General features: G+C 39.0%; 2 protein-coding genes and 1 non-coding gene across 8 annotated transcripts; 2 read left to right on the top strand and 1 right to left on the bottom strand.

Annotated features, from left to right (window-relative positions):
• Positions 1–13,495: 13,495 nt before the first annotated feature.
• Positions 13,496–13,569, top strand: TRNAT-AGU (transfer RNA threonine (anticodon AGU)). Its single transcript has one exon. It is a non-coding gene; the product is annotated as a tRNA-Thr (tRNA).
• A 71,640-nt stretch (positions 13,570–85,209) lies between these two features.
• Positions 85,210–103,107, bottom strand: FAM76B (family with sequence similarity 76 member B). Of its 4 annotated transcripts, none has more exons than XM_072968943.1 (10): positions 102,884–103,107; positions 101,237–101,301; positions 100,318–100,372; positions 99,088–99,243; positions 97,153–97,352; positions 93,885–93,932; positions 93,624–93,704; positions 92,838–92,973; positions 90,108–90,209; positions 85,210–85,372 (listed from the first exon to the last, which is right to left on the bottom strand). In XM_072968943.1, the coding sequence occupies exons 1-10, from the start codon at positions 102,962–102,964 to the stop codon at positions 85,283–85,285; spliced, it is 1,014 nt and encodes a 337-aa protein (XP_072825044.1). In that variant the 5' UTR covers positions 102,965–103,107; the 3' UTR covers positions 85,210–85,282. The 4 variants fall into 4 exon arrangements, with proteins under 4 accessions (XP_072825044.1, XP_015096784.1, XP_006206777.1 ...); XM_015241298.3 differs by lacking the exon at positions 102,884–103,107 and adding an exon at positions 102,128–102,565 and having other exon boundaries at positions 92,838–92,970; XM_006206715.4 differs by lacking the exon at positions 102,884–103,107 and adding an exon at positions 102,128–102,563.
• Positions 103,108–103,217: 110 nt separating this feature from the next.
• CEP57 (centrosomal protein 57) lies at positions 103,218–142,455 on the top strand. 3 transcript variants are annotated; one of them, XR_012076417.1, is made up of 12 exons: positions 103,218–103,474; positions 113,109–113,265; positions 125,390–125,569; positions 125,892–126,013; positions 128,480–128,596; positions 129,176–129,253; positions 132,054–132,161; positions 132,701–132,778; positions 139,246–139,484; positions 140,087–140,231; positions 140,924–141,074; positions 141,923–142,012. XR_012076417.1 is itself a non-coding variant. In XM_072968942.1 (12 exons), exons 1-12 carry the CDS (start codon positions 103,430–103,432, stop codon positions 142,154–142,156), a joined length of 1,545 nt encoding a protein of 514 aa, XP_072825043.1. In that variant the 5' UTR covers positions 103,218–103,429; the 3' UTR covers positions 142,157–142,455. The 3 variants fall into 3 exon arrangements, 2 of the variants coding, with proteins under 2 accessions (XP_072825043.1, XP_006206774.1); XM_072968942.1 differs by lacking the exon at positions 140,924–141,074 and adding an exon at positions 140,829–140,870 and having other exon boundaries at positions 141,923–142,455; XM_006206712.4 differs by lacking the exon at positions 140,924–141,074 and having other exon boundaries at positions 141,923–142,455.
• Positions 142,456–144,179: the final 1,724 nt, after the last annotated feature.

Raw genomic sequence — 144,179 nt, 5'->3', positions numbered from 1 at the left:
CGGTATCATCTAATCATCAGTAATATTTTATTTTTAAAAATTTTTTAATTGAAGTATAAGTTGATTTATAATGCTGTGTTAATTTCAGTTGCATAGCAAAGTGAGTCATATATATAATATATATATATACGTATACACACACACACATATATATATTCTTTTTCAGATTCTTTTCCATTATAGGTAACCACAAGATATTGAGTAAAGTTCCCTGTGCTGTACAGTGGGTCCTTGTTGTTTATTTTATACATAGTACTTTGTATCTGCTAATCCCAGATTCCTAATTTATCCTTCCCCCTGCCTTTCCCCTTTGGTTAAACCTAAGTTTGTTTTCGAAATCTGTGAGTCTATTTCTGTTTTGTAAATAAGTTTATTTGTGCCTATTTTTTTTAGATTCCACATATACATGATATCATATGATATTTGTCTTTCTCTGACTTACTTTACTTAGTGTGATTAATTTTCAGTAACATTTTAAATCACAGAAAGTGAGTAGTAAATCAGCTTCTTATGTACTTTAATACCAGGAACAGGGGCATAAATGATAGTTCCAAAAAATTAAGACACGGGAAAGAACAGCCACTTTAGAAATGAATACTTCAAATCGCAATTTACATGCCCAGCTCCTGTGAGTTCTACTGTCTTGCTTAAGCCCCCGAGAGCTGGTCCAGTCTGAGGCACTGAGAAAATTGAGTTCCTAGTGACACACACTCCGTCCCCCACACTGACCACTGAGTCCTCTCTGAGCACTCCGGCTTCTGTCTTCCTCCCTGAGTGTCACCCTTCTCTAATTAAAGCACAGTATGAGCCTGGCTCCCTTCCTGTGGAGGCAGCTTGGGTTGGCTGTCTCCCTCAGTCAAGGGGGACGACTCCACTCATGGTGTTTCTCTGCGTGGGATTCTCCCCTTCCAGCTACAGGCTCCTTCTCCTTCTCCTGCCCCTTCAAGCCAAGGATGTCAATGGCTCCACCCTTACCAGCCCTGGGCTTCTGACCAACCCCTTACAGTTCTTGTACATCCTGCCCTGACCAATGCAACTAACCCCCAAAGTGAGCCTTGCTCACAGTGTCCTTGGATAGCATGCCATTTTTTCCCCACTGGGACTCTGACTGATGGAGTATCTCTTCTCAGAGGGTTTAGGGTCTAGTGGAAGGGGACAGACAACAAACATATAACTGCAAGTTGTGATAAGACCCACAAAGGAAACACAATGGATGGTCCGAAGGAGAATAACCGGTTGGGATCAAATTTAGATAGAATGGAGATGGCATTTAAGCTAAGTCCTAGAGAACAGAAAGAAGTAAAAAGTGGATTCTAGGCAAAGGAGGAAGGATGTACAGAGGCTCTGAAATGAGAGTGGGTTAGATGTGTTCAAGAAATTTTAAAACAGAAGGAAGGGAAGAAAGGAAGGAAAAACAGTGTTGTTAAGTAACATGAGTTAGCATTAAATTCAGCAGTCTGAGAGATAGATTTAAAACCACTTGTTTCTGATAAGTTTTTTAAAGGATTTTCTCCTCACCAAAATTGTATCTGGACTTTTATCCCTCCTTTCCTAATTTCTCAGCTATTAACATCTCAGTTTAGCTAATACTTAGTGACATTTTAAATTGCCATGTGAAACATGATTCTGGTAAAAATGAATAGGCATCTAAGGGAAAATCTCACTTTAGCCTGTGCCCAAAATACAGCTCACCGCTCTTCCAACTGAAGACACTGTTGTTAATTCAAATACTAATTAGCAAAAAAACCCATAATGGCTCACCTTCCATTGAGAGAGGCCTGACTGTGCTGTATTGCTGCTGAGTGCCCAGCCTGAGAAAGTCATTTAAGAGCCCAAGGAATTCAGCATTTTTTGAAGAGCATTGTAAAATTAGTTGCTTTAGATAATGACTCAGAAGACCTGACTTCTCTCAGTCCTTTCCTTGGACAGGCCTTTGGCTTGGGCCCCAGTCCTCTCACTCTCCATCTGTCTGCTGTAAGGGCAGAACTAGTGAATGGTGGATTCTACTCAGGCTCTGAAGGTCTTTAAGGCTGGGTAGTAATCATCAGTCTTCCTGGGAAAGACTCAGCTTCTTTGAAATAAAATATCTTCTTGTAGACTGCTCTGAACCAAGCTTTCAGAATGAGAAGCCTCTCCCTGTTCAATTCACTGTCCACATATGCCTTTACTTCTTCTGGTTGCTTACTTGAAAACCACATATCTCCATCCCTCAGGAGATACATCACTTGGTCTGGTTTCAAAGAGTCCTGTCATGCATCTATGACTAGCTCAATTGGTTAATTTTCTAAGTCAACATGGCTAGGCCACAGAACCCAAACATTAGGTCAAACATTTGTCTAGATGTTGCTGGGAGGAGTTTTTTAAATAAGATTAAAACATTTAAATTAGTAGACCTTGAGTAAAGCAGATTACTCTCTGTAACATGGGTGGGCCTCATCCAATCAGTTGATGATCTCAAGAGAAAATGACAGAAGTCCCTCATGGAAAAGGAAATCTGCCTCCAGATTGCCTTAGGACTTGAGCTGCAACATAAACTCTTACATGAGTGTCCAGCCTGCTAGCTTTCCCTCCAGACTTTGAGCTTGCTAGCCTCTGCAATAATTGACATACAACACTGTAAGTTTAAGATGTACAATGTGATAATTTGACTTACATACCCCATGAAATGATTATCACAGTTTAGTGAACATCCATAATCTCATACAGATACAAAATTAAAGTAGAAAAAAATTTAATTTTCCTGTGATGAGATCTCTCTTAGGATTTACTCTCGTAACAGCTTTCCTGTATAACATAAGCAGTGTTAATTGTATTTATCATGCTGTACATTATATCTCTAGTAATTAATTTATCTTTTAACTGAAAGTTTGTACTTTTTGGTTCCTTCATTCAAGAGAATGAAGTTCATTCTAACTCCCACTTCATGTCTGGTAACCACAAATCTGATCTCTCTTATACAAGTTTGTTTGTTTTTGAAGTATAATTGACCTACAACACTATGTTAGTCCCTGGTACACAACATAGTGATTTCATATTTCTATACATTTCAAGATGATCACTATGCTTAGTTATATGTCACCATACAAAGGAGTTACACAATCATTGACTATATTCCCCACGCTGTACATTTCATACCCTTGGCTCATTGATTCTGCAACTAGAAGCTTGTACCTTAACCTCACCTCATCTTTCTTACCTCCCTCCACCCACCTGCCCTTTGGCAACCACCTGTTTGTTCTCTGTTTGTCCATTTGTTTTGCTTTTTAGATTCCACATATAAGTGAAATCATACAGTATTTGTCTTTCTGAGACATTTCACTTAGCATAATACCATCCATGTTGGTCCATCCATGTTGTTGAAAATGCTAAGATTTTATTCTTTTTTATGGCTGAGTAACATTCCACTACATATGTATACCACATCTTCTTTTTCTGTTGATGGGCACTTGGGTTGCTTCTTCATCTTGGCTACTGTAAATAATGCTGCAGTAAATATAAGGGTGCATATATCTTTTCTACTTAGTGTTTTTGTTCTCATTGGATAAATACCCAGGAGCAGAATAGCTTCATCATATGTTAGTTCTATTTTTTAGTTTTTTGAGGAATCTCTATACTGTTTTCCATAGTGGCTGCACCAATTTGCACTCCTAGCAACGGTGCCCAAGGATTTCCTTTTCTCCACATCCTCACCAGCACTTGTTATTTGTTGTCTTTTTGATAATAGCCATTCTGACAGGTGTGAGGTGATATCTTACTGTGGTTTTGATTTGCATTTCCCTGATGATTAGTGATGGTGAGCCTGTTTCATGTGCCTATTCGCCACCTCTATGTCTTCTTCGGCAAAATGTCTATTCTGGTCCTCTTCCCATTTCTCAGTCAGGTTGTTTGGGTTTTTTGATGTTGAGTTGTATTAGTCCATTGTATATTTTCTATATTAATCCCTTACCAAATATTTTGTTTGCAAATATTTTCTCCCATTCAGTAAGTGGCTTTTTCAATGTGTTGATAGTTTCCTTTGCTCTGCAGAAGCCTTTTATTTTGATATAGCCCTATTTACTTTTGCTTTTGTTTCCCTTGCCTGAGGAGACATATCAAAAAAAATATTACTAAGACCAGTGTCAAAGCGAGCGCTACTTATTTTCTTCTATAAGTTTTACGGTTTCAGGTCTTACATTTAAGTCTTTAATCCACTTCAAATTTATTTTTGTGCATGGTGTGAGAGCGTAGTCCAGTTTGATCCTTAAGAACATCAGTTTCTAACTGGTGTAAATGTTTCTCTGGTTAACTGATCAATGTAGAGGATCCTGTACTATGCACTGAGGGAGAAAAGTGAGAATAATAAACACTGATTTTTTGAAAAATAAATTAGAGCTAGAGTTCACATTAATAAAATGAGATTAATAAACCTGGGTTCTTGGAAAAGCAAATTATACAAGTATAACCCCTGCTGGGAATTATTTGGACAAACAATTATAAAGAAAGAAAGACAGAAGATGAAAGAAATCATGGTGGAAAGGAAGAAAGGATTCCCCAAAGACAGACACTAGCACCTACTGATAGACCTTATATGGAGACAAGAAGGGAGTTTTCTATGGTCAAATAAGTTTGAGAAATAGTGAGTTAACAAAGGTAAACAAATTTCTTTACTACAGGATTTTCTAGAAACTTTAAGATGCCAAAGTGCACAGTGAAGTAAAATGCAAGTATGCATTTTCTCAAATTTTCTCCTATTCTTTCCCCATTTTTCCCAAAAGTTTTTGACAATAGAATTTCCCTCCACTTCACCATTATCTCACAGGATGAGCAAAACAGCCTGAGAAGCCTTGAGTGTACTGAGAAAAGTCCAAGGGGTGCCTGTGTCCATGCCTCACCCCAAACCTTCAGTGGCTCCCCATTGCTTACACAATCAAGCCCAAGTACCTTATCATGGCCTGCAAGGCCCTACTGCCACCCCCTCAGCCTCTTACCCACTGATCCTCCCTATAATTTGTGTTTTAGCAACCCCAACTCATTTGTAATTCCACCCCCCCCACACACACACACATTCTATTGTAGAAGGAGAAAGAGCAGAGAGAGGAATGTCACTGAAAACAGAATGAAAGAGAATTTGAAATTGCAGAAGTGCTCAGCAGGATCCAGAAATGCTTTTTTTTTTTTTTATTTTTAATGCTTTGATTGTTGGGAGGCACCAACGGCCTCAAAGAGAGCAGCCCGAGGAATGATGGCGTCAGAAGCTAGAATACAGGGCATGGAGGGATAAAACAGAAGTGGGGAATAGAGATGGCTCAGCAGACAACTCTATCAAGGAACTTGACCTTTGGAGGAAAAGAAGCAAGACAGAGGTACAGAAGAGAAAGCCAAGATAGATGGTGAAAGGTTTTAGGAAGTTATATACTTTAGGGTAGTACTGATAGGTTGATAGGAAAAAAAACAATAAAGAGAGACACTGAGAATATAGGCAAGACATAGGACATCTTTATGACCAAGCTCATCCATGAGAAAGCCTTTGCAACCCTGCCACACACCTTCAAACTAGGTGGGGGCGGGGGGCACTGCATCTTCCATGGGACACTGTGCACACCCTTATCACAGCATCTACCGCTCTGAACGTCTCCTCATCTCATACACTGTAAGTCCCTTAAATGAGCTTACTGTTGCTGCCATTACAAATGATCATAAACTTAGTGGCTCAAAACAAAAAAATTTATTATCTTACAGATATGGACATCAGAAGCCCAAAATGGGTCTTATGGGCTAAAATTGAGATGCTGGCAAAATTGTGTTTTTTTCTGGAGGCTCTAGAGGAGAAACCCACGTCATTGACTTTTTCAGCTTCTAAAGGCTGCTCATGTTCCTTCACTACTGACCTCGATTTGTGGTCTTCACATCACTTGGACTTCTGCTTCCATCATCATGTTTCCTTCCTTCTGACTCTGATTCTACTGTACCAATCTTTCCATTATCATGACCCTTATGATTACATTAGCTCCACCAGATAATCTGGATAACTTTCCTATCTCAAGATTCTTAACTACATCTGCAAATTCTCTTTTGCCAGGTAAGGTAACATATTCACAGACTGAGAGAGTTAGGATGTGGAATTGGGGCAGGGAGAGCTTATTCTGCCGACCACACCCTTCAGGACAGGTCCCATCTCAATCATCTCTGTATCCCAAATGCCTGGATGGTATGTAGTACATGCTCAATGAATGTCAACCTTCCTTTCTGTCTACACTTTGTACGGTACTTTCACGTGTTCCCTTTCATTCAGTTTGCACAACTACCCTGTTGAGGGGGAAATATTGCTTTTTAGGGGGTAGTAAACTCAACTAGAAATAAGAAGTTGAGGTTCTTAGTTCCAGGTATCCCCATTTCCAAAGGGACAAACCAAGGTTCAGACAGTTAAGTAAGCTGTATTATACCCAGGTAGTAAAGCTAAGACTTGACACCCTCTCTCTTTTCATGTTAGTACACTAATCCATCAGCCTAGAAATAGAATGTTTTATTATAATAAGACCCTCTCGGCTTCTTACAGGAGTTAAGAGGGGTGGATGAAGGAGGTATTTGTAATAATCTGAAACTTCCCAGAGATTATGTGTATGGCTTTACTGAATCAGGAACCCTAAAGAGGTTATGCCTTGTTCTTACCGAGTAATTTTCCTTTTACCTCATTTGATTTCCAACTGTTTATTTCCTAAGGAAAGAATAATCCATGAACTCTTGGACCTCACAGTGCCAAACATAGGCCACACTTCCCTGTATTGTCCTGTTTGTGTAATTCTTAACATTGGCCCAAGCCTCTGTCCAGACGAGACTGCTTTATGTCCTCTTTGGAAATTTCCTCTGGTGTTCAGGCTGCCTGTGGCTGACTATGTTGGTTCCCAGACAGGAATCCTGGCTGAGGTCACCATTGCACTTTCCTGCTCTTTAAAGTTCCAAAGGCATATCCGTATACCTTCCCAGATAAAACTCCCACCTCGGCTCCTTCTTTCTTTTCACTAAAAATCCTCTTTGCGGTTTGAGTCTTCTAGCGAATCCACCCAATGCCATTCTAAACCCACAAGGGGATGAAACTTAAACCACGTACCTGAGACCACTTATTTTTCTATCCATAGACATTACTCCAGTCTTCAAATCATTTCCAAACTTTAGTTTATCCTACTTTTAATTGTACATCCTGCTATTAACTACTCTACAACGCCTAAGAACTTCAAATATTTATCTACCGGTATTTTACGCTGTGTGATCATTGTTTTAATTTCACATCATCCTTATAAATTTGCCCTCTTCTCTCCCACATTTTTGTAACAGTATTCTATTTTCCATCTACTTTCTCCCCAAAGTTGGAAATTTTTAATTACTTTCTTCATTCCTATAGTAAATGTCAGTTCTTTTGTCCGCTAAACATTCCTTTTTCCTTTTCCAGGTAACTATTTCTTCGGGGGGTAATTGCTGCTGCTTCCCTCAAGAAATAATGAGATTCTGGGCAAGGTGCCAATTACAATCCCCCTCTTACACACACACACACACACACACATCACCTGCCACAGGGCTAGGCAAGTGCTGAGGGCCAGGCTAGGTATAGCAGGTTATAGCCACATGATAAACTCACGATCTAAGTTGAGCCAATCAGAATCTTTCACTGTGATTTAGAGGCATTGAAGCAGTGGGGAGACAGGTCTACCTGTTCCTCCATGGTCACTGAGCTGGGAAGATTTTCTTTAAGCCATGGGCCTGGAACAATGAATAAATCATGTGAGCCACCTAGGCCTTGTTGCATGGAAAGAAACCTGTCTGCCACAGGAGAGGGCACCACCAGGCGAAGGGGAGCAGAGACAGCAGAGACACAGAGAGAATCCTGACATCCAGCCGGCTCGAAGGCCAGCTCCAGCCCGTTTTTTCCAGTTGCATGACCCAATAAACTCCGTTTCAAGTTCATTTTAGTCAGGTTTTTGTGACTTGCAATCAAAAAGTGCCCAACTAATGCAGACCTTTCCTCCCCTTCCTTATTGTTTTCTCAGATTCTATCCATACTATATCATACACACTTTATTTCTCCTTTACAGCTAATTCCAAACCCAGAATCATTTTTAACCAACTCACAATTCCCCCAAAACCTATAATGAGTAGAATAGGCCCACATCTTTCTGGAGCATCAACAACCCAGAGACATACCAAGCCTGAGATGGGCCTCTCTGGGAAATACAGCCTCTGATTTAGTTCTGGACGAGTATGCAGCACACAGTGAATGTGGAGGAGCATCATGATAATCCACATACAGAAAAACCCTGGTTGCCTTAACGGAAGTCCTTAGGAGCCATTAGACTAATGAAACAGCCCCAGGTACAAACCTGCCTGAGAAATTTGAACAAAACAAAGCAAACAGCTCTCAGCAGTAGAGAAATATTTTCTGAGCACACCCAACATCCAATGAAGCGGACAAAGAATGCTGGGGAGTTGAATTCCTCCCCTGTTATGAAATGGAAGAAAAAAACTCTCATTAGCTGGCAATATCTATATGTCTTATTACCGAAGATGCATGAATAAAATGATAGGAAATGTAAGAGGCTAGAAAGATGGAAAGCGGGGGAAAAGGAAGAGAGTGGCAAACAGAGATGGATTTTAGGGGCAGGGCCAGCAGTGGTGAGTGGCAGATTGGCCATGTGGAGAGGACACAGGGGCAGGACACAGGAGAACGTTACCCACGCGGGATGGGCAAAGAGGAGACGCGGGAGCCACCGGCCCTGCCCTGTGCCCCATACTTTGAAATACCCAGGGGCCTCATCAAAGGCATGACACCTGGTACAGAGTGTAGCAGGAAGTGGAGGTGTCCCCTGTTCACTGCATCAAGGCAAAACTATATGGTAAAACTAAGCTTTACAAGTAACTTTGCTGGCACCGGACTGTCAACAAAAATTGGGCGTCTCAGTGAAGCCATCCCTTGATTTAAATGTCATTCTTTTGTAATGAAAGGCCGAGTGCACAAATCTAAAATGTATTTGATAATCTTAGAAGAGAAAATTGACTCGATGCTCCCCGTTGCTTTGACTAGTCCTGGACCTCATTGTCTGCTCATCTGGTTGTCTGCACAGCTGTGGGAAAAGGGGGAGGGAGGCAAAGGCAAAAGCACTGTTGTGAGAAAGAAAGAACTCCTGAAGGCCTGTTGAGAAAGTTCCCCAAGACGGGGCTTCCCCTCTGACGGGGCAAAGCGCAGGAGGCGCCAGGAGTAGCAAGATCTAGTGAAAAAGCTTAAACTTGCCCTCTCTCCCGTCCCTTTGTATTTCCCAAGCCAATAGTCACTTTTGTTAACCATTAACAGCCCAGCCTCACCAGTGTTTTGGGGACTTAAGGAAGGGGCTTGTGTCTACACTAGGGATGAACCAGTGCAATGAAAGCAGTAGCCTTGAGAAGTTGGTTACAAGCCAGCAAGAGATGCCCAGGGCATTCAGAAGTCATCTGGAACAGAATGACCAGCTGAAGGGACAGGCCACAGCCAGGATAGATTTGTGGAGCATGTGAGCATTCCTGGGGACTTCTCAGGAGTACATGGGGAGGGGTTATGAGAAAACACTGCATTTTCTGTGCACATGGAAAGGATTCTTACATTCTCCCTCCTCCTCCTCCCTCTCTTCCTCCTCTAATTATTATTATTATCATTATTCAGAGTAAGGGAGCCTTAACGGTAATAGAACTTGAGGACATGAAGTTCACATTGAAAAGCAAAGGGGAAAATGTGAGTCAATTTAGATAAAATTACTTATCCACTCTCTGTAATATCAATGATCAGGCTTCATCTAAGCCTGCAGAGACAGAGCAACGATGAGTCTTCCATAAAGTGAAGAATTTACACTACTGTCTTTAGTTTTCAGCCATACAACCTCATAATTAGCCCTATTTCTGGCTCAATGGCAAATCATACTGTTTCATGAATAATTGAAGCTGCCTGAATCATGTACATTTTTATAAGGGCTAATTTTGATGTTTTGAAACCAAAATATGGCATCAGAAGGCTAAATATATTTAGAGAAAGAGAATCATGACATCACACCTCATAAGAAAACCTGCAAGTGGAAGAAAAGCATTTTGAAGGTGTTTTCACCCTCAGTGATGCAGAAATCAGAGGGAAAAAAATTAACTGTACTCACCCGAGAAAACATCTCATTATACACCATTAAAGAACGTGAAATTTTCCTATCATGTGGATATCATTATTGCATTAAAGTAAGACATACGTGACTATGAGGTCTGTAAAAGTGGCCGGTCACACTTGAGGTGCATGATGTCATTCCTCCTGAAAACTATGATGTCACTCCTAAACTTAGTCCCACAGGGAAGAGGTGAGTCTGGAAATATGGAATCCAGAACAACTCTGGAGACTTTTGGAACATAAGGGTGGTGGAGATTCTGCCTTTTCTATTGAACTATTACAGAACCCACTGATTTTAGCTGGGCTGGTGTGGTCCTGGAATGAAGATGACATCTCCTCGTCACCCTTGCAGCAAGGTGCCACCATACGCCCAAGTTCTGGCCAATGGAATGGAAATGGAAATGGTGTGCACAGTTCTGGTAAGTATCCTACGAGGAGGGAGACTGGATTTTTTCCTTTCTTTTATCCTTTCTGGCTGACGTGGCAGATAACTGGGCTTCAGCAGGCATCTTGGAAAACACTCAGTGCCCCTGAGAGATGGCAGAGAAGAAAACTGGAGCATGCCAGGTTCCTAACAAACTCATGCCAACCTCGGGTGCCGATCTCTAGAGTTTTCACAGGAGATAATGAAATGTTCTGAGTTGAGCCACCATCTTTAGGTTTTCCACTGTAAGACACTAAACCCAGTTCTAACAAATGCAAGAGGAAAAGTAAGCTATTGTCTTTTCTGCCCTGGCCTTTGGAGCGATATAGATTTCCAAGAAGGTGTTTGTTGAGTGACACATTTAAAAGCTGATAATGAACTCAGGGAGTTATCAGTCTTTAGAAAGTCAGAGACTTGGGTCAGTCATTTCTTTATCTCTAGCCACAATAAGGAGTGAGACAGAATCTGCAAGACCCTGCAGGAATTATATCTTACAGGCCTGATTGGCTAGACTTCCCTTTACTTTGAGTCCTTCCGACTCTCCATATTTATTTCCCTGCCTTTCTCCTTTGCCAGGTATCAAAGTTTTGTTTTGTTTTGTTTTGTTTCTTTTCATTCAAGACTTTGTCAGGCTTGGGGGGAACCGAGGGAAGTGTCTTTATCCGTGCTTGGGGCAAAACTGAAAGAAGGACCTCCTGACACTTCCACTCCTGGGTGGAGACAGCAGTCAAAATAAGTAAGAAACATTTCCATGAGTGTTTCCCAACCCTGCCAAACAAGCAGCATCCTTCTAGGACAACTCTACTCCCTTTGCTACCCTAAAATAGAATTCAGAGATCATATAACTGATCTGCACATATAAAGAAATCAATATAAGTCCTCAAACTATAATGTAAAAGAAAAATAAAACAATAATATTTTTTCCCATGTAAGTGCACAAGTATGATCACACAGGAAGACAAAATGGGCCCCTACATTTTCAAAATGTTCCCCAGGGAACTGTTGCTGCAGAAGGTGATGAAACTCTGGGGCCAGAATGATGTCCCTGCCTTCCTTACAGGAACTTCTCTTCCCAGGGACAACCCTGAAGGTCTTGGGAGCTTTATTTTACTAATAAATGTAGCATTTTCCTAGAGCAGTATTCCTTCAAACATGTTCTGTAGCAAGCAAATCTCCTGTTAATGGGTGTTACATTAAAAAAAATAGTATGAATAGTTTGACAAATACCAGTTTAAACAAATTTGATTTTTTTTTCTTTCTTTCTCTAGGACATTTCAGAGTCCTGAAGAGATCACTGTGCCTGTGAATTTCATTCCCAAATGTCTTTCACCATAGAACCCATTTTCACTGGGACATCTCGTGGGTCCAGTTTCTTATGGAAGGCATTAGAAAAGGATACAGGGTGTTTAATATCTTTAAAGAGTATGTTTCACAAGTGGTATTCAAAATACTGATCACTTCTGAAGTTCCCATCCTGGATAAGGACGTTGTTATCATCACTGCTTCATTTTATCCACACAACACATCCATGAGCAATCGTTAAGTTTCATCTTGCAGATAAAGAGCCTGCTGACGTCACAGAAATTTTTAGTCACAGAGCTTGGACAGAGCCCAAGACTATCCTGCTTTCCTAAAGCCCATGTGTTTTCCATTGCCTCCCTTAATTAAGGGAAAATTTTAGAATGTTTCCCATTTTTTAAAAAAATCAGTTACCATGATTACAAGTTAATCATGAGCTACCAGGAAAACAGCCGGCCATGAGTGCCCAGGATCACTTGCTCCTCGAGGGTGACCAAGTCCATGCTTTAGTGCACATATTTTAATGGATGATCCTACACTGAACTGCTAAAAAGTTATAAGGTCTAAAAGATTGTCATGTTTTTCTTCCTCCCTCTGTGTCACCTGGTTTAAACTTCAAGGTGTGTTCTTTGAAAACCACTTGTTTCCAATGACTCATTTTGAAATCACTGATTTCATCTTCCTGGTTCTTTGCAAAGCCAGGAAGGGAGATCAACACCACATTGTTTTCACCTTCAAACACACTTACCCTGTAACCGGAAGAATTCAGAACTGTTATTGTTAATTCGTTGAATAATATGTTCTTGTTTCATCTTTCACCAGGGCAGAAATCCATTCTGAAAACTGGGTGCCCTGCTTGCCATCTGTTTCATCTACCAGCATTTTCAAAGGATTTTTGTACAGGCTTGTAAAGGATTCATGTATACAATCAACACGAATTTACTGAACCCCCACTTTGTACCAGACATTGTTCTGCATGCTGGGAATGCAGGAATTAGACAGACTAGGTCTTCCCTCATTGGAGTTGGTACTCTAATGATAAATACATAGATAAAAATGACCCTTTTAGATAGTGAAAAGATCTGTGAAGAGGGTGCTATACCACAGAATGAGTGAATGGAAGATTTCTTTAGATTTAGATAGACCTTCTAAGGACATGACATTTGAGCTGAAATCAGAATAACAATAAGGAGATAGTGATGACATGATTTGGAGGCCAGGTGGAAAGAAATAGAAAGAAGGCAGGTGGAACTGGAAAGTGGTGAGAGAAGAGAAAATAGTAGATGAGATCAGAAATGTTGAAAGGTCCAGAGCCCATGCTAGAAAACTTAGATTTTACCCCAAGTGTAGTGAACAGACATCGAAGGATTTCAAGGCTGCTGTTAGGAGAATTGATTCTAGGCTGGCAAAAATGGAGCTGAAAGACCTTTTAGAGCCAATTGCAATAGTTCAGACGAGAAGCAGTAATAATTGAACTGGGTGGTCAAATGAAGATGAGAGGATGTAAATGGCTTTCAGGATAGAACTGCCAGAATTTGCTGGTAGATTGCACAAAGGAAATCGGGGAAATGTCTGGAATTTTACCTAAACAACTGGATAGATGCTAAAGATACTTTCCAAGGTGGGGAGGGTATAGCTCAAGTGGTAGAGTGCATGCTTAGTATGCATGAGGTCCTGGGTTCAATCCCCAGTACCTCCTCTAAAAATAAATAAATAAATAAACCTAATTATCTCCCTCCACCAAAAAAAAAAAAAAAAAAAGACATTTTATGAACTGGAGAAGAATAGGAGAGACATAGATTTGGGGGAGAGGTGGGAAATCCAGAGTGCAGTATTGGACATGTCAACTTTGAGATTCCTTTCAGTTATCTAAGTAGAGAGGTCACGTAGGTAGCTGCATATACAAGAGGTCAGAGGAGGAGGTCATAGCTGGAGATACGAAGTGTCTCATAAGGTCCCTGAGGGCTGAACCCTTTGCCAAGTGCAACCCCAGCTTTCCAACATAGTCACTCCCAATTCTCCATGTACAACTGATTTGCTCTGAAAAATAAGTCTCCGTGGAAATGTCTAATTTCAGTCTGATTTCCTACTCACTGAGCCCTTCCTGGGCTCTGTTCCTGTGTCATCAGCGTCTTCTTGAAATACCAGCAAACAGAATTAACACTCACCTAAACCAAACTAAATGGAATTGAAAATCTTCTTCAGTAAGGGTACTTGCATTTCAAAACAATCTAGACGACTTTTGTGGGATTCTTAGGAAGAATGGCCTCTGACCACCAGTCTGACCTTTGGACACTGCAGGACCTAGATTTCAACCCATTGCCAACTGATCAACCCTTGGATGTCTAATGGCTTACGCACCTCCAGGTACATTGCTTTTTACTTGGCAGATTGAAAAAACAAAAGATCTTGAGGAACAAATAAATGCTCTCAGGTGGTAGGAATTCAGACAGAATTCCTCCAATCTTAGTACACAGATTGTGCCTTTCCTATGGCCTGCTCAGTCCATTGTTTTCTCCTATTTTCTATCTTAAAAATTTCCTTCCCCATGAAATTCTGACACATGCTCTAACATGGATGAGCTTTGAGGACATTGTTCTTAAGAGAACTAAATCAGCCACTAAAAGGCAAACATTGTATGATTCCACTAAGATGAGGTATCTAGAATAGTCAAATTTGTAGAAACAAAAAGTAGAATGGTGGTTCCCAGGGCCTGCGGAGAAGGAGAAATGGAGAGTTTCTGTTAAATCGGTTCAGTTTCAGTTTTGCAGGATGAAAAGTTCTAGAAATAGGTTGCACAATATGAATATACTTAACATTACTGAATTGTACACTTAAAAATGCCTACAATGATAAATTTTATATCATGTGTATTTTGCCGCAATTACACATTTTTTTAAGTTTAAACTAGCAGAAAAAAAAAAGTCAGAGAGATTTGAAGCATGAAAAGGATTCAACTCACCATGGCTTTGAAGATGGAGGATACCACATAATGAGGAATTCAGGCAGCCTCTATAGGATGGACTCAGACAGAAAATAGGAACCTAAGTCCTATAACCATAAGGAATTGAATTCTGCCAACAACCTGAAAGAACTTGAAAGTGGATTCTTCCCCAGATCTTCCTTATTAGAGTCAGCCTAACTGACACTTGGATTTCAGTTTTCGGAGACCCTAGAGAACTCCACTGAGTCATGCCAGACTTCTCATATACAAATCTTGAATATAATGAATGAATGGTTTAAGCCATAAAAAAAAATCCTTTATTAACTTCAAGCCCTCCTTTCCATATGCTCCCATCCCCCTCTCTTCATTCCTTTACAGCCATACTCTGTGGCACTCACTGTCTACTTCAGCTCTTCCAATGACTCCTCCTTCCCCCCAAATTATCAGTGACTTCCGACATTTCTAAAGTTTTCTCTTATTTGATCTTTGTAGCTTTTGATGCTCCTGACTACTTCATCTTTTATGAAACCATTTCCTCCTGTGGATTCTATAATCCAGTTCTCACTGGTTTCCCCCTCTTACTGCTTTTCTCCAATCTCCTTTGTAGAATCTACTTTCTCTAATTAAATCTTGAATTTGTTGGCCCCTAGGGCTCTGTTATTACCCTAGCCTTTCTACTCTATGTATCCTCCTTGGAGATCATCACCTCTTACTTACGTATGTGTTATTGACTCCAAACGTGTTTCTTTGGCTTGTACCTCTTGGTTAAACTTGAGATCTCTGTATCCAACTGCTATGGGGCAGCTACTCTTTGAAATCTCAAAAGTCTTCAAGTTCATTTTATCTAATCATTCTTTCCTTACCAATGCTGTAGCTTTTCTCACAGTTGCCATCTAGATTAATACCAATCTAACTCAGTCGTGCAAAGTAAAAGAAAACTGGTGTTGTCTCTACCCTCTTTCATCCCTCACCAGCCCTACCAGAATTCAAATACTTACCCAACCCTAACAGACTCTACCTCCTAAATATCTCTTAGATCTGCCCCCAACACACAACTTTCTCTATATGTACTGTTATTCCTTAGTGTGTGTTCTAATCACTTCACACTTGATTACAGCAGTAACTTCCTAATTGTTTTCCTATTTCCTAACTGGTCACCCTATTTTCAGTTTGTCCCAGTACAATTCATTATCCACCCCAGAGTGATTGTAAAATGCAAAGCTGATAATATTGCTTCCCTTGATTAAACTCTTTTAACAGCCCTTCATTTTCTCATGATAAAGCCCAAGTTCCTTTTCTTAGCATGCAGCACCCTACAAGATCTGCACTTGCCTAGCTCAATGCCCCAACTCATCTTCTATGTACCTTTCACTTTGGAACATTCTAAATTACTGTAAATTCAGTAATGCAGCAAGCTGTTTCAAATCTCCATTCCTTTTGTACATTTGTACATGCTGTTCCTTCTGTCCACAATTCACCGACTCATTCTTCAAATCTTAGCTCACATACAGCCCTCTTGAAAAACTGTTCTAATGCCACACTTGCATTTAGGTGTCTTGCTTTTACCCATTAACATCACACCCTGTGTAAACTGGTAGTACTACATTTCCACAGCTCCCACTGACAGTAGTCATTGGTCTTCTCTGGCTCCACCATTAGCACATACACCCCTCGAGGACAGAGGACAGAACCTTGTACACTTAGTGTCTAATGCAACGTCTGGCACACAGCAGTACAACAAGTATATTTAAAACATCCACGTAAACATGAATGAATTGTCCCTTATTCACTGCTTATTAAGAGCTGACCCTATTTGATAAACGATACCAACACAAGAATATTATTTTTGCCAGCCTGGTAGTAATAATAATAGCTAACACTTATTACATGCAGGGCACTATGCCAGCTTACCTTTGTGATTTCATTTGCTCTTAGAACATCTGTAAGGGATGTAAATAGTATAGTTGCCCATATTTTAGGCGAGGAAAGTGAGACATAATGAAGCCAGGCAATTAGCTTAAGATATATGAAATCAGAATTTGAAACCAGATCTTTCTGACCTTACCACACTAAACTGCCAACCATATAATGAGCTGTATGGAGGGCCTAGATTTTGAAATACTCTTTCCCATTGTCAGATAATGTACCAAACCCAGATTTTAGTTCAGAAAACTCAAGTCACTATATCTGTATATGGTGAATATATGAAAATGAAGACATAATAAAAGATGAAGTCAATATTTTTTCTTTCATTTTTTTCCCACAAAAATTGATGTGCATACCTGGTCAAGCAGGCAAAGCAGGTATTCTAACACTTGTGTGTGGGTTCAAATAACTTAACATAAAGCAAGTTTCAGACTGACTATACGTATTTTGAAAAGTAGCCCTTTCTTTTAATCACATTTGGACTTATACAATCTTATAGCAGAATGTATCAAAGCTCCTGGTACATAGAAGGGGCACAACGAATTTGTCAGGTGCTCGACCAGAGCTCCATGTATTCCTCTGGAATGCCAACACAGGTGAAGAGGGGTGGGGAGGGACGCTGAAGATTGATGATCTCGTTGGAAGCTTTGTAGCTTCACTTCGATTTTTCTTACTTATTGGACTCGCTTGTAAGACTTTATTTGGAAAAAAAAAAAGTTTCACTTTAAATAAAGTTTGAAAGACATTTAGACGCTGAAAGCAAATTTTCTGGATTTCCCCAGGAAATGTTCCTTTGGGGGGATTTCCTTTTGGATACTTTTGACACAACAGCCACTCAAAACAAGTCTTCCTCTTTTTGGCCAACAGATTCTCCTCTAAATCTGCTGAAGTCTATAAGCCTGACATATAGGCTCATTCAGTCTGATTGTACTACAGCAGTTTGAATATTAGGCACAAATGTTAATATTTGAAATGTATGAATACGAGTCTCAGGTGCAATTCTCAGTTACACTCCCTGGGTTCACATTCTTAGTTCTGCTACTTTCTAGTTATACGGCCTCAGACAAATCACCTCATCTCCCTGCACATCCATTTCCTTATCTGTAAAATGAAATTAATAATGGAAGCCATTTTATTTTGCTATGATAAGGAATGAATGAATCAACATATGTACGGCTCTTCAAAGAGCCTGTTATACAGGGCGAGCTATTCAGATTACCTGCGCACTTATACCCCAGCCCTCGAGTGCTCCATCGTTCTCCATGAGGGCCAGCACTAAGCAGGGCCAGCTCCACAATAACAAGGGCACTACCGTCTTCCGTTTCAGGGAGCCAAAAACAACACTGCTTGTATCTAGTTTTTCCCCTATGAAGACCCATGGACAAGATTGCAAATTCTTGTCTAACCAATCAACATAGGACCCAGTTGCTTAAGAGCCCAGAAGCCCTCAGAATGACACTCGTCCATCTTCTCTACCATATGTGTGCTACTCCCTGCTTGCGGGTGTGAAATCTTAATACTTTATTTTCCTTTAAGATCCTCCCCTGTCTTCCCCACTGGACCAGGGATGGCTGGGAGGTGGCCCTAAACCTTGCTTTTGTTTTATTGATATTAAGAGGCAAAGGTGAATAAGACACGGTTCCCATGGAAGACTTTTAGTAGAGAAGGAAAGACAGGCCAGTGAACCTGTGATTACAATGTAATACAGGCAATTGTGTAGCAGCAGATAATATTTTGTAATATATTAATGCCTTCCTTTTTCACTCTTCCTTGCATGAGCCTGTCCTCTACTAAGCCAGATGCATTGTTACCTCTGGGAAGATTCTGTTGCTATAACCAGAATGCAAAGAAAGAGCCACTGTTCAGCTTTTGATTTGTAAGAGAGGATTTTGAAGCCCACGGCAAAACTATGGTAATGTAAGCCAGAGTTTGCTGAAAAATAAAGGTATTTCTAAAGTTCAGGAGCAAAAATTGGAAGTGCCCAACATGTAATTTTATTATAAGCTCTCGACAGAAATTTGGGGCTCTAACAAAGGAAGTTATCATCCACCTAAAGATAAGGAAGGGAATGGAAAAAAATTTCTGACTTGAGGGACAGTGGTCAGTCAGGGAGACTTAAAGGAGATCAGAGGATGGAGAGGATGAGCATGAGTCCCTGAGTACTTCCCCAGAGCTTGCCACAAAATCCCCAGATGCATGGAGGGAGAAATTAAGAGCATCCACGCTAGTGCTCGGCTTTCTCAGGTTACCTAAGCTGGCCTTGGAGCAGCAAAGCAACAAAGAGTGGAGGAGGTGTCTGCAGGGACGGGCCTGGTAGGATGCACCTGACTCTCCCTTGGTGCTTGCATGATATAGAAGAATCCAAAAGCTCCTGGCTGCCTTATGGAATGTGGACCAGGCCTGCTGGCTATAAACTTGCTAGAGGTAAAGACAGGCCAAGGAGGAGATGACATGGAGTTACTGGGAATCTGAAGCACCAGCAAGAACTGATGTGGTGCTGATCGGCAGGAGGTGATGGCTGAGCTCTTTGGGAGCAATCACCATGCATCGCCCATCGTGGAGGAACAGCCCCTGAGCTGAAACAGTCAGCTGCTCAGTAGCAGCTTTAACATGCATGCAGGCTGCCTCCTGAACTGCAGGTGAGATGAGATTAACCAGAGGACCAGAAGGAGGCAAAGGAGGACAACAGAGAAATCACTCACCTCTTCCGGGACACATTAATCCATGCAAACATTCCCCTGCTCAGACCCACCTTCCTTGACAGCGGGGGTTAGAACATTTGCAGTGTCTGTTTATCCAAAAGAGACAGAATTACTTTGCAATAAGCAAGTTTAAGGTTCTCCAACTTTCCAGAAATGAGAACTCCAGGGTAAGAAAAAGTCAGTTACCACAAAATTCCAAAGTGTATACTTTGGTCCATCAGAGTTGTGGGTTATCATATCTGACCCCTCTGTGCTATAACTGAGTATGCACAGTGCTGTGGGAACCTAAAAGATCAGTTTTTTTCAGGCTGTGGAATTAGAAAGAGCTTTCCAGAAGAGTAACATTTAAGGTGAACTTTTAAGGGCAAGCAGGAATTACCCAGCTATCAGGAAGTAAAAGTGCATTTCAGGAAATGCAAAAACCAAGAGTCAGGGTACTCTGGTAAAATCAAGCACAGCATATTCAAGGAAAGCAAAGTTGTCTGAGCTTCGGAGCAAAGGGAAATTAGGTTGAACAGGTAGACTGCTGGGCTCTGCCAATGATTGTGGAGGTTAAGATCTGCAAAGACCTTGAAGTGGTTGGGAGTTAAAAAACCACCTGTGCCCTGCTCTCCAAGGGCACTGTGTACCCTACAGCAGAGGGCGTGCCCCCTGAGGATGCGACCACCCTTTACAGGGTGTTCACACAAAGGCTTGCTTCTCTCTGTAAGCCTACATCACCAGGCTTTCTCTGCCTCCGGGAGGTGCCTTCTCGGTTTTCCACGAAGGCATCACATCAGTGAGCAGGGATCCTTTCAATCTGGTCAGATTCTGGATGTCCATGCAAGCTACTTTAAAGAATCTGGGCTTTAAAGAAGAGCAGGGAGGAGCCTGTGAAGGTTTTTGGACAGCGGTGTGATATGACAAAAGAAATTATTCCACAGCAGCTGCAGGCAGGGTAGATTGGAGCCAAGAGACTCAGGAAGTTACTGCAGTTGTCCAGGCATGAAGCAAAAAGGGAGATTCGGTGGTATCCATGGTAACAGAAAGGGAAAGTTATGGAAATTATTTTGAAGGCAGAAACAACAGGACTTGATTACTGATTGGATACGAGTGTATGGAAGAGGCGGCAATAATAAATGACTCAGGGGTTTTGAGCTTGGGAAGCTAAGAGAATAAATCTGAAATCGGGATGCTAATCAGGAGGGCTGCTTTGAGAGGCAAGATGGAGAGTTTGGTTTAAGGCACGGCTGACTTTCACATAATGATGGACTGTGGAAGCGGAAATGTTCTCCATACATTTAAAAGGGCAAGACTAGGGCATACTTCCTTTTGTTTTTAAGTTCTTCTTTTTTTTTTATTTTGACTATTTTCTTTACTCTCCATGATTCTGAGGCTTTCTGAAGGCTTCCAGGAATAACTTTACCACTTTCCTGACTTTCAGTAAACTGTGAAGAAGTTTGTCATCAGTATCATCATCAACGTTGCCTTCAAGTTAACACAAAGTGTTAATTCAACACCTGTTTGTGTTTGTCACTTTTGTAGACACAGTTCCCAATAACGGATTCCATGCCCTTGAGAGACTTCCACTCTATGACAGCCAATGTGTAAAGGATCAAGACATAGAGAACACACAGAGCAGAGTAATAATCATTGAACGATACCTATATAAGATGAAAAATACTATTTATACTCTATAGGACAAGCTAAGGGAAGAGAGAGGGAACTGTGCTAAATAAGACCAGTAGTGGGAACCTGGTAGGGAGGTAAAAAAGAACCTGGTAGGGAGGCTAGAATTTCTTTTCTGGATAAGGTTAAGGTGAGTCATCATCTCCTTAGGAGAGAAAGGTGGATTTAGGATGCTGCTTAGATGATAGTAATTATTATTTTCATTCATCTAGGATTTAACATTTTATACCCATTGTCTCCTCCTCTCCATGGATTCCAGGACTTGAGCAAGACTATGTAGCTCTTCTACATGAAGCTGAGCCTCAAACTCAACAAATTCCATCCAGTACAGCAGGTTGAACCACTTTAATGACGATGAGAAAGACTGCAATATTCCATGAGGAAATTCAGCTACCTTCTAAAAAAGATTAGAACGTAAGAACCCAAACACACTGCTGTTGAGGGCCGCTTCCTTGGCAAGTTCTCCTTCTCTGCCTTTTACAGACTGAAGCCCTTCTGCATGACGGATCTGAAGAGTGGGCCACTCTGATCTCTGCCCATCGGAAGAGCACATGACCTTACTCATACATCTGTTGCCCTCTGTGGCTGTCCGTTGCGTGGAGCATTTCTGTCGGTCAGCGGGAAAAGAGCTACCTGCCATATTGTCTCCACTCTCTTAGGGAGGAGGGTCAACTCTGAGCAAAACGAAAGAGGAAGAAATGGCCTGTTTTCTCCCTTGCGTTTCTACTTTATTAGTTTTCATTCCAATTTAACATTGTGGGTCAAAATCTGGGCTTGGAATCAGGCGACTCAGTTCATGTTTTTGGTCCACTAACGGGGCAAACTGTTTAACTTTTGTACCAGTGTTTCCTCTGCTGTTAAAGAGATTTAGCGAAGCCTTGGGTGGCCGTTGAGAAGATTCAGGCACAGGCACAGGCACCCTTCACAGCCAAAGGCTGCTGGTGCTGGTGGAGTCACATTCGCACCCTGAGAGAACTCTGGATTCATGTAAGTTTCTCTGTGAACTGCAGCCATCAAACATTCACCTTTTACTTACATAACATGTTTTCTTCACGTTTCCCTTAAATTGTTCACTCTACTAAATAGGGGGACTTTTTTAAAAAAGTATCTTTATCTTTTGCAGCCAGTTCAACTTATGAAAGCTTGATTTCTTTGCTACCCACACAGTTTCCTCTGGGGCCTTAGCCTCACCAGCATTCTGTGACTCACTGCTTTACTCTTCATAAATAGATGCTAAATACTGTCTCTGATTCTATTGGAAATGACAGATAAAAATACTCAAGGAAAAATCCTAACTAATGCAGTTAGATTTGAACCATGCAATAGATGTCGCCCCCTCTCCTTTTTTTCTCTCCTTCTCTTTCACTTGTGTTTTTTGTTTTGTTTTGTTTTTTTGCAGGGAGGTAACTAGGTTTATTTATCCATGTATTATTTTTAATGGAGGTACTGGGGCTTGAACCCAGGACCTCGTGCATGCTAAGCATGTGCTCTACCACTGAGCTATTCTCCCCTGCACTGTATTCTCTCTTCTATTTATTCTCCCCTCCTCCCCACGTCTCAGCCAAGCAGGTGTCAGCACTGGCCCCAGAAAAAGTTACTCCCCCCTGGCAGAGACCTAGTTGATTTGTCATCTCCCTTGATTGCAAAGATCTCTGGGAATCCTCAACTGCTCAGAGTGAGGGAAAATAAAAATACCCAGCATAATTCCAAGCCTGGTTTGACAGCAGAAACTGAAGGCAGTGAGAACCACCACATGCCAAGTAAGATGGTAGCCTAAAGATGGTGGCTTAAAGATAGCAATGGGAAAAGGATGGAGAACCCACACTGGGCATGGATACCACATTCTTTCAAGGCAGTTTCTCCATGAGACTCTCATGCTTCTGCACATCTCATGAGCAGAGGCACTGACTTTGTTTTGGACTAGCTTTTTCAAGGATGTTTGTACAGAAAGCAGCTTGGAAGATAAAGCATTTCCCTCAGGAGCAAAGGCAGGCATACTCATTGATCACTATAATGTGTTTGGGTTCCCCAAGCTCAGGGTTCCTCTCCTGTCATGTAACCCACTGCATGTGCAGGCGTCACCTGGAACTCTCTGCATCACCCTGTGGGAACTGGAGCTCAAGGAGCTTCCACAAGAGAATTCTGATACTCTGTCTACTGCCATTTCTCAAAGTAATAAGGTCTTTTGTCTCTGACTCAGGAGTCTTGTGTCTTCTGCCAGTATCTCTGAAACCGTAGCAGGCTAATGTATTAGATTACAAGTAGGGTAAAATCTCAGCCCTTTACAGTTTCTAACAATTTCCAGACATTATAATACTTTAGGCTGTTGGTAAGAATATTAAGCAGATAAAAATTTAGAAGCTAAATTTTTCCTCCATCAATATCTTGAAATAGTTAAATAGACCTCCCCCTCCTCTACATCTCCCACCACCATCTAGTCTAATGTAACTTCTTAACCTTGATAATGATGGACCATCACGGTCTCCATATAATGATGGGCTCTAATGGACAATTTATTCAGTAGAGTGGATTTCTAAAAGCCATTTCCAGATTACAGTTTGTGTGCCAGGATTACATTTGTTCTCATTAATAGAGAAAGGAGTCGAGCAGCAGATTAGAGTGGACTTTGCAATCATTTAGTCACCAAATGCATCCTGAGTACCTTCTTACCACTGTGTTAAGTGCTGCACAAAACAGCCTCAGTTCTCCAAGTATGTTAACTTCCTTCACTCCAATAAAGAGAAATTTCCCCATAAAAAAAAATCCAGATGTTTAAGCCACTCATTCAGGCAGTAACCAGGAGAAGCACTTTTTTAAGAGGCTTTTAAAAGTATTCTCCCTTGTCTATCTTGCTCCCAAACAGAAAAGCAATTTGATGACTCAGGCTCAATACCCTTCTGATTTTCAAGAACCTCTGAACTTCAGGGAGCTCAGACGAGACTAAAGAGTCCAGATCTATCAAGCCTACATCCTTCTGGTACTTCTGATTTGTAGTAGTAATAAAATCAAACATTGCTATCTGTCATTTCCAGTTAATTCAATCCGTAATGATGATTATTTGTTGGGGGAAAGAAAGCAGTGAGTCATGGTGAGGCTTTAAGAGCTGGGAGAGGAGCCATGTGAATACACACGCACGCACACTCACTCAGTTTCCACATTAGCTTAAATAGTGGCATTTTCTAAATGGTGCTCAGATGATCAATGCATTTTACAAGTCAACAAAAAATTAAAGTCTGTCACCTGGCCTCAGTCCTTCTGCATCTCTGTGATCCCCAGTTTAGCCTAGAATTTAACCTCCAAACCAACACAGTACTGACCACTCAGGTTTCTGCCACTGTCTTGAGAGAGAGAGAGTGTAAGAAGATAGGGTGCAGCCTGGTTACTGAAAGCTCACTGGGTTCCACCAACAGTAACTAGCCATCAAGGTGCTGTAGGGTTTATAACGGACAGGGTAGCCTCAGGACTTGCACTCTTTCTGTGGGAGGGGAGGAGCCCCAGAGCCATTCTCCTTCCTGGGAGCTGCCCCACCACTCACAGCTTGCTACTTTCAGTAACACTGCTTGTTTCTTCTGTGCGGGTTTCCCATTAGAAGAAGGTGGCAGACATTCAGCAGAGTGTGCGGTAGGCTGCACTGCTTACTGTCTTGGCCTCAAGACAAGGGCAAGGATGAGAACTCAAGTTCAAAACTTTTCTAGGTTTTCACAACTGAATGGCAAAAAATCCTTAAAGAATTCCACATATACCAAATTGATGAGGGAAGTAGCCTAAAGTTAATGTCCCTTTTCTAATGGTCAAGACTTTTAGATAGTTGTTGGCTTGGAAGTTGCTTTCTTCTCAATTAATAGCCAGTTATTTCTACAGCTACTCACCCTGCCTCCACTGAATGAGGGGGCTGAAAAACAAAAGTGAAGTGAGGTACTGGAGAGAGTTAAGGCGTTTCCAGGTGACTAGCACTGTCTGCTGATGGGAAAAAAGGAAGAATCTCCAGAAGGTCCAGTATTACACAGACCCATGCAGTAGTACGCTGGAAGAGGAGTACTTAGAGCTAAAGAAGTACAGCTGATAGAAACTCATCTCAAAGTGTAGCTTCTGTGCTGGCAGAGAGCCTGAGAATTCTAAAGTACAAAAGCTCTGATTCAAGAAGTAGCCATTCCAACAGAGACCTGGGAAGAATCAGGAATAGCATGGCACATGGAAGATAACAAAATCTCATCCTAGAATTAGATGAGAAGGGGGAAGGGAGGTGAAGACCTATGCATGGCCCGGGCATAGACGTTTCCCATAGGCAGTCCTAACCAGACCTTTCACCAGTCCTCTAACGAGTCGAGATAGGAAATCTCATGATTGTTCAGGTGTACGTGATTGGGGCTCTCACGTGTGCCTGTGTGTGTGTGTGTGTCTGTTTGTTGACTATTCAGTCACTTGCACCTCGTACATTCTTGGGTATGGATTTAATTATCCTCATTTAATCCTCTTTGTGTTCCTCATAAGACCCAATGTGAAACTCCCCAGCAAATATCACGATGCATAATTTCCTGGACTGGATGTGCCCAGTGGACACTTGTAACCAGATTCTGGTGCTCAGAGCAAGCAAACATTAGCCAGAACCCTTCCAGAATATTGTTCCAGCAGGATCATTCCTACCTGGATATGCCTTCCCACATCCTGGCAGGGCACAGGGCTGCAGAAGAAAGGTCCCAAGAGATTCTGTGTGAGATATATAACTCTCTCACAGAGGGTCTGATTTGACAGAACTTAGTGACCTGCCTACCCCCAAACCATCTCCTTCATCAGCCTGACAGGTGCCTGAAATTCTTCACTCCCTTTATGAAAGCAGACATGAGGTTAACATGCCTCAGAGGGAAAGGGGAGACTGACAATGCTTAGTTTCTCCTCAGGCACTGATAAGGCCGTTTCTTCAGACTAACTAACAAGGGGTCTTGAATACGGTGAACATGTTTTACAAATCCAAAACTGGGTCAAGTGAGTAGCGGAGGGTATAGCTCAGTGGTAGAGTGTGTGCTTAGCATGCACGAGGTCCTGGGTTCAATCCCTTGTACCTCCATTAAATAAATAAATACCTAATTACCTCCCAACAAATAAATAAATAAATAAATAAATAAATAAATACCTAATTACCCCCCAACAAATAAATAAATAAAATAAAACTGGGTCAAGTGGTCACGAAAGTGAAAATGTAATTCTGAACTTTAAAAATGTTTTAAATCACAATAGTACTAGAAGGACTGAGCTATTAAGTTATCATGGGCATGAAACAGGGTCATTTTAATGGAGGAAGAGAAGATCAGGGCAATAAATCTAGGTGGAGCGGAAGAGTGTGGGGCCATCAGCACCAGAGAGCATCAGAGCACCACAGGAGGAACGGGAAGATAGGAAAGGAGCAGGAATCAGCTGGTTCCAAGAAACAAAATGTCACCAGGCTGCCCTGGGTAGCCTTAATGTTTCCATTTAGCCATCAAAATTTTTGCTGTAGTCTTCAGGGAATAAATAAGGAAAGGAAAGGTGGACAAAGATAAAATATCCCACTTTTCTGAACATAAAATATGGATAGAGTAGGTGCTCAGTTCACTTTTTCTGAGACCCTCCTCTGGGCCAAGCCCTGATCCCAGGGCCCTCCTTCCACGGGGCCAAGGACCACCGTGGAGAGTCCATGTTCCCACAGCAATACGCAGTGAAGACACGTCCATGCCCCACTTAGACTCAGCCTTCTATTCTAAATATTCCCAAGGTTTATCTCAAACAGAAATAGATGTTTCTTCACACTCCGGAGAAAGGGCTGTAAGTATGGATTCTTTATTTATTTATTGCCATGAAGCTTAGCAACAGCATACAGAAGCTAAGCACTAGGAAAGAAATAAAATAGACCCTCAGTGAGCACACCAGTTGTTTTAGTTTAAAAGACCATCATCTACCTGACATCTGGACAGAATATCAACGGCTCTTAATGGAACTCTCAATTCCGTCTGCCAAAATGAGTTTTACTAATGCCTTTAAGAAATAAACCTCCCAGCTCCCCACCACCCCTTCAAAATGTCATGAAGGAGCTAAATAGTTAAAATTTAAGTGGCGAGGGCACACTAAGCAAGGCACGGGGGTTCCTTTACTGAGCTGGGGAGCGACTCACAAGGAAGGGTCTGCCTGGCTTGGCTTAGTCAGTGTGGGCTCTTCCTGCCTTGGTGAGAGGGCGCCACCTGCTGTATCTGCCCCACCACTCTTCTCACAAAGTCCCTTGGTCAGCTAGCTCCCAGCATCCCAAACACCCAAGGCTTCGAAAAACCCAAGGACAATTCTAATATTCATAAGCATCAATTAGGCAAATGTGTCTTGGACTATGGAGTAAAGAAAGAAGAAAAAAGGGCCAGCTTTGAAGCTTGGAAAGAGGAGTATATTGGAGATTTGGAAGGAGGATTTTGGATTTCTTCTTACCACTCAGACACTTGGTCTGACGCACTCTACCCCGGCCCACTTTCTCAGCCTTGGCTGCCACCGGTCCTTGGTACCAAGTCTGCACCAAACTGGACTCTTCATCATCCCTGTTTTGTTTCTCGTTGTTTTGTTCATTTCATTCCCATTGCCTGAGCCTCACCACTGAGTCAAAACCTGCGTAGCTGTCAAGTATTAGTTAAGAATGTTTTCTGCTCTCCATGTGAGCTTCCTTTCCAGTCTAATTCTTCATAACACGCACTGGCAATAGCAATTATTTATCGATTAAGCTGCCTAGTGGCATCTCTTGTAGGCTTCATTATTTAATTCTTGCCTCATTCTCTAAGTAGTCGTGTGTTCTGGGTTAACATCCCCACAGGTTTTTAAGCTCCTGGAAGACAGCAGTGACGTGAGATACTCACTCATATCACAAACCACTCAGAACAGGGCCTTGGACCTGGCAGGCACTTTCTTTTGATCTCATCATTTCTTCTTCCAAACTTCTTTCATTGTGCCCTGTATAATTCCTCATAGAAGCTTATCTCTGTGAGAGAGCTTGGAATTCAGTTGTTAACCATGTACCCTGTACTCTCGTGTTTTCATAATACAGCAGACAGGAGGATAGGGTGAGAAAGGGCAAAAGTGGAAAGAAATACCAGCAAAGCTAAGAGTAAACAATTTTCCCTTTGCTTCTAGAGTGCCTCATGACCTGCAAAGCCAGTGAGCTTAGTTTTAATCACCTAGCCATGCAATCGAGATTCTTGAAGTCCTTGTTTCCATCAATGTTTCAGAACAGGTTAATGCATATAGCCAGCTAGAATGCACAGTGACTAAGATCATAAACTTTACAGAAAGAGTAAACGGAGTTCAATTTCCAGCTCTATCAATTGTATCCCATGTAACCTTGGACGCGTTTCCTGACATCACTGAACTTGCTCCCTCATATGTGGCAGAAGATAATATTCATCCAACGGGATTTTTGTGAGAATTAAATGAGTAATATGTGCAAAGCACTTATCACAGTACCTGAAAGTAAGTGGCGGTGGTGGTGGTGTTTACTTTCACAAGGCCTCGCAGAAGCCTGGCCCACAGGAAGAACACACACACACACACACACACACACACACACATATTAAAGTAAAACAGCATAGACCAGAATAGATCCATCGCATTCCAGACCTGACCACGCCCTGGATGGTAAGACCATGTGAAGATTCACTCTCAGTCCCATTGTCGGCGTCCAACACTTGTTCAAACAGCTCACTTATCACAGTCTGCTCTTTCTGCTTTCAGCCTCTCTGACTCTGAACTCCCCTCCCAATTTCTACTTCCGGCCCCTTCTGTGCTGATGGCCCACTGGGCCATCCCCCTGCCGTCTGACCCGTGTGCTCTTAGACCCAGCTGTGCAGTCATAGCCTGGGTCCACGTACTCTCCACTCGGTAAAGGTTGTTTCCATTTCCCATCCTGTCCAGGGAATCCCTTCTGATCTCACCCAGGGAGGGAGATGAGCCACAGTTACCCAAATGAGTAACTAAGAAAAGTAAAAATATTAGTCATCTACTTGAGAGATGAATATACTCTCGATGTTGTGATCGTAGTCTGACTGGTTGCAGGAAAATAGTGTAGTACACATTTTAACATTCCACTTAGCCTGTCCACAGTTAGAGACATGCTTGCTAAGTGTTAATTTTTCCAAAACCTATAAATATATGTCCTGAAAATGTGACATGACGAAACCTCTTATAATGGGATGATTATTACACACATATGGGAGGACCAAAAAAGTGTGAACTTGTCAAAATTTGTCCTTGGTTGTTTTAGCACCATTTCCTGGCAAACTGTTTGTGAGAGTCACTGTTTTTCCTATTATTTTGCTTTCAGCTAGTTGTCAAAATGAGTAACCCTCAGGTGTGGATTGACATTGCCTGAAGGTGTTTTAAGTGCAAAAAAGTATAAGGCTTAAAAGACAGTACGTTCCAATGGTATTTTACACTTTCACATGAAACTCTTGAAGACAGTCCCAATAGAAAGACTCTCCCGGGTGAGATTTCAGATATCTCGTCAAAGGTTGAAAATTACATCCACTCCTGAAATGACATCATTTGTGGGCAGGCCCAGCCACTCCTTCGTCCACTAGTGTTAGAGCCCGGACAGAACGGACAGGAAGCAATAAAAAGACAGAGGCGAATATGTATAACACACACTCTCTTCTTTCCTTTGATTTCTGAGGTTAGGAGCAGAGTCATGGTGCTCACAGCTGCTCCAGGAAGGGCTTTAGGACCATCAAGGGCAGCTGTGAGAAATCCTCTCCTGGTGCGGCTCCTGACAGACAACAGCTTCTGAATGGAAAGTCACAGCTCCTTTTCCCCAGGTAAAGCCTGAAATGGCTGTGCTGTCTGTGAAATCCGAACTGGCCAGAGATTTGGAAAGAATATCATTTTGAAACCTGAAACCACCAACACAGCGAGAAAGTAGAAGTGTTCTTTTCAGCAGGCAGTATGAGTCACAAAGCTGGACATAAAGCGATGTAATTCAGCCTGCTCAGCATTATTTCCAGAGGGCTCAGGGCACCAAAACTCAGTGAGCTGCATGACCCTAACCCTCTAATGTTGTGTTGCCTCTAGGCCCAGCTCAACATCGCAAAACTCACCACTTCATTTTGCTAATAAATTGGAAAAAAAAAGTAATATTGGGAGGAAACTGTGAAGGAAGCCCAAAGCAACCAGTAAAATATGCGATGGGTTATTAAGCATGGATGTAACCTGGCCAATATTCCAGACTGCCACAGAGGAAGGGAGGGGTGGTGGGCGGTGCTGTGCGGGGCTGTGGTGCGTGAGCCTCAGAGGAGACTTGAGATGACTGTGGCCATGAAAGGAAGGGCCTGTGCGTAGGGGATAGTGAAAGCAAGTAAGCCCTGCTCCTGGAAGCATGTTGGGGAGCATTTGAGCCGTGTGTGTCAGAGCGAGCTTAGATAGAATGATTCCTATTACAGTAAGCTGTCATAAGCAAGGTCAAAGACTCTCACTAGATGAGAAATACTAAGATGTGACATGGGGGAGACTTCCAGCTTCATACACTAACCTCTGCAATGATGCTTCATCCTAATTAAACCTTAACATAACTGTGTGGTACAAGTTTTTTGCCCCATCGACCCCCAGATTTCCTTCTGGGAGAAGGAAATAGGCTAACCCAGAAATATTCCATGAAACTAATTGCCTGGGAAGTTTGTGCAAAAAAAAAATTAATGCGGAGTTATTAAACAGGAAGTCGGGAAGAAGTTCAAATTTAAAGTCAATAGACAAATCAAACCATCCTGGACAGAGTGTGGGACAGCGCAGGGCATGTCAGTCAGGGTGCACGCTAGCAGAGTAGAACTGTCTCTGGCATCTTTTCCAGATTACACAGATCTACCCACACAGATTCTGGGGGGACCCCCAGGGAAAACCCCACCTCTCCACCACCACCCTGTAGCAAGCACTGCTCTTGATGGGCAGGAGTCACCAGGGTTGTTGGCTGACAAAAAAGTGGAGAGTCATCAGCAAAATGGGAAAAACAACTGACGTACCCACCGTTGGGTGGAACAGGAATTGAATCGGGTTCCCACGCACACTGAATACCGGCTTGGAGTTATTATTTACCTTCTACCTGCACCCATTTCCTTGTCTTTACAAAAGACAGGTGGGGGACAGTCAGAGGCACCTCACAAGTTTAATGTAAACATTAAGTAAGGTAATATATGTGATTGTGATATTAAAGAAGTGTTGTGGACTCTGAATTATATTGTGCCATTCATAACCGCCTATGCTATTTTATCAAACAAATGTCAGGCTCTACCCACTGTTTTCATTTTCCCTTATTTTCATTTATATCAATTCTCCCTAGTTTGTACTAAAAGGATTTCCTGGATTGTATCTTTTTAATCAGTTTGTGGGAAACGAAGTTCTCAAAGGAAAGACTCTTTGCTCTATATCTGATGAAATCATTGGCATAATATTTAGAAAGTTAAGAATTTTTGCAGTTTGTGGAAATTTTCTTCAGTGTGGATTTCTCTTTGCTGATATCACTGGCACAAAGTAAAAGTGCCGAATATAAAGCTATGAATCTAGTGTTTGTGGTACAAAGCTATGAAAATCTACCAACTAACCTAAATTTTATTCTCATTGGTGTTATCAATGAACTTGCAGCTGGACAAATCATTCTCCCACATTACAAGTTGGTCTCCCCAAAAGTCTAAGGAATGCCATCTACCTATTGAAATAAAAAAAATTAATACAGCAGAACTCCCTGGTAGAACAGCACCACAGAGTATGCTTCTGTAAGTCTGCACACTCAGGGATATCATCTTATTTCCCTCTTTTTATTTATGTATCACTAATCTTCATGTATCATGGATATGTATCTCAGTTAACACTGGTGTATATACTGGGAACTCCCCAAGATTTACAGTTTGGTGGATCAGATGAGAAGATTATGCTAAGACTGACATGCTCTTTTCTCCACCTAGTGGTGTGTTCACCTAACTGAAGGGTACTGTGCTCTTTGGGAATCCACAGGGGCCCTCAGTGAAACTGACAAAACAATTCATTTCCTTAGAATTTTATGATGAAGTCAACATTCCGGATGGAAACCTCAGCATCCCAGAAAAGAGTCAAGCATAGAAAGAAACTCTAAAGAGGGCTTAAGACCACCCCCCCCACACACCAAGGAATTTTCCCCTTCCCCCCCAATCACATACCTCCCTCCTCAATCACCTAAAGTTCTGAGAAATCAATAGTTAAATGAATGCATGTGTGAGTTTATCGTGGTCTCTCTAAGTAGAACTGTGCCCAGGCTTTACCAGCTGCTTTTCTGCAGCCCGATGCTGTCATCAGCTGCAGTTTGCTTTAGCTGAGGTCGAGAATGTTGGGCAGAGTCAAGGTGAGCACCTAGCAAAGAGCTTTGGAAACACTCCAGGGAGAAAGCTGAAGCCATTAGTCAGCAGAACAACAAACAAAATGGACTTGTTCTAGAGTTAGCTTCTTCGCCTCCTTCCCCCACCTCCACTTTCACTTTGGGAACCAGTATTAAGTACTGGGTCTGTGCTGTTTGTGAAATAATACCGAAGGGGACAGAAACTCAGCATTTAACTTCCTTGCATTTAAAATCTAATCAATAAACATGACAAAATTTCTAAAACTTCCCCCGAAAGATCTTTTTAAATGTAACTAAATAAAACGTATGAGCATTTTTAAAAATCAGATTATTAATAAAAAAAATCATTCTTAGGCCCAGAAATTGTGCCTAAAAGAACTTCCTTCTCTGGAGTTCTGACAGAGCAGAGGAAATAAATGCCCACCATAAATATTCAACTGCAAAGGGGCCTTTGTAAAACGATCATTTTACATGAATTTAAACGAAGATTCAGGAAGTGCAAATGATTTGCCCCGTCATGGACCTAGTTAACTGGCGAGCAAGTTGTTTCCTATGCTTATTTTTTGTTAATCATTTATACACCGTTCCTGGGTACCTATCATATCCACAGTGCTGTCTAATGGCTGTGCTGGATACAAACCCCAACAAGTCATGGTTCTTGCTCTCAAATATAATTAGATACTTAATATGGAGCAAAGTGATAATCACCATTTATCAAATATTCATCGTGTGAGAGTCAGGGACACAGACATTTCCCTCTTGATCTGAATGTTATTTTCCTCAGTTTACAGATAGAAAACCAGGCTACAAAATGGTCATGCAATGGTTTCACAGCACACAATTCAGCTGAAACAGGGGTCATATTGGAACCAAGATCTATCTGAGTCCAAGAACTTGGCTCTTGGGATCCAGAATGGCTGAGTGCTTAAGGCCTCAGACTTAAGATCCAGTGAGTCTCTATCCTCTGTGGGTTCAAATCCCACTTCTGGTATTAAGAACCTGGCTCTTAACTACATGGTAGGCTATGCTACAACTGAAACTTAACACTTGTCCTCAGAGGCAATAGGAGGTACTTGAGCTAAATGTAAAAAGCATTTTTAAAAACAAGCTTTATTGACTCTGGAATAATTTACCAGAGGAACCTACAGAATTTCATCCTCCTTAAGTGACATAAAAGTGAGAGGATACTGAATTAAAAGTTTCATTTAAGAGCATGAAAGAAAAGAATATGAAAATGAATATATGTGTGTATATATATGACTGAAGCATTGTGCTGTACACCAGAAATTGGCACAACATTTCAAACTGACTGTACTTCAATTAAAAAGAAAAAAAAAAAAGAGTGGGCCTACGTGACTGCCCAGTAGGAAATGAAACCAAATGACATCCCAGGCTTTCTTCCATCCTATGACTCTGAAGAAATACAATGACAACCAGAAAACAAAAACATTACAACAATAGTGTCTTTCTCTTGTGTTTCCCCTTGCATTCAAGTGAGCTGAAAAGTGATAAATACACTGCAAATGAAACAGCTGGGCAAAGCCCCTGGGGGAAGATGCGTGGACTGTGAAGCCTTAAGATGGTTTCAAGGAGCTTCTGCAGTCTTTCATAGAAAAGCCTGGAACTGAAGTTTGGGCAAAGGTGTGTGTCTGTGTGCGGTGACGAAGCCCGGGGGGGAGGAGGCAAACATTGCCAATGGCTGAAAAAGATGCTAATGCTGGAAGGCCCATGTGATGGTTGGCACCCTGGAAGAGAGACAGATGTTTCCTTGATAGAAGAATTTTAGTGGGGAGTGGGTATAGCTCAGTGGTAGAGCGCATGCTTAGCGTGCACAAGGTCCTGTACCTCCATTAAAAAACAAATATAAATAAATAAATAAATTTAATTACCTACCTCCCTCTCCAAAAATTTAAAAGCAAAAAAAAAAATTAAATTAGAAAATATTTTTTAAACAAAAGAAGAATTTTAGAACAAATGGCTTGCTGTCCCATTCAGGCTCGGTTCTTCAGCTGCATACACATCGGAACAATCGCAACAGCTATGTTCCTCCCCCAGGATCCTAAGAAAGAGACAGAGCACCAGGAAAGAGCCAGCTTGTGAAGCACAAGGACTTGGATAACAGTACCTTTCGTCTGAAACACGTTTTATGGTTTTCCAGATATTTTCATGTCCTAACAGTTGCTTTCGAAACTATGCCTCTGTTCACATGCTGTGGCCCCCTGCAGTGCTTCCATAACACTCTGTGCCTTCTGTGTTATAAAAAACCAGCCCTCTAGTATTCACTTTTTAATACAGTATCTTCTCTGCTAAGCTCTATGCTCACTTTATGGCAGGAGCACGTCTGCCCTGTTAACCGTAAAATCCCAAGGGCCCAACACAAAGCCAGATACATAGTAGGCGCTCAGACACTTTTTCTCAGCACTCCCGTGAGTATCTTCAGATGTTCTCAGATATTCCAGACAGGCAGAGCCTAAACTGGCTCTTCCATTAGGCTGCTTGGACAAGGTCATTCGCTCGTTCATTCATTCATTCATTTATTCAACAGTTTTGAGTTCACACTGCGTGTCAGCCACTGCTCTGACTGACTGGGATTCTACAATGAAAAGAAGGAATGAGACAAAGACTTCATCCTCATGGAACCTGCATGTCAGCATAACCACATACGGAAAAGAAATTTAAAATTCCAGCTACTTGACTACAAAATCCTTTAGTTTGCAGGTTACATAATATGACTAAAGATGTTACAAATTTTCATTCTTGATCAGGTCAGAACACATCTCATTAAACCAGTAGAATTTTAGGGGGTGGGCATGGCTCAGTGGTAGAGCTCATGCTTAGCACACATGAGGTCCTGGGTTCAATCCCCAGTACCTCTGCAATAAATACATAAACCTAATCACCCCCCTAAAACAAACAAACAAGCCAAAAAGGATGTAAAAAATCAGAGTTTTAACTTGAGAAACATAACTTAAAGGTGTAGGAATCTATTATAATGGGTGTCAAAGCCAGCTGAGCACCACTCCGTGCCCACCCTTCCATATGTGACATTAGAAGCACAAACACATGTGTCCTATTCTTTCTTGCCACCTATCAAGGTTCTGAGTAATGGGCACTAGGTTCTAATGGGAATAGAAACTTGCAGAGTGTGGGAATTTTCACCCAGAGAAGGAAGGTGGAACCAACATGTAATGAGCTGTTTGCAAGTGCTAAGTTATGAACGGGATTTTCACACACTACATTATCTCATTTGATCTTGACAATAAACAAACGATAAATTAAATCATATGCCTCCTTTTTATTTCCTATCAAATGAGGAAATAAAGTCAGAAGTAGAGGCGTGCCTTTACATATCAATAGAGAGATTACGGCTTTTGCAGTGGCCAGTGCACCGAAATCACTAATTAACTACCTAACTAACAGATCTATGGACTTGCTTAAAGAACGAATACATGAGTGGTCTCACCAGATACTAAGAAAGCTTGTTGTTCCTGACCTTGTGCCAAAAAACAAATTGGAAATCATCAGCCCAGAGAGAATGGTCGTGTCCTTTCTATTCAGCCAGGGGAGACTCTGTAGAAAAGACGGAAGCTGGCTAGAGTTGATGCCATTTAAAGGAATCCTGCCTTTTAACATTCTCCACTCCTTTTCTTAATAGTTTTTTTTTTTCCTGTCCTTAAGGTCACAAGCTTTTCTCCAGCTGAAAACACAGCTGTCTCACAGAAACATTGCATAAGAAAATTAATAACAAGAAAATCCAGAGGAATCGGGGAAGTAGTGATAAGGCTGCTTGATGCTTTTCCTTTATTCAACTGTAAACTTCCTTTGGGCCTCACTTGCTGAGTGCTGAGAGGCCAGGGGAGAACGCTGGGCATATGGAGAGAGAAAGGAAGGTGGGAGGAGCCAACAGAAGAGGCAGCAAAGGGAATTTTACAAAGGAGAAAATCTCCAGCTGGGGCTGGTCCAAGGAACAATCAAAGGTCAGCAGAGGGGCTTTAATACAATCCTCTCCATCTCTCCATCTCTCTCTCTCTCTCTGTCTCTGTCTCTCTCTCTTCTCTGCTGTGTTCTCATCATCACCTTCAGGTCCCATTCCCTTCCCAGCTGCTCTGCTTCTCAGCCCCTCAACCACCTGAAACAACAAATGCTCCAAAGAAGTTTAACTCATATTCTGGCTTTCAAACCTAGACTGGCAACTAATTACTTTTCATCTTCAACCACAAACAAATCTATTAGCATGGAGTAAGGTGATAGTGGCTCAGTAGTAAAAACAGGAATAGAATGCACCCCACAGGCCAGCTTTAGAACGCACACTTATCTCCCATTCTCCTCCAGAGATTTAATAGGTACTTCAAAGGCAGAATGTTGCGAAGGACCAGATATATGCCTTCTTTTTATTCCACCCTTGGTTTGCATCAACGGTAATCAAACTTCAACATGCATAAGAATGACTGAAGAGCAAAATACCTCCAAGCCACTTAGACTATACTTCATAGATTATTTTAGGGCTTTTCTATTATTTTTTTTTAAATCTAGATTTCTTTTTTTTTTCTTTTAATTGAAGTACAGTCAGTTACAGTATGTCAGTTTCTGGTGTACAGCACAATGTCCCAGTCATGCATCTACATACATACATTCATTTTCATATTCTTTTTCATTAAAGGTTATTACAAGATATTTAAGGGCTTTTCAAGCAAAATTTTGTCTTTAGTTTTGACTTTCAAACACACACAGCTGCAAAAGTCACTTCCACTGTATGTATTTTTCCCTCCCTGGGGAGAAGGTCTATAGCGTTTGAAATACTACTCTCTAAGGAGTCCATAACCACCTAAGGTAAGAATCACAGCTCTTCCAGTACCAAATCCCACCTGTCTCACATCCTGCTCCCTCTGGAACATCCTATTCCCTTGCTAAACTACTGTGGCTTAGCTGATACATTAATCTGAGTTCAATTGTTCATGGTTCCTGCACCTAAACAGCACCTGTACTTTACAAAAGACTTTTGCGTCCAGACCCAAGGGATTAGATAACTCTGGGAAATTCTAAGAACTTTGGCAGAATCAGGAAGGGAAATGCTTGAGTAAAGGAGTCGTAAAGGGCTTTTAATATGAAAACAAATATATGTATGCATATGCATGACTGGGACATGGTGCTGTACACCAGAAATTGATACACTGTAACTGACTGTACTTCCATTTTTAAAAAGGGGAGGGGCATTTTAGAGCCTCTTAGACCACACCTTATAAGTAAGCACTTCCTCCTGCTTCAGGAACTTTCTTCTTGGTGCTCTCTACCAATTCTGTCTCCAGCTCTCACACCACTGCTGGTGTGTGGCAATATCAGTGTGACTCTAAGTTGCCTGGTTCTGAGGATCTTTAAGGGACTAAAAGAGAAAGGGAAACTGAAGAGAAAGGACCTGAGAAGATTGAAACAGAGTGAGGTCTCTGGAGGAGAGCCCTTGAGGTCGCCACGACCCCAAAACTCCCTTTGTTGAAAGAGAGAATAAAATCGGAAAATCTTGTAGCCAAGCTTCTGCAATCTCACATCTTCAGGTCAGAGAAGTACACAGAAATTACAGATCCCAAAGTGATTCTGCAGTGTTGACATACCTTGTCCCTAGGGAGTGTTGCCCTTAGGAGGCAGGCATGCAGGGTCATCCCCACTCCCCAACAATTTGGCGTAGAGAGAAATGACAACTCCAGCCCCCATCCCAACTGCTGCATTAGACAATTACTAATGTCCACTTGATCAATCTAAAGAATCCACAAGTTCTGTGCCTTGAGGAACATTTTCAGGTCATCTCTACTGGAGCAGCAGCTCTGTTCCCCTCACAAAGCACAAATCCCTCTGCTGGTCATCATGGAGGCATAGATCAGAACACACATGTGCAGAGCAATATGGAGCGCTGAATCCAGTGCCTGGCAGAGCTTTGGTTGTAGCCAAGCAATTACATGAAAGAGACGGCTAGAGATAATAAACACCATTGTACTCAAAACATTGCATCTGAACATTGGGCAACTGCAAACAGAAATACAGATAATTCTATGCAATCAGTTGTAAAGCCCATGAAGGAAGTAACCTACCTGCACAGAGAATCTGGGACATAACAGTATGAGGCACAGCAGAATAGTAAGGGACACCCTGCATAAAGAACTGAAACAAAGATTTTCCTTGTCCACATCTGGCAGATGTGGGGTGGAGGAATCAGAATTACTACCAGAACAGGAGTTTTAGTTCATTGAATACTTTAATTTTGCTCATATTAATTGTAAAGTTTATATAGTTTTCATTTCATAAAATAGACTCACTCACTATCCATTAATTATTTTATTTTATTAATAAAATCCAAAATAAAGAATTTTTTTATACAACAAAACCCCACACTGATGGGAGTATGTCAAAGGCATATAGGAGCCAACTGAAAGGAGCTCTTGATGACAAAAGTTGGAATAATTTCAGCAAACAAAATAATGTAGCACTGGATTCTAATTCAGAGAACAAAGTAAATATCCATGAGTTCACATTAACGTAAACGACTGAATAAATTAATGCAGGAGAAGAAACAAATTTCCTGTGCAGAAGAATTCCAAATCATTTATGTGGATACTCCACCCTATAGAAGATGGAACATAACCCCACTACTTACACATGGGCTGCACCCAGTGACTTTCTTCCAAAGTACAATGTAAAGGGAGGGGGAAAAAGAGAGTAACTTTACAGTGAAGAAACCTGGCAAACACTACCTCAAGCCAGGTGATCAAAGTTAACGTCAACAGTGATAAGGCCATGGCCATGAAATGATGTGGTGAGAATGACACTCTACCTCTATGGTCATTCTCCGTAAAACACACTACCCAATCTAACCATGAGAAAAAAACATCAGACAAACCTCAGCCGAGGGGCATCCTACAAAATGTATGGCTAATGCTTCACAAAACTGTCAGGGTCCATAAAACAGGGATATCTGAGAAATGGTCACAGCCAAAAAGAAACATGACTACTAAATGTAATGTTGTATCCTAAACGGGATTCTGGAAATGAAAAAGGACACTAGGTTAAAAAAAAAAAAAACTAAAGAGTTTACAGGAAATCTGAATAAAGTATGGAGTTTAGGTAGTAATGATGTATCAATATTGGTTCACTAATTGTGACAGATGGTCCACACCAATGTAAGACATTGATGACAGGGGAAGCGGACTATGCAGTATATGAGGAGACTGTACTACCTTTATAATAATTCTGTACGTCTAAAACTGTTCTTAAAAGAAAGTTGATTTTTATTTTTTTTTATTTCTATTATTTTTTAATGGAGGTACTGGGGATTGAACCCAGGACCTCGTGCATGCTAAGCATGCACTCGACCACTGAGCTCTACCATCCCCTGAAAGTTTATTTTTTTAAATTATCCATTATTGAATAATTTAAAAAATATCCAAATGTTTCTCTGCTCCGGCATTGGAGTGGACTGGACTGCACATAAAGCAGTGAGCAAAACAAACGTGGTGCATGTCTTCAGAAAGCTTCCGATCTAATCTGAAGCAGTGACATTCAGCAAACAGTCAAAGAGAGAGAGAGACTGTGCTCTGAGGATTTTATAAGTCTAATGACGGCAGAGTTTGTAAAAACGTCCTGAGACGGATTCCAAAGGGAGAAGCATCATATCCTTTACCCGCCCCAAAGCCACAGGTTGACTTTTAACCCAGCCATCAAGCACTTCCTGTTGATGACAAAGAGGACCCTATGGAAGGCGGGGGTAGGCAGGAGGTGAATGGAGCTCTTAGAATCAGAATTCTTGGGATCAAATGCCATATCCTGTCCCTTATTCGTCGTTTCATTTCCCTGAGCTACAATTTCTTCACCAGTAAAGTTTAGATAATAATCCCTGCCCTTCAGAGCTGGTGTGAAGGTGAAGTGTGATTATATAAGCCTTTGAGCACGCTTGAAGTCTGCTTTCAGTGTCTTAGCTAAAACCTCACACAAGTCTGACCCCTTACTCCACACACGTTCTATTCCCACACGCTGTCTTCCTTTTTCTCTGGGAGATCACAAACCACAGGCTTGCTTGGTGTGCTTTCCCCTCTCTTTCCCAATATATCTCTTTCTCCTTGAGGACTCTTGTCCCTCCACACCTGACTTCTTTATCTGTAAAAGCCTGCTGTGCAATGACGCTATAACTCAACAGAGCTGCCCAAAATGGAAAAAAAAATTATTTTTCTAGTTGCTTTGCTTTCACACAAGGAAACTCAATTTATCTTGCAGAGGGCAAAAGGAAGCTTCATCTGATTTATTTCTGGAAGCAGGGAATATGCGTTGGAGAAAGAAAAAACTGGTGAGCACAACTGAACATAAAATCTAGAAGACACTATCTCATTAATTTGTATCCCATTAATCCAGAATATTTGATAATTTGGAAGAATCCATGTAGTTCTACTGAATAAAAATAAAGGCTGGCAGCTACAGTGCAATATGTTCAGTAGTGTATTCTATTTAAATTAATTGACTTGATAGAAACAAATCCAGGTTAAATTATATTAAGTGTACAGAAGCACTCTTTTTTTAGTATTTTTTTAATGTACTAGATAATTTAGTCACAGTCACTCTGGATATGTGATGCTGTATTGTGTTAGTATTACCAAGAATGCCGAAACTGGACCAAAGGGCTCAGCAAACATACAATAGCTTCTGTAAAATAATACTGGAAAAGATCCTGTTAGGACAGGAGTGAAAGGAGAAAGCAATACTCAGAACTTTGAATAAGAGGATGTTCTTGGGTAAAAAAAATCATCAGAAGTCATACAAATATATCCAATTCCCAAATCCATTGCCTGGTTAATCTTAATTTTAATCTAACTCAGGTGATGAGGACTAGCACCTACTGAAGAAGTGGGTATATTAATATCTTCACCAGCCCTGAAGCAAACACAGGATTAAACTTTATTCCTGCCTCTCCTCTCCCCAGCCTAAAATTTGAATGAGTTAGCAACTGTTTAGCTAGGTTAATGGTAGTATACCTAAAGAAGATACCACCCACATCAGTCACTCAAAAGACTACAAAGAAGGTTCTGACAGACGTACATTTTTTATCTCATTCTTATAAAACCATAAATATATATTGTACATTACCAAAAATATTCATTCAAATTTATCATCATTGTTCCTCTACCAATTTTAGCTTGAATACTATTTGAAATATTTCATATAGCACTTACAAAACGTATTATGAAAAACATTCAAATAAGAAAATGTTACACACTTACCTGCTATAGAGGAACTGAGATAATCACTCTCCATGCCTTTTTGTTTACTATTTTTATTATTATTACCCTATACTTTGCCTTTTCATAACATTATGTCATCGGTCTGTTTAAAGGTGATAAAATAATTTCAGAGATACTAAATGCCTGAATTACATTCATACAGCAAATAAGTGATTGAACCTGGAAACAAATTGCAGGTCTCCTGGCATATAGGACTTGATAAGACCTTTGCTAAATCCATAATATTTGCAATACAGCTGCACTGAGAGTTGTTTATCAAAAGAATATTTTTTCAATTTAAGTGTTTATAAAACATAAATACATTAGTGAGACCGAGAATGTTAAACTTTGCAATATGAGAGGAAAATGAAATTACCCAACACTCTGTTCCATTAATTGATGCTGACAACAAATCACATCAGGAAAAAATGAGTTAAGCCCTCAACATTCATGAATCTGAGATAGCCTCCCTCTGCAGGATATAACTAATTATTTGACTTTTGGATAATCTTGGGAATTCTGAAGAACTAGAATGATTCAGAACTAAAAAGTAACTATGTTCAGAAACGAACAGACCACTCCTTCCTTCCACACTTGTTTCAGTCAAGATTCTTTTTGTTGAAAGTGACAGACACTAACTTAGGGCTGCTTAAGCAAAACATGGGAAGTTTTATTACAGGGACACAGTGCTGCCTCAGAATCCAAGATCGTATGTCTGGGGCTCCTGATCCCAAACGCTCTATTTTAAAAGCATTCTTTGCATGGAGGGAAGAACTGGAAAAGAGATCTACAGAGGATTCAGTGGGTAGAAAAATCTGAACAGAGCTGTTTCTGTGTGCACAGAGATGCTCTCGAATTCCCACATTTAAGAGATTAAGGTAAGGGTGGGGATTAGTAAATTACTGCAGTTCAATAAGTGAGGGCAAAAGGAGCAAGCAAATTCTGGGCATTATGCTAACATAGCTTCATTGCTACCTGCAGATGGGAGAAGCCTGATAACATGAGTTACACATAAACCAGGAGAGTGATACAAAAGAGGGAGAGAGGGATTCTCCACAGACCAGTGGAGAACACAACATGAGATTTCTGCACCAAAGCTGTCCCCATCAGTGGCTTTGGCACAATAAAATAGCTTTAGTACCGAGAAAATCTGGGAGCAGGAGGAAGCAGGGAGCCAAGGCAGGCGCCCTGGGCAGTAGCACCTGCTCTTTGGCATTGGGAAAGTTGGCAGCAGACCCTACCCTAGGAAAAAAGTAAAATGATGGTGTTTGAGTCGGTCATGGTGAAACATTCTCTAAGGATAACTCAGAAGTAGTTAGTAACAGCTTCAAAGAAGTGGAGTGAATCAGGCAGAGCCAAAGAAATAACACATTTGTACTGCTATCCTGACCCTCTTGTTTTTACCTCTTATTTAGTGTGGCTTGGGAAACACGGTGTATACATCAGTAGAAATACGTGAATATACCACTGTATATTCTACAGTGGTCTCTGTATCTATAGGAATCTCTGATTATTGCCTCTGATCCATACTATTTTCTGGGACCTGATGGTAAAGAAGTTGCTTTATATGTTTGTCTGCCCCTGACACACTGTAGAGACCCTTAAGAAACCTTTACAGTTTATGACAATCCTGATGCCTCTCGTACATGGGATCCTTTCAGTGTCATTTCCATTCTCAGCAAAAGATTCTACCCATGACATTAGTCAAGATGTCAGAAAGTAATATACATGCAATACAGCAACAAAGATCTTTTGAAACCCAGAACATACCTGTTACATTCATTTTAAAGGACATGTCTCGTAGTATGTAATACTTTCATTCCTGAAACCCCTATGCAGTGAATTGCATATAAAAGCAAATGGTATTTTAAACACTGAAAAAAAAAAATCTAGAGTCATTTGTAAAGGAAATAATCACCTCTCATTTCTTATGTAGATTTTGGTTGCCTCTTTAGTAGGTTTGCAGAAAGGGGAGGGTACAGCAAAGCTAAAAGAGCATGGGATTAAACTCAAATAGACTAAAAATTAATCTTTATCTGTCATTAAGTAGCTGCATGACTTTAAACAAGTTTCTTAGATTTGCTGAGCCTCAGTTTTTTTCTTCTGTAAGTAAACCTATTACTGATCTCATAACTTCCAGGAGGAAATTGTATATAGTAGATGCTCATATATTTATAAGTGGCAATGTTTTATATTTCTCTCTCTCTCTCTCTCTCTCTCTCTCTCTCTATATATATATATATATATATATATATATATAAAATATATATAAATACATATAATATAAAATGTATTATATAGAAATCTATATATGTATAAAATGTAATACAAAATATATTATATATATATAAATCTATACATATATAAAATCTGTAGTACTTACATTTTTTTGTTTCCAAAGAAAATAGCACTTCTAGAATTTTTAAAATATATATATAGAAATAAAGTTTAAAAAACTATGCAAGACAGGCCAACCATCACAACTTCTCAATATTCTAGATAAGAATTATTAAATTTATACTTTTAAAGATTTCTAATTTTACTGAAATTAGCATCTTAGCCTACTATTTTATTACTACTTAGACAAAGTTGAAAACTTCACCTCAGTTCCTACCAAATGAAAAAAATAAATGACTGGGATGTACCTTCTCTGTGTGGGATCCCTCCATCTCTGTGAAAATCCCTGTACAAGCCATCAGTCAGTACCTGCCAAGATCAGATAAGGTCTTATTAAGTACCTTTTTTTCCCATTGAAATGGTACAACCAGCTTCCCCAAAATCATATTTTTGATCATTTTATTGATCCTCTAAATTTTCAAAAAACTTTGCTCAAAGTAGCAATGAATTCCAAGAGTCAATGTCAGATGGCTTTTCTTCTTTTACAACATAGTCACCCAGATGTTGTGACCATCAGTTGCTATTTAAGTTTCAATATTTGTATATTTGCAGTTGCAAAACTGGCCTCAAATATGCTCAAAAATCAATGTGTTTCCATTGTAAGGTTTTTCCCAAGAGGAAAATTAGAATAAATTTTGTATAGTAAAATCACTGATTTGCATTCTACGACCTAAGCTGATTTCTACGCTAATGTGGAAGAATTACAGGAATCATTTCTGGAACACATCCATCATTAAGTTTGCTAGAAGAGAGCTGTTTGAGGGCTTAAAGACACCCAAACATGAGTTGGAAGGATATGTTCCTCAATGTTGGGAACTCTTTGTTTCACACACATCTGTCAGAGTGTTTATCTCCACATAGGACATTAGTTCTTATTTTTAGATTCTCATTAAAACCAGTAGAGCAAGTGTCTGCATAAAATGGAATTTCACTGATACACTTACTATGCACATGGGTAGAAATTACACTGCTCCTTATTATCAGTAATGCTTGCCTTAAAAACAGGATCTTTAATGTATTTTAATAACTGTGTTTAAAAAGCTCTTTTAGCTTCACTCTTATTCAAGTGGTCAAATCCTGTTATCACAAATGTAGTTCCAAAGGGAAAAAAAATCACTATTTAGCAAAACGTTGGCTTCGCACCAGCCAATGTGCTATCACTGCTCTCAGGTGCTTCAGATCACATGATGAAATTTGAGATTTGGAAATGACCTTGAATACAATGCTACTGTCCAGCCTACTTCTTTTACAGGTGAGCAGATTAAAGCTCTCACTGTCTCTTCTAGATCTCACAGCATCAGACACTGACATAACCCAGTTTTGCGAGTCGTCTCTCACAGTTTGTGAACATTTAAGGGTTTTTCCCCCTAATAAGTGACACTAACTGTGTTCTCACCCCACAGTATTTTCCAGCCCATCCGATCTTCCAGGCTGAGGAGCAGCCTCCCTCCAGTATGTCATTCTGGTCCATAACTCTGTAGCCCCTTTTAGTTATTGAAACAGTCACATTTTGGCCCTTTGAAACTGAGTGCCGTTCATTTGACTTCATTCTCAAATTTGATCCCAAGTCCTCTTTCTCTCTGCCCTGGCACAAGCTGAAATCACGACTCTAGAAGCTTGGAGGAGGGTGAGGAGCAGAGTGGATGACTTCGCCCCTCTTCACCCCTCCTCTTCTGCTTCCTGTCCTCCTCTGCTGTTGAGGCAAGGAGCCGGGAGAAAGACCAGAGACCACGGCTCCACTTCTGATCCTGCCCATCATGAGGTTTCATCTCCATCTCGTTGGTGGCTTCACCTTTCCTGCCTTACATGGGAAGGCCCATAATCCCTTCCATAGGGCTGACATCCAAATACCCTTGGACTCCTCCTATGTGTTCACATTTGCCTCCTTGGTGATCTCGCCTGTCTGGTAGCTTTTCATAACTGCTCTACACTAAAAACTCCCTTCATCCAGCTGCCCAATCTCCATCTCTACTTGAACGCACAGTAGGCATCTCAAACTGAACATGTCCACGAGGCCTGCTCATCTGCCATCTCCCCATCTCAGCTCACAACAACTCCATCTTTCTTGTTGCTCAAGCCAAAATTTGGAGGCACTTTTACTCCTTTCTTCCTCTTAGCCCACATTCAGTCTTTCCACAAATTCCATCATCTCTACCTTCAGAATTATACCCGGAATCCAAACTCTTCTTATCACCCTCATCCCAATCTGTCGCTCGTATTATTGCCCTGGATCTGGTTTATTATCATGGGTCTGCCTTGCTTCCTACAGTCCTTGTCAGCACAGCAACCAGAGTTGTCCTGTTAAAGCCTGTGCCAGATCATTTCACACTTCTGCTCAAAATCCCGCAAAGGGTTTCTATTTCATCAGGAGTAAAATTCAGAGACTTTACAGCAGGCTATCTGTACTTTCATAATTCACTCCATCCTCTAGCATCCCTTTGGACTCATATTCAGCTACACTCCTCCTTGCTCACTCCACACCTGCCTGTCCTCAACAAACATTCAAGGTACATAATTTTTTTTAATTGAATGGATGAATAAATAAAGAGGATGTGGTATCCAGAAAAGATGAAAACGCTAATTCGTAAAGATACCCCAATGGTCATAGCAGTACTATTTACAATAGCCAAGATATGGACACAAGCCAAGTGCCCAACAACAGATGACTGGTCTAAGAAGATGCGGTAGAAGGGCCAAGATGGTGGAGCAGAAGGACGCTGGTAGCTCACCCTCCCCCACAAACGCACCAAGACTCACATCCATGCAGCCACCCAGCCAACCAGAGCACCTGCTGAACTCCGACAGAACATCGCCCTCTTCAAAAGACAAAGATGCCACGAATATGGTAGGAGAAAAGGGAAAAAGAAAGGAAAAGCAAAACAGTGCGGGACCGGTCCCGGGGGAGGGAGCGGCAAAGGAGGGCTGGCGCTCGCCAGCGGGGGTCTCCCCTCTCCAACGGAGAGGCCAGCGGGATGGAGGGGGGAGCCCCCGAGGCTCGGATCTGCATGGAGCAGCCTTTGACCAACAGAACTAAGGTAAAGGGGCACAGAGGGTCCCCACAACACCCAGCCCGAGACGCGGGCCGGCAGCTGGGGGCCGGGCCAGGCTGCCCCATCCAGGCGGAGGACGGGGCGGCTGCACTGAGGCAGCCCCGGGGGACCGCAGGGGGCTGCGCGCCGTGGCTGGGAGGGGATACAGAGCAGAACAGCCTGGGCCGCCGGTAAATTACGGGAAAAAAAACAGCAAAGCAACACTGCTGGTGTGCCCTGGGGGGAGGGGCGCCGAGCCTTTGTCTCCTCAGACCCACGGCGCCATTACCGGCGCGTCCTCGGGAGCAGCACCGTGGGGCGCAGCCACAGCGGCCACATCCTCCTGCGTGCAGCGCCCGGGCGGGGGCGGGGTCGTGACCTGAACCCACACCTGGGGGCCCCGCAACCTCATAGGCGGGCCTGAGACTTGTTTACAGCCCCAGGCAGGTAGGAACATTCTGCCCCAGTGCCTCTGAGGACTCGCGCCTCTAAGACGCGGAGCAAGGAGCAGAGTGCAGGCAGAGCAGGGGTGAGGGCTGGGTGGCCGTCTTCATGGAGCTCACCTGTGGAGCGCCGACCCAGTGCGGAGCGGGGAACTGCACTGAGCAGGGAAGCCACCTGCCACTGACCGTGCACTAGTGCGGCGCCTGACGGCGGCGTCAGCGTCAGGAGGGGGCGCTCACCGCCTGCCTACTGTGCGCAAGCGCGGCGCGGCGCTGTACAGCCTGGAGGGGGCGCGACCCGCCCGCCCACCGGCAAGGGGAGCCGCACAGACCAGGGGCGCGACCAGCGAGCCCCCGGAGCCAGTGAGCAGAGCTCGCCCAGCGGGGTGAGGGCAGGAGCAGTGACAACACAAAACAAAAAGGGGGCCCATTCCATAGTCAGGGCAGGCTCTGGCCACCAGGTCAGCAGCCACACCTCTGACCACAGAGTAGCAGGCAAAAGGCGCGGAAAGAAGACTTGACAACCACCCACACTTCAGAAGACCTCTGCACAAAATTATTAAGAGCACACAGTCTCCACGGGAACACATTCACTTTTTTTTTTCCTTACTTTTCTTTTTTCTTTAACTTTTTCAATTTTTACTTTTTAAAAATTCTTTGTTTCTATTTTTAATCCCTTTTAAATTTTTCTTTTAAAATATTATTATTTTTTAATTTGTCTCAATTTCATTTTTATTTCTCTTTGTTTTGTTCTTGCTGTTTATTATTACTGTTCTCAAATATTTTTCTTCTTTTAAGTTTTTAAAAATTTGTCTCAACTCGATTTTTATTTCTGTTCGATTTGTTCTTCTGTTATTGATTATATTCTATTTTCAAATCTTTTTTCTTTTAAATTTCTTTTTTTATTTTGTGTCTGCATCTGCTTTAAATAAACAAACAAACCCCTTCAGGACCACAGTAGATAATTGATACTCCACAAGCCATAGTGCCAGAGATATAAGTAAAATGAAGAAGCAGAGGAACTTCTCCCAATAAAAAGAACAAGAGAAATCCCCTGAAGGAACGATCAATGAAATAGACCTTGATAGTCTACTAGATCAAGATTTCAAAACAGCAGTAATCGAAGTATTAAAGGAACTAAAGGAGATTGTGTATAGAGACAGAGAATATGTCGAAAAGGAAATTGAAACTATAAAGAGAAGCCAATTAAAATTGGAAAACTCATTTGCTGAGGTGAGAGCTGAGCTAAAAGCTGTAAAAAGTAGGCTAGATAATGCAGAGAAACAAATAAGTGACTTAGAAGGCAGGACAACAGAAATTACCTAATCAGAACAGCTGAGAGGAAAACAAATAAAACCAATGAAAACAATATAAGGGATCTATGGGATAATATAAAGCATGCCAACATATGCATAATAAGGGTCCCAGAAGGAGAAGAAAAAGCAAAGGGGATTTAAAAGGTATTTGAAGAAATAATGACTGAAAACCTCCCAAACCTAAAGAAGGAATCAGATATCCAAGTACAGGAAGCACAGAGGGTCCCAAACAAGAACCGAAACAGACCCACACCAAGACATATTATAATCAGGATGGCCAGGGTTAAGGATAAATAATGATTCTAAAGGCAGTAAGAGAAAAACAAAGAATTACAAGGGAACCCCCATAAGGCTTTCAGGTGATTTTTCTGCACAAACACTACAGGCCAGAAGGGAGTGGCAAGGTATAATCAAAGTCATGAATGAAAAAAAGCTGCAACCTAGGATACTTTATCCGGCAAGGCTATCCTTTAGGATAGAAGGAGAGATAAAGAACTTCACAGACAAGCAAAAACAAAAAGAATTTAGCAACACTAAACCTATGCTAAAAGAAATATTGAAAGTTCTACTCTAAATGGAAAAGAAGCAGAATGCTACAGAATGGAGAAAACCATAATTGGAAAGGTGATAACTACCATGAATTAAAATAAAATAAACATGAAATTGTAAAGGAAGACATCTAAATCATTAAGGGTGGGAGAGGGGAGCAAGAACATATAGAGTTTCTTTTCTTTTCTTTTCTTTCTTGTTTGTTGTTGTTGTTCTTGGTAATATGGGTTTGAGCTTATATTACTATCTGTTTAAAACAAACGGCTATAGTAATGGGTTAATATATGTACAAAACAGGGTAACCACAAGCCAAAAACTTACAATAGAGTCACAAAAACTAAAAAGAAGCCAAGATAATACAAAGGAAGATTATCAAACCACAAAAAAGAAAATGAAACAAAGAGGAAATACCAAGTCAACTGCAAAATTAAGTTCAAAATGGCCATAAACATCTATCAATAATTACTGTAAATGTCAGTGGACCAAATGCTCCAATCAAAAGACATAGAGTCACAGACTGGATAATAAAACAAGAACCTACAATATGCTACATACAAAAGATCCACTTTAGGGAGAAGGACACACATAGATTGATAGGGAGAGGATGGAAAAAGATACTCCACACAAATGGAAATGATAAGAAAGCAGGAGTAGCAATTCTGATTTCAAACAAAATAGACTTTAAAACAAAGGCCACAAAGAAGGACATTTTATAATGATTAAAGGAGCAATACAAGATGAGGATATTACATGGAATGGGAGAAAATATCTGCAAAAAATGAAACTGACGAGGGCTTGGTTTCCAGAGTATATAAACAGCTCATATGACTTAATAAGAAAATAACAAACAACCCAATCCAAAACTGGGCAGAAGACCTAAAGGAGCAATTCTCCAATGAAGACATACGAATGACCCATAGGCACATGAAAAAAATGTTCAATATCACTAATTATCAGAGAAATGCAAATCAAAACTACAATGAGGTATCACCTTACACCAGTCAGAATGGCCATCATACAAAAGTCCACAAATGACAAATGCTGGAGAGGGTGTGGAGAAAAGGGAAGCCTCCTACACTGTTGGTAGGAATGCAGTTTGGTGTAGCCACTGTGGAAAACAGTAAGAAGAGTCTTCAAAAGACTAAAAATAGACTTATCATATGACCCAGCAATCCCATTCTTGGGCATATATCCAGAAGGAACTCTAATTCTAAAAGACACCTGCACCCCAATGTTCATAGCTGCACTATTGCAATAGCCGACATATGGAAACAACCTAAATGTCCATTGACAGATGACTAGATAAAGAAGCTGTGGTATCTTTATATCATGGAATACTACTCAGCCATAAAAATGACAACATAATGCCATTTGCAGCAACACGGATGTTCCTGGAGAATGTCATTCTAAATGAAGTGAGCCAGAAAGAGAAACAAAAATACCATATGGTATCAGTCATATGTGGAATCTAAAAAAAAAAAAAAGACAAATGAACTTATATATGAAACAGAAACAGACTCACAGACACAAAATACAGACTAGTGGTTGCCAGGGGGGAGGGGGTGGGAAGGGATAAACTGGGCATTCGAGATTTGCAGATACTGGCTGGTATATATAAAATAGATAAACAAGTTTATACTGCATAGCACAGGGAAATATATTCAATATCTTGTAGTAGCTCATGGTGAAAAAGAATATGAAAATGAATATATATATATATGTATGAGTGAAGAATTGTGCTGTACACCAGAAATTGACACAACATTGTAAACTGACTATAACTCAATAAAAAAAAGTATTTCTGCAAAAAAAAAGATGTGGTGTATATATATATATGTGTGTGTGTGTGTGTATATATATATCACTCAGCCATAAAAAAGAATGAAATATTGCCATTTGCAACAATATGAATGGACCTAGAGATTATCATACTAAGTGAAGTAAGTCAGAGAAAGACAAATATTAGATGATATCACTTATTTGTGGAATCTAAAAAATAATACAAATGAATCTATATACAAAACAGAAACAGGCTAAGACATAGAAAACAAATTTATGGTCACCAAAGGGGAAGGGAAAGAAGGGAGGGACAAATTAGGAATATGGGATTAATAGATACAAACTACTACATGTAAAATAGATAAGCAACAAGGATTTACTGTATAGCATAAGGAAATATATTCAGTATCTTGTAATAACCTATAATGGAAAATAATGTGATATATATATAATCATATATATATATATATATAAAACTGAATCACTTCACTGTATACCTGAAATTAACACAATATTGTAAATCAACTGCATTTCAATTAAAAGGAAAAAAAAGATGTGGTATATATATGCAGTGTAATACCACTCAGCCATATAAAAGAATGCAGTCTGGCCATTTGTGACAACATGGATGGACCTTGAGGGTATTATGCTAACAAAAGTAAGCCACACAGAGAAAGACAGATACCATATGATTTAACTCGTATGTGGAATCTTAAAAAGAGCAATAATAAAAAATAAACAAAACATATGAACAAAGAGAACAAAACAAAAACAAATTCATAGATACTGTGGACAGATTGGTGGCTATCAGAAGGAAGGAAGCAAAATGAGTGAAAGGGATCAATCGTACGATGATGGATGAAAACTAGACTTTGGTGGTGATAATTTTGTGATGTACAAAGGTGCCAATTATGATGTTATACACCTGAAAGTTACATAATGATATATAGCAATTTTACCTCCGTTAAAAAAACATAGATGCAAGCTTCTGAATTACAAATTCTTATTGAACGTTGAATGAATTTTTTAAATGACTTATTTATTATATTTATTGACTGTTTTCTTTGTAAAGCAAGGGGGTGTTTCTGGTCTGTTTTATCTATGTGTCACATAAATAGAACAGTGCCTAAACACTCATAAGTAGTTGTTATGGAAGGAAGGAAGACGATGTCAGAAGCAAGGAGACAATGTCTAAAATGTCTCTCAAGATGCCAGGTCACCTCTACTCCATGTGACTGCTCAGGTCTCCCAAGCTGTGAAGGCTGTGCCGCATTGGTCCCAGGGAATTTGGGTCATGGGGCTTCTACCCCATCTGGACTTCATGGACTTCCCACTCTTTCATGGACTTCCCAATCTTTCGTGGGCTTCCCAATCTTTCTCTTCAGCACATGTCAGGTGTCCTTTTACGCAAAATGCCTCTCTCTACATCTCGTGATGGAGTTGCTAACATGTTTCACTCATCAAGAGTTAACCTGCTTGGCTTCTCCCTTGCTATGTCTCCATGTATCTATATGGTCTCCGTCCTCATGCCCTGCCCCCAGCACCCACCACCTAACTGTGAAGGGAGTCTCCGACTGCCCTCCCTTCTCCCTCAGCCCCACCTCCTTCTCCATTCCCTCTAACCCAGAGGGCATCCTTATATTCCATTTCCAGAATTCCTTCAGCTGAAGAGATTCATGGCTTGTATTTCTCATCAGAGCATTCACTACATCCGAGTAGCTATTATGTGCTACATTACCGGGTGGAAAATTCTAGAAAGCTGCATTTGTTTTGCCCTCTTAATATTAGTCCTCACAAATAAAACAAGAAGACTAGGATTGCTATTTATTTAGTATGTCTTCTTCATTTGAGAAAATAAAAAAGAAGTGACTGGCATGTGTTGGGGTAGGGTAAGGGGAACTTACTCTACTTCCTGCTCAATTTTGCTATGAACCTAAAACTTCTCAAAAAAATAAAGTATATCAGTTTGGGGGAAAAAAGAGAAATGATAGCTCATCCTTACAAATAACAGTGGATTTACATGAAAATCACTGGTCATTCGTTTCCCTATTAGTCCAGTAAAGTGAATGTGAACTCATGCAGACTTTAAACAAATTCCCTCATCCAAGAGGTCAACGTTTACTGCTACTGCAGGATAATGCAGTTGCTTGTCTCAGTAATCTTCAAGTGATTATCAATGTCTATTCTGGTCAGGGTGTAACCAGAAAAACACATTTTACTTTAAGTAATTACAGCAGAAGATACATAATGTAGAAAGTTGGTTACCCAGGTGATAAGATGCTGAGAAGCCAGATGGATGGTGAGAGGGAATCCGGATATTAGCAACATCAGGGAACCACTACCATCCCCGGGCTGGAAAGATAAGGGGAGGAAGCAGAGTGACCAGGTGGCAGGGTCACTCAGCAGAGGCTGGTTTCATGGCAAGCTAGTGTCATGGAAAATATATAGCCCTGCTTGGGGTACCCACCAGAAATTGATGAACAAAGAGAAATACCCTGACATCTGCATTACTCTCACCATCCCATCTCCTGCAGGGCTTCCCTGCCACCACACTGAGCCCGAAGCCAGCTGACATATGGACCTGGGAAACAGCCTAAAGGAAACAGTCCTCTCTAGCAGGGGCAGGCAGGGATTAGATCTGATTAGATCTGAGGGCAGCAATCGGCATTGCACCAGAGCTAGAATAAGCACATCCAGCAGAATTTAGAAAACATTCAATAATTTCTCTCAGAGTAGTTGACTCTCTGTGTGGTGCTATCTCAGAACATTTCAAAAGGCATGTTTTAACATCAGCAAGAGTAAATGGCTTATGCTCCCTTAGTTTCAAAAAAAAAGAAAGTAGAACAGAAGAAAGGAAAGGAAGGAAAAACTACCTAATGGTAAAACATTATTAGAAAAAATACTCAAGCAAAGCTTGAAAAAGGGTTCTTGTTGGATTTCATCCCACAATACTCCTATTCTCTTGGCCTTTGTGGCACAAAGGACTGGTGGTAGTGAGGTGAAAAAAGGTTAGGAGTTTCCATGTTATTTCTAGCTACGCCAGTTGCAGCATAGGAAAAAAAAATGACTGGTTCAGGTCTTATCTTGTTATTAATCTCAAAGGTTTGTGTATACTTTTAGAGAAATGAAACTAGTAAATAAAACTGGGAGACAGAGTTTCTGTTTCTTCTTTTTGACGTTGGAAATTTATTTCAACAATAAAAAAAAAATTAGTCTGAAAAAGGTTGTGCCCTAAAGTTCAAGGTTTCATGTACTTCTTAAGTCTCTAATTAACTAGGCAGAAAGTTACGACAAGACTAACAATCAGGCCATTGTTGCGTAAGGACTGGGATAACTTTTGAGCAGTAGAGAGTGCCCAGGAGTTTGAATTCCAACCCATGGGTCTGAGTATCACCTGAAGTACCTTCCCGGCTGTGCATCTTTAGACAAAGAACTTGACAACTCTGAGCCTCAGGTCATTTCAAATAACAGCATAGACACGGCACCACCTCTCCGCAGGGTCATGGTGGTGATTTCCTGAAATAAAGTTGGTGGCCCCTGCTGCACCAACGCCTGCTATTGCTGTCTTCCTTTTTACTGCAGGGATCCAAGAATGAGCTTCCATTTACTGCATGAAAAAACATGGAACATGAACATTATGTAGTCAGAAGCAACCGAAAATAGCCACTATGTAATTAACCCAGTCTCCAGAAGAAAAAACAATCACAGGATTAGAGAAGGAGAAACACAGACAGTTTTCTGTGCCTTCTCAACTGCGGCGGCTGAATGAAGACCGTCAAGCTCCCTGATGGTCGCTCCCCATCCTACAGCCCTAACTAGCCCAGATGCGTAGGGCTCCCTTGGGTCTGGTAAGCCTCGGCACAGCTGACCAATGCCTTCCCACAAAACAGCGGACTAAATAATCTGAAGAAGGAATCAAGATCCCCTGGACATTTTTATCTTAAAATAATGCACACAGCGGGTAGGAGAAAAAAATTGTTTGGTAAGTTCAAGTCTCTTGCAGCCATTTTAGTTAAATACCTCCTGGGAAGCTGTTTGCTTAACCAAATCACCAAATGGCTTTCAGCTTCACTGTTTTGTCTTTCTAATTCAGACCCTGAGAATAATCTATTACAACCCACTCACTATTCTTTTCAAAGGATCCTTTTTTTCCCCTATACAACTACTTTTTCTTTTTCTTTTTTTTCATGTAATTACCTCCAATTCAGTCCCTTGGAGGAATTTGGCAAAGAATTCATCACGCAATGGGTAGTTCAGGACCTACGGTTGCCATGCGTTCATTTAGGCACTTGGGAAGCATTAAGGAATAAACAAAGATCCACGTCCTTGTGGGGCTTATATTCTAGTGGGGGAGACAGACAATAAATAAGAAATATAATAAAGAGGGAAAGTATATAATGTGTTAGGTGATGAGTGCTATGAACGGTAGAGCAGAGTCGACAAGATCAGGACTGCTGAGTTGGGTTTGGGGAGAGGGGCAGAAAGCTCTCCCCTGTCCTCTCATTAGTCCTCATTTAAAGAGCGAGGAGTCTGGCAGGATGCACACACGCCTCCTCTGGAACAGTGTTTCAGACGGGCAAGTAATAGCCTTGTTCCCTTTCCATGCAAGCCAGTAATGGAATTTTACATCGTCGTTTTCACTCTTTTAATTTCCGGATCTGGTTTTGTGGAATAACATACTAGGATACCCTCATTTCTACCTCCATTGTATTTCAACAGGGCTCATTTAGCATCTCTGTCTCCAAGTCCTCAATCTTTCCATCTTCCCTTCACAAATAGGATAATTACAAGTTTGTCTCCTTTGACGTCAGAATAGTCTAATCAGTGTTTTACCAGTTCAGTTCTAAGACTTTCCCTGGACCTCATCTGAACTTCCATGAGTACAAGTCTATCTTAATGAAAGACATGCTTTTATTATGTAGCAAAATTGTGGAGCAAGTCAAGACCGGGAAGGAGGCCCTCTGCAGCTCACTTCTGAGGCTCTTCACCCATTTATTGCTGTATTTTCTTTCTTCCCCACCTTCCAAAGTGTGGTGCTCTGATGGTGGCCCTGCCCTGTACTGTGTATCTCCCCCACCCAAAGCTGACCCATGGTGTGGCCCTACCTTGAGAACTTTCCATATAACCTGTGAACCAATTGTTGGTAATAAATTAATTCAGTTACTTAATCCAAGTTAAGTAAAAAAAAAATTTTTTTAATGGAGGCACTAGGGATTGAACCCAGGACCTCATGCATGTTAAGCATGCACTGAGCTATATCCTCCCCACAGTCAAAAAAAAAATCTTTAAAGGCAGGGACTTGGTTCTAGCCTCATCTCATTTGGTATTGCGTCTATAAGGCTCAGTCATGTTGGTATTCAATATGTGTTTGATGAATGAATGAATGAATGGTTAGCTCTAATACATGAAAATGTAATCCTGTCAGAGGGAAGGGAACAATGTGAATTTTGTTTAAGTGGTTGATATCGGGACCATAGCTCTCCTATAATACTCTCCTTTATCCCCTACTCACGCATACTTCTATTTCACAGCGTTTCATTGTCTGCTTGTCTGCCTGTCTCTTCCACTGGACTCCAAGCTCATTGAGAGATTCTATATGTTTCATTGTTTGATCTCCTGCCAGTAACAGCCAAGGTGGGAGAACGATTAATGTCCCCACTACTGGTTTCCAGCCAGAGAGGAGCAGGAATGTCTATTCTCCTTTTCAGAACAGAAAAACACAGGGGAACATTCTAATGTCCCTCCTAGCCCTCCCTCACTGCAGTCCAGGCTGCTTCCCTCATCGGGAAATAGGGGAGAAGAAATCACACATGCTTAACTCAGCTCCATCTACCTCCCCTTTCTGGCTGGCCTGCCCTCAGAATTCTGATGTTCTGTGTTACTGCTGAGGGAAAGGCGTATCGGGTAGGCTAGAGACTGAGGGGGTTGTCCTGTTCTCCCAGGCCTGGGCCCGTAAGTCTGCCTACTCCAGGAGCAAAGTCTTAGGCGGCCCTGTGGGGACGCCATTTCTAAACCACAGTCTTTAATCAGCCTTACCAACAAAGCCAGTGTTACATCTCTGTCAAAGTCTTACAACGGTGCCTGAATCCTCTGAAAGCCGCAGCTAGCCCAGGGCCTGGTTTGTCATGTGCACTCAAAAATCAGAGAGCTTAATGAAATAATGTTTTCAGGGTCTTTGTGATGCTTTGGAAAAGTAAAGAATGGAGTAGGTAAGTACAAGGCAACTCCAACGATCAGGAAAATGGAGAGTCAGCTCCAATTCCAAAGTCCAGGAGTCAGCATTTACTTGGCACATCGGGAAATGGAGCAGGATAGGGTGCACTGAAAAATGTCTAACCTTGGCTCTGTGTTTCCTAATTATTACATCATTATATCATTAATAAGCTAAGCCTGAGCTGGGGCACACCCTAGCGATAACTGACATCCGTGTGCTGAGAATGCCCTTCTCAAAGCGTGTTCTGTGGGATTCTGCTTGAGCAAGATATGAAAAGGGTTTTCAAATCATTTTCTCTGTTTCTGTTAGACAGTTGCTCACTCAATGAGTCAGTTAATAAATTTTTACTGAGCTACCACCACTCTCTAGGATCTATTCTGGGTGATAGAAACTCAATAAAGAACAAAAAGAATCTCTAACCTCAAGAAAATAAATCCACAGGATCATTTCAGATCTTTGGCAAAATCAAAAAGGAAGAAAACAGAGCGTTGTGGTCAAGAGCACGGGTTCTGCTGCCAAACTGCTTGGGTTCAAATCGTAGAAAAGCCACTTGCTCGTAACGACCTTGGCAAAGTTCCAGAAGCATTCCAGGCCTCAGGGCCATCATTCCAAAAAATAAAGATGCGTCACAGAATAGTTATAGGGGTTAAATGAGGTAACCTATGTAAAGCACTTACTGTAGTATATAGTACACAGATGCTCTATAAATGCTGGCTTCCTTGGATGACTTTATTACCTCCCTCTCTTAGAGATTCACGCTCAGGGCTCTGAAATGCCCCACAATATGCATTGACTTCTTAAATGTATTTCACCATTTTTGTGGGCAAGAAGTTCTTGTCTTGTTGCAGAAAGAATTCAGAAACAAGAAACAGAGATCAAGAAAGCAAAGCAAGGATTTGTTAAGGGATAGATGGTACACTGTCCAGGAAAGAGCAGGCAGACCCAGGCGGGTGGCTGCCCCGAGTTTCCTTGGCAAGCTTGTTATATGGGTGTGAAAATGAATGGGCAGAATATTCACTGGCAGGGAAGGGGTTTGGGGTCATCTTTCCTGATCCTCATCCCAGCTCCACCTTTCCAGTTGGGGAGGAAGGATTTTTATCCTTATTTAGTCTTGATCGGGAGGTTGGATGAGGTCATAATGAACAAAAGATTACATTCTGATGTGGGTATCATAAGCAAAAGTTTACATTTGGATGGAGGTCATAACGATCAAAAGGTTACATTCAGAATGTGGGGATTCCCGTCTATGTCCCACCCTTCTGCCTCCAGGACACTTATCAACCCAGAAGGTATGGTTTTCAATCAGTCTGAAGGATCCTGCTTTTCTTGGTCTGTCCAAGGAGCCCCATTGTTCACAAGATGTATGGTTTTCTGCTATTTGGCTCATGTCCCCCTTTCTCTGCTCAGATCTAGCTACCTGCCTGCTCTAATACCATGAACACTTTTGTTGTGGGCTTAAAAATTTTCCTCAACATCCATGCAAAAATTTTAGGCAACACTACCATCAGATTGTGACCATAGCTAAGGACCACAAACACCCCTAGTGGCCATCAAAAACCTGACAAAAGGAGACATAAGTCCAAACGTACCCGCATTTGGCTGGTGCTGCATCTCTGAAGTCTAACAGAACAGCCTCCCCCACCATCTGCTTTCTCATGGCCAGTGCCACGCACAGGCCTCTGCTAATTGAACGTGCAAAGTGCCGCCTGCAGGCAACAATCTCACTGTCTATTTTGACACATCATCCGACGAAATCAGAGATGAAAGCCACATCTAATGGCTGCGAATACATAAATAGCCATTTCCATTCACTTTCAATTATCCTGCTGAGGAATCTGGTCACAGATGAGCTCAGTAAATTCACAATATGTTATCCTCAGTAGCCACGCTGAGCAAAATCACCCAATTTGTTAGAACATTAATCCTCTAAAAGCATGCCAACCCTAATCATTTTATGGCTTCAGATTGCTTAATGGTGAAGCTGAGAGGACCCCCAGGGATGTCCAGGTGTGACCTTCAGTCAGTCAAGTGCAGACAGTCCCCTGGTAACGTGAATGCAAGTTGTGCTGCCTCGATACCTGGTTTACCCTAGTGTGACAGGCGTTCCAAACGCTCATTTGCACTATCCGTCTTTCACCACGTCATCTTGGAGGAATGTCCACTTCTTTTGAAAGCCAAGATTACATCTTACTTATTTTTGAATCTGCAGTGGTGAGCATAATATCAGGCACACAGAAGTTACAGGACACATATTTGTTAAATGAAAAATCAAATAAGTGGCAGGCATTTACCCTCAGGAAAAAGGAACAGGGAGGGAGGGAGGAAGGAAGGGAGGGAGGGAGAAAGAGAGAGGAAGAAAGAAGGGGAAGGGAGGGAAGGAAGGAAGAGAGAATGGCATTTTTTAATACTTCTCCGTCTCCAGGCAGAGGTGAAGGCTCTCTTTTCTTGATTCTACCTGTGAATCTGAAGTTCTGAGGTGCTGATAACTGCCGAGTACAACTAGCAGAATAAGGTAACAACTGAAAGTAGATGCTGTACCATACTATGTGGGTTTAAATCTTGGGTGCCTCTTAGCAGCTGTGTGACTTTGGGCAAGTTATTTAGCCTCTCTGTGTCTTAGTTTCTAAACTATCGGATAGGGGTGATAATGAGGGTTAGCATGAGGAGTAAAAACAGTTCACACAGTATCTATATCTATCTGCGCATTTATATCTACATATTGACCTATCTGTGTATGGAATGTCTGATACCCAGGAACACTATGTAAGCCTGGAGGACTAGAAGCAGAGCAGTAATGAGTTTAAGAACCCTTGTTCCCATGTCAATTGCCCTCTCTTTTAAAAAAAAAATTACTTATTTTTATTGAAGTATAGTGGATTTACAATGTTGTGTTAGTGTCTGGTGGACAGCTCAGTGATTCAGTTATACATGTATTTTTATTATTATAGGTTATTACATGATATTGAATGTAGTCCCCTGTGCTATACAGTGGGACCTTGTTGTTTATCTGTTTTATGTGTAGTAGTGTGTATCTGCTAATCCCAAACTCCTAATTTATCCCTCCCGCTCCTTTCCCCTTTGGTAACCGCAAATTTGCTTTCTATATCTGTGGGTCTCTTTCCGTTTTGCGAATACGTTCATTTGTATTCAATTGGCCTCTCTTAACCCTCTTAACGCGCTGTTCCCTTTTCTGCATCTCTTAGAATTCACTTCTCACAAGGCGAAGGCAGCATGAGGGTCCAGGAGCCTAGCAAGGAATAGCATGTGTATGTTTGTCTGGCCTTGTCCTCTGCTCAGATCTCTCTGGGACCCGGTAGAGTAGTGTCTGGTCACGTGGCAGACCTTGCCCATTGTCCTTCCCTTTTCTCTATCCTGGGAGTCTCTCATTCATATCTTCCACCACCCTGAGACCATGATAAACTCCAGCCATGCAAACCCCCGCAGCCTCACCAGGGAAGCCACATTCACACCATAGCTTGGATATTAAGTCAGTGTAACATGAATTCACACGACTAGTAGGATGACTGCTGCTGGCTGATCGGTGGCCATCTTGGGGACTCATGCTTCACAGTGGCCTTCCCTTCTCCCATTGAAAAGTGTCTTTTTAAAACCAACTTAGTTGAGCTATAAATTATATATAATAAAATGCTCCCATTTTAAGTGTTCAGTTTAATGAGATTTGACAAACGTATACATTTGTATAATTGAGACAGAAGGGAAAGGGGCAGGATACATCATCAAATTTTGAAGTAGAAATCAAACGTTGTGTTTTGATTGCTATTATACTTTGGCAAAATGGTTTTCTGATTTAAGTAAAATTCACAGTAATCTACAAAAGACATAACCTTCCCCTTCAAAGACCACAGTAATCCCTTTTCACCATTGAACAGATTGGAGGAGGAGCAAAGAATAAATGGTCAAAGTGATCCCTAAATGGTTATGTTGTCAAGATTTCCATTTTAAAGAAGTATGTACCCGCTTAGCAACAACCCACTGCCTCACCATCCTTCCTCATTTGGTTCTGGAGTCCCCATGTAGCACACCATACTCCCCACTTTTTCCAAAATGTCTCTCAACAGAATCTCCTGCCTAATTATCCATCTGTTCAGAGTCCAACTCCCCATACAGGGACCATACACGTGGGCCACACTTCGGCAGTGGTGGGAGACCAACTCAGGGTTTATTGCCTTTGACCAAGGTAACATCTGTTGTTATCCACAGACACCTTCTGGAGACAACAGCTCTGCCTTTGTTGTTTAACTGGAAAGAGTACATCTAATCAATCCAGGCAGGAGAAAAGACCTCTTGGCCAGTCATTGGAAGTGACTTTAATTAGATCAGGTCTTTAAATGTCTCCAGGTGGGTAGTTAATAAAACAAGAGGATTTTTAATGACCTTTAACCAAAATATATTTCTCTCCTTCCAGTCTCCAGATGAGCAATAGAAGGAAGCATTCAAAACAATTCCTATTTAATTGACCTCCAAGGGATGATAAAATTATGCCTGAATCTTTGTTGCTTTGTTTTGCTTTTACTATTTTAAGTAATTTGTTAAACAGAATGTCTGTTTATTAATTCAGAAACATATATTTCACTCTCACTGTGTGTCGTGCCTTGTCCTAGCCATTCCCCAGTGATGGCTGGAGCTGGTGGCTGTACCTACGTTGTCCACAGTCTCCTAAAGGAGCAATATGTGGAAGTGGATCAGTACAATATAGCGAAGTCACGTTATAGAGACACGATCAGAGAGCTCCAGGAGCCCAGAACAAAGAGTAATTCTCCATGCCAGGGGAAAAGCTACCCAGAGCAGGTGCCATTTCAGTAGTCAATTATGGTCCATATAAGTGAACATCTCAGAACTGAGACAGATTTGAACTGGACACACTGTAAGATATACAAGGGGGAGTAAACATTGCAAAACAAAATGGCTTTCTGTGGGGCCCGTGAGGAAAGGCTGATTTAAGGTTTAGTGAGAATAACCGTGTGCCCAATGCATGGGAGATTATCAGAGGAGAGAAATCAGGAGAGCAGGTCTGATGTGGTTAATTGGATGAGGGAGGAAGCCAGAAATCTGTTAGAAGGCTGAGCACATACAGAAAGTAAAGGAGAAATATAACTCACTAACCAGCATGTTCTTCACAGGGCGGTAATGCCTGGCCTGAGAGCCACGCTTGGACTTTGGATGCAGACCTCACCATCCTTGAAACTGTCTTCATGATTTTGGATGTGTACACATATGCATATTTCTGGAAATAGGTTCCTTAGATTTGATCAGGTTGTCAGAGTATCGCATAACTCCTAATTGTCAAGAACCACCATGCATAGTAAATTATCATGTAACGGCAACAAGTTATGAAGCCAAAGACCCAGGTGTGAGACGCGTGCCCTCCATATACTGACGGGCTGTGTGTCCTTGAACGCGTCCCTTTATCCCCCTAGCCTATCTCAGTCAGTCATCTGTCTGCCTTGTGGAATTGTTGTGAAAGTCAAGGGTTTCATAAAACTTAAAGTGCTACACTATCATCATCTATGAAAGTAAAACTTATGTAAGTGCAAATTTAATTTATTAAAAGTTTCTCATTGCTCTTTTAAATATGGCAAATCCCACGCTAGAGGTTCATTCCTATCTGTACATGTATATGTATGTAAACTTTTTAACTTTTTTCAGTATGAAACTTTTCAAACAGACACAAAAGGAGAGAAAATAATATAGCAACCCTCCACGTACTAGTTTCCCTAATTATCAACATACAGACAATCTTGTTTCACCTCCATCCCCATCTTCTCGCTGGATTATTTTAAGGTAAATACAATACATCATATTATTCTGTGTATACTTTAGCATGTTTCTTAAAAAAACAAGATTCTTTTTAAAAACAAAATAATTCCAATCAACAAAAAAATGGCATTACCATTTATAACAACAACGGTATCATATCACACCCCAAAATCTCAGTATATCCTTAGTATCCTCAGTGTTCAAATTTCCCTGAGTCAGAGCCCAAACAAGGTCCACCCTGAGCCTTTGGGTTGAGAGGGCCCCAGAGGTTCACTGCACACACGCTGACCTTCCCAAATGCTCCTCGCCAGGGCCCTGGACGCCCTCCCCCTGCAGCCCCCGATCCCGAGCTGGTCAGGCCAGGACTGTAGCAGCAAAGTTAACCGGCTGCAAGTTGATTGGGAAATAGCCTTTGTCAACCACAGCCGAGCCCGAGTTTCCTTTGTGCTTCTGCTTTATTTCCCTGATGAGTTTCTGACCATTTGACTCCTACACTGAAAACTCTGTGGTGGTTTAAAAACCTGGCTACCAATTCTGTGACACCCCTTCTGTTGGGAAATGATGTCCATACCTCATTGTATCTGTATCTTCTTCTTCTTCTTTTTGAGGGGGGAGGAAATTAGGTTTATTTATTTATTTATTTTTAGAGGAGGTACTGGGTGGGAATTGAACCCAGGACCTTGTCCATGCTGGGCATGCACTCTATCACTTGAGCTATACCCTCCTCCCCTACCTCAATTGAATCTAGAAGAGTTTTGACTACCTTGATCAATAGAATAAAGCAGAAGTAACTCACTGTAATTTACAAGGGTGGGTCATAAATGGACAGGGAAGTCCTGTCTTTTTTGCTGGACCAGTCCCCTGTGCTGTGGGGAGGTTCAGACCACAGGTGGGCACTTCATTTGACAATCCCAGCTGAGCCCAGTCTTTATAGCCCCCACCAGGCACCTCACCTGTGGCTGAAGAACTTTCTAGATGATTTCAGCCCCTATTAATTGAGTCACTCTAGAAGTCTGACTTCCCAGCTGAGACTCGAGCTATTATAAAGAAGAGACAAGCCATCCCCACTTAATTCTTATTAGAAAGTGCCCCGTCTGAAATCCTTACCCACAGAATCCATTAGCATCACAAAATGGCTTATGTTTTATGCCGCTGAGGTTCGCAGTGGTTTGTGACATACCATGTCAATAACCACTCTAGTCCTTGTCATGCCTGTTTTCTTAAAGCACAAAATCCCTGAAACTTCTACCTCAGTGGAATACAGTGACTGTCCCTGATTTGGGAGACCAGCTAAAGAAATGGACTGAGAGATCTTACCATTCACTCTGCAGAATTTAACGTAATCCCATTTCCAGTGAAGTGACTCACTCTGACCCTAGAGTGCATCTATCTTCAGTAAGTCCAGAGTGCCTTGTTTCCATTTTTTCTAGAGAATAAATCTCCAGACGCCTGGCTTTTCGGGGGTGGGAGAAGGGTGTAAATAGTCTGAATTTCAATCAGTCTTCCTGCACGAAGCCCATCTTCATCCTGCCTCCAGTCCTTCAGTCTTTCCTGCGTCCCGCAGAGTCAAGCTACGTTGCTGGCATCCTCTTTGTAGGCACTTCACGTTTCTGCTGTTTTCACTCGGCTACCTTGGAATCCACGAGCTTTCTCTCCTACAGTATTTATTGGCATATCGTATCTGCTGTGGTTTCCCACCTCCTTTTCTCTATCATTGCGTATTTGTATCTTGTTTTATTCATTCTCAAGCTTCTGATCTCCTGAGAGCAGAGAGGGAAAGTGGCCTTGTTTTCTGGGTGTGGACTGTCACTCGGCCCCTGCTTTCTGGCCTGACTCTCATCCTAGCCATTCACGATGCCCGATATTGCTGAGTTCCAAGCTCAAGCTCTCTTTTGTATGTTGCACAATCTCAGTCTTCTTATTTTCAGCCTTGTGCTTCACTCCCAACTTCCGCAGTGTGTGACACCTCAAGTTCTGAGCCTTGAAATGTCTCTGGGATGGACCAGCTCTCCACTGGTTCCACCCTTTTCAGACTCTACTCAGCTACATCAGTCATCACTTCTCCATCCACTTTCTGTCCCTTCTATGTCGAACTCCTGTATCCACTGAGCTACCACTTTCTCCTGGGTCTAAACCTTTTAAACTTCTCTAGTTTTAACAAGGTCCTAGAAGGAAGAGGATATAAATCTGTGTGATCAATACACTAAGCTTACCCCCTTCCCCCACTGGTAACCATAAGTTTGTTTTCTACGTCTGTGAGTCTGTTCTTGTTTTGTAAACAAGTTTGCTTGTCTTTTTTTTTTTTTTGACTCCACATAAAAGTGATATTACATGATATTTTTCTCTTTTTCTGGCTTACGTCACTTTGACAATCTCCAGGTCCATCCATGTTGCTGCAAATGGAGGAAAGGGGGTGGGAAGGGATAAATTAGTAGTTCTAGATTTGCAGATACTAACTGAAATATATACATAAAATAGATAACACAACAAGTTCATGCTGTATAGCACAGGGAACTATATTCAGTATCTTGTAGTAAATCATGGTGAAAAAGAATATGAAAACTAATATATGTATGTTCATGTAGGACAGAAGCATTAGGCTGTACACAAGAAATTGACACATTATAAACTGACTATAATTCAATAAAAAAAACAAAAATATTTTTTCAATGTAATGCTTCATATTCTTAAGCATTAGTTGTATTTTTAAAAATACACTAAGCTCAATAAATCGAAAATAACTGATCCAGAAGCTTGAAAGGGGAAATGTCAGAAATCTTTTCATTTTAAGTTGACATACTAACAATCTCTTACATTGTTCACATTTTGTGATTGATAAGCATTGACTCTGGAGTGAGTTGGTGGGATAATTTTTTGAGCAGCACATAATTGGGAACATTCTGAGATATCTAACAATGTCTTTTAAAATCTCAGAAAGATCTCTGTTCAAAATATAAGTGGAGCACACACCCCCCTCCCCTTCTTCTTGAAGACCCATTGGAATGACAATAATCAAAGAAGAGGAGAAATTCCTACAAGGAGCGGGGATTGGGGAGGGCGACATCAGTGTAATTTACCAAAAGTCATTGGTGAATTTATGAGACACAATCTAGACGAGGTGGTTCCCACGGAGGAGCGGGAGCAGATAGAGCTCTAGTCTAAGCTTGTCCCGGTGTGGCTGAGGCAGAGGGGAGACACCCACCAGAGTCAGGAGTTGATAATTATCACAACTGAGTTTTATTGAGCACCTACTACGTGCCAAGCAATGTTTTAAGCACCTTCCTAGGTGTTGCCCCTTTTACTCCTCACAACAGCCTTATAAAATCAGTAACACAGAACCTTATAAAATTAAGCACAGAGAAGTTAAGTAATATTCTCAAGGTTCCTCAGCTAGTAGGTGGTAAAGCTACATGTGGAATTTGGACAAGCTGACTTCAGAATCTTGTAACTGCTTTCCTAGACTGAGGCTGTTTTCAAATGGCTAGCCTCATTTTGTTTTGCCCGTGGAATTTAAACTGTAAGTTTCACTTTCTTTTCTTTTCAATTTTTAAAAAAATTTTAAGATTCACTTTTATTGTTCATGTTTTATCTGTATTTGTAAGCTGGAAATTACTGAGAGACTGTGTTGTAAAACTGAGCTTATTCAATTTATTAAAAGTCAGACAGAAGGCACAAATTCACAAATGCTAAAATTGTCATGTAATTGGACCACAACATGTGATCACATTCACATGCTTCTTAAAACCAGCTATTTCTCCATGAAAATGCCATGCATCCAGTGGAAATATTTAAGTGTTGCTTAACATTTCATTGAGCACAGCATACGTGGGTTATGGTCATGTACTTTTCTGTAAGACTTTATATGGGGCACGTGCAGCAAGCTATATTCAAAAAACGCTGGGTAGGATGGCCGATCTCCTATATAACATATTTTTTTAAGTACAAATACAAAAGCTGCCGGAAAAATTTTACCCCAAAGTGTGCACCAAAGCAAGTTAAACTAGGTCTCCGAAGTCAACACCTAGGTTGTGGTCCCTGTAGGAGACGGCACAGAGGTGTCCTAGCGCCAGCACACGCACCTGGCAGCCACATTGATACTGCATAACTCTGTATCCTTGGGAACATTGATTAGACCTGCAGGTGACACCTAGCTCAAGTTAGCCAGCTGGAGTCTCTCTCCTGAGCACCTGGAATTGGTACTGAAAGTTGAGTCCATAACTGTACATTTACAGACACAGAGGGTGTGTAGTGGCGTTATTTTTGGCTACCAAGACTCAGAGGCCAGGAGGCAGGTCTGGAGAGAAAAGAACAAAGAAACACACAGAAATGAGAAATAGTCCTCTTGACCTCTGATACCTGGTTTCAGCTCCTTCTCGAGACCTGGCTGCCTTCCAGCCCTTGGTCTGTGACAAAGTCCTGAGTCCTTCAAATAAAATTCTCCACTTTTGCTCAAGCTAGTTAGGGTGGGTTTCTTTCACTTTAAATCATAATCCTAACTTACAGGGTCCCCCGTGTGTGAAAATGTATTATCATGAGTCCACGTGTGTGCTTCTTCTTTTTGATCAGTTTTTGAAGGTTTCCAAATGTCTTAAATAAATTATTCTCGAGTTTGCAGACTCCGGCAGCTTCCCTGGAGCGCACAGCATGAGAAGCTCTCCTCTAAAGCTGCTGGAGGGCTCTGCGCCAGGAATGAAGAGTTTGGCCAGCTCGAAGTACAAGCACCTCTGCGCTGGCGAGGTGTAAAAACCAAGCTGCCACTCACTCAGATTAGTAAGTCCAGTCTTGCTAGAGATGAGTTCTTGGATCTGCCGGGTTATCTCTTGTTGCTTTGCGCCCAGTGGAACCCAAGCAGGAGGCCTGGAGACTCAAAAGGCCCCTCCTGCTGCCCAGCGGCTGAAGCCTCTGCACCTTGTCGTTGCATTTGCTCCTGCCTCCGCTGGGGGGCGGAATTGGTTGTTTGTTTGCATTGGTCTCTCCTTATCTGTTGTTCTTGTTGCTGGTGCACTTGATTCTGCTCCAGGCTCCCTGCTCCCCAAAGACCAGGACCAACACTCTCGGAGCCTCAGAGAGAAGACAAGACTCTCCCTCCTCTAGACCGTGGTCCACATTTATGCCACGTCATGACGGTGGGACCATTCATTCCCTTCCGGGGAAATCCTTTCCCCACTACAGGGTGTCGTGTGGTCCATGGCCTCAACAAAATAATGTGGAACAGAATGGATCTTCCCAAACCTGAAATTTTCAATTATATCCCTGATCATCTTGTCTCACGATGCTACATTTATTGAGTTGGATCTGTTGGCTGGCCAGTTGGGATAGTAAAAGTGCAAAGAGCACTTTCTTTGGTCTCTGATTGCCAGGAAAGTCAAGAAATTCATCAGCGTAGCAAAATTAAAACAAAACGAAATACATGTAAGAAAGCAAAGATAACAAAATAAAGAACACTAGGGAGAAAGAACAAAAAAGGGAGGAGACTGAAATCCCAGAGTCAGAGAGCAGCAAATGCTGGTGATCAAAGAAAACAGCTATCTCTGTACCGTCCTGGGAATTTGTGGTCTAGAGGAACATTCAGGGAAAGGACATCTAACTTGTTAACGGCGGCGGCAGCTCCGTAGAGAGCCGCAGAATTCGGACCATGCCCAGTTTAAGGTTCCTCAGTGAGATCAGCTCAGTTCAGCTGCCAAGGGAGCATTTGCTCCATGGTCTTCGGTAACCACATTTCTGGTAATTTATGGAACCTATAGGAATTTTCATAATTATGATCTTATATGATCCTCACAGCCCTGAGACTTGATAGTTACAACAGTAATATTGCAACACTTTCAAAGTGAGGAAACTAAGATGTGAAAAAGAAAAAAGTTATTTTCTCAAAGTCTCCTGACTCCCCATCTCACATTTCTCTCTACACATCACAGCAGACTGTAAGTCAATAATTAATTGAATAGAAACTCAGCTCTGGAAGTTATGCAGTGGCTGAGATTTCACTTCTCTTTATTCAAAAGGCAATAGTACTTAAAAAGTGGATATCAAGGACTTTTTTGAAGAGCACAAGTTCCAGTGTCCTCTCCTATTCAGTCCAACTTTTGCCTTTATAGGAAATAATGATAGTAGTCTATTTACTGAGCACTTAATGGGATTAGCATCTTAGAAGATGTATTTTAAATTGACAACAATCATGTGATTGACTTCCATTTTAGTGATGATAAAACTGAGGTTCAGAGAGGTTAAGCACCTTACCTAGTGTTGCACAGCCAGATAATGACAGTCTGAGTTTGAACCAGGATCGAACTCTTTTAAAGCCTTGGATCTTAACCACCACAACTTGCGGCCTCTGAATACCACACTCTGCTAAATCCCACGTGAGGTGTCTTGTCTTTGAGTTAAGGAAAATATAAATTCTTTCCAGCAATCACCACCTAAGAATGCCTAAGATTTTATATATGCATATAAAATCCACCTAAGGGATCGGAGTGGGGGTGGGGGGATCAAAAGCTAGTTTCCATTTTTTGACTTAAGCATTAATGGTCAGGAGAAATTACTTTCCTGAATTACCCTTTTCCTTGCAGTTCAAGACACATGGTTATTATCCTGCTTTTACTCTGCATCTCCTTGCTAAAGTTTATCTTTATTATTGTTACTATTTTGATTGCACTATTACCTTTATTGACATAAAGCAGAAAATTTTTTCCCTAGAAATAAAAATCTCTTGACTTCCAAGGGTTGGTTATAAAAGGCATCACACTTTGGTTGCTCTCTTTCTTTGGGACCATGTACTCGGCAGGCAGGCAGACAGCTGCCATGTCAGGAGGACACTCGAGCAGCCCCATGGAGAAGCTCACGGAGCGAGGACCTGAGCCCTGTATCCCGCAGCCTTGCCAGAGATCTGGGAAGCAGATCCTCCAGTCCCAGTCAAGCCAGCAGGTGACTGCAGCCCCAGCCCGCCTCCAGGCTGTAGCCTCTTTAGAGATCTCAAATCCTCTCCTCTTCCATGTGACTCTCTTTCAGAGCCACTCAGCTAAGCTGACCCACAAACAGGCAAGATAATGAAGATGTGTTGTTTAAGCCAAAAAAAAAAAAAAATCTCTTGAGCAGTAGATCATTTTTAAAAATACATACCCACCTAACTTTTTGCACATGAATAAATGTGATTATATTCATGCTAGATTCTTTCAGCACCGTCCATTTTCTTTGTGGCTTCCTCATCTCTCCAGCCATCCCACCTCACATGCCACTTCTCCCTTCCTGTAGTTATCTTTTTAATGATGTTTCCTTTTTGCCTTTTCATTATTTTTACTGGTGTGATCAAGCTGCTTTCAGTCTGGTTTTCCCCAATATCCTGTAAGGTCTACCTCCCTTTCATTTCATTAATGGCCGCCTTCCCTCTCCTGTGCTCACGGTCACACCCGTGTTTTCCTCTTCTATTTGAAGAAAAAATACCAGTGGTTTCTCCCACCCCAGGAGCTCTATTTTTCCATTTTCTCCTGATCCTAATAAGATCAAACCTTTCAAATATGCTCATTCCGCCTTCTCTTGCTGTCCTCTGTTGCCTGCCTTTCTCACCACGAAACGTTGGGGATGGAATTATTTAGTTCTTTTTCCTACCTTCAACTTTTAGATTTTGCTGAGATAGTTAAAATCAATGGTTTGTCTTTTCTTTTCAAGAATTTATTTTTTTTATTGAAGTATAGTTGATTTATAATGTTGTGTTAATTTCTGTTGTACAGCATAGTGATTCAGTTATATATATATATATTTTATATTCTTTTTCATTATAGGCCATTACAAGGTATTGAATATGGTTCTCTATGCTATACAGAAGAAACTTGTTTATCTATTTTATATGTAGTAGTTTGTATGTGCAGATCTAGAGCTCCCAATTTATCCCTTCCCACCCCTCTCCCCCTGGTAACCATAAGTTTGTTTTCTATGTCTGTGAGTCTATTTCTGTTACATAAATAATTTCATTTGTGTCCCTTTTGTGTGTGATATCAAATGGTATTTTTCTTTCTTCTTCTGGCTTATTTCACATAGTGTAGGATTCCTAGGTTGCAGGCTTTTTTTCTGTAAGAAGTTCATGGGATGTTAGTTCATGGGCGTTAGTTCACGGTAGCCTCTAGTGTTACAGACAAGAAGACTGATTCCTCGTCCTTTGCAGGAAATCTGTTTTTTATTTCTGTCTGAAAGTTTAAAAGATTTTTCTCTTTAGCCTTAGAATACAGAACTTTTACCAGGACATGGCTTTTTTTAAAAAAAAAAAATCAGTACTCCTAGAAACCCATTGATTCCTTCCAATATGCAGACTCGAGTCTTTCATAGCTCGGGGAAGATTTCTACTGTAATTTATGTTCTACTCTTCCTGTTTCTTTTATATTTTTTCTTCTAGGACTTCTTTTAAAATTATTACTACTTTGCATGTCAGGACTTCTAAATCTATCCTACCAAAAAAAAAAAAAAGATCTTTCTCATCATTTCTACTTTGCAATTTGGCTGTATTTCTTGTCATTATTCTTCCAGGCCACTAATCCAGTCTTAGCAAACGTTTGGTTGGGAAATCATCTTTTTTTAGGTGGAGAAAGTCTCTTTCCCCGAAACATGCTTGCTGTTCAAGTGTTTAATATTTTTCTGTTCAAATGTTGTCTCCATCCACCTGCAGCTCTATTTCATTGTGCCGAATTGTTTGTTCTGGCTGACCCTCCCCATCTAAGTGCAGGGCCCTGCTAACCGGGAGCAAGTCCTTTGGAAGCTCCCGGGAGGGCAGCTGGGTTGTGGGAGGACCCTAAGCAGTGGCTGTCTCACTGAATCCTCTCCAAATCCGTTGTTGTAAGATTCCTGTCCCGAGGTGTGGGGTGTGGGAGGAAAAACAGGAGAAGTTAGCGATGAAAAGAAATTTAAGAGACACAGTAAGTGCGATGTATGGACCTGATGTAGATCTTAATTTTAATCCTCTACAGATCCTATTTTGATCTATCAGGAAAAATTTGAACAGTGATCATTGATAAAATTAAGAAGTTATAACTTTCAAACAAGATAGTAGAATTAAAGATTATGCTTTTAGACTCTTTTTCGTCTAGAGACACATGTTAAAATATTTCTGGGTGAAATTATGTGATGATTAGGATTTGCTTCCAGATAACTGGCGGGGGGAGGGGAGCTCCTTTTCCTCCCTATCTGGGCTCAGACTTCTCCTCTCCACGTGGCCTTTCCACCTGGTCTCTTTAGCAGCACAGCTGGCCTCCTGACATGAATGACCCCAAGAGCACAAAAAGTTGCCGGAACTTCCTAAAGGCTTAGGCCCAGAATTGGCGCAACATCACTTCTTTTGCATGATGTCCGTTAAAGGGAGACGCAGGGCCATCCCAGAATCACTGTAGGAGGGGCCACACAAGGGTGTGCATACTGGAGAGTGTCCTTCATGGGGCTAATTTTTGGAGACAGCTATTACACCCAAGTATTAATTAAAACTTCAGAATTGTAAAGTTGAGATGTCTGCCCTTCTCCAGCGAGGACTGCTGTGGACCAGCCATTTACCCTGGGTGGAGATGTCCTGGGCCTTCTGTCCTCCACTCAGCACTCGTCCTCTTCCACCAGTTGCCAGTGTCTCCAGCTCAGCCAGTATCAAAGCAGGAAGATGCAAGGAAACAGACTGGGAGTGAAGAGAGCGGGAGCTTTTACTTTAATGCAGCTTTGATAAGATGGCTTCACTGAATTTGACAAATGCTTAGAGCTGATTTCTTCTCTCTTGGCGGAACCAGTTTCTGTGGCAGAGCCAGCGCTTTCCTAAGCCCTTCTGAGATCTCCCTCCAGGCCACAGGCACCTTTGCATGGTACTTCCCACAACACGGGCAAGACACGCTCCTGTGTGTACCGCAAAGCCCAGGTCCATCTTCTGACTGTTGGAAGACTCTGCTGGGAGCCCCTTTTTGCCCATCTCCTGCCTGCCCAAAGCAGTCCTCTTAGAGAAAATTGAGACCCACTCCAAGCTGACTAAACCTCATTTTCCAGTTAGAAACACTACCCACACGTCCCTGACCCAGTAATATCTGGGAATGGAAGTCAATGTCAATGCAGCAAAAAGTCCTAGTTGGTACCATCAGAGACAATAGCCCAGCCAGCCATGTCTACCAGATTTAAGATTTTCCTGGAAAATTCCACTTTGTCCCCCCAGTGGCAGGGAACATTATCAGGCTCCTCGAGTGAATTTCCTGAAGATCCTCTCTTTTCATGGGGTTCTCACCCCAAACCTACCTCCTTGGGTGGAGAGGAAGGGCTTACAGCTCAGCTGTCTCCAAACACATCTTCTAAATACCACTTTCAACCTTTTAGACCTTCAGTGTTAGGATGGGTTTAAGAATTGTGTCCTGAGGGGGAGGGTGTAGCTCAAGTGGTAGAGTGTATTTTTTACATGCATGAGGTCCTGGGTTCGATTTCCAGTAGCTCCTCTAAAAATAAATAAATAAACCTAATTACCTTCCCCCCCCCAAAAAAAATAAAATAAAAATAAAGAGAAGAAACAAAGTATCTTAAAAAAAAAAAGAATTGCATCCTGGGTCTTTGGTATCTTGGCCTCTCAATCATGCCTTTCATTTCATTTCCTAATACAGATGCTCTGCACGCACAAGCTAAATCCGTGGCTCGATTCCTAATTCAAGTGTTTGTTTTGCACTTCTTTACAAATGCTCCCAAAGGTTTTTTTCCTCCTTGAGACAATCAACTGAGAACACAGTTATTTAGAGAGCACAGAGAACGGCTGGTGCTTCATGTTTTAAAAATAATTCCTATCACAGCATCCTCAAACTTCTTTACCCAAAGGAGAGACTCAGTACTGACACAAGCCCTTTCCTCCCTCTGCTCTGTCCAGCTGCACAGATATTCATAGTCCGGGAACCAGGCCACTTCACCGACATCGGCGGCCGGGAACTGTGGGCTCATCCTGGTAACCATGGAAGCAGGCAGCCGATGACATCAGAAGCCTGCATCGTGGCTTCTGCTTGCAGTGCTGCTGTGCTGAAGGGAAGCACAAGGTGATGAGAGGAAAACCGTACATTAAAACCCTTTCACTCCTTTTGAGAGGTGCGTGGGAATGAGTTCTAAAAGAAGTCTCCGCATCTCTGCAGCCATTTTCAAACCCTCAGCTAGGATTAATAAAATTTACATTAGAAAAGAACTTGACAATTTGAAAATGATGTAAAGTAATAAAAATGCAGGTTCAAATACACCTATTTTTAAAATTTTATATAAAGTGTATATATATATATATATATATATATATATATATATATATATATATATATAAACCAATTATCAGTTTTGGCTTTAGTTTGGCTATAAAGTCACCCAGCTGTAGGGTATTTACACCATAACCCCAGACTAAGTCAGACTTGGATGAAAGTCATTTTAATATAAATAAGAGTTAGATGTAGTAATTATGTCTGTTGATTTCTGCCTGAACCCCTGTTCTCCTAATGTTCCACTATTCTGCCAGCTACACTCTAGGCTTCTCAGATTACCCCTCACATCTATTCCACCCCATCATTATTTCCAGGTCCATTCATTCATTTGCAGGAACTCTCTAAATCCGTACCCTGAAATAACTCACCACATGCCAGGTTTATTATTCAGAATGCGAATACATGGCATCTATTTGGTCTTGATCCTCAACAATGTTGGCTATTTACTAAAAAAAAAAAAAAAAAGTTAGTGATTTTAGCCAACTAAGAAAATTCACAAGCTGCATCCCAGTTAGAAGGAGCCAGCAGTTTAGTTGGTTGGTATACGGACAGGGGAGAAATAATTTTTCCAGCTGCGTCGACAATTAAGATTATTAAAAAGAGGGGCTTTTCAATAGAAGCTGAATAGCCCAGTCCATGTGAGTTCCTGATACCCTGGCTGACCCGTCCCATTACTAGTGAATGAGGGAGTCTTAATAATCCTCTCAAAGAAAAATCCATGTCACATGAAATGTGCAAAAATCTGCAAACAAATGTCATTTAGGCACTATGCGATACATTCATAGCTGACTCAAAGCATACTATTCCTGCCCTGTGGGTACACCCAGTCGCAGGCCACCATCCATAGCTGCGCAAGCTGTGGGTTATACACCCCAGGACTCCAGGGGTACTTTTGACATAGACCAGCCCAGCGATGCAGTGGCCACGTCAAGCCTCTCTGGGAGACATAGCTTAGATGGAGGTGGAGGGCCTCTGACTTAGGACTACTCATTGCCTGACCAATTATGTTGCCCCTGGGTGTCCTGAGTGCAGGAACAAATGTCCCTAGTGCATCAGCAGCAAGACTGGTTTTAGAGAGAAAGATAAAACTTCAAGAGAGACATCTTTAAACCAGCGCTTCTTGAAATAGCACTTCTGGGGTCAAAAATAATTCGTCCAAAGACAAATACCTTTTTAAACTCATTTTTTGTGAGCTAATCAGTTGACTGAATTGAAAAGTTGTATTCTGGAACTGTGCAAAGCCAACTGCCTCTGCAAACGGGTTATCCCATTTATAACAGTATATACCCTACATATAAGAAAACTTTGTTACCAAGAGTAGCTGTGAGAATGTTTGCTCCGACCACAGTGACGCCCACAGCTGCGCAGCAAAGGAAGCCTGCATGGTATTATTTAGTAGTGAAGCGCTCCCCCTGGTGGAAATAAGTAGGAATTTTAAAAAACCAGCAAAATCTTTAAAATCTATTTTATTCCTCTTTAATGTTTGAATTATGGAATTAAAAATGAAAAGGGGGCAATAGCTGCTTCACTGATGGGCCATATGAACTGTAGTATTGTAGAAAGGCTTATGTTAAAGTCAAGGCCATTGTAAGTGTTGTGCTATTCTCTTAAGGTTTTGAGTGGGGCAGGGTCTCTCAATCTTGGCACTATAGAAATTTTGGGCTTGACTATTCCCTGTTGTGCAAGGCTGTTCTGTGCATTGTAGGATGTTTGAGCAGCATCCCTGGCCTCTACTAAGTTGATGCCAGTGACACCACGCCGCATACACACTCATACATGCAAACATACACACTCATTGCCATATATCCTGGGGGCAAAAAATAACCCTCAGTTGAGAGCCACCGGAGTAGAGAGATGACATGATATGATATTATTTAATAAGATCGCTCTTTGCTTTTGTGTTGAGAATAGCCAGTCGGCAAGAGAGACACCCGTTAGGAGTGGAGACGGTGAAAAGCAGTCAAATCCTGGGTATATTTTGAAGTTAGAGCTGATGGAAATTTTGAAAGGACACATATGGAGTGAGAAAGGAAAAGAAGAGTCAAGGATGCCACCAAAGATTTTGGCCTGAACAACTCGAGTTGAGTTGCCATTAACTGAGAAAACAGAACGAGGAGCTGGTTTGGGACTTGTTTGTATTCAAGGGTCCAGATCAGGAGCACACAGTTTGGATGCTAGGTTTGAGAGGAATTCTAGACACCTAAATGGAGATGATATACAATCTGGAAATCAAGAGAGAGGTCCAGACAGTTGCTATAATTTTGGAATTTATTAGCTTATAGGTAATATTATAGATAATATTTAATGAGCTTATCTAGGAAATGAAAAAATATATATATATACACTTTACATATATGAAAAATTATATATATGTGAAAAAATTATATATATATACTTTATATATGAAATATTTAATGAGCATATCTAGGAAATGAAAAAACATACATACTTTATGTGTATGAAATAATAACACATATTTTTATACATATGAAAAAAGATATTATAGATAATATTCAATAGGCTTATCTAGGAATTAATTATGTATACTTTTTATATATGATATTATATATACATAAAATTATACATATAAACTTTATATATATGAAATATTTAATGAACTTATCAAGAAATCTAAAAATTATATAGATACTTTATATATGAAAAAAGATGGTATAGATAATATTTAATGAGATTATCTAGGAAATGAAAAAATTATATGTACTTTATTGTATAATTGCATATACTCTATATTTCATATATATGAAAAAATTTATATATACTTTATACATATAACTTTATATATATATATAAGTATACACATATATATAAAAAGAATGATACAAGAACTGAGCTCTGAGCAACTCCAACCATTAGATGTAAGGGTACCAGCAAAAAACAGCAAAAGAAACAAAAGCAACAAGAAGAGTTAAACAGGCAAGTTTGATGTTGTGTCAGTCATCAGTCCTTGTGTGTAGTTTTTTCTTTTTCTTAAAAAAACGGTTTCATCTTAGTAACTCCCTTCTTAATGTTATCATTCATGAATATCTGTAAGTTATCAGACTTTCTGCAAATAACTTATTTAGCTGGCTGTTTCTTCTAGATTGTGAGCTCCTAAGAATGAAAATCTATCTTTGCATCTTTGTAGCAACTGGCACAGTGACTGGAATATAGTACATAACAGATGCTCAGTTAATACTGAAACTTAATACTTTTAATAGGAAATTCACTCCTCTGAAATGAAAATACCCGTACAATAAGATAACAGTCATTGAGATTCTTAATTCAAAATTAGCAATAACTCAGACAAAATTCAAGTAACTAAGATACTTAGATTATGTGGCATTATCAAGGATTCTAAGCCACCAACACTTGTACTGAATCCTTCACTGAAAAGGATACCATCTTTAAAGTCTGTCAGCTTTAATTTGTTTTATATATTGGGATTCCTGATAAGATTTTACTTGATAAAAGAAAATGAGTTCCATGGGTAAAACTGTAAAGCCACTAATCAACCTTAATATTTCTGTTGTATCAGACTCATCAAGAAACATGCTCAAAAACTGAAAAGGCACAGTTAGCCTTCATGTCATCTTTAAAGATTTTTAATTGATTAAGTTAACAATTGACTAATCCCATTCTAAGCATACTATGTGCCAGAGATATTGTAAAGTGCTTTGTGTATTCATACTTTGTCTTATTTAACAGTTGGTAACAACCCTATAAACTGTTGATGACACAGATGAGGAAACTGAGACTCAGAGATATTAATAAATATAATACCCCCAAAACATCGTTAACAAATGGCAGAGCTGGCTTTGAAACCAGATTTGACTCCAAAAATAGTGGTCTTAAATACTAGGCTCTTCTGCCTTACAAGTATAGCTATGAAATTACGAAAAAAAATTATTATTTTTTTTTTTTTTTGTAATTTAAGATTTGCTTTTGTTATGGTGGTGAGGAGAGAGGAAGAATGAACACAGGAATCAAAGTTATACTGTAACACGATCATAGCCCTCACTCACAGATAACGCTGGAAGAAAATGTATGAAACAAACATTGTACTTCCCCGGGTGGTAGAATTGTGGATGGCTTTTTTTCCTTATTTCTCCTTTTCTCTGTATTGTCCCTATTTTTTTTTTCTTTCAGTTAAAGTTCATTGTTTCAGCTGAGCCACCGCTCAGCAGGGTTGATGGTGGTAGTAGTGCAGGCATTTTTTATTAAAAAAAAAATTTAAACTTACACAAAAGTTGAACTGAATAGTGTAATAAACTGCCATATACCAATTACCCAATTCCAATAATTAACAACTACAGTCAATCCTGTTTCATCTATATTCCCATCCACCTCCCTCCCTAAATTATTTTGAATCAAATACAAAACACCGTATCATTTTACTATATTTTAGTAGGTGTCTTAAACACAGCTGCAATAAAGCCATTATCACACAGAGAAAGTTAACAGTAATTCCTTACTGTTATTAAATAATCAGTCAGTATTCAAATTTTTAGTGGTGTCATAAATGTTCTTTTTTTTTAATTTTGAAGTTTTTTTTTTGATTCAAGATCCAAATCAGGTCCACACATTGTGATAGGTTGATGTTGTCTAAATACTTCTCACTCCATATTTCCTCTACAACTCTGCTCCATTACTTTTTTTCCCCTTGCAACTTATTGAAGAAACAATTGTGCCAATTGCATCCCTTTGGTGTCATTCAACGTGATATTCTATTTCCTGTAAATTGGCAGATGTTTGATCAGATTCAGATTCAATTCTCTTCGGCAAAACTGCTCTATGGGTAGTAATATGCTACTCCTTCAGAAAGCACGTGATGTTAAGAATGAGTATGCTGACCAAGAGCATGACCAATGCTATTATCTCCATTCACTCATTAGAATTTGCAAAATAATGATATTGTAATTGCATCATTCCATTTTCACATATTAACTGGAATTTTTTTTTTTAAGAAAAAGTATCCTTCATTTACTACTTGGTACAGTTTGTATGGAGACTGTGGGAAATACTGAATTGTTTTCTGTTTACTTACCAGTTTTCAAAATAATGAGTTGGCTTGCTAGCATCCTGCAGTGGTGAGCAATTAGTGCTTTGGTTTTTGTATGGTGTGTTTTTCTTTATTTAGTATCATTTTGAACTCACGTATTTAAACATACTCAGTGTTTCCACCCACTGCAGATATTGTTTTCTCTAATGATGTTCAAATAGTGCTGTCTTCTAACTGGCTCCTGAGTCTTTTGAGAGCACATTAAATCGTCCTTGATAGCTTCCTTGTGATCTGGTCTGAGAAGATGTTGCAGGCTCGTCTTAAAGATTTTATGACTGAGTTTGTCTATTTCTTCCTAAAGTATCTTGAGTTTATGCTGATAATTCTAATTAAAAACAGGACTATATAGATTTTGCTAAACTTATCTCCTTTCTCTTTAGCCAAGAATCCTTGTCCTAAGCAATGAATGGAATGATAGAATATCACATGATTATTCACTTGCCTTAGTCCACAATATTTTATCCCACACACTAATCTCAGAATGCTAACACTGTCATCAACAGTATGATTGTCAACAGTGTAAGATGATTTCTGTAGTTCTTTACTTTAGGACATATCCCACTAGGGAGGTGCAAATTGCTACACTATATAGCAATTAGAATATTTCTCTGTGTGGTTGTGGCACCAACTGGCTGTGTATTTAGATGTTTGTTTCCTTTCTTTTCCGTTTTTGATTGTTTTATTTTATATCTTTGTGAAAACATTTAAATGACTCTAAAGTTAAATCAACAAAACATGGTATATTTAAAGAACTCTAGCTTCCAACATTATCCCTTCAAACCTACCCCTCCCTGTCCCTTAATAACCATTTTTTAAAATTATGATTAAGACTACAATTTTTACGAAATATAAGCAGATACTTGTGTGTTTGTAAATAGTCTATGCTGTAACATGCGTTCTTCTAGTTTGCTTTTCTAAATTAACAATGTATCCTAGAGCAACAGCCGAGTTATTTTTACAACTACATAGTATCTGATATACGGACATACCAGTTTTTTAACCAATCCCTTGATCTTGTTTTTCTGTTTTTGTTATTGCAAATAATTTTGTGAGATACATATACGTATATATTATTTATATATTATATATATTATATATATATATATATATATCTTTTCATTTTTGTAAGTGTGTTTGGGATAGATTTTTAGAAATTGGATTGCTAGGTCAAAGCATAGTTGCATATGTAATTTTGCTAGTTACTAAAATTTACCTCCATAGGGACTGTTTTGCAAGGACTGACAGGAATCTCGGAGAGGGTTTCCCTACAACTTTGTCAACAAAGTATGCTGTCAGATTTGGACTATTGCAAACCTTTAGGTGAGATATGGTAACTCCATATACTTTTAAGTTTCATTTTTCTCATGAGTTGAGTTTGAGCATCTTTTCACATGGTTAAGGACCATGTGTGTTTTTCCTATGAACTGTCTATTCATTTCTCTGGCCCAGTTTTCTCTATTTAGAAACATCATTTTGGTCAAAATAGTTTCCAACCCTCTAATCATATAACTTTTCAGATTATGTTTTCCTTGAAAAGTGGTGACTAGCACTACATACTCTAAACATAGTCATATCACATTAAACATGAGAGAAAAAAACCCTGGGATTAAATAGTCTACCATCTCCTTGTCAATTAAAACATTCTGTGCCTTCTACGTCAAGGCATTGTTCAGAATGGAGATTTCTCTGCCCATAAGCTTTTTGCATCCATTTGACTTTTCTCATTATCCTCAACATCTTAGCTATGTTTGATATGACGACTATACACATTCCTCCTTAAAACTGATTTTCATTTTGTGGCAGATCTGCCAGGTACAAGTCACTTAAATCCAGCTACCTCAAATTCTTTTTAGAAAATGTCAGGACATTAATAAAAGTCAACATTTAAGTCATTTGCCCTTTCCTAGTCCGTTTCTTTGGCTATAAAATAAAGCAGTTGGAGAAAATGATTCCTACAGCCTTCTTAAAGTGTCAAATTATCTGGTCTTACATCACTTCCTTTTCAAAAATCTAGTGTAGTGGTGACTACCCAAATTGCTTTTAAAATGCATTCCCAAAACCTCTTCCAAGTTTATTCTTCAATACTTCCCAAAATGTTTTCTACTCATTGTTCCTTAAACCTTTTCATGACATTTTTTTTAATATCACTGGTTCTCAAAATTTGGCCCAGACACATCAGCATTACCTGGGAGTTTGAAACACCAAGTTTGGGGGCCCCATCCCAGAGCTATGGACTCAGGAAACTGGGGCTGAGGCCCAGCGACACATGCTTAACGAGCCCCACCACCCTGTTCCCTGACAAATGCATGCTCTGAGAAAGCCAACTACCCTTTCCCATGATTCTGGAAACGCCCTTGCTAAAAACTATTAGCTTATTATACTTTACAGCACTAAAGTACCAGACTTTTTTCATGTATATTGTCTCCTCGACTAGGCTGTAAGTTTAAGTATCATGTCTTCATGTCTTATCCCATCAAACAATCTAGCATGGTTCTAGTCGTGCCAACGTTTGCAAAAGTCTCTTTACACATAGCTTGATTGGCTTTATTGTTGCTTGAAATAGCTCAATAAAACTTTATGTAATTTCTTTTCAGGAAAATATCTATTTCACGAAAGCAGTTTTAACAGAAAAATTAAATTCCTGTTTGGCCTGAGTCAATTCTCTCAAATCTACTATTTTAGAGCCTTATACTGGGGAAAAAGTTAGGCCAAGCTTATGGTAGGCTCAGTATTGGCCCCTCAAGACAGAAACACTTTGTTACTCTTATGTGACAAAAGGGAGTATGCAGATACAGTTAGGGACTTGAGATAGATTCACCCAGGTGGTCCCAGTGATGTCTTCGTAAGGTCCTTATAAGCGGGAACAGAGGGCGGCATTATGACCAGAGAGACCATATGACCACAGAGGCAGAAAGACTTGAAGATGTACTTTGGGCTTTGAGGATGGAGGAAGGAGCAAAGGGCCACAGAATGCAAGGAATGCAGCTCCAGAAGCTGGAAGAGGCAAGGCAACAGACACGCCCCCGGAGCCTCCAGAAGGAACCAGCCCTGCCAGCACCTTGACTTCAGCTCAGTGAAACTGATTTTGGACTTCGGGCCTCCAGAACTGTAAGAGAATTGATCGTGCTGTTTTGAGCCACTAAGTTTGTGGTAATTTGCTAGAGCAGCAATAGGAAACCAATACAAAGCTTTTGACAAGTTTTTTATTGTGAAATATTGGATTTAGAAAAAAGTACAAAATGTCAACAGTCAGATGTGTACAAGTACAGTATTTCAATAGTCTATACATGTGAACAGCTTAACAGGTTCACTGCAGAATGCTTATTTAGACCAATACAATCTAAAAAGGACTGCAATATTCACAGGCTATTAATACATAAATAACCGGAGCCAAAATGACCCTCACTGGTAAATGCTAATCAATGGCTGAAAACAGGCTAAGAAAGCACAATACGGCACACCATAGTACCTCCTTACAGGTCCACACTGAGAATATCAGCTCATTATGTCAATACGCTAAGATCCAGGACTGGGACTCAATGACTAGTTTATACAATTGCAAAATAATTAAGTTATAAAATAAGGTCATGGAACAAAGAGAGGGCATTCAGTTAGGACTAAATATTGGGAAGCCCCTAAAAGGTTTTAGCCTTGGAATTTACAAAGCTTAATCATTTCAACTGATTTCAATTTTAATCTGTTATCTACGAAACAGGGAAGGGCCACCTTTCTTTTGTAGCAGTTCCAACAAGGTGTAAGAACTATTACACAGTTTATTTTAAAACCATAATGACCACTGTGGATTGACAAATGGCTATGAAACCAGAATACAAACATTATAAATTTTAAAGAAAGGTAGTAACTGTATTATGAATTTAACAAATCCTACAAACATTAAAATCTCTCTTAAGAAGGTATCATATATCATTGTTGAGAATACTAAATTTAGGAAGATTATTGCATGAAGACCTCATAAAAATAAACTGGTTAAGTTTTTCCAAGACTGACTGATTCAGTATTTTGCTGTCCCTTGAAAATTACCCTGAATTATGTTTTCAAATTGGACAAAGAATTATTTGATATCACTTTGTAATGAATCACTATAGGAATAATCTACTGAAACATGAATCATATTAAAAACATTAGTTATCCTGTGTTCTGAGGAAAGAGAATCTTTGATAGGATATTCACAATCAATGCTTATTTAAACATGTATCTTCAAATGTGATAAACTTAATAACAGTTTACTTGAAACAAATTTATCCTTGTCCATAAACTCCTAAGAGAAGGAGTTAACCTACTCTACAGAATACATCCAGCAATGCCTGCTGCTTTAACACTGAACTGAAAGTCTGAACTGGCATTTATTAAGTAGGAGATCAATTCTAGACTACAGGCTAAAACCACTGGATCAGAATATAATTAGTCAATAACTTCTTCTAATCTATCCCCACCCTACCTTTACCTTTTATAGACAATTTTAAAGACTCTGATATAATTTTCTTATAAATAGTGCCTGAATCTTACAGTAGATTCCAATTTATTAAAAGATAATCACAGATTGATTTAAAAGATATTTAATTTTTCCAGATTTGCTTTAAACTTACAAATTAAGTATGGTGTACATAAATATTAACTTAGATAACCATATACTATAGGGAAAGCAGATATATGGACCACTGCAGAAAAACTATTAATTTTTTTAGAATTTTAATAAAAGAAAAATAAAGTAAAACATGTAACCCACAAAATATGAACATGAAGCCATATGACATAAAAAATAAAGTTACTCTATCAGAAGTGATTTAATATGAAATCTTTGGGGAAGTATTTTGACATAACTCAATGAATTCAATGACCAACAGCTTCCCGTATCACACAGAAACCAACCACAAAATCATCTAAAGTCTATATGCATTAACCGTTCTCAACGCGACCTCAAACGTTTTACTAGCAACTTTGATTTCCTTTTGAAATAGGCTTCTGTACATATGCAGTTATATACAAACATTTATTAAACATGATTTTAAAACAACTGTATGTACAAAAAGATCAGCATTCCTATAAATAAAAACATTAGGTGGCAAAAAGGCACTTGTAAGTAAAAATCTACAGTAGTTTTTACAAAACAAAACACATTTTACCTTGGATACTGTACAATAAACATGAATTCCTATGCCAATAATGAAAATACTAGTTTACTAAGAGATGTTAATGACGTAACTTGTAAAAACATATTTACATATATTCTGAAGTCCATTTAATAAAAGCACCATGATTCCCTCCTAAATTGATGTTGATGAAAAGTATAAACACAATTACCAAAAAACCAGTGTTTGCAATTTTTGTTGAAAAGTTTCTGTATTTCTAAGTTGAAAACTGTTTATCTGAAATTAGCGTAGTGTAAAACAAAAAAACAAAACCGCCGCTCCACTGACTCCTTACCACCACACCACCCCTGTTATTGCATGTTGCATTTTGTAAAGAGCACTACTCATGTACTCCTTTACAACCCTTTAATACTATTGCTGGCAAAAAAGTTCCTGGATATCAAATAATTAAAAAGTTACTTCAAACCAGTTGAAGTTTCATTTGAATGTTTTACAACTTAAAAAATGCTGTATTATCAGTTACAAAAGTGAAGAGGAAACACACCAATTGACATGGTGTGCAAAAATATTTTCCCACTACACAGAATTTAAGAGCTTCACAGAATTTTTTTTTTCAAATTTTACATTTTCAGCAAAAACACTAATGAACAACTACTTTCTCAAGGGGATGTTAATATGCTTCCACTTTTGTCAAACTTTTTACCCTTTGACAAGGCTGCAACCTGTTTGAGTAGTTCTCTGTTTTTGGCCTGTGGGAGACAAAAACATTTACAATTAAAAACGGTTGAAATATTAAGTCATGCTGAAGAATACTACTAAAAAGATTTCACTGAAACACGAACAGAATAAATGAAAGAGTTGATATATTGAGGTTCGTCTCTTTAATGTTGGACATGCAGAAGGAAAATTCTAGATTGGTGGTGTATCAGCCCCCTTTGTAAATTTCAATATTAATATAAATTGTTGTCCAAAGATACAATTGGTTCCAAAGGCAACTTAAACTAAATCCACTTAAAAGAGGGTCAAAATTTCACACAGAGAAAAAAATTTCAGTCTTTATCTTAAAAACATGAAACAGAAACTATGTAAGTATTATTTTATAATTAATAAGCTAAGTAACTCATGATGACTTGAGAGGATTATTTCCAGACTATTTTGTTTTGATGTTTACCTAATTATAGAATAAGCATAAGAGGTCTTTTTGCAAAAATATTCAGACTTTATCACTTTGCCAAATGACTACTCTCTGAACTTAATGATATTAAAATAAAATTTTTTTTTTTTGAAGCACCCGTCAGAACCACCCTTTCAGGTCTTTTGTTCCTTTAATTGTCACACAGTTATTTGGTACTCGCTGTGATGTAATTTACACATCATCGCTGTTTTCAGTTTCACAAAAGGCTGAAATTTTTTTCCAAAGATTCAAGATGTCTCTTTGCCATCAATCTGAACTGAGTTTGCACATCATTCAAATGCTCCATCCACTGACAAAGATGCTGTCCTCAAGGCAATGTCCTCAATGTGCTATGACAGCCACCAGTGTTTAGCGAGGAGGAAGGTATAAATGCGGGCAGGCCCTTGGTGAACGTTTTCATATTGTGACTGTGTCTGTCTCCCTATGTAATCTCTTAACTATTCAAACGTAGATAATAAAGAACCCTCCTATATACAAATACATTCATGTGCAAATGCTTTTGGAGTTTTTGAGCCTAAATAGAGAGAATGTTGGCAACGGTTTGGAATCTGAGCACCGCCATAAAAATAACAAAATTTCAAAAGATATCCTCTGGTTTATGTTTGAAAACCAATTTCCTCCACAGGTCTCAAGATTTCTTCCTTATCCAGACATTTCTTAACCTCAGTGCTTCATCTAGTCTAATTTTAGCCTTGGTATGGCAAGATAACATTTTGCCTTGTCTCTATACCATCTTAAAGCAGTGTCATGAAATATTAATCTTTTCCAGGCTTTGTACCTCCACTCCCCTACCCTTTCTCCAATCAAACTCTCCCTAATTAATACCTATGACCTCCAAAATGCACATACTCTTAGAGATCTCTTATATTTGCAAGTCAAATCATTTTCTATGCTCAACTGCATGATTAACAGCATTTCTCTATTCAATGTTATTAAATAATTAAGGTGGTAATTAAAGAGTTTCCAGTTCAATTTCAAATTTAGAAAACCATCAAGAATTTTAAAGGATTTTTATTTTCCCTTTAAAACTAAACTGTGAGAAACTCAGAGGACAAATCACCAAGAATGCCTGGCAGTTAGCAGAAGTCAAGTGTACACACATGTGATCAACTGATACACCACTCAGCTGACCAATGCTAGTCAACGTGGTAGTTCCAAGTTGTTTTCTTTTTATTGTTAGCTACATATTATTTAATTTATAACTATAATAGATTCACTGGCTAAAAAAAGGAATCTTAAACAGAAACTTTAAAATACAAATGAATGAAGGGCTTAAAAAAAGGGCAATGCCTACAAATTTGCCTCAAGAGACCTGTCAGATCTGTCAGTTGTATTTATAGAAAAGCATTTATAATGGCATATCAAATCATTCAAAATGAATTTTCAAATTATTGTTTCTCTCTCATCATTAAGAAATGTTTTAAAAAATCGGTGAGTTTATAATTTTCAAATTCAAAGTATGAAACACAAGAACTCAAACCTCAGGTATTGAAAGATGCTTTTCCTTTTAATTCTTTAGCAGCTAATTTTCAATCTGCGCTTATATATTCAGTCTCCTAATCACGTCACTAATAAGTTTATTTGCTGATAAATTATGTAAGAAAAAGGCCTTTAAGAAAAATAAACAGTGCATCAGTTATTAAATGGAAATAAGTCCAAATCTGTCTTATTCTTAGTACATTTAAAATACATACTTTGTAGTTTATGTAGTATTTAATATATACACATTAAACAGTTTTATCCTAAAGTTACTTCTTTATTATGCACCATGCAAAAATCAATTATTTAAGAACTCTTAAGCGTAAGTTAAGTTAAAAATGTTTAGAAATGCTGTCCTAAATTAGGAAAGAATAAGCAGATAAAGAATCACACAGATCCTGCTTTCAGTCCTGGCTCTGCTACTTATCTGCTAGCAACCTGGAGTCTTATTTTCTTGTATATAAAACAGAAACTTCATCCACCTTGACAGGAATTAGAACTAACCGAATATACAAAACACTGAGCCCCCCGTGGCTGGTAGGTAGCAGGTACTCGAATGTTAGCTCCCTTTCTCCTTTCATCAGCTTATCTCCTAAGTGAAGGTACATTTTTTATTTGATAGTCTTGATATTTTAGCTAGTTTTTGTTTGGTTGGTTAGGTTTTAGGGTTTGGAGATAAATACATATATATATTTTGGACAGTTTTTTTCTCGTGATGCTCAGTGCTTATTTTCCATGTTTGGTAGTTTAAAATGTTTTGAGAGCTATTAGAACAAGGTAAATTTTCTGCTTCAGGGTTCAGTTTCTTACCGCAAAAAGAAAAACTGTCCACTATGTTCATTCACTTAGGTAGAGAACCTCACTAGTACTTGGTTGCTAAAGGAAGTGGGGTTAAAAGAGGATACATAACTGTGACAGAATGTCACCAGCAGTAACACAAATGATACAGGGAAGTGGTCTGACAACAAAGATAAATGAGAAAACCTGAGTAACCTGAAGTGGGAGCCAGTGCAGAACAGGAGAAAGTATAGTTAAATCTCAGTCAGAAGATGTAGGTTTCTATGTAACTTCTGACTGACTATGTGAGCGCAGTTTCATCTGTAAAATGAGGACACCACAACAGAGTGTGACCGTCAGGAGCAAATAAGGACAGCTGACGTAAAATTAGGTATGTATACTTCTAAAAAGAAGAAAAATGTGACCTTCTATATGATTAGTAGTTATTATTGTGTAATATGACACTGCAGCTATGAACCTAGAGGCTTAAGATGGGCTTAGGGCACCAATCAGGCTCAGATGTCAAAGAGAGGTTCCCCTGTGCTCACAACTACAAAATAAAACAACGAATTCCTCTCCTGAACAGCGAGGAGTACTAAGTTTGATCATATTTCAGTACTGTTCACAGTTTTTGTTACGTCATTCTGGATTTACTAATGTTTCGGCTTCATCACATTAAACTAGAGATGACCATGCAGAAGATTTTGTTTCCAGTAATCATTCAGCATTAATAACTGAATGAATAAAACACAATAAAACTAATGAACAATAATAAAGCATAAGAAGTCTAATATACAAAATGGGCGACCTCTCAGAACAGGGGGCAGACGAGCAGTTCCATAAATCGCCACTCATTCAGCAAATTATCTGAATACCTACTCTGTTCTACAAAAGCTTCCTCTTCAAAATTCTTTGTTAACAATAAGATTAGCATTAAGACTAGGCAACCTCTACCTCAAATTTCAACAGGTTCCTAAATTCACACTAAAATTTTACTCAATTTGAGCTACTTTCAAAGAATGAAGAACAAAAAACCAAAAGGAATAGCAAATACCCGCTGGTACTACAATGTTTAAAAAACAAACAAATGAAACAAAACAGGGCAGTATTAATTCCTTCCTTCCAAGCTGTGCTCTCCCATCAAGAGCCTAAAGTCTGTGTGCTGCCATCTTGTATGCTTTTAGACTTAAAATTTTTGAACTTTAAAAACCTTGTTACCCAAAGATTAATTATACAAATGTCAGAATGTATACATCAACGGAACATGTAATTAACTTAGTATGGTCTGACTTCTAAATTTATCAAAACTAGCTGAGAAAAGGCTTCAATAAGGAGTAAGCAGTATCTCTGTTGGATGTTCTCCATCTCTCCACCCTCAGGAACCACCCTCTTTGTCACTGTGGTGACTCCTGGCATCACCATTCAGTTGCTCTATACACTGAAACCCTACTGAGTATACGCTGCGTACTCCGAGGCCGGCCTAGGTCCCTGGAAGCTCCCTCCTGTGGAGACAGCAGAATCCTATCCGGCACTTTGAAAATCACAGTACAAAGGTTAAAGCTTACTCTTTGGCTTTGCATCACTGCATGCAGCATGAATTTTCTCCACTTAAAGTCCCTGAAAACTGGTTTTGTGCCCCCACCTGTCCTCCCACTGTCTGGCAGGAAACAGGAAGACTGACTAACTGTACAATGTACTAAAGACCTTATTTCCACCTTAGTTTCATGAGTCTGATTTTTAATTCTTCCCTTTTCACCTGATGATTAACTGAACCTACTTCAGTGATATTCTGAAAACTCCATTTGAATTTTAGGCAAAAGTTTTCAAAATTAATCTACTGAATCCTCTATCAAGTAATTTCAAGGAATAACTTTTAATGGGAACAGGATTAGGAACTTATAAAATCAAAGTCAAAACTGAAAATGCACTAAATATTCATAAAATAGGGATACCAGTACCAGTCTAAGAGAGTGGATATCGTTAACCAAGTTTAGCACTCTCTGCCTAACAGTCTACATAAATAACCCTCTTACCTGAAGTTGTTCCACAGTTTCTTTGTGAGCTTTTTCCATACTGTTCATCTTTGTTCTCAAGTTTGACTCCTGGTACTGAAAGTCTGCCTTTAATTCAGTTAACTGAAAGATTTAAAAAATACATACATGTGGATATGTGTGTACACACACACACACACACCATTTTAAATATTCCTCAAAATAAACTCACGATTCATTATTAAAGTTAAGGATGTTAACAGCAGTTTCCTCAGTTTTGTAACTTATCTAGAATCTGTGTTTGGTGAAATGATGAACCCTATCTAATTTATTACTTTACTTTAACATTAATAAAATTTTAATGTTAAGAAAAATATTGAGCCATCAGTAAAACTTTTGAGAAGCTGCCTTTTTTGTTTCTGTTTAAAGGCAGCTTCACTGGACACACTTTGACAACTGGGGTATGCCGACAGGAAAGCTTAATGGTTAATACCTTGGAAAATGCTTCAATTAAAACATACTTCACATTATATACAAACAAAGTAAACATTAAAACTGGTTTCAGATTAAAATCATTTTTCCAATGATAAAAGAAAAAAGGTTTCACATTGGGCAAGTACACAGAGGAACAGTTTTATTAACCAAGAGCTATATTGCTTTTATTTTTAAATTTACAGCCAGAATTATCCAATACCACCTAAGACTTGAAGTAAAAATGGAGACCAAAGCACAGAAATACACTAACATGGAATGAGAAAGGAAAGGGAGTTACTTTAAAAATTTTTGGCTAAATTAGATAAACGTAAGAGAAAAGTTAGTGGTTTGAGGAAGCAGTGACAGCTACATAACAATTTTTCCCTAAATATATATAAATGACATATATAAAAATACAAAATCTTATGACTTCCCATTAAAAAACAAGCTGATCTACCATTTCATTATCAGAGCCATGCAGAAGCAAGCTTCTGGTTATTTTTAAATGGTTTTCTTTATGTGAGCTTCAAAAGTCTGCATGTTCTTTTCTGCAATCACCCAGTAGCTAGTAAACAAAGAGGCACAGCAAAAAGAGAAAGGAAGTCATGGTGTCTTATTCTCTGATTTTCTGAATGAAAGCCTTTGCTTTTGTCAAATTCAAAGAATAACTGAATTCTGCTTTCAGTATCACAAAGGAATTCCTGTTCTGAAATGCCAGTTCACAACAGAGCAGCTAAGATACTTTCATCACTACACTGTGAGGTGCCTCCAGATTATGAATTTATGGAAGACAAGGATCATGTCTTATTTATTTATTCATATTTTTAACCTCATTATCTAGTACATGGCTGGCTCTGGAAGTCAATGAATAAAGTGAAATAAAGTCAAGAAACTAACTTTGTTGTCTCATATTTACATTATAAGAAAAAGTTGTAAATATGTACCTATTTTAGGCTTACAATTATTTCTCTTATAATACTGTTAATTTCCAGCCCTATTAGTGTTTGTTAGAGAAAAAAGGAACTAACAAAAACAGAAAACTTTCAACTAACTGCAGTACCACAGAATAGTCACGACAGAAAAGGAAAAAAATCTAAAAAAGCCAAAATTCCATAATTCATTCCTACTTGGTTTTGGAATCACTGATATTTTATAATAAACTTACCATTTTCTTCAACTTTTATCTAGGTTAATACACAAACACCTGTCTCTGTGCAACAGAAATGTCTCTAAAATTTTGTGCATAAAACAAACCTCCATAAAAACTAGTTTAAAAAGTTCTGTTGTTAATCAAAAAGAACCATAAAAAATAAGCCATCCGTAACTACCCTATGCCAGTCCAAGGTGTGGGGAAATGTAACATAAAGCTGCTGAACGCCAGAGGTAAAAGCCAACTCAGACCCAAGCGCTGCTGTGGATACTCAGCGGTATCTATATGCTGCGTATCTATAATCCTGTCTTGTTCATAATTTTAAAAGCTGTATTTTTAATATTTTCCTATTGCAGTAAGATGATTGAAATAGGTCACCTCAGATAGTCAGAACCATGAAACAAGAACAGAAGTAGGTTCTACCCTCCACGATAAGCAAACATCAGTGACAGCAGCCATGAGCACATCTGCATGCCGGAGCCGCAGCAAGCACTTCACATGTTCGTTTAATCACAACCATCATCCCATGAGATGGTGTTAATAGTCTCATTTTTAAAATGAGAAAATTGAGGCCCAAAGAGGTAAAATTCTGCTCAAGTGCACAAAGAACGTGTTAGAACTTTTCACTAAACAGACAACATATCTGATATTCCTCTTGATCTAAGTGATAAAGTCCCAATAAGTACACTTAACTTCCTATCTTAGACACCTGCTGCTCATCAGTACCACACAGGAAACTCCCATAGCATGACTTTTCGTCAGTTATTTGATCTCGATTGAAATAAATACATAATTGGTATACTTTATTCAACTACTTTCTTATATCAAAAGAACTGACATAATATTCCATTTACATCTCATTTCCAAATTGAGACATTAGACCTGTTTTTAGATTACAGGCTTACTGAAAACTAACGTTCAGAAATTATTAGAAATCTCATTAGCTCTCAATTAATTCTCAGAACTAAAATTCTGAAAGACCATTCTATGAATTAGATGGCTTAGGTTCCAATTTGGGTTTCTATGTCTTGTAAGAATCATGCACAACACACGTTACCAAGTTATCAACCAAAGCCTAACAAAATTTGCAACTATCAAGCACGAGTCAAGATGCAAATCTTACCAGGCTCAGTGAACCATGTACCTACCTTTTTATCTTTTTCTAAAATGGTCTGGTCTCTCTGCTGTAAGAGACGTTTAAGCGACATCACTTCTTCTTTCAGTTGACTTATAAGGACAAAATTGTCTGTTCCCCCACTATCTGCTGACTGATTTATAGAGCTACTAAAAAGAAAAAAGTAAAACACAGTTAAGTGAAGTAGAAGGAAAATTAGCAGGTGTTCAAATTGCATAAATTAGACAATTCCACAAACATCCTTAAGGCTAATGCAAAAAAATATGTACCTGACAGAAATGGATGCAACTGGCAAATTACCTTACTAATGGCACACATTACATACACCTGCAGAAATATAATTCAGTATTAGCTTTTAGGGGGTCAATACTTCTAGTGTAAAGCAATAGGCAGCCAATTTGTACAGTAACATCAGCAAACTTTTGGCTAATGAACTAAAACAAAGTCACTCTCATAATACTTTAAATCTAAAAACATTTTCCAAGCAGGTCAAGTTCAAATATCACAATTAGATTTGTGTTTCACTGAAGAATAATTAAGATAAAGAGAATGTTCTCTATTCAGATTTTTTTCAAAACCCAAATTTATGCCCCAATAGAACAGCATAGTTCAGTGCCACTTTCTTATTGCCAAAATTAAGTTCAAAATTTTAACTGATTATGTTTACTTTTCTAGGTGACTCAAAGAAGTCATTGCAGAAGATACATGTTTCTCTTCTTTCACCTAGTAATAACCAGCAATCAGCCATAACCGTTCAACTAAGTTGAATTTCCACAGCACTAAAGGAATTCATTTTTACCTATCTCCATTAGATGGCTTAGATTCCAATTTGGGCTTTTTCTTTGGAGTTTCATTCTGAATTGCTGCAGAGGATTTATGGCTGAAACCAAACATTAACAAAAATAATTAGAGTAAAAAGGGCAGAGGCATCAAATGAAAAGTTATTCTTCTTCCCCTAAAAAGATTAGTGAGCATCAGTTTCGTTCTAAAGCCTAAGTAACAAAGTTAAAGGGATGTCACATTTTTAAAAGTACTTCAGAAAATACGTTAACATATTTACCTCTGTTTCCATAGTCCCTGCTCTTGTTCTGGACTCAGATTGCTGATTCTGAAAAATACACAGATGACATTACATAACATTTATTTAATACATCAACATGTTAACAGCATTCTTCCCAATGGAATCAAATGATATATGTTTATAATCTTTTGTTCAGAGAAAGACACGTTCAACTACGTTTTCAGACTAAAGCTAATAGATACTGAATAAATCACATCCCAGTAAGATTAGATTCCAAAATTCTAATCAAAGACTACTAGCCATCTTAAGTTTTTTAAGAAAGGTACAATGACAGGGACAATTTTCTTTCTAATCAGGACTTTCATAATTCAATTGATTATCATACTAAGGGCTAGAGTATATGAGCATGAAAACTACCAGGTTTTGTAAAACAGGGCTCTACAATTACACAGTCTGAAAATCATCTTACTTAGATTGCCCTTACTACTCAGACAGAAGATGTTTTGTCTTTAAAGTTAAGGCCTTCCTAATAATCCTGTGTGGAGATTCCTTTGGAGTAACTCAAGTTGCTCAGAATAGTGTGTCAAGTTCAACCAGGAAATACCTGAATGTCTTTCTTTCCTACTTTTCCCAAGAATCCTCTCCAAAGTCTCTAGTCTTTCGTTAGGCTGTACTCTGGAGAAGTCATGCTGAAAATACTGAGAAATTTCAGAGTAACGACTGCTTTTATTTTTACTTATAATTAACACTATAATACTACATCTTTTCCATTATGTCACAATATTAATAACTACTTTATAATTCACTGTGAATTGTGTATACTTTTCTCTGGTACTTTCATGCTAGCCAATCCTTCACTAACCCCTAGTTTATTCATTCAACAGGTACAGAGCATCTCCTATGTACCAGACACCACGCATACTGCTGAGCCTTGAACAGCATGGGGGTTAGGGATGCGGATCCTCTGCACGGTTGAAAATCTGCACATAACTTTATAGTCGGCCCTCCACAAAGGCGGGGCCACACCCACAGATTCGAACAACTGCAGGTCATGTAGAACTATGGTATGTATTTGGTAAAAAAAAAAAAAAGAAAAAAAAATTCTCAGTATATAAATGTACCTATGTAGTTCAAACCTGTTGTTGTTCAAGGTCCATTGTATATACAATATAAGAGATGTTAGAAGACCTGGGCTGTGTGACCTTTTGTAAGTTACTTAAAAATCCCTGAGCCTCAGTTCCCTCACCTGTAAAATGGGTATAATGCATACCTTATAGAGAACATAAGGATTAAATAAGTTACGTATGTAAAAACATTTAGTACTGTGCTAGCGTACACGCAATAGAAATATGTACATGTTTACGTGTGTGTGTATAAAATTAACTATTGTTTAAGCTGTAGAAACTTCTAAAGCAAAAGTAAGAAATAAAACTATGTTCTTAAGAATCAGCTATAAATAAATAACAAGTTGGGGAAACGGCAGCTGTAATCCTGTCAACCTGAGTTATTCTTTCCACCTGGCAATGAACGACAACCCTACTGAGGAATTCAGTTGCCGTTCTGTTTCTTTTACAAATCTCACTAAAGGCATCAGGAAGCCATATAGTCACACATGAATTAATAGCAGTATCCAGATCTCTAAGTGAGAACAACCGCATTGATGATATCTTAACAGAAGCACCTGGAATCTCATCTTAGCTTTCTGAGGTGGGCTATTCCTGGATTCATACTGACCTGAGTTTCTTCCTCCCTCCACCCCACATCACTACATATCACAACATGTAAGCTCCTCATACTCATCCTTATCTACTGAACTCAAGATAGGACTCCACAAACTGGCTGCCTACTCATCTAATACAAAATAGTATTTGCATTTCTTAAATAATCAAAAGGAAAACAAAAAGTCAGTCTTCTTTCCCTTTACTTTTGAAATCTGTTCTTCTTTCAAAAGATTAAGTTACTGTCACAAAATCTGATCTTTATAATCTGAGTGCATCTTTTCACATCACGCTAAAACAAACTGATCTGTAAATGACAAGGGAAAGAGGCATTTCAGCTGAGTCTCAGGTCTGACAGTTACCACTGTGTTATTTTTTTCCAATTTTTTCTTAAAACAAGAAGCAAAAACAAGGAAGATTTACGTTCCCCTGCTCCTTGGGATACTCTGATATACAGATCACAAGATTTCTTCACAACAGCCAGACCAGAAGTCATTATGCAGTCTACCACTGTTACAACTAGAAATCACTATAGTCGCGCAGTGAGGCAAGTGGACAAACTGCTAGAGAAGCAAACAACATCCGTGCCTCAGTAAACCCCCATCACCTAGTGTAACATGTGCTCGCCTATAATTTAGAACCAAGTGCTGTTAATTAGACAGAACTATATTACACTCCACAAATATCACCATGTGTTCCTAACTGTAGCAGGCATCAGTGTTCTGTAAATAAAATTATGTTTTAAGTATCTAGGACTTAAAAGGACTCAGAGAAATTTGGGAAAAAAGACACTGAATTCTTCTGAAAATCAGCGTATCATATCCCTTTTTTTCTGTTTTAATTTTTGTGTATAATTTGTTTCAACATTCTTGATTTGTCTGCGGAGACTGAAGCCACACTTAGAAAAAAAAAAAACTTTACACATGTTAAAGGTCAAGGTATTACTATTATATAACGTTTCCCCCCAAGGCACTTTAAAATCCAAGTAGTTGTTTATATTCAAATAGAGCCCCTGTCTGTGTTTTTTAAGAAAAGGAAAATACCACTAGTTAAAAGGAATACCTCTCAGACTTTGGGAGCCTTCTAGATTTAGAATGCTTCTGTCATGGTCACAAACGATAATGTTACAATCTGTTCTCCAAAGATACCAAATACATTTCCTAGTTACTGGTTTAAAATGGTTTTAGCTAAAACAACAGTAACTGAGGTAAATCATAATAATTTTACATTAAAATCCTAACAATTACTTGAATCAAAAAAGAAAACTGAGGCTTTTGATAACATGAATCAATGAAGTAACAACTCTGATGTACTTATATTTTGACTTAATTATATGATCATAATTTTACATTGTAATTCCCCAGATGTCCTATCTTTACATGCGTGGTAAACAGGTAAACGCACTCATTATGTGTAATTTTATACACCAAAAAAAAAAAAAGTGGGAAACAGCCCTAGACACTTAAGCTTACCATGTACAACAGAAACTAGACTAGCACAGAACTCGTATCTGCAAAAAGTTAAAATGCCAATATAGACATTAAAATGCCAGGGAGGACTTCGGAAAACACAATTTCCAAACTACTTACTTGTGATGGCTACTGCTGTGGCGATGGTGGTGGTGATGATGGTGGTGATGATGTTTTGAATGATGCTGGTCTTTCTCAGTAAGAGATGAAGATGATGAATTCGAATGTGAAGATCCCAGGCTCTTCCTTTGTTCTTTTGTCTTCTGTAAAACTCTCTTGTATGATAAAGTACAGAGCCAGCATAATAACTTCCCATCAACCTTTTTAAAGAAAATATTTACATTAGATGAAATGCATCTGTAAACTGGCTCAAACTGAAACCAGGTAAACTGCTCAACATATATTTCAAATACACACAGAGATTGTTGTAAAATTACACTTTTCTAAAACTTGGGGAAATGCTTGTTTGGAGGATCATAAAGTTAGAAAGGATAATATATGGGATTTCATTAGTTTTGAGGCATTCTTAACTTTGGAGAGAGAAACTTTGTTTTCTTATTACTGTAAAATAATCATAAATTGATGATATATTTGAAAGAAACTTTAGGCATGAGCCTGAATTCTTAAACTACTGTGTAATTACTAAAATGACAAAGTATTTCCCACTACAGCAAAATTGTTAATTTACACAAAAAAAGGAGAGTTTGAATGACAGAGTCGATTCTCACTCGCAGATTTTGTATTTTCAAATTCACCACCTACTTGCTAAAATCTCAAAATCAACTTGCATTACTTTCGGGATCATTCACCTACATGCACAGAGCAGCAAGAAATATGTGTAGCTTGACCACAGATGTTTCCAGCTGAGATTGAACAGGTCATGCTCTACTGCCTTTTTCAGCTCTCATACTGTAAACAAGGGTCCTTTTCACAGTCCACTTAGTACCCCATTTTTGCATCTGTGCTTTTTATTGGTGATTTCACTGTTAAAATGGTCCCCAAGTGTAGTGCTAAAGTGAGGTACAGTGTTCCTAAATGCAAGGCGGCTGTGATGTACCTTATGCGAAAAGTACCTGAGTTAGATAAGCTTCATTCAGGCATAGCTACAGTGCTGTTTGCATGAGTTCAATTTAATCAATCAATGACACATACTAAGTAAGGTGTCTTTAATGAAAACATACACAAAACAAGATTAGGTACTGATCAACTGATTACCAGGTCGTGACCAGAGAAGGAACCTAATCCCGTACTGCCCATAGGAGCAACAGTTCAGTATTCACTGTTTCAGTGTTTGCAGCAACTTTATAAAACACTACAAACAATGAGAACCAATTGTACGTATATGTGTCAAGGAGGAGGAAAGGAGACTTCTTTCCAAAATTATTAAGACTAAATCTATAAAAATTAAATTTTTTATCTTCTGCTTGATCACTCAAGAAGTACTGGAGGGACATGACTCACAACTAAGGTACAGATACTGCAGTGGAGGGATCTGGCAGAGCCCCTCAAAGACACAGTCATCCTCCAAATCAACTGAAACTGACGGACAACAGGCCTGTGTGAATGCTCCTCAGCAGAGGAATGTCACATGCATACATGTATATTGTAAGTCATTGTAAACAGAGAAAAACAAACAATGCTTTAAAACGTTAGCCCCAGGTTAAAAGGCCTATGACCAACTTTAAGTTAGACGTGTGCATGTGCCATCAGGTACTTTTTTCACACTAGTAACTTCAAGTAACCAGCAAAAGGGTAAGTAGCTGAAAGGATTTAAAAACAGTAATTCTCCCTCACCAAACGGTAGAGAACCAAACAGTACAGAATAGCCACCACAGAATATGTTCTAGAGCATCGTAATCTCAACCGATCAACGTGAATCAACATAAAACGCCAACAAGGAGAAAAAGTCCTGATCCTGCACTTTCATTTAACTATCTGCTTTCTGGGACCCCAAGAATATATCAAGCCTCAGTGATGTACTGATTATAAGAACTTTCAACTGGCTTGGTGTTTCACTTAATTTCCAGAAGATGTCATAACATAAATAAAAGATACCTTTCTTCTTCCTTCCTCCTTCCGATCAAAAGCACATTGTTGTTTGCACTGTTCACAGGTCTGTGGTGGTCCATATTTTTTTTCTGAATTTGTGCAACGCTGACACTTTGTACCAATAAATGCTGCAATTATGTTACAGTACTGGCAAGGCTTAGGCTGAAAAACAGACATATTATTTTCTTTAATTGAGATATTTAAAAATATTAAAATTTTGCTGCATAAAATACACCCAGTATACAGGACATTTCAGGAATTAAGGAAACCCATAGGCAAAAAAATTTTCCGTCGAGTACATTGCCCTAAGATAGTCAAAGATGTTTATTATGTTACTATTCATTTACTAACGTTTACTTCTAAACTCATGAAACTTTTTGTTACCCTACTGTATAGTTAAGTAAGATCATGAGAAGCATATTTACAATTTGCATAGTATGTTATACAATACAAAAGCTACATATGAAAAAGATTTCAATGAATGAAAATAAAGGTACATATTGATAGAAAAGTTTTATGTATCTAGCATTTGGGGGAATGAACTTCTACTAAGTTAATATCTTGTTAGCTTAATTACTATATCATTTATTCAAAATACATTTAACAACTTTTAATCATATGCAGGTACAGAAAATGCAAGGAATATATACCACATGTAACTTTTCAACTTAAAAAAAAAATTGGCACAAGCATATTCAACATAACTATAACATACCTTGGTTTTCTTTGATATTCAAAAGATAATCCAGAAATTTAGAAAGCCTTAAGGTCAACAATATGGCTAATCATAAAAGTAATATATCAATAATGATTTTAATATATATATATAAAAAGAATTCAGAAAGGATAATTTCACAGCCTTTGTGATTAAATGCCTCAGTTGTGCTGCTACGCATGTTTGTTAGAGGTTCTGAACAAGAGGAAAAGTGTAATTATGCAAACTTTATAAATAAGGAGATTCTCTATTACCAAGAGTTTGTTTGCTATGTTTGAATCTTTAAAGAATAAAATCATACATTTCACTCTGAAATTCAATACATATAAAATGCACATAATATGACTTTTTAAATGTTATCTTCCCATCAGACTCTACAGAAAATTTATTTCCTGAAATATTTTGGTATTTTGAAATATTTAAGAACATAGCAATATCTGTTTTTCAAAAGGGCCCATCTTTGTGAAAACATTAACTGACCACTAGCAATAAAATGAAATGAAAATATAAGACATACTTACGGTGCCAAACTGCTTCACATTTTGAGCACACTTCTTACAAATTGTGTTAGTTTTGCTGAAAAGGAAATTGTATATAGATGATGAAATTTCTGCAGCTTTCTAACTAGCACAATGCTGAACTAAGGCAAACAATCAAAATGTACTATCTGCTTTAGTAGTACTCAAAACTTACTCTAACATGGACCAAAAAGTTTTTTAAATGTACAAATATAAGGATCTTTTTAGGGATGTATATTATCCAAGTTTACTCCTCTTAATTAACTTAAATGTTTTCATACATTTTTATTGTGTATTTTTGGACAAAGGGAACAAAACAAAAACTCATGTTTCCTATCTAGTTCCAGAATCTTCACATTTGCCACTATTTATGCACAGCATTACACATTAGTGCCTACCTGACATTCCACTGGGCCTTCTCCACTACTATGATGCTCACATCTACTTGTGAAGAAATTATTTTTCCTTCTCTTAAGCTATTCTATGTGCACTGATGCTCTAATAGGAATCACCCAGTTAAAAAAACGTGTTCTCCACTGGTAACAAGTTACTAGAGTTCACTCTTGGAAGGTAGTTGGTTAACTACAGATCTTTCCTCAGGTCCATGTCCACACTAACACTCTGCTATTTCATAATAACTTAACAGCAACTATTTCTACGTGCACTTTTCATTAGCAAGGCTGTACATTTTCCATGCAATAATTTTTTGTTTCTTCATGTATAAAGTCTATCTGTAAAATAACTGTTAATTTTTTGTCAACATTCTCTCTACTACCATGTATAAAAGGTTTATGACTTAAAATTTAAGAAACTAAACCATTTCATTAAAAAAGTGTAAATACAAATATGGGATTACAATCCCCAAGTATTCCTTATGACAGTACTTTGTCTTTAACAATCAAAAACTATTCAGTATACAAACCTCTCTTGTTGAAATTCTGATCTGCAGTAAGTACATTTTACAATAGGATGCGCAATCCGACATTCCTGTAATAAGACAATGTTATCAGTCAGTTACTTATCTCAAAGTCCCAAATTTCACTTCTCTGGTGGAAAAGTATTACCCAACCTAGTCAAATGCCTAAAATATCAATAAAATCTGCCCCCCAGTGTAGACAATTGAGTGATTTATCAAATAAGTGGCCAATTACTGCACAATTTCTTAGGGAAGTCGTAGGTGTCTTTGTCTTTATTAGATGTAAGGGATACGCTACCGATAAATTAAGCTGTCAGGGCCGATTTCAAGGATTGGTTAAATGTGAAACTACTTATTATTTTGCACCGTTGCTCACAGACAGCATCCCGGCTTTAATGGGATGGGAGGAGCTCCAAATCATAGAGCATTCTGTTCCCAAACCAGACGCTTCGCTTTCCTGGGCAGGGAAGAAGGATGCCATCAGCTTTGCGGCTTCAGGTTCCTAGCAAGAAAGTGCAAACACCGTCCCCTGCCTCCCGGTGGAAGGAGAGGACAGACCAGGCAGAACACCGAGATGAAAACATCTCCACCCCGGGGTCTCTGCGGCATAGACAGGTGGCTGCCTCACTCAGCCCCACCCCTGAGACCCCCTCAACGCTGTTGGGGCCCGGCCCCCTCCAGGGCCGCCTGCGAGAGGGCAGGACTCTGTCTTCCCCTCAGGGGCTTTCCCAGCTGATGCCCAGGCTCTCGGATAAGGGGGTCTCTGGGTGAGGAGGAGAGGGCTCCTAACCCTCAGGGCGCCGGCGAAGAGAGCGGGGCTGCAGTGCAGCGGGAACCCAGCTCCCTCGGGCTACGGCCGAGGAAACCCCGCCCGCCCGCCGCCCAGCGCCCACGGACCTTGCACAGCTGCTGGCCCTGGGAGAGCTCCTCGAAGGGATAGCGCTGGGTGCACTTGGTGCAGGCGTACAGGGCCGAGGCCGCCATCCTGCTCCTCAGTCTCCTCCTCCACCGCCGCCCGCTCCGAGGCGGGGCCCTACGGGGAACTCGGTTGCCGCTGCCACCCGGGCCGCGGGCTCCTCCTACTCCCCCTCCCCCTGCCTTGCGCCCACCAGGGCCTCTTCGCGAGAACCCAAGGCCCTGCGGCCGCCGTCGTCTCCCTCCGCCTCCACTTCCGCCCCAGCCCAGCCTGTGACGCCTTCCCAGCCGCTCCCGTTTAGGCCCCGACAGCGGCGGAGGGAGACGAAGCGGATAGTTCGATGCGATTTAGCTGCGCGGCAGCGGATCCGCTTCCTCCTCGGCCTCCCTTCCCCACCACTGATTGGCTGGGGAGGCTACTGCGTCACCCGGTCGCTCCGCCCAACTGCTAACCCCCGCTACGCAGGGAGCTCCCACAAAGGGAGGTAGTCGCTGGCCAATAAGAGCTCGACGTTCTCAGCGCGCGAAATCCACTTTAAACACGCCCCGCCCCAAGGCCGCGGCTAGTTCTAGCAGCCAGTCCCAGGTTTGCGTGGGCGCTTCCCAATCCAATTGGGCAGTTGTTTGCGAAGGTTTTTCTCTCTGCCCCTACTCTTTTTTCCCCTTGACTTACATTGGGCCAAATCCCTAAGCCCCTCCTAATTCTATTCGTCATTGGCTGACAGCTAAGTACTTCACCTGGAGAGGCGTCTCCGAGTCAAACTCACGCTCTCTCCGGCGTTTAGTCCAAGGGACAGATGGAGTGTTTGAGCTTCGCATTCGCTTTTATTTTATTTCAGTCATTTGATTCAATTGCCAGTAGAGACAACAACCCCACGCCCACGTTCGCCCCTCGAGAAGGCCGGCCCCTGTGCAGAATACCCAACGAACCGCCCGCCGGCTAACCCGCGGCTTTACCCGCCCGCGCCGTCCCAGCGACGCGCTACCTTGTGACGTCACCGAGGGAAGAGGCGGGCTCTCCCACTACCGGAAGACGTCCGCTTTTTTGATTGGCTAGTCAAGACGTCCGTTAGGACGTGTTGCCCTTTCCGTGAGCATTCTGAGCGTGGGAGTCCCTTTGGGGGTGTGTGGCAGGGGTTTCCAGACCCGGCATTGGCGCCGAAGCCCCTTCCATCAGGGGTTCGGCTTACGGTCGCCCCTCGCGGGCGGCTCTCGAATCCTGAAGAACAGCACGCGAACCCGGACCGCCCCGGGGCTGCGGAGGTCCGCTGGGCAGGCAAGAAGATGGCGGCAGCGTCGGTCTCTGCGACTTCGGCTTCTCAGTTCTCGGTAAGAAGCGGCTGACGTTCGAATGGGCCCCGGGTCGGTCCTGGCTCCCCCTTGCTTTTCCTCACCCTTCGGAAGCGCTCTCGGCCCAACGTCTCACCTCATCCTGGAGAACGGCCGAGGACGCCGAGAACGCCCCTTGTAGCTTGGCGCCCACTACTCCTCTATCGAAGCTGCACCCTTCCATTGGAATAGGCCGGGCCCGTGTCTCCCGCACACCCCCCTTCACCTTTCGGCCTAGCCGCCCAGGTTCCCGAACCTTGCCAGGACTCGCAGGGGTGGCCACCTACAGCCTGGCCTGCGAAGACAGTGCTCCTTGGTCACGTGGGTGTAACGGCCCCTCGTGGAAACCCTCCCCGACCAGGTAGGCGCCCTAGTCGGCTTAATTGGCAGCTGTTGAATAGTCCACAGTCTCGAGTACTTACATTGATTTCTTTGTCCTCTGTGCCTCCCTCTCCCATCCTCCCACTAACTTCGTGCTGTACATATCCTACCCCGGGCACACTTCCCACCTCCCACCGTATTATTAGGACCGCAGCTTGTAAATATCATTGAAGGAGGCGACAGGGAGAGCTGATCTTAAATATTGTTTTGGTCTCTACGAAAGCCACCAGCCTGTTCAGTCACTAGTATTTTGGGACCTGCCACGTTGGGAATAGATAGATAGGTAGTAAATGTGGCTATGAAGAAGCTCAGGTTAGAGCCATTATCTTTTCATTTAGCAAATGGTAAATACTTTTAGGCTTTAGGATTACACAAATTAATAGAGTAGAATCCCTGCTCTGAAGGAGCAAAGCACTGAAGAGAAACTACACCTAATTAGATGATTACACAGTACAATTTGATAAATGCTACCATGCTAGAATAACCTAGGCTGTAGTAATTAGCAGAGCTTGGGTAGGGAAGTTGGAGCTAGCTAGGTGGTGAAGGAATTGTAAATGTTTGTCCCAGGAACAGAAAAGAAAGAAAAATGCACCGCAGTCGTGTTGGAGTATGTGCCAAGACAGTAGGTGCTTTCAGAAAACTTGAAGTAACTTGCAATGAGCAGAGGTAGCATGGGAGTAGAGTTCAGTTAGAGGCATTGTTAAAATAGGAAAAAAGAGGGATGGTGAGGGATGAAGACAGGAGAGTATTAAGGTAGGGTTGTGTCATAGAAGTTAAAGGGAAAAAGTTTAGGGAACCCCAAGAGCAGAGTCACCCCGGGGAAAAGACACTTTTCCTTAGTTTCGGCTTTCGGTGACTGTGGAGATTTCAGGGTTGTGGGCATTAACTATTTATATGTATTTAACACTGATATCCCCAGCATAGAGCCAGGTATAGTGAACGGAGATGCTTTTAACAGACAAGGAATTTTAAAAGATAAGACTCACAAATAACATAATCTTTAGGAAGCAGCTACAATGTAAATCTCAAATGTGAACAACATGGAAGTAGGTGATACATTTGAATTGTTCTTGTCAATATTCTTTCACTGCAACAGCAGCAAGAAGAGTAACATTTTAATTTTCTTGGGAACCGTGGTCAACTCTCTTACGTCACTTTGGACTTTAGTAAGGTTATCTCCTAATTGTTCTCCCTGGCTTTTTAGCCAGACCCCTTAAACCAGTTTGTTTCTCTTAAAAATATTATGTGAATATATCATAAATTTTATACCATTAATTGTGTCAAGTATTTATTTTTGAGAATAATAAAATGAATACCTTCACGCCCCTTTGTGCACCTTACTGCGTCTGTTTTACTCACGCACACCACCGTACATTTTGAGGTCATGATAGTATATAATATTTAGTACTATGAGGCAAGCACTTTAAGTACTTTTTATATAATTACTCATTTAATCCTCACGATAATCTTAGGAGGTTGAAATTAGTATTTTCATTTTAGAATGAGCAAAATGAGGCACAGAGAGGTTAAGTCAAGGTTACACAAGTAGGAAACAGCAGAGCCTCTTATTTCTGCATAGTGTAGTATCTGGAATTGGCTTTGAAGTTTTTAGGGTTTGCTCATTTGTTTGCCAGCTATTACAGTAATCCTGTTGTGATCATCTCTATAATGTTCCACATATGCAAAATTTTCTTCAGTTCAGCAGTTCTCAAAGAGTGGTCTGAAGACTTTTGGGGGTCCCTCTCGGGGGTTCTTGGCCAACCACTTTGTGGGAGATCAAATTCTTCATACACATCAACCAAAACAGTATTTCGAACAGACTGAATGCAGAGGCAAATAAAAGAATCAAGCAGCCTTCTTTTAATTAGAGATTTGCAAAAAAAGAAAAAAAAAAGTAAAGCAATACCACTCTTTTCACTAAATTTTTTGGATGATAGTAATTTTTTTTTACTAGTTTTTTTAATCAAAAATTATGATACCGCCATGGGTTTATTATTTTTAAATCAATAAATATCTTTAAATTTTCTTAGTTTTAATTTTTTGTATGATAAATATCAATATATTTACGTACACAAAAGCTCTTTGGTGCCTTGAGTAATTTTTAAGAGCGTAAGGGCATCCGGAGACCAAAAAGGTTGAGAGGAGCAGCTACTTACAACTCAGTAATGGGTTGTAGAGTACATTTATTTGGAGACTTAGGACACTTTTTTTTTTTTTTAGTGGAGAGAGAGAAAATAGTTCAGCGAAATGCTGGGTGGTAGAGTATGGGCATCTTTGACTTTGGTAATGCCAAATTGTTTCCCAGAGTGATTGTGCTGGTGTGTATTCCCACCGCAGTCCCCTTTAATCCAGGTTCTCTTTAACAGATTCCCTTGCGTCGCTTTTAGATTTTTGCTGAGATGAGTATGAAATGGTATCCTCTTCCTGTTCTCATTTGTGCTCCCTGACATTGATGAAGATACACTTACTTTTCATAGTTTTGCTAGTCTTTTGTGGGGTTTTGTTGTTCTATGAAATGACTTAGTACCTTTTGTTTTCGATTGGTTTGTCTTTATTTTTTATTTTTTATTTTTTTTTACTGATTTATAGTCATTCTTCATGTATTCTAGTTGTTAATATCCACATAGGAGTATTCTAAATGCTCTTTGGCGTGTCTTTTTATGATAGCTTTTGATTAATAGGCGTTCTTTATTTTAATGTAGTAAAATTTATTCATTCTTTTATTATTAGTGCTTTTTGGTTAAATTCTTCCTCACAGTCAAGGCCTTAGTGATACTATTCTGTATTTTCCTCTACAAATTTTAAAGTTGGGGCCTAGTAAGTCTTTCACTTGCTTGAAATTAATTTGTGTGCTGTGAGGTAGGGATCGAATTTCATGGTTTTACTTAAGATACACAATTATTTAAGCATTACTTGTTGAAGTTTATCCTCTCCCCAGTGGTTTACAACTCCAGCTGTCCATATATTAATTTTCATATGTGTATGGGTGTGTTACTGGGCTCTTTGTTCCATTGTTGTTTTTGTCTCTCCCTATGTCTGTACTTACTGTCATAGTGATTTTCCTGTTTTTGTTTGTCTGAGAGGGCAACTGTCTTCCTTGTTCTCAAGAGAAATGTTAGCTATTCTTTGTCCTTTGCTGTTTTTCAGTAGAAATTCAAGAATCTGGAATTGGAATTTTGATTGAAATTGCAATGAATTTCTAGTTCATTTTAAGAATAACTGTTGTCTTTACGATATTGAGCTGTCTATCTGGACATGTTGTATTCCAGTTTCTTTGGAACTTTACTTAACATTTTTTGGTAAAGTTTTATAATTTCGGGTCTTGTACATTTATTAAACTTATTTCTAGTTACTCTATTTTTATATTTTCATATATTGCATTTCCTAACTAGTATGTAGAATCATTACTGATCATTGCGTGTTAATTTTATTCAGCAACTTTCCTAAACTCCAGTTCTACTAATTGAGGGTTCTTTGGTGTTTTCTATTTAGATCACAATCCATGAATTGTGGATTCTTCATTTTCAATCTTAACATCTGTTATTTCTTTTTATTATCTTAATGTGCAGGCTAGGAGATGGAGCACAACATTGACTAGAAGTTCTGTAGATATCTTTGCCTTGTTCCTGAATTTTAAAGAGATGTTTTAAATGTTGCACCGTTAAGTATGTTACCATGTTTTTTGTAAGTTTTCTTATTGCCATAAGAAAAGTTCTTTAATAATGGCTATAAATTAAATTTAATTGAATGCCTTTTCTGTTTGTTAAGGATTGTATGGTTTTTCACTCTAATGGGATGGATTGCATCCAAAGATGTTCTAATGTTCACCCAGTTTTACATTCCTGGAAAAATCCAACCTTGGTCATATTGTCTTATCTTTTTCTATCTACTTGGGTATGGTTTGCTAAACAGTATTTAAATTTTTATGTGTCTGATTTCTTCCAGCCATGTTGCACAATGCATTTGAAAAGAAGGGAAATAATACACATTTTTTGGTCATTCTTCATGCTTAACACAGTGTCCGTATACAGAGATATTTGATAAATATTTGAATCATAAGTGTTTTTAAGTAGGATATTATTCCTAAGCAGGGTAACAACTAAAGGTACCAGGAAAGAAAGTGGTTAGGTTAAACATTTTGCCTTTAACCTTGAAAGTTTCTCCTAGAATCATACCATTTTAGTTGGAAAAACATGTATTGAATGCTTGGGGTCTTGGGAAGAGAACTGGATTAGGAGTTGGACTTGGGCTCCTTAGTAACTATGAAACTTGAAGCAGCTGGCTTCAGCTTTCCTGGCCTCCGTTTTTTCACCTACAAAATGGGGAGGATAATACTTGCTGTGCTTACTTCGTAGGGTTCTTTTGCTAATTAATATGAATGTGCTTAGAAAAAACAATGTGCTAACGAATCTGAGATACCATGTTCATTGTTCTGAAAATAAATACAAGTTATTTTCCTGAACTATAAAGTGGAGATACTTTGTTCTGTCAGGATAGTTGTGAGATCAACCCCAATAATGAAAGTGTAGGTTGTACAGTACAGTGAGAGTTTGACGTTTGTGTGCTGTTTTTAGTCGTCACCTGAGAGGAGAGAGCATAAACATCCTCCTTAAAGGACCCTTTGCCCTACCATAGTTCTCAGGTACCATGATTGGATGGCATATGGTGTTGAAGGCAAGAAGAATTCTCTTGAAATCATCCATAATCCCAGATGACTGCTATTTTTAGAAAAGGCTGTTTGCAGTGTTAGCTCTTAGTTGGTACCTGTGAACTTGAATGGTAAACAGTTTCCTACACTGACACAGAACTTTAACCTAGTGATGAAACAGTGGCTCACTGTGCTTAAACTGCTTGATCAAACAGTGTTGAACACCTGCTTTCCTTTTGGGAGTCAGGAATATGACCAGCCTCCAGTAAAAACCTTGGCCAATGAGTCGGACGATACCCCTTGACACAGCTGTCACCAAGCACATCCTGAATGACTCCACCTGGACAGGGATTTTGAAAACACCTGGTCTCTTACAGTTTTTCCCTTTTCTGACTTTGCTTTGTATCCTTTTGCTGCGATAAATCATCACAAATACATCTCTGTGCTGAGTTCTGTCAGCTCTTCCAACAATCACTGAACCTTGGGGGTGGTCTTGGGGACTCCTGACTTTAATGATGACAGTGTTCAGAGGCTTCCCAAAGTTCACGTTGTGAGATGCTAGCCAAGAATCAGCCTTGCAGGCAGACCTTTCTGAGGATAGCAGTCTTGAGTCTGCTATGTTAACTCTTTCTACACAGCCTTCCTGTGACATTTGTGCTGTTTGTTGATAGAAAGGAAACCAAAAGCTTTTGATTGTTTTACAAGGGGCTATAGTGACTTTATTGAATGAGGTAATTCAGTTTTATAAACAGTGTGCCATTTTCCTGTTTTGTAGAGGAATTATGAAATTCATTCAACAGAGTTATTAAAGATATTTATTGGGTGTCTTTATTGGAACTTAAGCTCTAATGGGGTGACTATGTTTTTCCAGCATCTCTTCTCCTGTGCCAACTGGGTGTCTCACAGTTCTGACACTACCTGGAGATAGTGCAAACACCACAGGTTAAGAAACTAGGTCCCACAAGACTGCCCCCACTATTTAGTAGCCAGCTGCAAATCCCAGGTGTCCCCAAGGTACCCGCACGTCTGCCTAGCCAATTGCAAATTAAGGCATTCTCCAGACTCCCATCATGTTCAGTAATTTGCTAGAATGCCTTACAGAACTCAGGAAAACGCCACACTCAAAATTACAGCATTTTGTAAAGGATACAGCTCTGGCACAGTCAGATGGAAGACACACAGAGAGTAAGATGTAAAAGGGCTTCAGTGACCTATCTGGATGCTCCTGGAACCTCACTGTTCAAGAGTTTTTAATGGAAATTTCTGTTAAGTGGGCATGATTAAGTCATTGGCCGTTGGTGGTTGAAGTCAATCTCTTGCTCCTCTTCCTTCCCTTGATTTGAATATTAAGTTCATGAGGGAGAGCTCCATATTCCATATTTAAACTTGAAAGTTGTCAGCAAATAGAGGCTTTTCAAGTTCCTGAGAGTTGATGAGATCATCAGAGTTATCTGTGTAAGTGAAAACAGGAGGAAAGACTTAAGCTTTAGGGAACCGGAGCATTTAGAAAGAGGAAGGAAAGAGAGCCCTGGAGGTGGTTAGAAGGAAAACCAGTGTGGTGTTCCATCCACTGAAGAAAGCATAGGGATGAAGTGATCTGCTGTATCACATGCTTCTGGGAGGTCATGAATTCAGCATTGTAAAAGTCATGGGAGCTTGAAGAGCTGTTCCTCTGTATTGGACTCGGAGAACTCAAGTTTGATTGGAGGGGATAAAAGGGAGAGGTGATTAATATGTGGCAGCAATTACAGTTATTTTGAGGAACTTGGTTATAAAAGCTGAGAAACTCTAGGCAGGAGCTGGAGGAGAGTTCTAAAGTTCGGGAAAGTCTTCCTCCCTCCCTCCCTCCTTTCTTCCCTTCCTTCCTTCCCTCCTTTTCTTTCCTCCCCTCTCTCTTCCCTCCCTTTCCTTCCTTCCTTCCTTAGTGGCAATGAGAGGCTCAGTAGGGAGGGAGTAATAGATGGCATCTGAGGGAAACGATTTTTTACAGGAACCAAGGAAATGAAGATAGGTCCATTATACAGAGCTCATTCCCTGTTTCAGGGGAGAGAAGGCAGAGTGAGAACAGATGTTGGTATGTCTGGATTCTCTTTTGAAAACTAAGTGTTAGTAAATCACTTAGCATGTGATCCCACTGACTCTACCAGGGATCAGCTTGGGGTGGCGGGGAAGCAGGGGGAGGTAGGTGAGTCAGCTTTTCTGAACCTTTCTTCTGTTATTATCCTTAGATGTTTACCTAGTACTTTACCATCTTAACCATTTTAAAATGTACAGTTCAGTAGTGTTAAGTATATTCACATTGTTGTGAAACACATTTTCAGAATTTTTTTGTCTTGCAAAGCTGAAACTCTGTAGCTGTTAAACAGCTCCCCTTTGCAGTCTCCCCCAGCCCCTGGTAACTGCCATTTTACTTTGTTTCTATGAATTTGATTACTTTAAATTCTATGAACTTGACTACTCATGCAAGTAGAATCACAAAATAACTCTTTTTTGTGACTGGCTTATTTCACAAAGTGTAATATCCTTAAGATTCATCCATTATATAGCATGTGATGGGATTTCCCTCCTTTTTAAGGCTGAATGGTACTGGTATGTCCCACATTTTATCCTTTACTGTTTTTTAATAGATACTTTGTGTATGTAATTGAGTTATCAGTTTCTTATATCTTGGTTTAATTTTATTTCAAAATAGTTCTTGTAAATAATTTTTGTAAAGCCGTTTCGTTTTCTGTCTTCCTTTTGTTTTGGGTTGATTTATGTATTCTTCCTATTCTTTACTTCAGACTGTTGGCCGCAAATTAGGGTATTGACCCAACACATTCATAGTAGCTATGACTTTCATTGCTTAAACCCTGGCCTTCAGCATGAGGTGGCTGACTTAGAAAATGGAAGAATATACTTAGAATTGCTATTCAAAAGAAAAATCTCATTATACTTGCATTTTTACATAAAAGGATTTTTCATGATTTGTCAACTGACCCATCCCAAGCAGTGTTTTGATGATATATATATGTGACAAATTTTGTTGCAGGACAAATCTTAAACTGTTAATTTTACAGGAGCTATGAGGCAATGAATTTAACGAAGATGGTTTGTTCTCATTTTGTTTTGGTTTGGTTTCTGGTAAATTATTTATGCACTGTTATGTTACCATCTGTGTAATGTTCAGTAATACTAATAAAATTTGTTTTGAAAGTCGTAAGGGAATTTGCTCATGGTTTATGTTCATAAATATGTTAAATGCTTCCTGACCATTGTTCTTTGAGTGATAGTTGTTAAATGCCAGGATTCTAGTAGGTTGTATGGAGATGTAAGGTTCTCTGTGAAGAATAATATTTAAAGCTAAGTTATGTGATTATTCATGGAGTTTCGACGTATTATATATCTTAAGAATTGAAAACACCCGTTTTCCAGCCACCTCCAGAATGTGACGTTCGCGTGTCTGAAAGTTGGAAGAATGCCAGCTGTTAGGCTTCGCTGCATGTGGACACACTTTTCACACGGAGTAGCGCTGGTCTATTAGTGCCGCTTTTGAGACTCGCCCCTACTTCCAAGCCCTCTCAGTTTTCACGGCCTTGGTGCGTGATTTGTGTTTGCTCTCTTCAGTCAGTTGCATGGTTTTTAACACGGGAATACAGTCTGCAAATTTTGATAAGATTCAGACGCAATATGGTTAATTTTGATGGGCTTTGTTTATTCCAAGAGGTAGTTTGCTGTGTTGTAAATATTCTTTGTTCTTTTGTACTTTTCTGAGCACAGATTATTCTGATGCTTTATAGTCATAGGTCCCCAAAGGTAAGAGTTGAGAACCTAGCTTGCTGTGGCTGTTTGAATAAGAAAAATGGGTGTCGGAGAGTTTTGAGCAACTTGCAGTCATATCTTTTACCTGAGTTTTTCCCGCTCTAGGTCTTTCTATCAACAGGACATCACCTACAGCAAAGAAGGTGCACAATTAGCATCCCCCGCACTGAAAATTATCATGTGCAACGTAATCTCAAATTGAACAGAATGACAGATGACAGGATGGTGTATGTATGGAAATAAAGTTCTGTATTTAGGTGCTGTTTGATAAGCTTTAATGTTTTCTAATGGCTTCTCTCTTTTTTTTCTGCTAACTAAATGTGAAATCTTTGAGACAAGAACTATGCCTTATTTTCTTTCTGTATACCACAGAGTTTTGGACATTTGATAGATATTCAGGAAGTATTAGTTGATTGGGGATAGATTAATTTAGTCATTTTGTAGCAGTTCCTGATACTGTAAAGATAATATTTACTTTTCTGAATATATATCTTACAGTATGTATTTTTAAAATAAACTTAAATTCATTGGGAGTACCATATTTAAGTATCTCTGTGCAGCATTTCTATTCAAGTTGTATGAACATTATTTCCTTTTTACAGTGTTTGGCATATGGCTATATTTAGACATGAAACATTTAAAAATTTTTATTGTTTTTAAATAATGATTGAATTCTGTTGTATATGGTCATTGAACTCTTTTTCTGTTATCTCTGTTGGTAGAATATATAGACACAGACGCACTCACTCATGCTATTTGTGGTTTAAAATTTTGAAAGGTAATTTCTGTGTTTTTATTTTTCAGAATGTCCTAGGAGAATCATCAAAATCTAATGGAAGTATAGTTCGTCACTCCTCATCTCCGTATGTAGTATATCCACCTGATAAGCCTTTCCTTAACAGCGATCTACGACGCTCTCCAAATAAGCCTACGTTTGCCTACCCGGAGAGCAACAGCAGAGGTAACAGAACCTAACAGAGCAGTTTTTGTGTTTACTCACTGCTTAAAAACTCTTGTGTCTTTCATTTATTTTAAAATTAGAGGAGAGAATGCCTCCCCCTTCCTGTTTTTAACCTCCTTAAAATATCATGCCTTTCTTTTGTTCCTTTATTATTGAACATCATCATCAGATCACCAAGACTGAATTACTTTAGTCATCTAGGACTGCCCTGTCATTTCCAGCGTCACTCAGGAGCCAAGACTTATGTTTTGCTTCTGAAATATCCCCCAAATGTATTTATTTTGTTTTTTCATTCTTGTTGGTTTGGTTCAGGCTGTCATCGTCGATTGATAATTGTAATACACTCCTAACCAACTTCATGCGCTTGGTCTCCCCCTCAGCCCCAGCTGACAGCATTGCTGCCCTGTGTTGTTACCCATTATCTCCCCTCTTTAGAATTTCAGCACTTCTTTCTGGTTTTAAATAACAAAGTCTTAGATCTTTTTTTTTTGTAGCCTAGTCTCCACCTGCTTTACCAGCTTCATCCCAGCCGCTTTTTTGTTCTTCCTTACCCACATATCCTCTGCTCTGGCTACTTTGAAATAAGTTTGTTACTGAAACTTGCCATCTGTGTTAGTTTTCTTGCTACCTTAACCAATTATCACAAACCTCGCAGTTTTAAATAACCAAAATGTATTCTCTCATAGTTTCTGTAGATCAACAATTTGGGCAGGCTCAGCAGAACTCTCTGTTTCAGGTCCTGCAAGGCTGAAATCACAGTGTTGAGTGGACTGTGTTCCTTACTGGAGAGTCTAGGGAAGAATCTCCTGCTATCTCATTCACATTCTTGGCCAAATTCAGTTCCTGGTGGTTGTAAAACTGAAGTTCCATTGTCTTGCTGACTTTCAGTCAGAGCCAGTCTTCTCTCCTAGAAGCTGTCTGCATTCTTTCTCGTGCTTTTCTTATGGTCCCCTCCAGGAATGGTGAGTCAGGCCCCTCTCATGCTGAAATCTCTCTGACTTTTCTTGCTGCTGCATCTTTCTAATTGCAGCCAGAGAAGATTGTCAGCTTTTAAGGGCTCATATGTTAGTTAGATTGAGGCCACTCAAAAAATCAGAAATAATTTCCCTATCTATAAGGTCCATAGCTTTAATTACATCTCTCAAAGTCCTTTTTTGCCATATAACAGGTATTCAGGGATTCTAAAGTCTGGATTATATGTTATTTCTTCTGAGAAGTCTTCCTCTCTACTAGCTTCCTCAACACACACTCCTCTTTGCTCTCCCCAGGTGTCTCTTCTGAACTCTCTTGGTCTTTTGGTTATATTTCAAAGCCTTCACTTTTTTTCAGGAAAAGAGGGGTGGTGGTTTCTGTGTCTGTCCATCCCTTGTTGAAAGTAGGTATCACTGGATTGCTACCAGAAACACTGTAAAAGTACAGTGGGTTGTAATGATTACCCTGTGGTGGTGCTTAAGCAGTTCATAGCACCATGTTCTGAAGGAATAAGAGAAATTTATCTACTATCTTCCACATTATTTTTTCTCTTGCTACTTTCTTCCTACTCCTGTTTTTCCCCCCTTTCTCCCTCATACTCCTTAAAACCACTAATTACTCACAAGCAGAATTGAGCTTAATTGCTAACACTGGGCTGATAAACATTTGCTGATTCTCTGCTCCATGAATAAATCTGCCCCATTTAATTTTTCTTATTCTTAAATTTTTTAGTAATTTTCTTTTCTCTTTTAAAAGCTTCTTTAGATAGATGTCAAGATCAGAACTATGTGTAATATCGCAGTAAGATTAATGTCTAATTCTTAGACCTTGCTGGAACTCTTGCATGTTTTTACCTGCTTTTTTTTTTTTTTTTTTTTTTTTTGCATTACGAAATCATTAAAACTTAACTGATTTTTGCTCCATTTTGGGCTTCAGTTACTTTTTTGCTTTTTTAACCTATGTTGTTTGAAAGTTATGCAACTTTTGTTATTTTTCTAAATTGCCAGAGTCTTTAACTGCTGTATTCTGATGCGTAGCACTTTACTAGTTGTTTTATTAACCATTAGATTAATTAGCATTTTCTTTATCATCATCTTTGAGATATGTGTCTTATAAGTAAGGTGTTTCTAGTTAGTAAATTGAGTATCAACTATTGAAATTCTTAAAAGACTAGACCTCAGATTAAATTTATTTCAGCTAACACTTTCAAGGCCCTGTTATGTGCTGGGATTTACATTGGTAAACTATACTTGGTTATTGTTATCTATTGTTATCTATCTAGTATTTTCTTATACAGTCAGTCCACAGTTTATAAAACAGTGCTTTCCTGCTATTAATTTTTAAGATATTTACAATGCATTTCTCAGTTGAAACCAAAGTATTCCTAAGCTAATTTATAAATACCTATTTAACACATATGTAGCTAAAATACAATAATACTTTTATCTAGAGAATCATTAGTAAATATAATTGGTACAGTATTAATAATTACACACAACTGAAAAAATGAAAAGAATGTAATGCAGTAGCATTCTAGATAAAGCAAATATAGTTAGTTCATGTAATCCTCACAGAAAAATTGTATAAGGTGAGTGTATTCAAAATTTACTGATGAAGAAACATCTCAAGATGGTTACATTAACTTATGCAATATAAAAACCTTTTTCTCTTCCCACTTTTTCCCTGGTTTGTTCAGTGGACCCTCAAATAGTTACTGAGTGAGTGAAGGCTTATTTTGAATAGATACTCCCTGTGATAAGCCTTTTTCCCGTCTAGTAAATGATTTTTCTCATTAATGCTTAGGAGTGGGGGGACTTACTCTTTTTCAGTTTAGTTATGGTTTAATGTATTTTCATTGATAAATTACCATTTCACTATCAGAAAATTACTTTGAGAATGTAATTTGACTAATGCCGTGGAAAAAGATAATTAAACTGTGCTTTCAATTCTCATGTTCATTTTAAATTTTAGTTAGAAAAGAAATGGGCAGCAAATTTTAAGTTATCATTGTCTTCAAAAAATGTATTAATGTATTTAGAGAGCCATTTTAAAAAAAAGGTAACATCATTCCAAAGACTTTCAGTATAACCCATAGCTCATACTATTTATTCAGCACATTTCAAATGATAGTAGGGGAAAGGGTATAGCTCAAGTGGTAGAGCGCATGCTCAGAAAACAAGAGGTCCTGGGTTTAATCCCCAGTACCTCCTCCAGGAGAAATCAATGAATAAACCCAGTTACTTCCCTCTCATAAAAAACAAATGATAGTAATATGAAGAATGGCTTGGACATTTGAAGCAAGATAAAGTAGCTGTAAGGCAGTTCATCTAGGCCAGTGCTTCCCAGCCCTTCACATCCCATAGTGCATATGGAAAATGAAATGGTAATATATATACAGCATGCTAAAATAAACAGGTGGGGTTAATGACAACTCATCTGGGATCCTTCACTGTCCCGAGCTATTCTTGATCACCTGAAGGATTGCAAGAGAAAACATCTTGGTGTATCCATTACAAATTTGTGTTTGAAATCTCAGCATTATTGTGACCAGTGAGGGGAAGAGTCAAGTTACAGCTGTTGTGTTAGGTGTTGATAACAGTTTACTGCCCATCTGTTCTTCTGAAGCGTTGGTTCTCAAATTTTTTTTGGTCCAAGAAACCCATTACATGTGTACATAAGTGTTTTGATGAAGAATATTTTCCAAATTTACAAAACAGACTACAAAGAGTAACATTGTTTTATTTTACACGTTGTAAATCACTTATTTCTGGCTTCATAGAAGACAGCTTGAGTTTCATATCTACTTTTGCATTCCATTTGTGGTAAGTTGTTTTGATTGAAGTATGTGGGGAAAAAAATCTGGCCTTACACAGATATGCAGTTGGAAAAGGAGTGAAATTTTAATAGCCTTTCCAACAACTTGTGGCTATTCTTTGATATTACGTCACAACTTGGCAGATGTAGTTTCTTACAGTTTAGTTGCAATGTGAAATCTGAAAACATTAGGGAGTTTTTCATACTCTGGAACTTCAGGACCACCTATATGATTGCAGATTGTCTAGAAGGACTTAAGATTCAGAAGCAGTTGTAATTAGAACTGTGGTTTATTCCAGTGGAATCTGGAGAAATCCAGATGAAGGCTTCCAAGACTGTTTCTCATAGAGGCCACACAAAACACACTTCTTCCTTCAGCAATAAACTGTACAACATGCATGCATTGTTTCTGCCCAAGAAAGCCCACATAAGGCTCAGAGATAAGGTTTTATTTGGAGTTGGTCACACATTTTGTGCCTGCTCAGCCAGTCAAGATATTCACCATAAAACGCATTCTTTACACTAGACAGACTTGTGCAGCAGGATTCAGTGCCCTAGTCATACAAAACAACTTTATCGGTTAGTAACACAGAGAACATTTCAAAAGAAGTGAGTCAAGGTTCAGATCTCTAAACTTTTTTTATTTTTTTGAGTGCTAGACCACTGAAATCCCTTTGTTTTGAACCTTGAAAAGTTTTTACTCATGCATGGTTTTTATTTGTATTGACTTATACACTTCTAGAATTTGACATACTTCATTATACAATATCAAAAAAACTCCCTCTGTTAATACCAATGTTCTCCATAGAACAAAATCATTATATTGGAATGCTATAAAGCTCATGGAACAGATAACTTTTTTTTTAAAGAATTTTAATTTTCACTTGAATTTTATCATTGGCAACAATTACTGTCAGATCTTTAAAGTCTTATGTCATTTGAGAAAGTCAAGACAAGCTCATTATTTTCTAGAAAGTGATTACTAAAAAGTCATAGTCATCAGTGAATAGTCATAGTCTAGCAGAAATTCTCTCAAGTAAGAATGATGTTCCTTTAAAGGGAATGGTTTTGGTTCAGCTCACAGTTCAAACCTTTGTACAAGTGCTTTTCATCAACGCTCTTGTCCTTCAGTATGTTCTTTACAGAGGCAGCCTTTCCATTTTGTCGATTACTATTAAGAAGATGTGTACTCAAATTTTGAAATTTAATGATTTTTACTGTTTCACCAAGGACAACAAGCAAGTGGCTTTGTTTTTTCTTACTGGGAGTGTGTGGCAGTGAAGAGTGTGGGGCCAAAATTACATTTTTGTGCCACTGCCTTGTTCTGTGCTAAAATTAGCAGTTTGACCCAACATTGCTCTTGCATCATCATTGCAAACGTCAACATAGTGAAAAGAGTAACTGAAGTCATAGTAGGATGATGAAAATAGTGTTGCTCTCACAGAGCCTGGTAATGAGCCCCCACGTCCCCATGGGGCCATGCCCCACGCTCCGAGAACCAATAATAAGGGATAAGAATACATCCAGAGTAGCTTCTTGTTTATGTAAATATTTTTCCACGGGTGTAGGAAGAGTAGATAGTAGCTTCTGTTTCCAGAATCTAGACAATAGCTCCTTGAAAGCAGGGATTGTCTTAATGACTTTTATGTTCTCTCCTGCACCTTGCAGAGTGCCTTGCACATCATACGTGCTCTATACATGTTTGTTGAACTGAAAGTTAGGTCAGAAGTTAGTCTAAACTGAAGCTATGCCAGTTGGGATAGAGAACAGGAGACTGATTAAGGAGAGATTTATGCATATTTTGATGTGGGCAATGAAGAAGATGGAGAAATCCTTTGAGTCCAGGGTTTCTAATGTGGATGAATGATGGTGTGATTAAGACAGATGACAGGAAAAATGGAACATTTTAAGGAAAGCTAATAAATATAGTTTTGGCCACCTCAAATTTGAGATGCCCATGAGTTAAGTGGAGACAAATAGTAAGCAAATGAAAATAAAAATGAAGTGTAAAAGAAAACTGCAGTAATGAACTCAGGCCTCAACAGGGATCAAGTAGTAGATTAAACCCTGCAAGTGTGGAAGGGTTTCCCCAGAGAGAAATGCATCGTTTAGACAGTGAGCTAAAAAGTGGGAATAGTCAGCAGGGTAGAGGACTACCAAAACAGGAAAATACTAGGGAAATCAAACATATGTACTAGTGGTCTGTTTTGTTTCCTCCTTTAATCTACAACAAACATGTGCTGATACGTTAGTGATAGAAATATTCCAAATAACAAATAGACCCAACTTGGTTGTTAACAAAATGTTAACTGGTATCTCCTAGGCTTTATGTTCCCCAAATGCCATAGTCTCCTGAATGAATGAATGAGTTGAGAAGTAAAGTCTTCCATTCTTTTAGTGCTTCTAGCTGTTACTAGAAAGTTTTCAAACTTTGCACGTTAGAATCACCTGAGGATCTTGTTGGATCCCTGCCAGATATTCTTGTGTGTGTGTGTGTGTGTGTGTTTTGTATGGTGGTATGTTCTGGGCATTAGGATTTTTTGACGCTCACCAAGTAGTACAGAAGATACAGTAAAGTTAGGAACCACTGACTGTTAGGCAAAGAATAAATTATAAATTACTAAGATGAGGTTTAATTTTGCTAGGTAAAGAGTTAGGGATTGCCACCATTTGTTTTCTAACTGATATTTTCATAATTATGGAGACTAGATATGTTTATTGAAATATTTGGGTGCCAGTGATGTGCCACACATAGTATGTGGTATGGGAGTTTCAGTTATGAATAATAGGTTGTCTATTCTCCCTACAGAGGTCTCATTTCAGAGATGATGAAGTTTAAGGAAAAACTCATTATCTGTCTCTTAAGTTTTCCAGAAGCATTTTACACTTTCATACTTAACTAACCAGAACATATTTAATTTTGAAGTGTACATTCAGGGATACTCTGGGTAAGGAGGATAAAAATTTTGCTATGGAAGTTCTGAAATTTAAAAAAAATATACAGCATTTTTATATTTCACTGTGTCACTTTTTTCCATCTTTTAGTATTTGAATTTGCTTCTTATTCTATAAATACATTTCCCACTGTTTTGTCTTCCCAATATATGAGGTTAAAAATCTCCAAATTTTTTATTGTTCATTTCTACATAAAATATTTTTCGCTCAAAGATCTTCCTAGGTAATGTGGTAATTTGAACATAAATGATGCAGTGGTGCATGTCCTCATAGATATTAGGGCAACAGGAGGGAAGAAAAAGCTCACTCTTAGTTTTTCTAAGGGAAAAAAAGGCTTTAGATCCATCATTTGATCACCTAGAATGTTTTTTAACTCAATAAAGTAGGCCTGTTTGTATGAAAACTAAATATAAAACTGAAAAGCTATGCCAAATGTAACTCTTAAAATGGTAGTATAAGGTAGATTATTCAATCATTTGTATCAAAAAATCTCCAACTTAAAGAAAACTAAAAAATAAGGTGATGAAGTAAAAGTTTGCCATAGTTTTTACGTAAACTTTCACATAAAATCTCATTTTGACATAGAAAATGCATTGAAGGATGTGTGTGCGTATGTACTTATGTGTTTATATTTAATTGAAGTACAGATTTTTAAACATATATTAGCCATTGTTAGGATAAAATCAATTTGTATCTTTATGGTACTAGTTTATTTAATAAAAGTTTAGAAAGCAAAGAGCAGTTAATAAAAACTTAGCTATAAGTGATAGGAAGTCCCAAAACTAGCTTCGGCAAAGAGGAATCTTTCTGGTTTACATACTTGCAAGGGAGGATTGAATAACCAAGAACAGAAGGGCAGATACGCAGGTGGCCTTTAAGAACCTTAGAAACCAGGGACTCGAACATGGCGAGCGCTTCTCTTCATCTTTTTTTTCTCTTGGCTAGCTTCATTCTCTCTAGCCACAGACCAGCTTTTTCCACACGGCTACTGACAGCTTGAGTTTTAAATTGAACTAATTTTGGCTTCAACTGTTTGGACCAAAGTCCAAAAATCCAAAGAAGAGAGACCTTCCCCTGTGGGTCTGTCAGCTGTGGCCAGATTTGTGAGAGGGAACTAAAGGAACACATCAGTTAGAGTTATAGCCATGCTGAGGAAACAGGAAATACCAGGGAGAGAGGTATATAAGCCAGGCAAACAGTTCCAAAGATGTATGCTACACTTCATGTAGTAAAATAAAATAATAAAGAAAAAATCAAGGAAGCAAAATTAGCATAAAACACAATTGAGAAAAATAGAGTGACATTTATCAGGTATGATGACAGACGTGATTGTATTTTAAAAAGAAAAAGAGAAAACCTCAAAAGTCAATATATGCCTTTTAAGCCAAACCTGAAACAAAGTGACACAGATTAAAAGTGAAAGGTGGGCAAAGACATGTTAGGAACACAGCAAATGAAAAGGGTGGATGACAATATCACTGTCAGAACAGTATCATAGGCAAATGTCAGCAGTTTCACATAACAGTAAACAACAATAAATAATACTCAGCTTAAAAGCAAGAAAAGGAAATAGCTCGGTACCAGAAGTAAAATGAATTCAAAGCCAAAAACCTCAGGGACACCATGAGGAGTCCTGGAATTATATATAAGCCTTAGATATTAGGGTACGGTAGGGGAGAAGTGGGGATGTTAAATCTAAGAAGAGACTGGAGACAAAAGCTTTAGGCCTGTGTGAGTTGCTTCTGGAATAGTGCTTCCTTTGGAAGTCTAATTGGAGAAGAGGAGCCTGGGAAAGAGGCTGCGGTAGAGAAGTCACCTCCGGGAAGCTGGCCTAGGCCTGTTTCTGTGTGCTCTGCCAGGAGCGGACGTGAAGACTTGCATAAACAGAGCTGTGCAGTTACCCGGTGGAAACCCTTAGTGTTGTGACTGTCACTTAAAGAATAATGTGTGTGAGAACTGAATGTTTTCTTCTACTGGAAGGTTTCACTCTAAGGATGGTCTCACCCTGTCAACTAATAACAGATTAAAGGGCTATAAAAATAGGAAGTGTAGAACTGGTTCAGAACTATTTGTGGAATAGAAAGTTCATAGTCATAACAAGTGTGTTTAAGGATGGAATTCTAGAGATGTATTTATAGGTTGTCATGGAGAAATACTCATTTGAATAAGTATGATATCAACTTAGTAGAGAGGTAATTTCACTAACGTATAAAAGCACAGAAAGATCCAAAGGGACTTCAACATAATGTTTATAATTATTATACTGAGATGATAGGATTATGGGTGTTTTTCCTTTTCATTCCTGTTTTTTCCCCTGAATTCTGTTTAATGTGTGTTTATTCAGTGACTTTTTTTTTGGTGGGGGGGAATGGTGAAACATTAGATACTTAAGCTTATGGCTTTCAGTACTTGGAAGGAAATTAATATGTCTTAAATAGTTTCATTATTGAGCAAGAAAAGAATGAAAATAATTAACAATAGTTAACATTGCTGTATAACGTATAAGAAAGTTGTCAAGAGAGTAGATCCTAAGAGTTCTCATCACAAGAAGAAATTCCTTTTTCTTTTTATTATATGTGTATGAGATGTATATGTTAACTTACTGTTAATTTCACAATGTATGTAAATCAACCCATCATGTTATACACCTTAAGCTTATACATTGTCAACGAAAATGGAAAAACATAAGCATTAATTCAAATTTGTTCAAGAACCAATAGGCCCAAGAAAAGTGGGAGAAAAGATTAATGTTTGGCTTGTTTTGTTTTGAAATAAATATGCTGAGGATTCTTACGAACTTCTAAAAAAGATTCTGAAGAAATGCTAAGATGGGCGAGAACATGAATCTGTTGTTCACAAAGTTTGAAATAAAGAGGATATGGTAGATAATTATAGGACTATTAAGTTCAGTTCTCTTAATAAATTGAGTATCATAATAAAATATTTTTAAACATAGAAATGGCGGGGGTGGGAGGTGGCGAGAAAAAAATAAAAGTTATCTAAGTCTCAGTAAGGTTCTTGCCCCAGGTAGTTTTAGGGACTAAGTTTTGAGAAATGTTTAAACAAATGATTTCCAATTAGCCGTTCTGGAGTACAGAAAAGGAAAGCATATACCCCAACCTGGGTCTTTTTGTTAATCTAGCTCATCCCTGCAATACCAGTTGCTGACATACTGAACAAAAATGGGTTGTTCCAGCCAATTGCTATAATAACTGTAAATGAAAAAATAAAATACTAGCAAGATCATATACTATTAGGCATAATTTAATGAAGGAATGAAAGAAGTGTTCAGTATTATAGTATTACAGTTTTATTTTAATAAATAGTGGTTCAAAAGAGGCAGAAAAACCTCAATTGATATTAAATGGCATTTGTTTTCTCTTTTTCTATGTTATTTCTTAATCTGATTATTCCAGTTATATCAAAGAATTATTGTTCCTTTAAATACTAATCTATGTCTGGGCTCTCTTCCCAGTCTTAACAGTCTTTTCAGTCGCGTTTTCAGATTTCTGGATGTGTGTATGTGCGTTTCATGTCTGTTATTTCTAATTAGATTGCAGTCTCCTTGCATTCCAGTAAGAATAAGCTGGCTATATTATAAAACATATCAGTCTCCTATTTGGAGCCTATCATGTCTGAAAAACTTGATGAATGAATGAATTGTGTTAATGAATGAGAATGTATGCCTTGCTTTGAGTGAGAAGGCTCAATGTTTAAAAGAAGGCAATTTTTCCTACCTATTTATAGTTTATGTGAAGTTTCATTTAAATCATTGTTTAGGCAAAGTGATTCTGAATATTTAATCGATAAGAATAATTTTGAAATGTTTTAAAGATTTACATAATGTGAGAGACTAGCAGTATTGATATTTATATTATTAAGTTTTAATAATCAAATTACTGGCATAATATTAATAAAACTAGAGTAAAAGTCCTGAAACTGTCTTGGTATGTGTGTGTAATAATTACATCTGTATGTGTAGGTGTATGTATAGGTCTGCTTATGATAAAGATGCCATTTAAATTTGTTCCTTCAATACAAAAATACCTTTTATTTGACTTAAAGAGGTAAATGGAAAAGTGCAAAGTTTATCTAATCTTGAGGTTGCAGAAGAACATCTTCGTATATAAACAAAGAACTTTTGGGGAAAGATTGTTAGATATAACTATGAAAATCAAAACATCTTTATATCAAAACTAACAACATCAAAACCAGAATTAAACACAAATAATAAAATGGAAGAGGGGGGAACTTTTTCTTACAGAAAAATGGGCAAAGAAATCAAAAGATAGTCAATAATATATACAAAAATATTTAAACTTTTAATAGAGATGCAAAATAAAATAAGCAGAGTAGCATTGGTTTCCTAATCAGAATGGTGGAGATACTGTAATTAATAATGGTCTGTATTGGCAAAGACATACTCCTTTGGGGGGATTATTTATTCATTCGTTTGTTTGTTTACGGTACTGGAGATTGAACCCAGGATCTCATGCATACTAAGCAAGCACTCTTCCACTTGAGCTATACCCTCCCCCACTAAGACATACACTTCTGATGAAAGGATTAATTGATGCAATCCATTTTGAGCATACTTTACTCTGTTCAAGAGCTTTTAAAATACAAATATTCTTTAATCCAAAAACTTAGTTTTTCAATTCCTAATAGATCACAGGGAAATAATCTTTTAAGTCTGTCTGACTGCATGAGGGAATGCTTACAGTTCCATAATGCTAAACGGAAAACAAAACTTAGAATGATTTTGATCTCAATTTATTTTTATACATTTAGAAAATGATTGAAAGAAATGACCAAAAATGATGTTCATTTCTCTTGGCAGTGGGAGTATCAGTTGTTCTCTTTGTTGTATTTTTCCTGTGCCCTCTACAGCGAATACGTCTTACCTTTATAATCAGGAATTTTGAGGGGCAGAGTGCTTAGGGTTTTTTTCTAAATAATGAAAAAACTGGAGATTAAAAAAAAATCCTTTTTGTGCTTGACCTATTTTTATCTCTACATTTGAATTCTGCATGTGATCCCATTAGTAAAACAGAGAAGACTGATAGTGAATATTGTACTTTGGGACAGTTTATGAATTTTATATGATCAGCTCAATATTTCTACCAATTTATAAAATCTTCAAAATGTTCTTACCATAGCAGTATGCTTTTTACTTGAGTATCTAGCACATTTCAGAGGCTCAAAAGATGTCTTAAAATGGATCTCTTTTAAATAATTATCCTGTGATAATAATTAACATTGTATTCCCAGAGTGTGATCCTTCACTGGACCTACCCATCAAGTTTTCTATTTGGATGAGTTTATTCTTTTCCAGTGAACTTTTTTATATTATCTTACAGTTATCCATGTTTGTATTTGGCAGCTATATTTTCTGCTCTGAAGAATCTTCAAGATAAAATTCGACGTTTAGAACTTGAAAGGATTCAGGCAGAAGAAAGTGTGAAAACCTTGTCTAAGGAAACAATTGAATATAAAAAAGTATTGGATGAACAGATACAAGAAAGGGAGAATTCAAAGAATGAGGAATCAAAACACAATCAAGGTTTGTTTAATTATGAAGGAAATGAAAGACTAAGTGGTATAAAATTACTCTCAAAGAAATTCCACGTTAGTGTTTCCTAGTGCTCAGTGTCTTTGAGCACTACAAAATGCAGTATCGGGGTGCGTTTTGACGAGCAAGTGCTGATGTCCTGCGTCACATATACTGACTAGATTCAAGGCAGATGGGAATGACTTCGGTCATCTGAAAAGGCTTCCAGAGCTTCTGGAAAGTGCTATATATACTATAGATTTAATTCATGTTAAACAGCTTGTTAAATCTATTGAGTAAGCTAATTTCTGCTTTTCTTATGTATTCTTTTTAGAACTGACATCTCAGTTGTTAGCTGCAGAAAATAAATGTAATCTTTTAGAAAAACAATTGGAATACATGCGTAATATGATAAAGCATGCAGAAATGGAAAGGACTTCTGTATTAGAGAAACAGGTATGTTTCCTCACAGATTCATTCTCAAGTGAGTTATGGAGAAAATTGGATGGATATAAAGACTTTTTTTCCTCAGTGAAAACTGATGATACTGTTACAAATAATCAATTCGCCTTCTATCTTAAAAGAGTTCATTTTGAAAAACTGCTAGTGGAAGTTTTGAGAAAAATGTGGTTTCTTTTTTCAACAAAGCTTTAAGGGGAGTTTCCTTTTTGGACGACCCTTAGGCGCACTGCCATCCTCTGCATGCAGCTTTGATAGCCTCTGCTTTTGCACAGCACAACAGCCCAGGACTGAAACTGCTTCAGATCGTTTATGTTGTCTGAAGACTTGATGGGTCTTCATTGTTACTGCTGTATTTGGTAGAGTTTTACTTAAATGGGAAACATACTGTATGTATAATTGAGTCTCCTTTTCAAGTTATGTTAACTTCTGTGAGTGTACATTATAAAAAGTATAAATAAGCATATTATGTACCTCTCTGCCTCTTGAATTTGTTTAAAGACTGCAGTAGGTAGCACATTTCAGGATGTGAAAAACCATTTACAATTGTTATGTTAACCGAAATGTTTGCTGTGTCACACCTGAGGTGTTTTACTTAAGTAACCTACACATTTGCCAGAGGATGTCTGCAACATGAGTCTCGAATATATTTTTTAAAACACACCTCCCTTTCCTGTTATGAATCTAGAATTGGAATTCATCATGAATACCACAGTTTCTGGGCATCTTAACTTTATCTTGTAAAAGTTGAATGTTTGTGTGCTTAACATTTTGCTAGATACTGTGCAGTGTGAAAGGAATTAAATGCTTTCTACCTCAGTCAGCTTTCAGTCACAGTTGGAGATATTAGACCTAAAAGAAGTATACTTCTTACTGCACAGCAGTATTTAAGAGGATGTTTCAGTAATTAATTCTTGTGTGTGTTATAGGTCTCCTTACTGTACCATGGAGTTTATTTGTAACCACGTTTTTTTTGTTTCCAGTTGGGTCATCTTCAGTTTGCCTGTTTTTGTTATTTTAATGTATCATTACTTTGATTTTTATTCTTTTATCTCTTTGAACACTAAAAATTCCCAGTCTTTTAAAAGTGATCTGATTTTTTTTCTTATGAGAACTGTGTGTGTGTGTGTATGTTTTTGGTGAGCTCATATTCTTTCGAGTTGTTTATATTGGGAATTCTGAACTTCAGAGTTGTGTGGGTGGTGCTGTGGATTTGACTTTGCTGAGGCTTGATGGGTTTGCCTGGTTTTGGCCCTCATTTATGGTAGTTTGTTGGCTTGGGGTTCTTGCATTACGCAGATGGTACATTGCCTGAGATTTATGTGGCTACAGTCCTGCCTCATGTAATATTTGGCTTCAGTATTCTTTCACTTGCTTTTGAGTTCTTTATCTATTTTGCATCTGGAAAATTCCCTTTCTTGTCTTCAAACTTGCTCTGTAATTACGATTTCTGTGTTTGTCTAACACTTTTATGTGATAGATGGGGTGGGAGTCTGCCACGTAACTGAAATGATGAAACATACACAGTAATCTGGCAGTTGTCATCATTGGGTAGTCCAGTTCTCAGGTGAGAAAGCATTCACAAGACTACAGTGAGATATCTTGATTAATATAGCTATTAGACATATATAGTATATGTCTTTGAATTCATCCCTGTTTTCATCAAGAAATTTTAAATAGCCCATTTTTAATAAGAATGCTTTCAGTACTGGAAATAAAATATGATTTGTGCCAATTTTAACTTTATTTTTTAAGAGCGGTAACTATCCACTAAGGTGGATAGGAAGAAATTAGTTCACACAAATTCCTGAGAAAATTACAGCTTTATATTACTTCGTCATTCAAATTTCTGTCAGTATGACACCTATTGCTGTAGACTTGTACATGAAGATACACTGTTTACAAGTTCACGTGCTTAGCGTTTGACTTTTTTACCAGTAGACCTCAGTCTAACATATTTCTGCTTTTTATCCTGATGTAATGGATTATCCTATGAGTGTCTATCCTGAAATCTGATAGGTGGCAGTATTTTCGAATGCTTGACCCTAAACCTGAAAAAAAAAGTGATGGATGTTTTGCGTAGAATTTAGAGAAGTGTAAATGATAGATACCAAAACAATAATTACTCCCTGAATTAATAGATGAACTATTTAAGAGGTTAATTGTTAAGTATTTGTGTGTAGCCTGTATGTCTGGTAAATGTCTGCTGTCGTGGAGTGTTAGCAAGCCTCACTACAGGGAACCAAATGTTACAACAGCAGTGTAAAGTAAGAGCAGGGTTTCACTTGAACTTACTGATGTTCTTTTGGCTTCGCCTTAATACTGTTTTCCTAGAACTCCTTTGCAGTATCTCTGTAGCTCTGTGAAAGGCCAGACAGACAGCATACAGCATACTATGCTCAGTATTAGTTGTTTTTCTTTTTTTTTGTCAAATTATCATGCTGTATTTAATATTGTTCCCAGGTTTCCCTAGAAAGAGAACGACAGCACGATCAAACACATGTTCAAAACCAACTTGAAAAATTGGACCTCCTTGAACAGGAGTATAACAAGCTTACCACGATGCAGGCCCTTGCAGAAGTCAGTCAATGTCTGTTTTACTTATCAGTGCATAATACTGGTTCTTTTGTGAAATTGATCATTTTATAATTCTGGATATTTTATAGGAAGAATAGTGACCTTGTAGCAAAGAAACATATAGGAATTTTTTTAAAGGAAGAAATGTAAATTTGGAGAGAATGTCCACCTTTTACAATCTTAAGGTACATGAGGAAGGAGTTCTTTTTAAAAATGTTGACAGATTAAATGTTTTTGAGTATCCCTGAGGCTTGTATCACTTGATTTAAGTTGTTCTCTGAACTACTTTTAGTTTTAATTGATTCACTTGGGACGTATTTAATACCACTGAGACTCTAACGTTCCAGCTTCAGCTTCCATGTAGCCCGTCTGCCTTCATACGGAGCTGTGTTCTCTGGCCATAGATTTTACCCATAATTCTGTTCAGTTACCTCACAAGTGACTCATAATAAATAGAATGATAGAGTGAACTCACAAGCTTATATTTACTCTGCTAAAATCATTTGTTGCTTGTATTACAAATTTGCAAATAGACACTGAAACTCTTTTCACTGTTACCACTTTTAATGTTTTTATTGCTAGAAAAAAATGCAAGAGTTGGAAGCAAAACTCCATGAAGAGGAACAGGAAAGGAAACGTATGCAAGCTAAGGCCGCCCAGGTAAGCTGAAGTGTGCGCAGGTGGGCTCCTCACGTTTTGTACTGCTCTCTCTGTGTAAATACTTCAGAGTGGCCCAGTATATAAATTTGCAGACTTAGCTTAATCTGAAAAATTATAAACTTATTTTTATACTTAGAAAGTAAAAGTTGAGCAGTTGTTTAGGGTTTTTCACATTGTGGGCTTTTGACCAGCATTTAAAAAGTCAATGTGGACTAAAAAATATTAGAGACTATACACGTAGTCTCTAATACACAATCATGTGCAGCGTCTCACATCAGTCACTGTCAGAGGTGTTGGAAGGCCTTGTTCAGTGTCCTACTTACTTTTAAGCGCTTCCCGAGTTTTTTGGTGGCCTCGAGACTCCAAGACAGAAGGTGTAGTGAGCTGCCCGGTAGGTGGTGACACATAGTAGATCACAGAAGCTTCCATGTAAGGAGGATGAGCTCTGCTCATTCCTAGTCCAGGATTTTATCCTCTGCAGTGGCCGCCAGGTAGAACAGATAAGGCAGTGCGAATGCATAGAAACGCTGAGTATGTACCAACCAGAACTGCATTTCTAGAAGATAAGCAGCATTTCTGTCCCAGTAAATCTTACTTATGGGCCAAATAAAATACTTCTGTTTATAACTGAAGTCTCTACCCATATAAGCTTATTTATTTAAGTACCTCCCATGTATTACCCTCCCCTTTCCAAAGTCTTTAAGTTTTGTATCATTTATAAGTATCTTTTCTCATAATATTAACACAAGAATCAGGGCCTGATTCCAAAAACCGTTAGGAGTGGAGGCTCTGCAGTTCAGACTGTGGCCGGATGTCAGCGGTGTCTGGGCTCACTTCACACATGTGCTCACAGGACTGTAACATCTACTATCTCATCTTTATTTTCTTGTCTGTTTCTTCCACTGCTTCCCCAAATTTATGAACTTAACGTATTTTCCTTCTCAAATATGTACCTTCTGATCAGTGTGTATGTGTTTTTTACCTCTGTGTGCTTTCTGAGTTGCATAGCCATGTGGTTTTATTTTTGAGATTACTTCTCTGTCCGTTCCACTTCAAGGTAAGTAGGCCACCTTTACTGCGTCCCGTTGCCTAACCTATAACATGCAGACTTTTGGGTTGTGCTTTATATAAATTGTAGTAGTGAGTTCTGTTGTACATGAAATATAGAATTAAATAAGTTCATTATTTTATGAATTAAAAAATTACTTTATGGTATTTTTGTTTTGTATTTAGCAGTCAAAAAATGGAGACCGAATCAGTGATTACTGACAATATAATATCACTAAAGGTTTTGAATTCTGATAGTGAACACTGCTGTAGGGGAAGAACCAGCCAGGAATGATATGTGGTTCCAAGTCTAGCTAACCCTAATTTGTGTAGTCTTGGACAAGAAATTAACCATTCAGAGCTTGGGTTTTACCACTGATAAAGTGGTGTTCATTTCACATCTTCTTTATGTTGGAGCGATGAAACAAGAGAAAAGATAATGGAAGTACTTTAAAATGTTAAAACTGCCACACAAATATGTGACAACTGCTGGGAAGAACTAAGCTGGAAATTAAAATAGTTCAGAAATCTTTTATCTTATATGCTATTTAAACTCATTGTCGGGGAGGATATAGCTCAGTGGTAGAGCGCATGCTTGGCATGCACAAGGTCCTGGGTTCAATCCTCAGTACCTCCATTAAAAATAAGTAAATAAACCTAATTGCCCCCCCAAAAACAAACAAACAAACAAACTCATTGGCTTCTTAGGTCTTCCACAGTAGTAATTTCATGTTCATTGAATTATATCTGTTTGATTTACTGTGTATAAAGCATCGTGTGGGAATGTAGATATTCATGAGAGTAGAAATCCCTGTGTTCCTTTGTCACTGAATAGATTCTATCCCCAAGGAATGCAATCGTTATGGTAAGTATTAGGAATAAACTCAGTATTTCTTATAACTAATCCATTGGTTCTGAGTGTTTGAGCTGCATCTTAATTTCCTGAAGAATTTTAAAATACAAATTTCCCCAGCCTGGAATGTTTAAAATCATGAGGTCTGGAGAGGCACCTGACAATCTTAATTTTTCTCATAAACCCCAGACAATTTTGATACATAGGCAGATTCGAAACCACTATTTTAGACAAATAAACGCGCGCGCGCGCGCACACACACACACACACACACACACACGTATATGTGTATGATTATATTTTTAAAGGAAAGTTGAAAGTTGCTTTAGGGAAAACAACAGTCCTTGTTTGAAATCCTTAAGAATTGCTTGTGGAATTTCTACCATATTAAATGAATGTAGTTAATAAGCTTCTAGAGAAAAGGGCCTGATAACATTTTCTGACATTCTTTCCAGTTCTTTTGGGCATAGATTTCTAGTTCATTTTAATTATAAGTGTATGAATTTTTAAACGAGGAAGACTCTCCAGCTGCTTTGTGTCTGGCACTGTTGTATATGCCGTCTGTGAAAAGAACAAAACATTAAACATTGGTTTGGAGTTAGAAATGTTGCATTTAACTCATTAGACATAATTTAAGGACCAACCTCAAATAACAGAGCTGAAGGGTTTCAGGCTGTGAAAGGACAAATTATATAGCACAGCACTTCAAGATAAAAAGACTGATAGTGATTTAAAATATCTGACAGAGGTTGACAGATTGGTTCAAGACAGTCACACGGCTATGATGTTTTTTCATCTGACACTACTGTAGGTTTTTACAGGCCTTTTACATAGCAAACTCGAATTGGGGTCAGCTTTTATTTCTACAGTATTAACTTTAGGCTGTCACATTTTTCCTAGTTGCAGACTGGTCTAGAAACAAACAGACTTATCCTTGAACATAAGGCTACTTCATCTGTTCAGAGTCCGAAAAGAATTAAAAAAAAGAAGTCAAAACCACCAGAAAAGGTATGAAAACAGAACCAGTAAGTCAAAGTGCTGATTATTACTTGGCGTCATTTATGTGAAAACACTTACACACCATGTGGTACTTCACCGTTGACTGAGTACATTTCTTACATTCTCAGTTTCTTCATTAGGAAAATGGGGGTAAGTAATACCTACTTATCAATTTTCACCCTAACAGTGAGATAATAAAAAAAAAAAAAGGAAAGCATTTTAGAACTACGTAGCACTGCACAGGTACTGGTTGTTAATATTCAGTATTGTGTTGATTACCTTTTGTTCTTAAAAATTTGTGTGTGGATATACGTACACACACGCCCTGCTTCTCTGTTTAGACTGTAACTGCTATTTTGACAGGTACTATTTTTCTTTCCTATCCTTTCCTAGACTAGGATGCGTGTTGAGGAGTATTATTAGGAGCTCCAGATCCTAGTGCCAGTAGAGACAGTAGCCCAGCAGTAAGCTGGAGTTTCAGCTTAGTCATGTGTAGTCAGCTTTTATCATCATATGACTATAATTGCTTTTCTTTCTTTTCCATTCAGAAAGGCTCTAAGAACTACTTTGCTGCACAACCACATTATAGATTATGCTTGGGTGACATGCCGTTTGTAGCTGGAAAGGTGAGTTGGTTGAACTCAGGATTTTTTTTTGGACAACCTAGATCTTTGAATTAAGTTCGCTCATCTGCCTTTATACCTATAAATGGTGGTAACATTTTCCTGCTTCTATACCAATATGAATTGTAATTATGTGAGAATGAGATGGAGGAAAGTTTTATGGGGTTGGGGGGAGCAGGGAAGAGACTAGGAGGACACTTTAAAGCAGGGAAGTTACGAACAAAAGCAGACATCCTGGCTTGGAGAAGGTGCGGTTGCAGGTAGGATCTAGGGACTGTAGGAAGCAGTATATTTGTAACCTTGCATTTTTATTGAGAGCCCTGTTGATTTGTAATTAGATAACGGATATTTAAATGACTGGAAATCACATCCTCTTTGTCCTCATGTATATATTACTTAATAGGATTCATTCTCCAAGAAGCAGTCATACATAGACTTGAATCCTAAGTTCCTTTAATGCTTAAAAATACAGAGATCATTTTTTCAAGTATCAGCAAGTACTGGGTGATTTTTTTTTCTAGATGAGTTTTTTTTTAGTATGTGCTTTTTTTTTCAATTGAAGTATAGCTGATTTACAGTGTTCTGTTGGTTTCTGGTGTAGAGCATCATGATTCAGTTAGACATATTCTTTGTCATTGTAGGTTATTACAAGTTACTTGAATATAGTTCCCTGTGCTATACAGTAGGACCTTTTTTATTTATCTTTTTCTATATAATAGTTTGTATCTATCAGTCCCACTAAACTCCTAATTTTTCCCTTCCCCTCACTTCTTTCCCCTTTGGTAACTATAAATTTGTTTTCTGTGTCTGTGTGTCTGTTTCTGTTTTGTAAATAAGTTCACTTGTATCATTTTTTTTAGATTCCACATGTAAGTGATACTGTTATGGTATTTGCCTTTCTCTGTCTGTCTTACTTCACTTCCATGTTGCTGTAAATGGTATTATTTATTCTTTTTTATGGCTGAGTAGCATACCAGCGTCTGTATACCACATCGTCTTAAACGAGTCATGTGCTGATGGGCACTTGGGTAGTTTCCACGTCATGACTATTGTAAATAGTGCTGCTATGAACATTGGGGTGCACTTATCTTTTAGAATTAGAGGGTTTTGTTTTGTTTTGTTTTGTCTTTTCAGGATATATGCTCGGGAGTGGGATTGCTGGATCATATGGTTAACTCTGTTTCTGGTTTTTTAAGTGATTTCTAGTAAGTGCTTACGTGTGTTAGCTTATACCACTTTTCATTAATGTCTGTGTTGCTGGTTGTTTCATGTGTAGATGCCTTGAATCCCCATCTAGATTGTGAGTTTGAGAGGCTTTAATTTTCTTTCTTTCTTTATTTTAATCCCACAGTAAATCCTCAGTGAAAGCTTGGGGAATGAACTATTTCCTGGCTCCCATTTGCCCTTTGTAGATGTAATGAGGCACAAATCACTTTAAAACTTTTTGCCATTGGCTCCATGCTGTCCTTTACCCTAAATTTAATCTTTTGGATTGCAGACCATCTTTTGACCTTTGTTATTTGTTTTATCTCTTGCTTCTAACTGTGGAGCCATTTGGTTTCACTTTGCCATAGAATCTTTGAGTTGCACTGGAAACATAGTTTCCCAAAGGACATCAGAGTCACTGACTGTGCATTTGGAAATGAGATTACGAAGCCCCGCCACTATTCTACTAGATCAGAACTTTCCGAGTGCAGGGGGGAGAACGTGTTTTGAGCTGGTCCCCAGCCTCCGTTTAACGTTCAGTTAGATTTAGGGCCCACTTAGCACCCTTCCCTGTCCAGTGGTTTCATTGTGTGAACATCCAGAGTAACGCTTGTGTGCTCTGTGCAGACACATCTACCTATGAAACCTTATTGTACCTCAGACAGCCCTTCACATTACTGGATGGCTTTATTTGAAAGGTCTTAGTGAGATGAAGTCTTTCACTATAAATTCTATTCATTGGTCTGTTTTCTGCTCTCAGGGATCCAATAGAAGAAATGAACCCTTGACTATAGGAAGTTTAGAAACTTTTGAAGATAGCTTTATTTCTATTCTTATCTCCTTATTCTAGTTACAAATAACTGTTTTTTCTTCAACATAAGATGTGGTTTATGAGTTTCTTTACCACTTCATTACTCTCTTTCTCCCTAAATTGAATATAGCCCTCTAAACGTGGTGTGACTAACACAGAACAGACCCTTGGTCATGTTCTGGATAGTCTGTTAATTCAGCCTAGCATCACATTAATGTTACAGGGAAGCCACAGCATCCCTTGCACTCAGCAGTTGTGGAGTCAACTGAAGTCACAGACCTTTTCCTGAATCTTTCCATCAGCTGCTCTAGGTCCTATACTTGTGGAGCTGATTTTTTTTATACAGAATTTTTAATCCAATGAAGCACTATAGGAACAGATTCAGTCTATCCCACATTAGATTAGAATCTAGTTCAGTCTTCTATTACATTTGTGTTATCCTCAAATTTAATTGCCTATGTTTGGTAATTCTCACTGTAGTCATTGATACAGAGGTTGAACAGGACAGGATCAAAGACAGGGCTTTTCAACCTGAGCTCTTCTTTTGAAGTTGTAATTTGTACTTTTGTGAAATACTATTCAAACAGCTAAGAATGTGTTGTCATCTGAGTGTTTCTCAAACTTATCTATGGTGGAGAACCAGTTTTTATTTTTAATTATACATTGAGATAAACCAGTACATTTGTAAAATGCAATAAAAATGAATTACTAGGAAGAATGAAACCTAAAAGACAAAATACAAGTTCCAGTTTTTTTATTATTAGATTCAGCAGACAAAGTTATCTTAATACAATTGGAAAAATAATAGGAAAAAGAATTTCAAAAACTATATACTGTTTATTGAAAGTGTATTTACAGGCAATTAGTATAGTGAATACATACTAAAAGTTATGGGCAAAATAGTGATTCCCCATTCATTCGCACTTTAAAATGAATACCATGTATATAAGCATTTAAAGTTACTGAGGCAAGTGAATTTGGTTTTTGATGGTATTGATGACAGTGTACTTGCAAAGGAGAATGTATATCTAAACCATTTAAATGTAAGTGAGTTTAAATTATCTAGGTGGAAACATGGATTAACTTTTTTATTTTGAAATGATTATACAGATTCATAGCAAGTTGAGAAAAATACAGAAAGATCCTGTGTACCCTTCACCCAGTTTACCCCAGTAGTAACATATATCAAGTACAGTATCAAAACCAGATTAGCATTGGTACGATCCACAGACCTTACTCAGGTTTCTCTAGTTTTGCATGTGCTCCTGTACGCACGTGTGTACGTGTGTAGATACGTCACTGCAGTTTTATCACATATAGGTCTGTGGCACCACCACCAGACCACATCTGTAATTTCACAATGTTAAATAAATGGCATCATGCAGTATGTCACCTTTCGAAATTGATTTCACACAGCATAATTCCCTTGAGATCCATCAAACTTGTTCTATGTAACCATAGTTCTTTCCTTTCTGTTAACTGAGTACTATTCCTGGTGTGGATGTACCACAATTTAATGATTCACTTGTTGAAGGGTATTTGGGTTGTTTCCAGTTTTGACATTTACATATAAAGCCAGTATGAACATTTGTGTACAGCTTTTTGTGTGGGCACACCTTTTCATTTCTCTGGGATAAATTCCCAGGAAATTGATTGCTAGATTGTATGGTAAGTGTATGTTTAGTTTTTAAAGAAACTACCCAGCTGTTTTTTGAGTGGCTCTAACATTTTATATTCTCAGTAGCAGTGTATGAAAGATACAGTTTTTCCACATTCTTAGCAACACTTAGTATTGTCACTTACTTTATTGTTCTGATAGGTATGCTGTGATACCTCACTATGGTTTTAAATTGTTCCTTATGACTAATGGTGTTTGAACTTCCTTTTCATGTACTTATTTGTTGTATATCCTCTAGTGAAATGTCTATATATCTTGCCCTTTTTAAATTGAATTGGTTGGTTTGTTTGTTTTTACTATTAGGCTTTGAGAGTTCTTTATGTATTTTACACACGAGTCAGATATGTGTCAGATATGTGGTTTGCAAATGTATTCTCCCAGTCTGCAGCTTTTCCTTTTTATGCTCTTAAACTCTTTCACAAAGCAGAAGCTTTACGTTTTGGCAAAATCCAGTTAATTCATTTTTGTTTGTTTGTTTGTTTTTGTGGATCATGCTTTTGGTGTCGTGTCTAAGGACTCTGCCTAGAAGTATGTCCTCTCCAGTCTCTCTTACATTTTCATCTGTGTTTTATACTTTTATATTTTACATTTAAATCTATGATCTACTTGAAATAATTTTTTGTTTACAGTATGAGGCTTTTTAAGTCAAGGTTTATTTTTCATTCTCTTCCATTGATGTATGTGTGCACCTGTTTGCCAGTACACTGTCTTGATGACTGTAGTTTTATATGGTAAGTCTCAACGTTGGGAAGAGTTATTATTTCTCCTACTTTATTCTTTCTCAAAATTCTTTTAGCACTTCTAGTTCCTTTGCCTTTCTGCGTGAATTTTAGAATAAATTTCTCTATTTCCAAGAAAAGTCTTGCTGAAGTTTTGATAGGAATTGTATTATGCCTATCAGTTTGGGAGAATTGACATCCTTGTTGTGTTGAGTCTTTCAGCCCATCAGAATTGTGTGTCTTATTTAGCTCTTTGATTTCTTTCATCAGTGTTTTGTGGTTTTCATCATATTAGTCCTAAACCTGTTTTATTGGCTTTATATTCACATTTTTTGAGCAGTTGTAAATTTTGTTGAGTTTTAATTTCAGTCTCTGCATGATCACTGCTAGTGTATTTGGGTTTTGTATGTTGATCTTACATTCCATGACTTGCCAGATTCACTTATTAGCCCTCAGAATTATTTTTTGAATTGCTTTTCTGTGTAAAGAATCATGTCCTCTGTAAATAGGGATAATTTTATTTCTTCCTTTTAATTTGTGTGCCTTTTATTTCCTTTCTGGCCTTTCTGCACTGGCTAAGGTTTCCTATATTATAAGAGTGGTAGGAGTGAACATCCCTGCCTTTTTTCTGATCTTCAGGGGAAAGCATCAGTCTTTCACCAGTAAGTGTGATGTTAGCTGTAGGTTTCTTGCCCATGCTCTTTGTCCACTTAAGGAAATTTCTCTCTGTTCCTACTTTGCTGAAAGTTGATACCCTTAATTGGTATTGGATTTTTTTCACATGCTTTTCTTCATCAAATGATATGGTTATGTGATTTTTCTTTTTTACCTTGCTGATATGCTGTATTATTACATTGACTGGTTTTCAAATACTGAACTAGCCTTGCATTCCTGGAGTATACCCCACTTGGTTGTGATGTGTACTTCTCTGTGTATATATTGCTGGACTCAGTTTGCTACCTAACAACAAAAACTAGGATACAAAGAGCATCAGTTTAGCTTAGCAGGGTGGCCTTTGCAAACCTAGCTGATCAACCTAGCTGATCAGAGTCAACTGGCGGACTTTTAAATAAACATTTCTAAGCCTTGACAACACGCTGGTTGAGTTTTGGATGCCGCCTAGGAATCTGCATTTTAAACTGTCTGGCTGATGCTTGTGGAGCCAAGTTGGCCCAGCCATGTGTTTGTAATTGAAATAGCACATTGAGATTATTGTTTAGTGTTTAAAACAAAAACAGAAATTTTGAGAAGGCTACCAGGATTTTCGTGTTGTGTGACAGCCATGAACTTAGTGCTTCTTACTATTTGAGGACAGAGACATGAATACAGTAACAGTCCCTACCACCTGGAAGTACGTACACTATTTAGTAGGTGAAATAGACATGCAAATGCAATTATAATATAAATGCTGAGATAGACATAAATGCTGTAGGTGATCTGAGAAGGACCAATTAATTTTACCTGGAGGTTTTAAGAAACGCCTTATAAATCATATATTTGAACTGGTTTTTAAAAATGATGTAAGAATTGGCACTCAAAAGAAATGGCACTCGCAAATACAGTTTATTCAAATGATGGCAAGCAATTAGGAAACAGTGGGACATGAGGCCAAGGAGTAGAAGTTGCAGGTCAGTGATACAGGGCCTTGTTTTCTGTGCCGAGGAGTTCGGAGATCAGAGTCAGTGGGCTCAGCATCAGAGAATTTCAAATAGGAGAACAACATGATCAGAGTAATATTTTAGAAGGATAGCTGATAGCACTGTGGAGTTAGAGAAGGAACAGACTGGGAGCAGGGGGACAGTTAGGATGTTCCTCCATTGCTAATAGAGATGGATGCATAAGCCAAGTGAATGACAGGAGGGAGGAGACTAAGAGGCAGATCAGAAATATAGGTTAGGTCTGTGGGACTTGGTAACTGATTTACTATAGACTAGGAGGTTTGTGTCATGGGCTTTTGTTGTCAGGGCAGAGAGGGTCTTTTTACCCATGTGAGGAGATAAAAAGAAAACATTTCTAGAGGATGTGGCTTCAGTCACTAATTTTCATTTTTCTTTAGTCCACCAGCCCCAGCCATGCCGTGGTAGCTAATGTTCAGCATGTCTTGCATCTAATGAAGCAACACAGTAAAGTCCTGTGCAATGATCGGGTAGTCAGCAGTGTTCCTTTGGCAAAGCAAGTATGTTCACGAAGCAGTAAAAGCAAGAAGTCAGTGACGCCTCCCTCCTCTAGCAGCATTGATGAAGAGCTGGCGGAAGTCTTACAGACTTTGCAAGATGAGTTTGGGCAGATGAGCTTGTGAGTTTCAGTTTTTTGGCTTTTTAATTGCGTTTAGTTCTAAAACCTCGTTTTCACTTCTTAGTGACTTTGTTCTATCTCATATTTCAATATTTCAAGAAATATTTGTTGAACACAATCCTCGCACCAACCACTGAACAGGTTGCTAGGACTTTAACAAATACAGCTGTTCTGGGTGAAATCTCTCCTTTTTCTGTTACTGTTAAATGTTTTGAAGACCAAGGTTTATATTTAAGTTTTATTTCCTTGTTTGAGAGCTTGATAGACATTGAGTTTAGCTACACTCGACTGATAAGTTAGGACGCGAGTGAAGAACAAGATCCTTCTCTAGACATTGCTTTTCTGCATGTGTAATGCTCTTGTCAGGGAGGTAGAAATACAGATCATTAGCTCTTTGAAATGAAGAACTCTTTTTGCATTTGCTTCCAGTGCCTTTTTGAACTTTTAAACTATCACTAATAATATGGACATTTTTGCTCTGTTTAAAAAATTGAGTCTCTTCTTAATGCGCAGAGCAGTGGTCCCATGCTGAGTGAGATGCAGTGGACTTAACCAGGTAACAAGGGAAACTTAACAAAGCCCTCCTTCTGTTTTTTACACAGTGATCACCAACAGCTTGCAAAACTTATCCAAGAATCACCGACCGCTGAACTAAAAGACAACCTAGAGTGTGAACTGGAGACATTAGTGGGAAGGATGGAGGCAAAAGCCAATCAGATAACAAAGGTTCGAAAATATCAAGCCCAGGTAACGCCATTTTCCTTTACTCCTTTCTAATGATTAAAAAAACAAGAATAAACCAATTGAAAAAAAATGTTTCTTCAAATATATTAAGTGCTGACGTTGTGTGTCACAGACAGAACACTGCAGGAACTATTTCCTTACTGTAGACCTTCTTAATTCAGTTCATTAATTATTGAGAATTGGCGCTAAGCAGGCTAAGACAGTGTTTTAATCTCTTAGAGTAGATTTCATCATCTAAAATACATCTTCCAAGTATTGAGTATATTTAGTATTCTTATGTGAACAGACTTTAACATCTGTGATGAATTTAAATGGTTCTAAGTTTACCCAAGTCTTTAAAAGCACCTAGAAATTCTTAATTTCTAAAGGAATAAATCAGATATAAATATCTGATAAAAAAATCTGGTAAAAAAAATCTTTAATTATATTTATATTACTGATTACATTAAATTAATAAAACAACTGTTTGTTTAGTATCCACCAAGGGCTTTCATCCGGAGAGACTGATGTTAAGAGATTACTGTGACTGCTGGGAGGAGGGTGGAGAAAGGATAGAGGCGGAGAGACGAACTAGGCCATTTCAGCTTTTCTTTATCCGAGGTCTTTGGGGACTGCAGCTGGGGAGAAGTGGACAGATTTGAGGTGAGTTTTGGAGTAGAAATAATCAGGGTTACTTGGTGCTGGATTGATCACAGGCAGGGAGAGGATGATGGTGCAGCTGACTGAAACGGAGAAGACAGGTAGCAGAACAGGTTTCACTGACATGTATCAGCTGGTTGCTGTGTAAGAGGCATAATGCTGAGTGCTTGGAATATGTCATCTCAATTTTCATGGAAAGCTTATGAAGTGAGTATATGTATCATTTTATAGATGAGGAGACGGGGGCTAAAATTCCTGGCAGGCAGGCATATCCTACTGTGAAATGATGTAACTTGACGGAGGACATACTGCCTGCTCACTGGTAAATGGCAGAGGTGTGATGCAACCTTGGGTCTTTTCAATTCCAAAACCTCAGCTTTTAAAGCATTTTTTCTAAAATTCACATCTTAGGAAAAAATAAATACATACAAGCAAATGATTCCTGTGGGAGTACTGATCTAGTTTGTTTCCTGTAGGTTAGATTTAACTTTATGTTAACGGAACACCAACGTGCCAGCAGCTAAAGTAAAAATAAAGTCCCCTATTTGAAACTAAATTATTCTAAAAATAGTAAAATAAAATTAAAAATCCTTTCATAGTGTTAATACATTGCCATTATATCCCTTCATCCGTCTGGAACGTGCTGCTTTGTCTGCTCAGACTCGTTTCTAAAATGCCTTTCTCCTCCTTCATTTGTTCAAATCCATCCTCTTTCATTTCCCGTTTCAGGCTTTTTGCCTTCTCCACGAAAGACTCTCCTCCAGACCCCCGTGTTTCCCCCTCACCCTGTTCTGCACTTTGGCCACACTGCCTTAACTTCACACACAGCACCAGAACCGATGTGTTTACTCCTGATTACATGTTTCTACGTCACTGTGTATTTTAAACACTGAGTGCTAAATAACTAGTGCAATAGATTATTGAAGCCTTTAAAAAAATAAACCCAGAATACATTACATGCCCTTTAGTTAGGATGATAGTTTAAAGTACCAGTTTTCAGAAGAATATGCTGTCATTAGTTTTTCCTTTTTTCCCTACCTCGGTATTTGGTGTAGCTGGAGAAACAGAAGATGGAGAAGCAGAGGAGGGAATCAAGAGCCACCAGAAAGACTCTTGGTGAAGAGGGAAACAGCAGCAGCCGTTCTTCTGCAACCACAGGGACCACAAATAGGAAGGACTTTGCCAAACCGAGGCCTGGAGAAAAAAGTAGGAAAAATCTTCAGTTACTGAAGGACATGCAAACCATACAGAGTTCACTACAGAGCAATAGTTTGTGTTGGGAGTACTGACTGGTACCAGGCCATAAATTTTATTCAGATAATTTGTACCTCATCCATCAGATGTTGACAGTGTACTTTCCAGGTCTCATACTCACTTATGTTGGGATTAATTAATAGCAAGTGTTAAGGGGCCCAAGCTTCATTACACAGGCTTCTTGTGCTAACGTATCACAACTAGATGTTAAACCATCTACATGGAAACCAGGGTAGTTTTAAAGGCTAAGAAGCCACACATACTCTGTTCCTTTGTTTGAGATGAATTTGCTGTACTGAAATATGCACTTTGTAAACAAATTACCAATTTTTTACTTGTGGGTGTGATTTTTTGAAGTAGTTCTATATAGCTAAGTAAAATTAGGTTGAAATGATCAAAACATGAGGCTGTCTCATAGGCAGTGTTTGAAAAGTCTCATTTTTAAATCTCCCATCTTCCCCTGGCATGGATCGCCCATTTCTCCTTTCCAGTACAACCATTAAATATACTTTGACAATTGATGGAGGTTTTCTATATTTAAATATTTATACATATTTAAGAGGATTGTTTTGTTTTGCTTTTTTGACATTTCAAACATTCATCAGTATTAAATATACTTACATTGACATTAATCTACCATTAAAAATTTTTAAGGACTCAAGCATTTTAAATCAGTTAACTGAAACTTACAGAAGCATTTTTTAAAGTATAAACAAAATGTTAATAAAGTAAATGAGGTTTTGGAATGAAGAGAGAATGAGAGATGTAAAGCATATACATTTGTATTTTTAAATAATACCTGTTTGTAATCATGCTGTTCAGTTCAGGGCATTAAGGTTTTTAATTTAAAACTTAGAAGAACCCCTTGGATATTTACTTTTATTGATGTACAGTGTGAGTGCAGTAATAACTACACATGCAGTGGTCATTATGTTAATGTAAATCATAAATTTGAATAGATCGACATGTTAAATTTTTATAAATTTGCTACTGAAATCAATAAAGCAGCTTTTTTGAGGAAACACCGAAATTTTCCTTAACAGCCTGTTAATAAAGGCTTTATTTGTTGTAATCTCTCAAAAAATGTATTTTTAAATAGGACATTAACATATGATGAGAAACATTAAGAACATGTTGTACGTAATACATAATTTACTTGCCTTTCTCATGCTGACGTAGAAGCGAGGCCCAACAAGACTGAATTCTATCATGGATATGATAAGAAACTCTAGGAGTACTAATGAACGTGTTAACTAGATTGTAAAGAGATTCCTTTTTATGCCTCCCCTGGGATTGACATGGAGATCTCAGATTTTATCTAGACAGCCAGCATGAATTGTGGTGGCTGCCTGGGCACTAAGCTTGTTAGGTGTCCTACTGAATTAATTGTCTACAAAGTGCTTAACTAAGTATTCTTAGATTTGGGGGTATTTGTGAATTTCCTGAAATTGCATCTACACTTTTGCTTGCCTGTACACTTTTCTAACTTAGTAAAAAAGGTGTGTTTACAAGTCGGCTGTAGACATCTGAATCATGCATTTCAGTACAGTGTGGTGGTGGCACGTGCACAGTGCTGTGGTGGCACAGAAGGAGGTGGGGCATGGCTGAGAAGGGAGTGCAACAGGGCTTACTTCCTCGAGGAGGAAATGTTGTCTAAACTCTATAGAGAACAGGAATAAGCCCCAGGGAGAACAGTCCCTGGTCAACAAGAGAAAGTGAACAAAAACAAGAAGGCGGGAGTCTGCACTCTGCACGGGAGGACTGTGACCAGTGGGCTAGCACTGTGCACAAAAGCTGAGCTGTGCAGATGAGAACAGAGGGTAAGCAGACAGCGACGGGAGGCTAAGGAGCTTTGACTTAGCCACATAGGTCTCTAAGTGTTATATCCCTCATCGAAAAGGGAAAAAGGACGCCTACACAGCCAGTATCACAGGTGAAGTTATAAAACGTACAGTTGTCAACTCAGAGTTTTGTTCGTGTAGATAAATATATAAAAAGTGCTGACTGCCCTCCCTAGCTTCCATGCACACTCAGTGGATTATCTTTTTCTTTTTTCTT

Source organism: Vicugna pacos, chromosome 10 (genome assembly GCF_048564905.1).
Source record: "Vicugna pacos chromosome 10, VicPac4, whole genome shotgun sequence".
In the NCBI taxonomy this organism is placed as follows: Eukaryota; Metazoa; Chordata; class Mammalia; order Artiodactyla; family Camelidae; genus Vicugna; species Vicugna pacos.
This window is presented reverse-complemented; position numbering and strand designations above follow the sequence as displayed.

What these genes read in the sequence shown, in the direction of transcription:
- CEP57 (XM_072968942.1), top strand. Translation starts at nt 103,430, where the DNA reads ATGGCGGCAGCGTCGGTCTCTGCGACTTCGGCTTCTCAGTTCTCG. An exon ending in CTTCTGTATTAGAGAAACAG is followed by an intron (nt 126,014 to 128,479) that starts GTATGTTTCCTC and finishes TATTGTTCCCAG; the next exon opens with GTTTCCCTAGAAAGAGAACG. An exon ending in GAGAAGTGGACAGATTTGAG is followed by an intron (nt 140,871 to 141,922) that starts GTGAGTTTTGGA and finishes TATTTGGTGTAG; the next exon opens with CTGGAGAAACAGAAGATGGA.
- FAM76B (XM_006206715.4), bottom strand. Translation starts at nt 102,214, where the DNA reads ATGGCGGCCTCGGCCCTGTACGCCTGCACCAAGTGCACCCAGCGCTAT. An exon ending in AAGCCATCTAATGGAGATAG is followed by an intron (nt 92,974 to 93,623) that starts GTAAAAATGAAT and finishes TTTTCTTTTTAG; the next exon opens with TAGCTCTATAAATCAGTCAG. An exon ending in TTTTAGAAAAAGATAAAAAG is followed by an intron (nt 90,210 to 92,837) that starts GTAGGTACATGG and finishes TAAATCTTTCAG; the next exon opens with TTAACTGAATTAAAGGCAGA.